General features: G+C 32.9%; 11 protein-coding genes, 1 long non-coding RNA gene and 7 other non-coding genes across 29 annotated transcripts in view; 7 read left to right on the forward strand and 12 right to left on the reverse strand.

The window, feature by feature from the left end:
- Window positions 1-1,751, forward strand: part of LOC130799127 (pentatricopeptide repeat-containing protein At3g47530) — a 2,499-nt gene extending 748 nt beyond the window's left edge. Inside the window, exon 1 of the mRNA XM_057662200.1 lies at window positions 1-1,751. This exon is cut by the window's left edge and continues 748 nt beyond it. Within this exon, the coding sequence (XP_057518183.1) occupies window positions 1-1,233 (1,233 nt within the window). The 3' untranslated portion in view covers window positions 1,234-1,751.
- Window positions 1,752-1,938: 187 nt separating this feature from the next.
- On the reverse strand, window positions 1,939-4,056 carry LOC130799129 (malate dehydrogenase, chloroplastic-like). 2 transcript variants are annotated; one of them, XM_057662203.1, is made up of 3 exons: window positions 3,898-4,042; window positions 3,588-3,644; window positions 1,939-3,484 (listed from the first exon to the last, which is right to left on the reverse strand). In XM_057662203.1, exon 3 carries the CDS (start codon window positions 3,474-3,476, stop codon window positions 2,241-2,243), a length of 1,236 nt encoding a protein of 411 aa, XP_057518186.1. In that variant the 5' UTR covers window positions 3,477-3,484; window positions 3,588-3,644; window positions 3,898-4,042; the 3' UTR covers window positions 1,939-2,240. The 2 variants fall into 2 exon arrangements, with proteins under 2 accessions (XP_057518186.1, XP_057518185.1); XM_057662202.1 differs by lacking the exon at window positions 3,588-3,644 and having other exon boundaries at window positions 3,898-4,056.
- Window positions 4,057-5,164: 1,108 nt separating this feature from the next.
- On the reverse strand, window positions 5,165-8,981 carry LOC130799128 (geranylgeranyl diphosphate reductase, chloroplastic). Its single transcript, XM_057662201.1, has 3 exons — window positions 8,562-8,981; window positions 6,907-7,458; window positions 5,165-6,066 (listed from the first exon to the last, which is right to left on the reverse strand). The coding sequence occupies exons 1-3, from the start codon at window positions 8,706-8,708 to the stop codon at window positions 5,365-5,367; spliced, it is 1,401 nt and encodes a 466-aa protein (XP_057518184.1). The 5' UTR covers window positions 8,709-8,981; the 3' UTR covers window positions 5,165-5,364.
- A 2,766-nt stretch (window positions 8,982-11,747) lies between these two features.
- Window positions 11,748-11,820, reverse strand: TRNAF-GAA (transfer RNA phenylalanine (anticodon GAA)). The gene has a single exon. It is a non-coding gene; the product is annotated as a tRNA-Phe (tRNA).
- A 6,225-nt stretch (window positions 11,821-18,045) lies between these two features.
- Window positions 18,046-22,445, forward strand: LOC130799193 (putative F-box/kelch-repeat protein At4g22430). The gene is made up of 2 exons (XM_057662301.1): window positions 18,046-19,174; window positions 22,094-22,445. Exons 1-2 carry the CDS (start codon window positions 18,046-18,048, stop codon window positions 22,345-22,347), a joined length of 1,383 nt encoding a protein of 460 aa, XP_057518284.1. The 3' UTR covers window positions 22,348-22,445.
- A 14,243-nt stretch (window positions 22,446-36,688) lies between these two features.
- LOC130799878 (cyclic dof factor 3-like) lies at window positions 36,689-40,249 on the forward strand. The gene is made up of 2 exons (XM_057663154.1): window positions 36,689-37,052; window positions 38,635-40,249. Exons 1-2 carry the CDS (start codon window positions 36,903-36,905, stop codon window positions 39,850-39,852), a joined length of 1,368 nt encoding a protein of 455 aa, XP_057519137.1. The 5' UTR covers window positions 36,689-36,902; the 3' UTR covers window positions 39,853-40,249.
- Window positions 40,250-49,969: 9,720 nt separating this feature from the next.
- Window positions 49,970-58,383, forward strand: LOC130799843 (plant cysteine oxidase 3). The gene is made up of 5 exons (XM_057663096.1): window positions 49,970-50,308; window positions 55,010-55,161; window positions 56,139-56,301; window positions 57,695-57,895; window positions 57,977-58,383. Exons 1-5 carry the CDS (start codon window positions 50,191-50,193, stop codon window positions 58,093-58,095), a joined length of 753 nt encoding a protein of 250 aa, XP_057519079.1. The 5' UTR covers window positions 49,970-50,190; the 3' UTR covers window positions 58,096-58,383.
- Window positions 58,384-59,801: 1,418 nt separating this feature from the next.
- LOC130799844 (protein NUCLEAR FUSION DEFECTIVE 2) lies at window positions 59,802-62,724 on the reverse strand. 3 transcript variants are annotated; one of them, XM_057663098.1, is made up of 4 exons: window positions 62,514-62,724; window positions 62,174-62,244; window positions 62,014-62,099; window positions 59,802-60,408 (listed from the first exon to the last, which is right to left on the reverse strand). In XM_057663098.1, the coding sequence occupies exons 2-4, from the start codon at window positions 62,240-62,242 to the stop codon at window positions 60,006-60,008; spliced, it is 558 nt and encodes a 185-aa protein (XP_057519081.1). In that variant the 5' UTR covers window positions 62,243-62,244; window positions 62,514-62,724; the 3' UTR covers window positions 59,802-60,005. The 3 variants fall into 3 exon arrangements, with proteins under 3 accessions (XP_057519081.1, XP_057519080.1, XP_057519082.1); XM_057663097.1 differs by having other exon boundaries at window positions 62,174-62,298; window positions 62,514-62,723; XM_057663099.1 differs by having other exon boundaries at window positions 62,174-62,317; window positions 62,514-62,723.
- Window positions 62,725-64,024: 1,300 nt separating this feature from the next.
- Window positions 64,025-67,464, reverse strand: LOC130799841 (protein NRT1/ PTR FAMILY 2.8). The gene is made up of 2 exons (XM_057663095.1): window positions 67,121-67,464; window positions 64,025-66,126 (listed from the first exon to the last, which is right to left on the reverse strand). The coding sequence occupies exons 1-2, from the start codon at window positions 67,307-67,309 to the stop codon at window positions 64,645-64,647; spliced, it is 1,671 nt and encodes a 556-aa protein (XP_057519078.1). The 5' UTR covers window positions 67,310-67,464; the 3' UTR covers window positions 64,025-64,644.
- Window positions 67,465-76,022: 8,558 nt separating this feature from the next.
- LOC130799845 (agamous-like MADS-box protein AGL65) lies at window positions 76,023-89,631 on the forward strand. Of its 8 annotated transcripts, none has more exons than XM_057663108.1 (12): window positions 76,023-76,227; window positions 78,322-78,620; window positions 79,609-79,668; window positions 80,015-80,033; window positions 80,135-80,199; window positions 80,283-80,298; window positions 80,414-80,478; window positions 81,328-81,424; window positions 85,233-85,280; window positions 85,373-85,527; window positions 86,394-86,760; window positions 89,219-89,631. In XM_057663108.1, the coding sequence occupies exons 2-12, from the start codon at window positions 78,436-78,438 to the stop codon at window positions 89,243-89,245; spliced, it is 1,104 nt and encodes a 367-aa protein (XP_057519091.1). In that variant the 5' UTR covers window positions 76,023-76,227; window positions 78,322-78,435; the 3' UTR covers window positions 89,246-89,631. The 8 variants fall into 8 exon arrangements, with proteins under 8 accessions (XP_057519091.1, XP_057519087.1, XP_057519084.1 ...); XM_057663104.1 differs by lacking the exon at window positions 89,219-89,631 and adding an exon at window positions 87,882-88,273 and having other exon boundaries at window positions 78,426-78,620; XM_057663101.1 differs by lacking the exon at window positions 89,219-89,631 and adding an exon at window positions 87,882-88,272.
- An 819-nt stretch (window positions 89,632-90,450) lies between these two features.
- LOC130799846 (uncharacterized) lies at window positions 90,451-96,413 on the reverse strand. Its single transcript, XR_009039346.1, has 3 exons — window positions 96,074-96,413; window positions 92,264-92,413; window positions 90,451-91,654 (listed from the first exon to the last, which is right to left on the reverse strand). It is a non-coding gene; the product is annotated as an uncharacterized LOC130799846 (long non-coding RNA).
- Window positions 96,414-98,530: 2,117 nt separating this feature from the next.
- Window positions 98,531-98,609, reverse strand: LOC130800583 (small nucleolar RNA snoR122). Its single transcript, XR_009039459.1, has one exon. It is a non-coding gene; the product is annotated as a small nucleolar RNA snoR122 (small nucleolar RNA).
- Window positions 98,610-98,712: 103 nt separating this feature from the next.
- LOC130800573 (small nucleolar RNA R44/J54/Z268 family) lies at window positions 98,713-98,805 on the reverse strand. Its single transcript, XR_009039450.1, has one exon. It is a non-coding gene; the product is annotated as a small nucleolar RNA R44/J54/Z268 family (small nucleolar RNA).
- A 78-nt stretch (window positions 98,806-98,883) lies between these two features.
- On the reverse strand, window positions 98,884-98,958 carry LOC130800571 (small nucleolar RNA Z267). Its single transcript, XR_009039448.1, has one exon. It is a non-coding gene; the product is annotated as a small nucleolar RNA Z267 (small nucleolar RNA).
- A 51-nt stretch (window positions 98,959-99,009) lies between these two features.
- LOC130800560 (small nucleolar RNA SNORD96 family) lies at window positions 99,010-99,101 on the reverse strand. The gene has a single exon (XR_009039439.1). It is a non-coding gene; the product is annotated as a small nucleolar RNA SNORD96 family (small nucleolar RNA).
- Window positions 99,102-99,420: 319 nt separating this feature from the next.
- LOC130800579 (small nucleolar RNA snoR31) lies at window positions 99,421-99,508 on the reverse strand. Its single transcript, XR_009039455.1, has one exon. It is a non-coding gene; the product is annotated as a small nucleolar RNA snoR31 (small nucleolar RNA).
- An 89-nt stretch (window positions 99,509-99,597) lies between these two features.
- Window positions 99,598-99,707, reverse strand: LOC130800577 (small nucleolar RNA Z107/R87). Its single transcript, XR_009039453.1, has one exon. It is a non-coding gene; the product is annotated as a small nucleolar RNA Z107/R87 (small nucleolar RNA).
- A 6,172-nt stretch (window positions 99,708-105,879) lies between these two features.
- Window positions 105,880-112,594, forward strand: LOC130799675 (UDP-glycosyltransferase 86A1-like). The gene is made up of 2 exons (XM_057662856.1): window positions 105,880-106,545; window positions 111,544-112,594. Exons 1-2 carry the CDS (start codon window positions 105,996-105,998, stop codon window positions 112,437-112,439), a joined length of 1,446 nt encoding a protein of 481 aa, XP_057518839.1. The 5' UTR covers window positions 105,880-105,995; the 3' UTR covers window positions 112,440-112,594.
- A 23,552-nt stretch (window positions 112,595-136,146) lies between these two features.
- On the forward strand, window positions 136,147-139,178 carry LOC130800080 (NAC domain-containing protein 100-like). Its single transcript, XM_057663432.1, has 3 exons — window positions 136,147-136,765; window positions 137,141-137,418; window positions 138,254-139,178. Exons 1-3 carry the CDS (start codon window positions 136,579-136,581, stop codon window positions 138,863-138,865), a joined length of 1,077 nt encoding a protein of 358 aa, XP_057519415.1. The 5' UTR covers window positions 136,147-136,578; the 3' UTR covers window positions 138,866-139,178.
- The last annotated feature ends 5,001 nt before the right edge of the window (window positions 139,179-144,179 follow it).

Here is a 144,179-nt window from a genome sequence, read left to right on the forward strand (position 1 = left end):
TGTGCTTCTTATAATGCTTTGATTTCTTGCTTTCTAAATAATAAGCGGACTAGAGATACGTTATCTGTGTTTGAATCCATGAAGAATCTTGGAAGAGATTGTAGGCCCAATGATGTTACATGCTTGTTGTTGCTTCAGGCTTGTGGTAATTTAGGGGCTCTAGAGTTTGGTCGGAGTGTAGGAATTTACATTCAGAAACATGGGTATGGTGAATTAAAGAAGTTGAACAATGCTCTTATTACTATGTATTCGAAATGTGGGAGTGTTGATGAAGCGTATGGAATTTTTGAGAGAATGCCTGTGAAAGACTTGGTGTCTTGGAGTTCCATGATATCCGGTCTTGGGATGAATGGTTATGGGAGATATGCTTTTGAAATGTTCTGGGAGATGCAAAGGATGGGCATTTCGCCTGATGAGAAGGTTATTACCGCGGTTTTGTATGCCTGCAGTTATAATGGGTTGCTTCATGAGGGTTTGCTGTTATTCGAGAAGATGACTCTCGAGTTTGGTATACTTCCGAATATCCATCATTATGGGTGTGTAGTTGATATATTGGGCCGTCTTGGGTCACTTGATCAAGCATATGATTTGATGAATTCCATGGAATCTAAGCCAGATGTAAAAATTTGGAGGACTTTGCTCATGGCTTGCAGAGTACATAAGAATTTTAGTCTTGCAGAGCAGGTTATTGAGCATATAGTGGAACATAAGGGCAAAGAGACAGAGGATTATGTTCTGTTGTTGAATACGTATTCTTCATATGGCCAATGGAATAAAGTGCGAGAACTTAAGGAATACATGAACGAAAAAGGAATTCACATACCATGTGGTTGTAGTACAATCGAACTGAAAGGAACGGTGCATGAATTTGTCGTTAATGATGTCTCGCATACACGCAAGGATGAGATATATGAAATGCTTAGTGAAATATTGCAACAACTGAAGATTGCTGGCTACATACCAGAAGCACCATCTGAATTACACTATTTGAATGTGATCGAAAAAGAATCTTGGGTTTCAAATCACAGTGAGAAACTTGCCATTGCGTTTGGGTTCCTCTGCACTCCGCCTGGCACAACCGTTAGAGTAGCCAGTAATGTTCCTATTTGTAGTGATTGCCATAACTTTTGTAAGCTTCTTTCTGCTGTTTATAATCGGAAAGTGATAATTCGTGATGGAAGTAGAATCCATGTTTTTAGAGAAGGGAAATGCTCCTGTGATGATTGCTGGTAGTTGTTTGGAGGATAGTTTTCTACCATATGGGGCAAATTGAGTAGAACAAAGGAATATACTTCTAATTCAAGAGTTTTGTGTAGTCTCATCATCATCAACAACCCATTATCCCGCTCGAAAACAGTGGCTGGGTGAGGGAAGGTGACGGACAATCCATACCCGTACTCCCTTATGAGGGAGTGCCAGAGGAAAGCGGCCAATCACAAATGGATCATTCGGATTGGTTTTGGGTTAGGCCAACTTTTGATGGGGTGATTTTCAGGAGATAAGTCATTTGATTGGTTCTAGGTTGGCTAATGCCATGCCATTTTGGGCTATTTTCAACGAGCTTATATGATACATCAGTAGTTCTCCGTCACATTCACTTTTCGACCAGGTCTGGTCGGATCAATTTTGATCAGGTTCTATCAGTTCTACCAGGTTTTGATGCTAGCTGTACATTAATGAATAGACTATAGAATAACTTTGTGATTTACATCGAGAATCATTACAGCCTAGACGATGTTTGGAACACACAACATGACTACTTTTGTGCCATTTTTTGAGCTGAGTGTATAAAGTTGAGAAGCATAAATCGCATAAGAGAATCTATAAAAGCTGCAGCTGTTTGTGCAGCAAGCGTTTCGACTTACATCTATACCTTTTATAGCAATGTGCAGTTTATGTTTGTGTGATCTAGTGTGCTGAGCTCAGAAACATGACTAGTTTTTCCACCGAAAATGCTTTCATACTTTCAGTTTCTACTTCTATATATCAGTGACATACTGGCCAGTGAACTTCCCTACGAGAAGTTCATTGTAACTTCCTCCAAAACCTGAACGCCAAGTAAATCGATGTTTGCTGAACAGAAACTTTTGACGAGCAAAGCCTCATAAAATTATTAGCGTTCGAGAAGCATAGAATGCAACATGTGTTATTTACTAAAAATAACTCATGAAGACCTGTTAGGACTTCAGACTGCATGAAATAGACTCTTAAAAGAATGCAACATGTTTTATTTACTATGATTATGCAGGTACAGGTTGCGTATGGGCATAAGCCACCCCCTTATCAATGCTCGCCCTGAGTTCAGTCTTCAGAGCCTCCAGCGCCTTGGCTTCATACTCCGACAATCGCTGCAAATCCGAGGAAATAAAAGCCTCAACACCATTCTTCCCAAGCTTTACTCGAGAGGCAAAGAAAGGAAGCTCGGTCAAAGTTGATTCCACATAAGCACATTCATAAACATCAGCGTCTCCATCCAAAGCCCTAAGGGACGACTCCACAAATCTCGCAGCAGCATATGCCATTGACAATGTAGCGGAACCTTCCCCAGCCTTCGCCAACACCACTTCTGTCCCTGCGTTTTGGATTTTCAGAGTTAGTTCTTCGACTTCCTCATCAGTGAAGCTCACTGACGGCCTTGTTTTTGACAACAGGGGCAAAATGGTAATCCCAGCATGTCCGCCTACAACCGGGACATCCACAGCAATCAGTTTCAACTTTTTTTTCTGAGCAACAAATGTGTTTGCTCTTACAACATCCAATGTTGTAACTCCGAAGAGCTTCTTCGCATTATAAACGCCTTTCTGCTTTAACACCTCCGCTGCAATGGGTACCATGGAATTCACCGGGTTAGTTATGATATGGATAAACGCTTGCGGGCAATTATCAGCAACAGCTTCAATCAAACTCTTGACGATGCTGGCATTTGTGCTAAATAGGTCATCCCTAGTCATACCCGGCTTTCGTGGAACTCCTGCTGGGATGACGACAACATCGACACCCTTCAAAGCATCGGGCAGCTCAGACGTTCCTGAAAAACCCAAAACTCGAGCTGGTGTGTTGCAGTGACTGAGATCTGCAGTAATTCCTTTTATGTTGGCTATATCATAAAGATGTATATCGGACACTAATGGAGACATTTTGATCAGAAGTGATAGAGGCTGTCCGATTCCCCCTGCAGCACCTAAGATTGCCACTTTGTAAGACGATGCTTGGGGGTTCAAGCAATATCGAGAAGTCTGACAGTATTTGTGCATTCTTCTAGAAAATGTTCGTGCTAGAGCTGCGTTACTTTCTCTTCCAAAAAGCGACATTTCTGACTCACAAGCTATATCAGCAGCAGCCTTGAGGCCACTGAAACCTCTAAATGTGTATTGGGAATTTAGAGTTAAAGTTGTCGGCTTCATCTGACGAGCAAGGTTGAGTTTGGGGCTTAGATACGATCCAATCGAATAAGTCGCTGATGTTCTTGCCTCCATTCTGAGTCCTACATGACGAAATCACAGAAACCGTGTTGACTGTCAACTACAGTATGTCCAAATGCATCTAATGAGGTAAAATCAACAGCTTTACAATCGTTTTACGAATACCTTTCGATGTGGAAATGATTAATCACAAGATTGTTGAAATTGCAGCTCTTTAAGACACTGATAAAATGAAAACTTAAATGCCATTTTGTGTAAATTTACAGCAAGTGACAGTAAAAAAATCTATAAATCCTCAATATTTATATACATATATGACCATTTTATCATCATTATCCTTAATCTCTTCATTATCCTTATAAATTATGGAATTGAAGCAAGAATCACATCATGTAATCAACTAATAAAAATGACCAAGATGATAGAAAGGGAAAGAATACAGACTGATAATTAGTTGCCGGAAAGATTACATTACCTGTTGGCCGTTGGCTGTTGGTTATTAGCTGTTAGCAACTAGTTTTAGGTTGTGTCTTGTTATCTCTGGTGGTGGGAAATAGACACACCTCTGCGTTATCCTTTGGGGCTCTAGTCTGCTCTACCATTGCTAATTGCATATCTCTTTATTATTCTTTTTATTATTCTTTTTATTATTATTATTACAATTATTGTTATTATTTTGTTTTTTTAGTTTGGTGAAATAATTCTGTCCGTTGATTTTCATTGTCACGGATTGCATGCTAGTTCATAACCATATCATATCTTTTTTAACTTCATATACTTTCAATAACTATCCTCACCCAAACCAAACAAAACGCTTATATAACCAGCTCCAAATGGGGCCAACATATGTATTTTATAGAAAAAATTCTCATAATACTCCATTAGGGGAACTGTATATGACAAATCTCCAACATTTTTATTTTCTCTTTGGATTATTCTATGAACCGGAAATTTTTTTTTTATGGAACATTGATTTTTTTTGTTTTCAATTGATCAAAAACTGTCGGCTTTGATATGATGATAAATTTGGGTTTGTATACAAGACTTGCATAAGAGGAGAATTAGTCGCATATAAATTTATTTAGATTTCATTCTAAAACCAATTAGTATTAAGAGGAGTGTCCATCAAGTATATATTAGTCAATATCTCTCTAATTCTTCAATGAGAGATCACTTGTAGGTTAGTTATCTCTATACATAGGTATTGACGGGAAAATTGTACGAAGTTTGCTTTAAGATTTGGGGTAAAATTGTGTTAATTACCAAGTTTATTACTTCTATAAGTTAATTCTAGAGCAATTTTTTAGAACCACGACGATAAAGCATTAATTCTAAAGTTGTTTAAAACTTTCTCGACAATTCGGTATTTACCTGACTTTATAATTGAACTTCACTTTGACCCAACTTTAAAATGAATTTATAATTATGTAAAAAAATCAATATGTACACAATACTTGATTTTAAGTCAATCCGAAACACATAATATGAAACAACTTAATGACTTGAATGAACACCTCTAATTTAATCCTAATAATATGAGAATGGCCAAGTGAATCTTTATTCCCTAGAGCCTAAAGCAACCGAGAAAATCCTATAAGTTTTAATCAATGGCATATAGTATTACATCATTGAATTTGCAACGTTTGCTATAAAAGCTACTATATAGTCACGTATGCCACGTTAATTGGCATTTACGAGTTTCTAACAGCAACAAGTACGCTAAATAGTTGGCATTCTTCATCTTCCTGATAAATTTTCAGCTATGTAAAGCAATTTGGAGAGTTTCATAACACACGATATACATATTCATAACATTTTAGTCCATCCTACTAAATCGAATTTCTCTACTTATACTATTACATACTTTGGAATCACCCCTCAATAAATTAGCAGGAGCGAAATTGACATCAAAAGATATCATCTAACAAACCATGGCATTCTCTTAAGCATCAATCTTTTCCATTTCTCTCCTCAATCCATATGCTCGCACCAAACTTCCGACTGTCCTAACCGCAAGCTTCAAATCGTCCAATGGGTTACCAGGCACGACCGTCTTATACAAATAACTGTCAAAAGTCATCTTCTGCACATACTCGTCAGCACACATCTCGACAAATGCTTCCCTTGCTGGATTCGATCTGTAAAACACCTTTTGCAGCACATCCAACACTTTGTAAGTAGGCCAGTACTTCTTGTCCCACTTCTCTAAGTACTTCCTCAAGTCCGCTTCGTTCACCAATCTTTTTCCGTTCTCTGAACCCTCGACAATTGCCTCTGCGCACATCCTCCCACTCTTGGCTGCAAAATAGATACCTTCGCCAGAGCATTTCGTCACATATCCAGCCGCATCCCCAACCAAGGCTACCCTGTCAAGAACTCTTCTTGGCCGTGGGTGCTCAGGGATGGGATGGGCTTCCACTCGGATGATTTTCCCTCCCTCAATCTTGTCCATGGCTCGCACTCGGGTTGCTAATTGAAACTTCTTGATGTCTGACTTGTGGGTTACAGTCCCAGTGCCGACTGCTACATGGTCACATTTGGGGAACACCCAACCATAGAAATCGGGTGAGACATCATCTCCTACATACATTTCTGCAAGGTTCTCGTAATAGACCATCTTTGAGTCGGGTATCCGGATCCTTTCCTGGAATTTATGAAAGAGTATATAAGTCAAATTTGGCCCAATTAGAACCAGATATGAAATTCAACAACCCAAACCCAACACAATTTGTTGTATGAGACGGTCTCACTGAGACACATCATATACTAGGGTTAAATAGCCCATTTAATATATATATGTATGTATATATATATATATATATAATGTGAATATGGGCTTCTTGTTTGAGATTGGCTCATCGACTAACGGTTTCTCAGAAGAGTAGCTCAACCCAAAATAGTGGAATAAAATTGATCTACATTCCCTGATAAACTAATCAACAAACTAGGCCACAACCATCTATATGACACCTCTAAGTCTAACCTAAGCTACGGATTTCTTTCAACATTTGTCAAAAACAAAGAAAACAACCTCTTTGTTTTCTCAAAGACACAATGTGTATATCCGACCCTCTCAAATCTGACCCACGTCAAAGACATTCAATGACATTGGGATAATTAGATGCAATGTAGTTTATGCTATAACTTCACAATTACTTGACAAAAATCTTATTCAGTTAATCCCTTCAACATGCAAGACGGTATCCCAATCAAATCTCATAATATCCGAGGGTGAGGTTGAACAAAATCCAACCCTTAGATCGCACCTTTTGTCCATTCTCGATAATGAACTATATTTAAATGACTTGTTACATTTAATGCATATTCTATCAAATTAGCATTTTAGCATATTATGTTTGCTGTAATGGTCAATTGGAAATAACGTATTTGTTGTCAAATTATAAGATTGCGTCCATTCAACCCCAAATTCCATCTAGGTCAGATCCACTGATAACAAAACTTTTAGCTTGAAATACAGACAAACCTGAAAAGCAATAGCATACTCATAATCCCCAGCAGAAATGGATTTAGCAACCCTAGAATTAGCCCCATCAGCACCAATCACAGCATCCACCTCCAACACTTGCTTCTCACCCGCCCCACCCGTTTTACCATCATATGCCGTATAATACAACTTATACGGCTCATCACTCGACTTGGGCAGCTCCATCTTCAAAAACAACCCATTAATCACGGATGCACCAGACTCAGACGCCCTATCACGCAAGTATGCATCCAAAACTTCTCGCCTCACCATACCAATATACTCATGTGGTTTCAAAGTCTGCCCAATATCAACAGCAACATTTGATGGAGAAATCATCTTCATTTTGGTTACTCGGCGATCAATGATGTCTAATGGTAAATCGAATTCTCCAACCATACAAAGAGGGATTGCTCCACCACATGGCTTGCAGTTATCAAGCTTTCTTTCGATCAAAAACGTCTCAATTCCACCCTTTGCTAGTGTTTCGGCTGCAGCCCCTCCTGCAGGTCCACCTCCGATTACAGCAACCCGGAGATTTCTTCCTGTCAACTGTTGAAAACCCAGAAATCAATTGAAAGTGTACATACATTGTAATTCAGTTAACAGCCCATTATTGTTTCAAATAGATGTAATAATTTGTAAACGAAATGAAAAATGTTAGTCGATTTCTGGCTTTCTGCTTGTCAGTTGTCTAGAAAAATGGAGTCGACTACTTGAACCAAATGATCAAAATAATGGGGCGTTCCATAAATTGAACTTGAGACCTATCACATTTAAACTGAATCATAGCACTAAAACATTTTAAGTGATAAGGTGTATGCAGTATGCATTATATTTTAGCCAAGACATTACTAGTTCAAATAGATGTTGTTTGGCAAACAACTGATAATTGGCAGCTGTTAGATAGTTGATAGTTAATTACATTGGCCGATTTACCCAGATTGGTTTGACCAATTATGAACATGTTGTAGCTTGTTATAAAAAACAGCTTATTGGTAACAATAAGCAATAAACTGTTTCAACCAACTAATTTGAATGGCTTGACCATCCAACTTCTATTTGTATCAAAGTAATCTAAAATTGACTCATAAGTTATTTGCCAAACACCGGTGATAATTGTGTTAACATGAAAATGTAAATGGGTCTATCTTGTCAGCTGTTAAGTAACCCATAAATTAATTCATGAACAACACCAAAACATGGTCAAAGAATTGACAAATCAAAATAATAGGTCATTCTACGAATCGAACTCAAGACCTCTCAGCAAACAAGGCAAGAATCACACCCTTAGACCAAATGAATTGATAAAGTGCATGCACATTCAATTAACACATTACTGATTCATAAAAATTTACTAATTTGTCAACAACATGTAAAATGTTAAAGGGTTTCTCCCAGACAGCTGTAAAAAACCCAGAAATCAATTTATACATGAACCAACAGATCAAAATAATAGGGCATTCAACGAATCGAACTCCATACCTCTTGCACCTAAAGTAAGAATCATACCACTACACCAAACTAATTGATAAAGTGCATGCATTACTAGTTCAATTAGGTGTAATAATTAGTTAATAAAATGAAAAAATATTAGTGGGTTTAACAAAAGATGAAATCTTTGCTATTAATTCATAAAAGAAAGTAGAAATAACCTTGGGACTAGTAAGACCAGCTTTGATTTTTGGGGAGATTCTGAGAGAAGTGTTAGTGGGTTTGATGAAAATGGAAGTTTCAAGACACGTGGAAGGAGATGATTGGCGAAGACCAGTGAAGGATTTGAACGCCATTGAAGAAGCCATGGAAGTTGATGGTGGAGAAGGAAGAGTGAGAGTGTGGAAGTTGGAATAAAAGTTGCAATTTTTATTTTATTTTATTTGGGGTTTTTGGTTATGGACTTATGGTTAAGGATATGGTAGGGATATGAGTGGAGTTGAGAGCCATAGGATGGTGGGAATTGAAGCGTGAGGATTGAATTGAGAGATTTTGGTGATGGGTTGAAGAAAGTAGTAAGAGATTTTCTTAGTTTGGGGATGGCTCACATTCACCCACGTTACTAGAGGTCTTGTTTGAGACTACAAATAAACCTCATCTTGTTTTTTCTTTTGACAAATTTTTTATTAAAACCGTCTTATTGTGAGACGGTTTAATATGGGCTGGTTTAATTGTTAATTTCTTAAAATCTAGTGAAAAAAATTATTTTTATTTAGTTAGCTGCTATGTAAGTTTAACTTTAGGCTACTTGTATGGGCTCATCTCACGATAAAACAGTCTCATATAAGACTTGTTTTTCTTTTCATGTATTTTGGAGTTCAATGGATTTATTTTGCTACAATCACGAAATAATTTGTAGTAAGATGGTGTTATTGTCTATATAATATCTATATTTGAAAGAGATTTAATAAATAGGATATATATATATATATATATATATATATATATATATATATATATATATATATATAACTAAATAAAGTTTTTAGATGAATATATGAAAAAAATTAGAGGATTAATGCTATAAATAAAAACATAGCAAAATTTAAAAAATTAATTTAAAATAAAAAAAATATAGCAAATTAAGGGATCAACAAATATTCGAAAATAGTCTTTTCTTCCTTCTCCCTAGTTCTCCCATGAGAGTGAAGCTCTGCGAAGATTGTAAGTCAGCAAAATCTTACTTTTTAAACTTTTATTCACTATTCAATTATTTGTCATTTACCTATATATATATTTTTTTTCTTATTTAGCTCCGTAACGATAATTGTTAAAAGTTCTAGATCTATTTTTTACTCATTTCTCTTTAATCCTTGCGAACTTATCAACATGTTTTCTCTTTCTTTATTGAAGTACATTAATCATTATCATCTCTAATTTTGATCCGAAAAGGATTTTTAGTGGTATGTTCAGGGTCCAAAACCAGATAGACAGATATCCTTATAAGTTTGCGCACCTCGAGTTTTCATTAAGTGTTTTTAAGTCGATGAAGTCTTAGTAAATAACGATAATTTGTAAAGTTCACAATCTTTATGTGGTAAGATTTAATAAGATGAGAATTTTGTAATTTTAATTTACTTTTTATGGTTTTATTTATTTTATTATTGTTATTTTTGTCTTTTTGTGATGATTTATACATTACGATTATTGATTATGGATTATTGTTTTAAGTCGGACACTGATGTTGCTTGGCTACATAGTACTTTGACAAATTGGCATTGCTATATCAACCACTAAAACAAACACGTCCTCCAAGATACCTAAAACCTTCAGAAATGAGGCAATCATATATGATATCATCAGACTAAGAGATCTTTTTCTCAAGTTTCTTAAACTATAGCCATTTACAATTTCAGAATATTATATCAGATTTAAAAAATATATATGCATCTTGACTAGAAGGTGTACACTTTTTTTTTTAATTTTAAAGGTAGACTAGAGAATCTCTATAGAAAAGGTGGAAGATGAAACTGGTTTATCTTTTAGATGTTGAAAATCAAATTCTTATTATAAGAGCGAAAGGAAAATTTTCCAACCACTATATAAACTTATGATTCTTTTGGGTGTCTAATCCTTAACACTAAGAGAATTTGGTAAATTTCCTAAAAACATTACCTTAAATGTGTCCACATGAATGAACAATAGAGTCACAATGTCATGGACACTCTAGTGAAAGGAAGTACAAGCCTCTTAAACAAATACAATGGTATGTTACGTTTTAGGCAGAAAAACAAATTTTGCATTTAATGCTCTATTTCACCTCCAACAGAAGAAGGAAATCACTGTAAAAGGGCTGAACAATAGAGTCACAATAAACTTCGTACATAGCCTTACATTTTTCGAAATTACCCACATTTAATCAGCCGACCATCGACTCAAAACATATACAACAAACAAGAATAATAACATCTATTCTCTAACCCTGCTAAGAATTTTATCGCAAAGAGGATTCGAAATATAATACATAAGTAATACTCCATGAAGAATCTTATCTATTAGTCATTACTGATGGGATGTGAATATCTTTACTGATAAATAGGATCAATTATATTGAATTAGAAGAACAAAATAAAAGGACAAAACTGAAGAATACCTGATTCCATGGCGCAAGAGATGATCTTGAAAACAGAAGTGATTAGATTATATATAAATATTTATAATGACATATAAATATTTACATATAACCCCAACGTTGGACTTTGGTCCAACAATTACATTATATATAGGAAACAAAAAGATGCAAATTAAAGATCAAGATGCTAGCTCTTTGTCTTTGGTCTAATATGGCCGTTTATCAACAATTGGAAAATGGCCTATCCCCGGGGCTTTAAATTTTTTTAGATTTGAAAATTTATTTTTCATCTAAAATGTTGATATTAATTTGAGTTAAAGTTAATTATAATTTATATTAAGTAAAATGAGTTATTAGCGTTTTTCTATAAAATAGTTTAAATATTAACAATAAAATAAAAAAATAAGTATTATATTATTTATTGCGTCTTTAATTTTTTAGCGTATTATAATCTATTGCCATGAGGCCAAAAATAAAAAGGACAACCCGATGAATATTCAACTCTAACAATCAAGACACCCTACAACCAGGGTTGCCTTTTAGCTCAATATTACCCATCTTCGATTCCATCAATTTTCTTTAGTTGTACGTCCTTCTTCTACACCATTTTTATTACTACTTTAAATATCATATGAATCACAAATATATTTTTGAACCAATTTTATTATTGTTATTAAATAATATGAATGTTAATCAAGATTTTCCCAAGTTCCTAAGAGTTTACAAGTATATAAGCTAAGATACGTATGCAGGGTTTGTCAAAATGACAAAAATATGCGGTGAGCGTGGATCGAACACGCGACCTTCAGATCTTCAGTCTGACGCTCTCCCAACTGAGCTATCCCCGCAAGTTATAATGTTTGTTCTAAATTAAATATATTATTAGACAAAACATTTATTTTTTTCCTTTTCGATAGGGTATACCCTGTTTTCAGCGACCTATTTGATTTGGAGTCGTATATTTGGTGGTGATAAGGTAGAGATGGAGCGGGTATAATCCTATAACTTGCTTGATTTTAGTGATCAAACTTAGAAAGATAAATCTAATTAAACATAATAAATAATGTTAAATAAATTAACTTGCTTGATTTTAGTGATTTCCTAAGTAATGAGGACTTTTTCAAAAAAAAAAAAAGTAATAAGGACTTTTTGGTCAATTTGTTAGTTGACTTTTGATTTTTAACTTATTGATTCGTAATATAGTTGAATAATTGACTTCTAATTAGAAGATTGAGAAATGCTATTGGTTTTTTTTTCGTTTTATTTTAATTTGTCTGTGCACTTATTTCTTTAACAATCAATAAAAAATGGATCACTAATTTTAATTTCGTCAAATATCTCAATCCACAATTGAATTATATAACCAAACTAGCTAGATTAACAAATAACAATCAATAAAAATAGCCAATGCTATCACCTCCAACTAGTCAAACAAGTTAATTGTGTTGTCCAACAACAAATTTGGTTAGGATAGGCTGAAGCAGGAGATGAGTAAGTGAAAATTAAATCCATAAGATAGTACTTGTTTTTTAATTGAAATAAAATCTGAGTAAAAACAGTGATATCATATTTATAATAACAACAATTCTTACTTGAGACCGTCTTTTTTAAAGACGGTTCTCAAAAGCCCAGCCCATTATGTTAATTTAAAAAAAAAACTGACGCGCGCGTGTAAGTGTAATGTGAAAAGTCACATAATATATTTGGGGTTATAATAACATTTATTTGGGATTATAACATAATATATTTGATGTTATACCAACATATATCTAAGGTTTATAACATAATTTATTTTAGATTATAATATAATATATTTGAAGCTATAACAAAATATATATATATATATATATATATATATATATATATATATATATATATATATATATATATATATATATATTTGAGGTTATAATATATTATATATGGGGTTATAACAACATATATTTGTGGTTATAACATAATATATTTAGGGTTATAACATAATATATTTAGAGTTGTAACAATGTATATTTGAAGTAATAATATAATATATATATGGAGTTATAACAGCATACATTTGGGGTTATAACATAATATATTTGGTGTTATACAAATACTATACCCTCTAACACAGACCATTATATACCGAACTATATATTATGATATAACCCCAAATATAATATGTTATAACCACAAATATATGTTGTTATAACCTCATATATATTATGTTATAACCTCAAATATATATATTGTTATAACTTCACATATATTATATTATAATCCAAAATAAATTATGTTATAAACCTCAAATATATGTTGGTATAACACCAAATATATTATGTTATAACCCAAATAAATGTTGTTATAACTCCAAATATATTATGTAACTTTTCACATTATATTTACAAACGCGCGTCAGTTTTTTTTTTAATTAACATAATGGGTTGGGCTTTTGAGAAACATCTTTAGAAAAGACGGTCTCTCAAGAGAGAGGACGTTGTAATAAACTCTAAATTATCTTGAAGTGATTTAAAATGGATCCTTCTAACGAATTGTATGGAACTTGGAAGTATATATATATATATATATATGGAAGTATTTTGGTTGTTGGGATACACGAAGGAGCCTTTGATGATAAAATTTTAATTTTTGTACAAAACAGATTGCAAATGTAGAATTAATTGTTTCAAGCATGTAGATATATATTTGTATGATGAAAGGTCGAAAAACAGCATCCCATGCACATCAGAAGATCCGCTCGATCGGATCAGAGAGCTCGCTCGGTCGAGCGAGTATCAGCTGCATTCTGTCTGACCGCTCGACCTACCAATATGGCTCGCTCGGTCGAGCAGCCTGGTCGAGCGGCACTTCAGAGAGCTTCTAACATAGTTGCTCGACTTTACATTTTAGAGCATCTTGAATCAATCTTTCCACTTCTTCATTAAGTCCCATAAATCTCACACTTCATTACCTTATTAATCCATACTTAATCACCATCATAAATCATCAAAAATAAAATAAAATTAAAATTAGTGAAAATAAAAGCAACTGACTTCTATTTAATTGATGAACAAAAATGTCTACAAGAGTTCAAGGAATCAAAGGGAAAACTAGGAAAACTGGAAAAAAAAAAAAAAACCTTGTAAAAATATACAAAATATATCTTTTTTTCAGCCGATAATAGTAATTGGTTTTTCAGCAAATAATTTTTACCAAATATCTTCATAATAGCTGATTTTTCAACCCATAATACGAACTGATTAAGATAGCCAGCAACCTATCAAACATATCCAATGTGAAAGGCCAAAAAAGGTAACTCTTCAAAGGTGAATATTATTGACTGGTGACGTTCAACGCTTATATCTTTAACCCATCATTTCCATGTCAAGTACAAACATTCTCTTACTCTAATAATCTTTTTACAAACTCTATTGAGTCTATTCTCCTCATGTAAACCGTAGAAATTAACGCTATGTGTACAGAAATCTACAGCTTGATTAAAATTCCCTTTTGCGTAACATTCATTTTCATATTAAAACATGGATTTAGCATCTGCATAGAGAGGAAAGGGTTTACTATTATAATTGCAATTAGTTTTACCATAAAAGTTGGCTTCCACATGGGCATTAAAATGGAGATAATTGTAGAAATAAATATTTTATACATATTTTCTGTATATTCTCTAGTATATTAGATGATTTTATTCTCTTTAATTATGTATAATATCATAGGGATATTCTTCTTTCCTTTCTTAGTTCCCTAGGTTTGATGTATAAATTGGAGGATTATTTTACTCATGAATTAAGACAGAATTAAACCCTAATTTCCGCTTGTCATACTTTCAATAATTACCATAGTGAGGCCTTGCAAACAAATGTTGATACCAAGATTCCTCATGTGGAATTCAAGTATTTACGGTTGGATCAAGAAATTAAATCTTATCTATTTAGAACCCTTCAAAACAACGGTACGAGCTCAAGTAATAGAATAAATGAATTCATATTACGAGCTATGAATTCAAATTCTCACATAACGGTTCAAGAAGATAACAACGCCTTGCAGAATTGTCACATGGCTTCTCAACAAGATTACAACGCAACGAATTTTCAAATGCACATTTGAAAAGATAACCTCTAGCTTGATGATCCTTATTTATGTTATTATGAGTCTGATCTCGAGGCCATAAAGCAGTAGCCGTCTTCAATCCAACATCAGTATGCTAATACTACTAACAATCCAACACCATGGAGATAATTTCCATGATTATCAAATGATGCAGACACATTATTGCTAAAAAAGTCGACATTCATTGCGTAGTCATCGAATGGCAACGAGGATTGGATTGTAATATAAAACTTCCGTTGGATTGAAGTGAGTTGTTGCTTCATGGCCTTGGGATCGGGCTCATGATAACATAAGTAAGAATCATCAAGTGAGATGTTATCTTTTTGAACGAGCATTTGAAAATTCATTGCATTGTAATCTTGTAGAGAAGCCATGTTATAATTATGCATAGCGTTGTTATCTTTTTGAACGGCCATGTGAGAATTCGAATTTATAGGTCGTAATATGAACTCATTTATTTTATTACTTGAGCGCGTACCGTTGTTTTGAAGGATTCTAAATTGATAAGATTTGATTTCTTGATTGGACCGTAGATATCTGAATTCTACACGAGTAATCTTGGTATCAGCATTTGTTTGTAAGGCCTCAATATGGAAATTATCTCCATTTTAATGCCGACATGGAAGCCAACTTTTATGGTAAACCTCATCAATCACCTAATATTTCAATAGACACTTTTAATTATTGCCTCTTAAACTTAATTCTATAGATCACGTATTATTGGACTTCCTCCCTACTCTAATCTATGTACCCAAGTTATTTTCAACAATAGCAACCTAAGTTAGATTATCACTATTCTCAGCCCATCTTATTGTTGAATAGTGACAAAAGTATTTTAAACATTCAACTAAAATGATTTCTTTATATTCGTCAAAGAAACCTAAATTCAATTCTCACTACCAACTCTACAGCAAATAATTAAAGACAGAATTTAATTACACAAACTAAAAGATTTGAAAAAAGGTTCACTTACAGACATTTGGATCAAACGAAATGATAGGCCAACTCGAGAGCAAAATCGGAATCCAAGACTTGGTAACAGAAAAAGGAAGCATATCACTATTCTCCAGATTTCCAGATGATATATCCAGAGATGCAATACAATTTCGGAAATTAAAAAAGACGACATCTGCATTAAAAGGATAGATAAAAAAGGGTGTTGGTATTATTGAATCCCTCCGACAATCAATACCCGGAAAATTCAACTTACGCACTAAAAACCATTTTCCATATTCATAATTCAACCTCGACAAACTTTCTCACCATAATTTCTCTTAGGAAGCTCCAAATATTGAATATACCCACCACCACAGCGAGGGGTGATAGGAGTAGAAATTTACCACCATTGATTGTAAATTTTTGATTAATTTATGCATTGATAAAAGAAAAGTGGTTAGTGACTTTGTTTAACACTTGGAAGTATAATTGGGATATTGGGGTTAGAGATCGTTCGACGATGAACCATGATGGGGTTGGATTGCGGGAAATGTAGGATTTCTTGAAATATGGAGATGAGATGATTAAATTCCAGGTTCTTGATAAGGTTTTGAAACGGAAGATAGTTCTTGCGGGTAAATGGATAAGGATTTCTTGTACCATTTTATCGGGTAAACGGGTTCGGTAATGACATGAGATTGATTCTGTAACTTGATCTGACATTTTTGAATATTTACAGGGAAATACAAGATGCTTTTGATGAGATGAAGCTCGAAGAAGAATACAGAAAGAATTCTATCAATCGAAAAATCAATGAATTAATGAACTAATTAAAGAATTATATGTTATGTTGCAGAGCTCAGTTACGTATTCGCATATTTGAGAAGAGCAGAAGAAGAGAGATTGAGAAACTGACGGATGAATGTTTTAGGGTTGGGGATGAGTATTTTACTTTGGGCTGGGATAGAGCTTAGTTTCAGGGTTTTTATCTGGCTGGGCTAAAATTTTACGCATGTCTTACCATTTCGATTTTAATAATTTTTGTATGAAACATTCTCCCTGTAAAACGTATCCTATACTTAGGTTAAATAGCTTAATAATAGAAAATGTTAGCATAATGAATCTTTTGTATAGACTCATTCATGGTGAAATGATATCATATAAGAGGGGTTCTTCGGTTTTTCAAATTTTCAGTTTTGTTGGACCATAGACCGAGTCCAACTCAATCACCGAATTATAATTAAAATATAGTCCAAACCAAACTAAATTAAAATTACAAACATATATACAATGGTTGCATGGGTGCAAGTGCAACCACTCATAAATGAGCCAATTAGTTCATGGCCTAATTTTTTTACTACTTCTTTTTACCAAATTTAAGATTTAATTGATAAATTTCAAGACTTAAATAGCCAAATCTAGGATTTAAAAAGATCAATTCCAAAAATTAAGTCGATTTGGTTTTAATTCTTAAATTTGGTATTAAAATTTATTTTAAAAAAATTCTACTTTGAGAATTAAAAAACCTAATTCAAGGCTTAAAGACCAATTTCAATGTTATCTAAAAAGTATATAAATAAAAGAAAATTCTTGTTTGAGAAGGTCTCACTAAGAGACACGTCTTATATATGAGTTAAATAGTCTATCTAATACATACTATGAGAATGTAAGCATTATAGGCTCCTTAATTGAAGTATTCTTGCCGAGAGACGGGTCTCACAAGAATAGATCAAAAAAAAATTATTTGGGACTTTGTTGAGGTTAATGCTTAGAATTGACAATTTAAGTATTGAAATCGACAATTATATAAGAAGTAGTTTACCTCAATAAAGAATTGCCACTACTGTTCATTATATAATATATTAGTTTGTAAATTGTAAAATAACTGATTTAATTCTTCCCCTTCCTTAAATCATCCTTTCTCTCTCTATGATAAAACTTCCATGGCTTCCTTTGAATTTAAAGAACCAAAAACGCCAGCCGAAATTGCAGAATCAATCTCAGAACCTTCACAAACCCGTTTACCCAACAAAATGGTACGTGAAATCTTAATCCGTTTACCGGCAAAATCAATATTCCGTTTCAAAACCATCTCAAAAAACTGGAAATCGATCACCTCAATGACATCTTTCATTCATGACTACATTACTCTCAATCCAATCTCCTCATGGTTTATTGCGGAACGAACTGTACCCATAAAACTAATCCCGGCCGATTCATTACCATTTTCAACCGAATTAAACTTCCAAGAACCCCCAGATTTAAGTACCTTTTTGATTCATCAACGGCCTGATGGTGCTACCTATAGCCGTTACCCAAAACTGATAGCCTCTAGTAACGGCTTATTACTCGTTACCGGCATGCACAAACCATTAAAACTCAATTATTTGTTTGTAATTAATGCTATAACAGATGAGTTTCTCCGATTTCCAAAATCTCCCGATACTTTTATTGGTGGAATGGGTGTTGGATTTATTACCCAGATCAACGAAACTAATTTCGTTACAGAAAGGTTTGTGGTTGCTGAATATGACCCAAGACCCGGATCAGAATTCGCTTCTTTAACGTATTTTTCGTCGGAAAACGCAAAATGGGAGGTGAAATCTGTGCATTGTAGTCAGAAAATCATGTTAGTTGGAGATGGATTATACAGAGGAGCATTTGAATTTAAAGGGAATCTAATTTGGCATGATATAATTTCTGGGTTGATAATTTGGGATAATCCTTTTAGTAAAGAAGAGATTGCTAATTGCCGGTTTATAGGGTTTCCATTGCTGAATTTTGTGGAAGGTGAGCGGATGCTCGACTGTAATGGTTCTTGTATTCAGTATTTGGAGGTTTTGAAGAAAGAAACTAATGAATTGTGTTTATGGCATTTGCTTGATGAAGTGAATGGACAATGGATTATAATATGCCACACACAAATTTTTATGGATTTTTGGCCATCACCTATTTTTATCCACCCTTTTAAGGCTAATGTTTTGTTCTTCAACAATGAAGGCCGTATTTTTTGTATGGATGTATTCCTTACTGATGAAACGGTACATACTAGTTCTAATACGGTATCCGATGTTATGGGAGAGTATTCCATTTCTGTTGAGAGACCGTCTTTTATTCCGGTTAAGCTCTCCACTTGGCCTACCGTGTTTCCTCCGTACATGCGTAAGTCGATACTTTTTTCTGTTGGATTTTTTACATGTGTCAATGCACGGTTTGATTTCAATCTTTAAAAATTATCTTAAAACTATATAATTGATCTTTTATATTGTAAATATTGATTTTTTTTAAGATTCTAAGTGATTTCATTAAGGTTAAATAATATTTTAGAATTATAGATATTGATTATTTCAAAATTGTAAATGATCACTTTAAGGTAATACAGTAAATTTACATTCGATCAACCTAATAGAAATGATCGCACTATTAGTTCGTCTCATTTGAGAATTTGAGTAAAAATTATGAAATGTGATATTGATGATAAAAGTTTAATTTAGATTAATTATACAAAATCCACCTAATTATGTTTTAACCATTAAATTAAAAGCCTATTTCACAGCGAAGCCGTCTCATATAAGAATTTGTATAAAATTTTGGCAAATGATTATCAATTACTAGCATAAAACCCGTGTAATGCACGAATTTTTTAGGGTAAAAATCTATAAAAAAATTAGATTTTTTAAAATAATGGGGAAAGTATATATTAACCTCATAAGTTTCATTTTTTAATTTAGGAAAATTTACCCAGAATAATCCAACCTATTCACGATTTTCCTACAATAATCCCAACTATCGATTAACCATGAATAATCCCAACTATTGACTCACTTAACCTGTGCTGTTGTTGCTCTTGTTTTTACCGGTGCAACAAGTAATTTTCTGGCATTTAGTCAATAGTTGGGATTATTGTAGGAAAATCGTAAATAGGTTGGATTATTCTAGGTAAATTTTCCATTTTTTAAAATATTTATCTTTTTTTTATATTCAAAATGACTTGCTACAATAGGTAGCAGGTCACCCGGGTGTACCCAAGGCAAAGACCCTCCTAAGCTCGGATTATTCATGGTTAATCGATAGTTGTGATTATTGTAGGGAAATCGTAAATAGGTTGGATTATTCTGGGCAAATTTTCCTTTAATTTATAGTGTAATATATATATATATATATATATATATATATATATATATATATATATATATATATGTATATATATATATGTATGTATATATATATATATATGTATATATACATATATATACATTTATATACATATATACATATATATATATATATATATATATATATATATATATATATATATATATATAATTGATTGAATCCAAACCCAAGTACATCCCTTCCTCTTCAGAAAAAAGTGATAATATATGTTCATTGACATCATCAATAATCTCGTTTGTTGGTGTTAGTTTTGTCCTCTCTTTAATATATGAACTATCCTTTTTATTTCTTTTGCTATTAAAATAGAATCAATAAAGGTACGATGAACTTTGTATTACTCATACAAAAAATTATTTTGTTTAACATAATTACAATTGAAATGTATAGAAACAGTGTTGAAATTAATTTAAAGGATTCTATGCAAATAATATTGTGATTTATTTTATTTAGTATAATATATATAAAATTGTGATTTTCTTTAGTGATTTGTTTCATCTAGATAAATACAAATTTTATTTAAATGTAATTTTGTCTTGGCCAATAAATAATTGTTACCAAGTAAATATAAATTTCTCAAATTCAAGATTATTTAGTATATAAATTAGAAAAACAATCTTTGTAAATTTGTCTCGGTTAATAAACAACTCTTATCCAATAAATGCAATTTTGCTTCGGCCTTATTTAGGAAGAACAAATATTGCAACTATCTATTAAAACTGAAAATTAATTATACTACAAAATTAAAATTTTGTTTAAGATAATCAAAGCTTTTGTGTTTTGAATAGTACAAAATTAAAGCCTTCATGCAAATTATATTGTGGTTTATTTTATTTATAATTATTTTGAAGATTGCATGCAAATTATTTTGTGATTTGTTATGTTATTTAGTATATTATAAAATGATTTTTATTAGTGCAAGTGTTTATCAATTATCAATTAATTTATGCATATTTGTCTCATCTAGTAAATATCAATCAACAAAACAATCTAGACCAATTTGTCTCAATTAGTAAAAAAAAGAAAAATACAAATGGCAATAAAACTTTGAAAGTGTAAGTTTTTTTATTGCAAAAATCATAGTCAAACATCCTTCAATCAGTGTGAAATTATATTAGACAATAAATTACAAACAATGCAAAATCTTTACTAATAAACATTCAGCCAATAAAAAAGTTATACATGACAACATTATGTTAAACTGTCATTTGTTAATTTACATCAAAATTATTAGTTCGTATGATTGGGCATGGACCTTTTTGGTGGGCTTATTTTACATGTTAAAAATATTGACATTTTTAGTTGGCTTAATTAACTTAGAATACTATGTACCATGCTTTTTTTTTTTTGGCTTTTTGACTACCAATACTAAACCAAACTACCAAACATCATTGTAACTTAAGATTAATTGATGAATAATGTCGAATTAAAAATGATAACTTAACACTAAAATAAAGGGAATATTAATTCAGCTATTCTTGTGAGGGGCCGTCTATCAAAGAGACGACTTCAAAATAAGAAGTCTACATTCTTATTTTCTCTTTAGTTTGTATTAAATGGGCTATTTAGCCCATTTCTCTATTGCACCCTAACAAGTAACAACCAGATTGGTTGTTTGTTACCGAATAGTGATAATGAGAATATTTTATTATGTAAATTTTCATGAGTTTGAACAATTTTATTCCTATGTTGTTGAAACATTGATCATAAAAAGTTCATTTGTTCACAATTTCCTATATTATACCTAATACAATATTTTTCTATATAAACACGTCTATTAAACATGTCAAGAAATTATAATAACTTTTTTATTCTTATTCACATCATTTAATACAGGCTACAATGAAGTGTAACGACATTTATTGTTGATCATATAGAAGTAATAATTAATTAATCCTCTTTATGCAGGTGCTACTTTTCTGAAGAGATATGGTTATGAAGCTGTGTTGGAACGTAAATTTGAAAAAGCTAAAGAATACTTTACGCATTGCCTTGATAAGATGTCAGCATATCTCAGTCCCCAGCAAATATTTGAAGTATATCACGGCCGAGCAGTTGCAAGAAAAGGCCTTGATGATCTTGCAGGTTTTCTTGAAGATGCAGAAGAAGCTTTGAAATTAAATCCAGATTATTACGAAATGGTTTTAAAAGATAATTTGTAGTATTTTGGGAGGATAAGAAATGCCAATTACACTCTTCAAAAATGTCACCAAATTTGCTGTTATCCCCTAGTATGATTATTTTTGTTTTAGAAATAGGTCAGGATCTTTTTTTTTTTAATAAAATGAAAAAAAATCAAATTTAAATTCATTAATACTTGTGAAAGACGGTCTTTTTGAGAGACCATCTCTAATTGAATTGATCCATTTTATATATTTTAAAATATTATAAGTAGACATTAAGAATGATATAAAAGCATTAAAAATAATATAAATAGGCATTAAAAATACGATAAGTACATATTCATCTTTAATAGACTGGACTTGAAATAAGTCTTCTAAATAGACAATCTGTTAAGAAACTAGCTGATTTAATTTTTACTACTAGTTATAATGATGGATATACGTTGAGAACGCTTTAAGTAGTTTTAACAAGGAACTCCGCTGTCTATTGTACACTTCTAGGGTTTAAGAAATTTTTGTAAGATCTCTTTAGGTAAGTGCGTGGGACTGGGGATAGGCATCAAATTGATTTCATCGGGTAAAAATAAAACTATCCCAAGGACTAATAGAAAAATTAATCAATAAACTACTTTTATAAGAGATTATTTCTTAAAAAGACGAATTTAAAATACAAAGTACGTATTTTTATTTTCTCTTTAATTTATATTAGTTGAATTATTTAGCCTATATATTTAATGCGTCTCTTGGAGAGACTATCTCTTACAATAATTTGTGAAAATTAATTGATCAAATAAGTTTTATTTATTTCTAATAATTATAATGTCTCATACTCATCCATTGGCGAATGGGAAAAATACCCGAAAAATACCCAACTCTACTTTAGTATTTTTGTACTTCCTTGAGCCAGGGGACTTCTTTGGCCGCGCTCTCTTTTATGGGTATAAGTTGTTGTCGTCTTTCCCTCCCTAGACCCTAGCCTTAGTTTTTATTAAGAGCGGGATATACTGGATAGGATAATAATAACGATGATGATTCAATTCATATGCATGTATAATTTGTAAATAATACTTCCTTCAGATTTTAGTAGTTGTTACAATTTCTATAGTAATTATTGTTCAACAACTGATCTTATATATCAGTCTTCCATTAGAATACGAAACTTTAAAAATTATCAAGTCACAAATTTTGAAACATTTGAAAAATTTTTAAATTTAAAACAAGAGAATTTAAAAAAAAAAATATATCAGAATGGGACCCATTTTGGATTTAAAATATCATCAAATGTAAAATATTTACATATGATAAAATAATTTTTTCCTCTTTACTGTTCAAGAATTTTTTCACAAATACTGTAAATAGGCATTAAAAATGAGATAAGTAAACAATTAAGATATTGAGAGTAGACATTAAAGATACGATAAGTAAGCATTAAAAATAAGGATAATTTTTCGTTTATAATACAACCTATTTGTAATTGTAATCCGCTGAAAATAAATCCACCTATGATTTATTTTTGAATAAACCCATATAAGGGGGTTTCTTACTGAGAATAATACAACCTATTTGCAATCAACTAAGAATGAACCCTTAATTACATGTTTGGTTACTTATTAAACATTAGGTGAGTTTAATTTAATGAGTTGGACTTAATACTGATTTTTTTATGTAGTCTTCCCTCTCTTTTCTCTTTTCTCTTTTCTTTTATTTTGTCACAAAATCCTTCTTTTGGTTCTTTGTTCATTAGACAATTAGAAGCAGGCAACCACATCCTTTTCTTTTTTCAAGTTCGAACAAAAACAAGACTTCAAGAAAATCATCTTCCTCCTCTCGCCACTATTCTCTGAAAACGGCCATTTGTACTGAAATTCTTCAACATATAAGCACTTTTCTTCCTCCCTCTGTTCTGATTTTTCGTGCACCCGAAGGCCACCAACTGTTCTCGATAATTACTCCTCAAAATCAGCCGGCATCCTTACAAAAATTTGCCACGTAAAATAATCAAATTGTTTAATTATCATATTTAATAAACCAAATATCATACAATTAACTAAATATTATATTCATCCTAACAAAGATTTGAAAATAATTAAGTAGTATTAGGTGCCATTTCTAGAGTGGTTAGTAGGTGAAGTTTATTTTCATCCTAAAAAGATGATTGTCCTTTATTAGTATGTATATATAATTAACAGTAAAGATTCTTTAATTGGTAGTCTCTTTGGTTAACTCTTAGATATTAAATGGTTTATTTAGTTAGGAGCTATAAAAAAATACTCCCTCCGTTCTTTTTTAATCTTCCACATTACTATAACGAATAGTTTTAAAAGTTCTTCCATTTTAGAATACTTTTTATTTTTAGAATGTTTTTATCCCACTTTTACCCCTTAAAAACCTCCATTTTCTTTTAATGTACCCCTTTTCTTTTATTTATAATTATTTTCTCTCTGATACTTTCAATACAATCATTACTTCACACTACTATTTAATTAAAATAATACCCACTACAAAGTCATACTTCCAATACAATCATTAATTCACACTACTATTTAATTAAAATAATACCCACTACAAAGTCATACTTCTAATACAATCATTACTTCACACTACTATTTAATTAAAATAATATCCACTAAACCCCAAATATTCTATTTTTCTTAATATGTGTGAAAAATTCAAAATGAAAAATCAAAAAATAACGGAGGGAGTAATAAAAAGCCATGGACTTGTTGATTTAGAAATCCAACATGCTAACTTTTCTTGAGCTGAACTAAGCAAGGGTTTTAAAACATCAAAATTTAAAATTCGATTTGAACCTTAGTGAATAATAAAAATCTCATATTTATTTAATATTACCTTTATATTATTTATACACTAATATTTTAATTTATTTTTACTTAAAATTATAAGGATTTATAAAATAAATTTAACACAGGTTTATAAATTTACGAGACAGTCATGTAGATGTAGTCATACATTATTAATAGCTTAACAAAGTGCAAGAGTAAATTATTGGTTATGAAATACTTGGCTCACGTTGTTTCAAGATTAAAACAAACACTGTTCATAAGATTTTGATCTAATAATACCAATTTACATGTCAAGATCAACTTTTGCTTTTACACACCAATAACTAAACAAGCTTCTACGGGAGGCCATTTAATACACGCGGCCATCTCTTATCGATTATCATCAATTATTATCACGGAACTTAAATTAATTTAATATTTTGATTATGCTTTTATTTTTGCACTAATAATAATCAACTTACTTGCTCAAATCGTTCAATGGTAGTATTAGTCATGACTAGAGGTGATCAATGGATTAATTAAGGATCGGATCAGACTTAAGTACGTAAATATGAAAAAGATGGAATAAGAGCCCTTTAAATTTCTATAGGTTATAAATGGGCTGGGCTTTGCAAGCTCACCAAAAATTATTTTAATCTCCATTTATTAATTTATAACAATTAAATTATCATTTATAATTGAAAAAATATTAATAATTTATATGGATATTATCATTTATAATATTTAAATTATCCATTAATTATACTATCTACAAAGATCTGTTTTCGACCTTTATAAAGTCCAATAAGAAGTTCTTGGGTCTTACTCCTACTCCTTTTCTCTTGTTTGAATAATACATGATTTATTAAAAAAGAGTCATACGACATCTACATCGGAATTAAAAATTAGCAAGTATATAACAATTTTAACCAAATATAATTCAAAATTAACAAAACCACGATCATTGTATATGATATCTGACAATTCAGAATTTTCTTTTTCACATTGCTGTTTGATACAGTCTTCCACTAGGGGGTCTTTTGATCTGTTATAATCTTGAGATAGAATTGAATTTGATGTAGTTGATGGTAATTGTAATTTAGGTTTCTATTGCATTATCGTATTAATCTTTATCAATAAATCAACTAGAGACCAAAATTCGCAATCCCAAATTCTCACGAGAAGAGAGATCAAAACCCAATATTTGGGTAGAATAAACGCAATAAATAAGTAGGACAACTTTTTTATAGAGAGAGGACAAATATTTATTCTGAACATATTTTAAAAGCTTAAAGCGGAAAAATTAGAAGCTTATCATCAATTACAAAATTGATAACGACCCTAAACCAATTATCAGGGTTTCTTTGGGGAGAAAAGAAAAAAAAGAGGGATGCTCTTACTCCTAATTCCTAAATCATAAAAGATTAAAAGTATCTTTTAATTTCCCTGAAAAAAATATCTTTTAATTAAGTGCTCCTGTGTACATCACTTTTGAAATTTGGAGTTTCTACTCCATTAAATTAAAATAAAATAATATACATTGACAGTCCTTCATTAGCAAGCTAATGACATTAACTTAACTTTTTTTAATCTCATAATTCAGCCACGTCACGTACCCTTTTAATACCGAAAGAGAAAAGATTAAGGTGACTTTTTGTCAGCATTAAGGATTTATCAATTATCAGTACTCTCTTAAAAATCTTATTTTTCCTTTTGATATATTTATATGAAATATTTTCTTTTCCCAATTGTTTATGTCTTTATCAGATTCAACTACTATATTATTATCATTAAATTTTCAATTATCTATTTCCTTTTCCAAAGTGGTCTCTTTCCTATTTTTCTTAAAACAAATAGGATATTGGAATATATATATATATATATATATATAAATATATATATATATATATATATATATATATATATATATATATTAAATTTATTGGGGAAAGTTATAGATATAGAATATCACAAATTTTTGTATGAGACGGCGTTACTGTGATATATGTCTTATACTTAGATTAAATAACGGTGACAGTCTCATACTAAATGGGTTTATGAGCTTATTTTTCAAATGTATAATTACTCTCTTCATTTACATTTGTTCTTTTTGTTCACTTCTTGTGTAGATTTCAATGCAAATTAAACTTAAAAGTCAATTAATTATTTTAATTGTGAGTTTTTAATAATTTAAAAAAAATTATATTTAGAAAATATATATTGAGACGAATCTATAAAACTTTCACATTAATATACTTTTTTTATATGTATCGCTAAAAAATTATAGTCAAAATTTATACTAAAATTTGTAAATTTGTAAATTTTATTTTAGATGGACATAAATACAGAGAGGGCATTGGAGAAACACGTGTCCCAATGGAGTGTCACTTTTGGCACTAACTTATTGCTTGGTCTTGATTTAGAGCACTTGGCTTTGTTTGGACACGTGTTCATTGATAAACGAATACATCCAAGAAGTTTGGATCTCTATGGTTGTTTTTTCTCCTTTTTAAAAATATATAAATACAAGCATAATAATTAATTTTTTTATAAGAAAATTAAAAGACAGAAAAATAAGAAAAAGGAAAGAAAAAGTTAGGAGCCTTTTTACTGTTGGACACAGAATTAGGTTGGCAGCTTAGGTGGCAAAATTATTTCTTTATTAATAAAGGTTATTACTTGATTTTCCTTAAAAGTCAAATAGTGGAAGCAAAAGGCTATACGTAGTTTAAGATATGTATTACTATTCCACAAATTCTTCTGTGAAATGCTCATTATATTTGGACTAAACAATCTATATAATATAATTATTAGCATATAAATTTCTTGTTTTGAAGTCGTCTTATCGGGAAACGATCTCTCACAAAAATATCTCTTACTATTCACTTCTAAAAAAATAATTTTAATAAAATTTGTTAATGTATAAAGTAAATAATTTATACTCTATAATGTAGAAAATTTCTAAGATTAATTTAATATAGTATTATAATATGCTATATTAATTCAATAACATTGTTTGATAAATGATTATTTGATCAATTTGTTGGTTTATTTTCAACGTTTAGCTTGTTAGCTAGTTAAAAGGTAACAAACACATATAATGTCAGTGCATAATCAGTAAAATACAAGGTGGATACAACTTATAAGCCAATGAGATACCATATTGTACCAATACCATATGACATTGATCAGATGAAAGTCTCCAATATTTTTTAAAGTGTGTACATTATCTTTAATTCATCAATGTGGAAAATTATATCCTAATACCACCCCTTACAGGCGAATCGTCACATTGATGTTAGATATAATAATAATTGTTAATTAGCTTTTCTTTTATCCTAGTATATATACTCTTCCCCCTTTCCCTTTATCATGTAATTTTTGTATTTTTTCTGAATATAATTCAAAATAAGGTTTCTGTTTCTCCTTCTTCCTCTTCTTCTTGCTTCCATCTCTGATATTTCTGATTCTTCTTCAAATCAAAATCAACATGGTATCAGAGCACTAGATCCGTTCTCTCAGACCTGATTCTCATACATGCATCATCCCTAATCTTTCTTCTGTTTCTTCTTTTGTTTCGATCTGATTTTGTTTTCACAATGATGAATCAAGATTCTCCCTCTCAAGTTTCTGGTTCGAGTACTCTTGATCATTCAGATCATCTATTCCTTCATCCTGCAGATCATCCTGGATTATTGTTAGTTTCAAAACCTTTTGATGGTTCGAATTTCGGTTCCTGGAAGAAATCAATGTCCATTGCATTGTCGGCAAAGAACAAACTGATTTTCATCAATTCGAATACTCAGCCTAATATAACTGATTTCAAATATGGTCAATGGAAAAGGTGCAATGATATGGTTACATCATGGATTTTGAATGTCTTATCTCAAGAAATAGCTGAAAGCGTTCTTTACTCAGATTCGGCCTACGATATCTGGAAAGAACTTGAAGATCGATATGGTCAAGCAAATGGTGCCAAACTCTTTCAATTGGAAAAGGAAATTAGATTATCAGGCCAAGGTACGAATGATATTGCTGGTTATTTTACAAAAATGAAGAAAAATTGGGATGAATTGAATGTCTTGTCTTCTTTGCCTATTTGTTCTTGCGGTTCTGCACAAGCCATACAAAAGTTCAACGAAGATCAACGCCTTATCCAATTTCTTATGGGACTCAATAGTGATTACAATCACATTAGGGGCAATATTCTAATGATGAAACCTTTGCCCTCTGTAAGTCAGGCGTATGCCCTATTGTCTCAAGAAGAAAAACAAAGGGAAGTTCAAGCAGCATCAGAATTTATTAATGAATCAGCCTCAATGTATGCATCGAATCACAATCAAAATCAACAGCAAAGAATTCAATATGACCAAAATTACAGACAGAAGTTAGATGGCAAAAGAATTATATGTAACCATTGCAAGAAACCAGGGCACATTGCAAGCAAATGCTATAGACTTGTGGGTTTTCCAAAAGATTTTAAGTTCACCAAAAATAAAAGATTTGCTGGAAATGCTATAAGCAATCAAGATAATGATCCCTCTCAAACTGGAGAACATTACAATAACCAAGACCAGAATTCTTGTAAACCTAAAAATCAAAATGATTTTCAAACTCGAAACTATGATAATAATCATCAGAACATATCTCAAGCTCAATTCAATCAACTCATGGCCATGATGAATAACCTACAAACTAGCAATAAGCTCACTGACCATTCTGAAGGATCCTCTTGTCAAGCTTTTACAGCTTCCAATTGTTCAGGTATAAAGGCTTGTTTTCCTCATGTTTCTTCTGGTAATTGTGCTGGTTGTAGTTGTTGGTCAGCTGCTGATTGTACTTGGATTATTGATACTGGTGCAAGTGATCATATGTGTCATAATGAAAAACTTTTTATCCAAACACAAATTCTTCCTAAAGCACATCATGTTACTTTGCCAAATGGTCATGTTGTTAATGTGCATAAGGTTGGTTCTGTAAACATTCATCCCAACATCACCTTGCATAATGTGCTTTATATCCCTCAATTTAAATATAATCTGCTTTCAATAGGCAAACTTTGCAAAGAACCCTCTTCTTACGCTTTCTTCACTAATTCTAAATGTTATTTTCAGGGCCCTTCAATGAAGAGGCCTCTGCATCTTGGTGATATTCATTCAGGGCTATATTTGCTCCAACATTCTCCTGCCTCTCAAGCTCAAACACATCATGAATCTCCTACATCTGACGCAAATATTTGCCACAAAGATCATGCTCAGCCGAATAAAGCTTGTAATCCTGTAGATTTTTTTCATACAAATAAATGTACTCCTAGCATTTCTCAATTGCCTAATGTACATAAATCTGTTGATAATATCATTTTTTCTTCTTTTATTCATGAAATCCAGTGCAACTCTGTCAGAAATAATGAAAATGGTCATATTTGGCACCAAAGATTGGGTCATTTGCCCTTGTATAAACTCAAAAATTTTTCTTTCTTCCCTGATAATTCTATTGATATAATTAGCAATTGTGATATTTGTCCTAAAGCTAGACAACACAGGCTTCCCTTCCCTCTCAGTCAAACTCAATCTTCTAATCTATTTGATCTTATTCATGTTGATATCTGGGGACCTTATCACACCCCCACTCATGAAGGATATCATTACTTTCTTACCATAGTTGAGGATTTTAGCAGAGCCACTTGGACTCACCTTCTTAAAACTAAAAGCAATGCTTTCCCTCTCCTTCAAACGTTCACTGAAATGATATTCACACAGTTCAACATCAAAATTAAAGCCTTCAGGACTGATAATGCCCTTGAACTAGGATCCAGTAGAGAAGCCATATCCTTTTTTCAGTCCAAAGGCATCCTTCATCAAACCAGTGTCAGAGACACTCCTCAACAAAATGGAGTAGTTGAGAGAAAGCATCGCCATCTCCTGGAAACAGCTAGAGCCCTCTATATTCAATCCAAGCTACCCATCATTTTTTGGGGGGATTGCATCCTTACAGCTACATACCTCATCAATAGGATTCCTATGAAAATTCTTCATGGCAAGTCACCTTTTGAAATCCTATTTGGTCATCCCCCATCTTATTCACACCTCAGATCTTTTGGTTGCCTATGTTATGCTTCCACTCTAAAACAGGGACGTGATAAATTTCAACCAAGAGCTTCACCTTGTATTTTCTTAGGATATCCTCTAGGAAAAAAGGCTTACAAACTTTACAATCTTGATAATCACAAAATTCAAATATCTAGAGATGTTATGTTTCAAGAAACTTTATTTCCCTCACTAAAACACACAGGTTCTTTTCTTCCTTTCTTTACACAAATACCATTTGATTTTAATTACTCTTCATCAAGTCAGTCCATTCCTCCTATTCCTCCCACCAATCACTCTTCACCTTCTGCTCACAATCCACAATCTTCTTCACCACCTCTAAATCATTCTCCCATTCCCACTATCAGAAGGTCTATCAGAACCACACAACAACCTGCATACTTGAATGATTATGTTTGCAATCACGTTGTCCTAAGTTCATCTCCTTCTGACATTGCTTATATTCATGATTGTCCCCACACATTAACCTCATTATTCAATGTTCCAAATCATATATGTTGTGTCACTACTGCATCTCCCGTTCATCAGCTTCTTGATCCTACTGATAATATAAAAGAACCAACAAGTTATGAAGAGGCTTCCACTGTTCCTGTTTGGCAAGAAGCTATGCAACAAGAATTATCTGCACTGGAAGCAAACCACACATGGGAAGAAGTTATATTACCAAAGGGCAAAAGGCCAATTTCCAGCAAATGGGTTTATAAGATCAAAAGACAGGCAAATGGAAATGTGGAAAGATTCAAAGGTAGATTGGTTATCAAAGGTTGCACTCAAAAGCCTGGAATTGACTATAATGAAACATTCTCTCCAGTAGTAAAGATGACAACCATAAGGAGTCTCATTGCCACAGCAGTTAAAATGCATTGGCCTATGCATCAACTAGACGTCAATAATGCCTTTTTACATGGGGATTTGAATGAAGACATATATATGTGGCCTCCTCCTGGTTTAGTTCTTTCTGATCCAACTAAAGTGCTGAAATTAAAGAAATCCCTATATGGGCTTAAACAAGCATCCAGACAATGGCATGCTAAACTATCTACAGCTCTAAAATCAAGGGGTTATATCCAATCCAAGAATGATTATTCCCTCTTCTACAAAACCATGGGTAAAAGCACTATATTTGTAGCAGTTTATGTAGATGACATTTTACTTACTGGAAATCATTTAGAGGAGATAGATGCTTTAAAGACATTTCTGCATTCAGAATTCAAGATCAAAGACCTAGGTTCTTTACATTTCTTTCTTGGTATAGAATTTTTACAAGAACCTCATGGTATAATCATGACACAAAGAAAATTTGCAGAAGAGTTATTGAAAGAATTTAATCAACAGAATGTTACTCCTGCACATTGTCCTCTGGAAAGTAATTTGAAGCTAAGGCCTGACTCTGGCACTCCTATTTCAAATCCCAGTCTTTATAGGAAATTGGTTGGTAAATTGAACTATCTAACAAACACAAGACCTGATCTCTCTTATGCAGTACAATACTTAAGTCAATTCATGCAAGATCCAAGAGAACCTCACTGGCAAGCAGCACTTCATACTCTGAGATATCTGAGCAAAGACCACACTAAAGGTATTCACCTTAATGCTTCCACAGATTTAACCCTTGAAGCCTATTGTGACTCGGATTGGGCTTCCTGTCCCAACACTAGGAAATCAGTCAGTGGTTACTTCATCCTTCTAGGTGGTAGTCCCATTTCATGGAAAAGTAAAAAGCAAGCCACGATTTCTTTAAGTTCAGCAGAAGCAGAGTATCGATCTATGCGTAGAGTTACAGCAGAACTTGCTTGGCTTACCAGGTTATTGCATGAATTCACTCTTCCTACTATTGTTCCTGTTCCTCTCAAATGTGATAGCCAAGCTGCTATCTATATTGCCAAGAATCCCGTCTATCATGAGCGCACAAAGCACATTGATATTGATTGTCACTTTGTTAGAGAGAAGCTGCAAGATGGATTAATTAGTCTACAATATGTGCCCACTCAACACCAATTAGCTGATGTCTTCACCAAGAGCCTCTCAGGGCCTGTTCATCAACATTTGGCTTCCAAGTTGGGGATGTCAACACCCTCCAACTTGCGGGGGGGTGTTAGATATAATAATAATTGTTAATTAGCTTTTCTTTTATCCTAGTATATATACTCTTCCCCCTTTCCCTTTATCATGTAATTTTTGTATTTTTTCTGAATATAATTCAAAATAAGGTTTCTGTTTCTCCTTCTTCCTCTTCTTCTTGCTTCCATCTCTGATATTTCTGATTCTTCTTCAAATCAAAATCAACAATTGAAGATATTGGGGCACTAAAGTATTTTTTGGGTATGTAAATTGCTCGAAACCTAAAAGGCATTTTGATATGTTATTCATTGTTGGATTTGGTGATCTTTGTTCAAAACTATTCTTTTTTTCTGAAGAGACTCAAATAGATCATCAATTTTCATAATTTACTAGTTCAGATTTACTTTCTATAATGTCGAAATTCTATTTTAACTTATTATATGTAAAATTTTAATCTTCATACAATCAATGTAAGGCAAATTTCATTCAGAGGCAGAAAATATATGAAGAAATATCCGGCAATTAGAGACAAAGAGACAAAGAAAAAGTAAGTAGTACATAGTATTTAATATTACCAAATTCAGGGTTATCTTGTGTCATGTGCTATGTTATACCACATATTCATGATATATAAATAATACTTCCTTCAATTCAGCACTAATGTTCCATTTATTTTTTGAACACTATTTATTTCTTACTCTTAATTTGTATTTTATTATTTATGTACAAATTAAAACATAGTCATGTGGGATCTTGTTTGATTCGTCTTAATATAAGGATTATTTATATCAACTTTCCATAATTTTTAATAAAGCACAATTAGAAATATTAAGGATTGAATAAGTGCATTGAATAAAGTGTATAAAGTAAATAAGACGTTAGTGCTGAATTGGAGGGAATACATATTACATGCTCCATATGTTTATGTTTTAATATTTCATGTAAATTAGCTTAACTCATGACTACGTACCATGTTAAGCATTCCTTACTTCACATATAAGATTGACCTTCCAACCAATCCAAAAAGCACATTCAAGAAATTTTTAGAAAAAACACATCAAATTTTCATTTCATTATATAATATCTCAATAAATTATTAAATAAACTAATAAAGAAAAAAGAATAAAAATAAAAGGTCAACTTCAGGGCCAATTAGCCGGTGCCACATTACCATAGAGGCCAAACGAAATTAAAGCTACAACAAGAGATTTTTTTAAGAGAAAAATACAGTATTTTATTCCCAATCCTCAGTAAATGTACAAAATTTTCTTTTAAAAGACGATAAATGTCCAATTTATTGTATGCACAATCTAATGCATAACTTGATACTTAATAAATTTAGGTATATATATTTTAAAACTATAAAAAAATTAATTAATAACATTTATAATGAAAGAAAACAAATAAGATTTTATTTCACTATCTTTTAACATATAGATTGTGAATAAAAAATAAAAAATAATTAAGGCTAATGTGCAAATAGTGACAAAATATCAAATATTATATACATACTTCTATAAAGAAATAGGGAGTATTTGATTGTAAAACTACCTCTATTAGGTGTTTGAAAATTGATTAATAGGTATTGTTTACTTGTTTGTACAATATAGAATGTACTTTTTAATCGTTATGATAATGTTTAATAAAGATTTAATAAGGGTGATATCCTTATTAAAAGAGATAAATGGAGATTGCAGCCAGTCGAGGCGTTACAAAAATGTTTGTTAAAAACTAATTGTTGTAAGTCGCCTATAATTAGAATTAAAATAGACTAAAAAGGCAAAAATCAACAAAAAAAAAAATTATTTCAAGTATCTTTTAAATTTTGTCTTAAAAGCCAATATTAGAGTTGTAAACCAACTTGTAAGTTGACTTAAAAGCCATATTCAAACGGATTTTTAATTGGTCGACTAATGAACAATTTAAAAGGGAAAAGTGAACCTAAATTTCGATTAAAAATTATTAACCAAACACATTATACTTCGTTGTTTTTGTAATAATGAAATGTCCCTCGGGCACTATTATTCATCAATCACTTTGTTGAGAATGGGCTATTGCAATGGTGAAGAAACAATAACAAAACAAATGCAAAGAGCAACCATAAAAACAAAGCACAACAATGGAAGAAGCAAAACACAAGAAATATGAGGAATTTATGGATACCGCCCTCAAAACAAGTATCTTATCATTAATATAGTCAACAATATATTAATGACTCACATTTTCAAGCTTTAAAAACAACCTCTCAAAGCAAAGATTGAACCTTTAACTCATTCTCACACAAACATGCATAAATAAGGATGAAGAATTCTTATGGTGTGAACCCTAACTTTCATTCTTGTATATGCCTCTCTCAATACCTTAATGATGTTCGAAGACTCCTTATATATCCCTAAACCATATTAGAATAACCTAGGACAAAAGGGCTTAAAGCCCAAAACTTTCCCGCATAAAAGAGAAACTGACGTTGAATAGGTTCTTGTCTTCACTCGACCGAGCAGTCCTTGCTCGACCAGGCGAGCGGGCTCTCTGATGCTACTGGAATGTTACTGCTTTGTGGCTCGACTGAGCCATTGTGCTTGACTAGTCGAGCCAGCTCCTTTTAGCACTCCCTTGCTAACATCAAGCCACACCAAGTCTTCCACCTTGATCACTTCATCAAGTAATCTAAATCTCAATCATTTATAGCCCATGACACTCACATCTTCACTCTCAAAAGTGCAAGATAGAGCATGGGCAACCAAGTGATTAAACTCATCACCAAAGTTATAGAAATTGACTCTTAATTTAACACACTTTAATTCACTTAATATAAAATCTTGATATGCCTCTATTTTTTTATCATTGGTATTTGGTGACTACTTAAAACTATTTATAAATTTCATTTACTAATTTTTAAATATTCACCAATAACTTTGATCTCAATTAATCCAAAAACCTACCTATTTGAAATTATGTTTGATGGGTCTGAATATATATTTTTATAAATAAAATAATATAATAACAAATGTGCAAAACTAATGAGACAATTGATTAGAATAGGAGAAGATATACAACCCCTCCTATTCATTGATAATGGGACATTATTTTTTTTTACGTTATACAATCCGTTTATTAATTGCTTAATATCCCTTTCATACATAACAAATTATTTTAAAAAGTAGATATTAATAATCTTTATATTGAGATAAATTAAACAAAATCTCACTATAATTTATAAATTAAAAATAAAATACAAATTAAAAATAATAAATAAATAGTGTTAAAAAGTTGTCATATTGACAAAGTATTTGAGTATAAATGTATAATTTATAAATTTATAAATAATTAATGTTGGAAAAAGAAAGCCAAGACAATATGTGGCTCAGAAATATTAGAAAAGCTGACATGGCATCCAATTTGATTTTAAACAGATCAAAACCCAAACTCTGAGAATGCCAAGTTGCATACCTTTCTTCCTTCTTCCTTTTTCTTCTCTTTCTCTCTCTAAATCCTCTCTTTAAACGACATTAAATTACTCACTAAACGACTCTTCATCTCCTTTTCTCTCTCTCTATAATCTTCTTCTTTCTCTGTAAACCCTTTATTTTCTCTGAAGCGCCAATTTAGGCGAGAAAATAAGGCCTTGTTTGTTATTAAAAAAATGATGGATCCAGCATTTAAACTGTTTGGGAAAACTATACCAGTTTGTGGTGAAAATGATAGAGATGGTGATGAATCTCAAGGGTGTGATTCTAATGAAAGTTCTAATTCTGATCACCATGATGTTGATGTTGATTTTCATGATGACAAGGTATGAATTTTTTTGGGGATTTTTTGAATGAATCTCAGAAATTTTTACTACCTATGTTTTGGATTTTGAATTTGATTTGTGGGTTCATCTTAATTTGTTGATTAATTATGTTTTTTCTGCTTAAGAAATGATATTGATAGATTATTTGAACTTATTTTTGGTTTAATTTTGGATGCTTCAGGGTTTTTGGATTATTTGAGAAATTATTATTACCCATGATTTGGAATTTGGGTTTGATTAGTGGGTTGATCTTAAGAAATGATTTTCGATTAGTTTTTTGAACTTAAAATACCATTCCACTTGTTTCCCACTATTGTTTTACAGGAAAAAAAAAAGTTATTTTAAAAAAAATGGATGCTTCAGTTTATTGGAATAATTGAGAAACTTTTATGACCCATGTTTTGGAATTTGGATTTGATTAGTGGGTGGATCTTAATTTCTTGATTAATTAGCTTTTTGTGCTAAAAATTGGTTTTAATTATTTTTTTGAATTTATAATACTATTTCACTTGTTCCCCACTACTGTTGTACAAAAAGTTATTTAATTTGGGTTCTTTAGTTTAATTTAATTATTGGGTTATTTCAGAAAAATTTGTATTTTAGAGGGTAATTAGATTTTTAATATATACTCCATAAATAAACATAACAGTATAATATTGATTATTTTTAAAAAAAAAATATATTTTAGGCTTGTGGCTCGAATTTATTCCCTTTTTTCTCCACTGATATTGAGTTTGAATGTCAATTATTGTAGGAGTGTTATAAAATAGAAATATTTTAGAACTTTTTAACAATTTTTAAGTATTTTTCTCCTACTTTTTCCTTGAAAAATGGAGAAATATATATTATTTGTATATAACACATGAGATTAAATTTATTAATTTCTTACTATTAGTAAAAAAATTTAATTATTTCGAGGAAACTGTTACTTTCAAGCTTGTTTAATTTTTTAAAAGTTATTTTTGGTTACTTGAAGAATCTTTACTCTGAATAAAAGATGGAATTTATGCTTGAATTCTAGTGTTTTTTTTTTATTTTTTTTTGTGTTTAAAGCATAATTACTTGTATAATAAATTAATAATCATCTTTAAGTCCACTTCTTATTATTGATTAGTTGAAACTTGAATCTTTTGACATTTTTAATATGTCCTTATTCCTTAATTTTTACTTTTCTAAAGAACATATCCTTCCACCTACCTATTATTATTTTACTAATTATTAAATTTATAAAACTCATATTAAATTATACTATAATAATAATTAGCTTTATTTAACAGCTTACCTCAATAATGTTATAAATAGAAAATTATTTGTAAAACTAGTGCTAGAGTGGACTAAAAACCGACAAATAATTTAATTACTCCGTGTGCTTTTCATATTTAAGACCTCTCATTGTTTTGAACTAAAATCTCCTACCAGCTGTCCTTAATATTCTCGAGCATATTTTATATATCATTAAATTAAATATACTGAGACTTTTTATTTTCTGAAATCTGTACGGTTGGACATGTTATACGTACCCGAAAATAGTTGGTTTTATACAGTATTAGTTGGAATTCTGTGCTAAAATAAGGATTTTCAGGAAGAAGAACATCCTGATTTTCAAGAATCAGCTGAAGGAACAGTGGAAATTGATCAATCTGATGATCCTGCACCACAATCTGATGAAGACTCTACAAATCTACCCACAATGTCAGAAAATACTGCCAACAAAAGGGCATCTGATTCTGATGAGAAGGAATCAAATGATCCTAAAAATTTACAGCAAAAACCATTAAAGAAACCAGACAAGATACTCCCATGTCCGAGGTGCAATAGTATGGACACGAAATTCTGCTATTACAACAACTACAACGTCAATCAACCGCGGCATTTCTGTAAGAGCTGCCAGAGGTATTGGACTGCAGGTGGCACAATGAGGAATGTTCCGGTAGGTGCAGGAAGGCGAAAGAACAAGAACTCTGCTTCCCGATACTGTCATATTACTGTGTCCGAGGCTCTGCAAGCTGCTCGTCTTGATGTTTCGAATGGTGTTCATCACCCGGGTTTGAAAAGTAATGGCACGGTTCTGACTTTTGGACCTGATAACTCACTTTGTGAATCGATTTCCCCTGTTTTGAAAATTGGTGATAAGGCCAATACTCGGAATGGGTTCCATAATATTGATCAGGTCGTTTGTGTGAGTAGAGAAAATGGGGATGATGGATCGAGTGGATCGACTGTCACAACGAGTTCAATCGAGGAGAAGGCTAAGGCCGGACTACAAGGGCAAATTAAGCATAATGTGAATGGTTTTAGCAATCAAATGCCTTGTTTTCAATGGCCTTATGTGTGGAATCCTGCTGTTCCTCTACAACCATTTTGCCCTTCAGCATTCCCTGCTATGCCATTTTACCCGCCTCCTTATTGGAATGGCGCGATTCCTTGGAACTTTCCTTGGGTGCCTCCAGTCTCTTCAAGCCAAAAAACACAAGGATCAAACCCGAACTCCCCAACTCTAGGGAAGCATACGAGGGACGGAGAAACGCTTAACCGAAGCAAGAATGAAAGGAGTCCAAAAAACCCTACTGTTTTAGTACCAAAGACATTGAGAATCGATGACCCAGATGAGGCGGCCAAGAGTTCTATATGGACGACACTTGGGATTAAGAAGGGTGATTCTCTTAGTAAAGGAGGTTTCTTTAATAGCTTACCGTCCAAAAAGGGTGACGAAAAAGTTCACCAAATGGATGGTCCGCCTTCATTGAAGGCAAACCCTGCGGCTCTATGCAGGTCGATGAACTTCCAAGAGCGTGCCTAAAAGGTGTATATTGAAAATCAAGTTCGGGTTTTTGTAGATTACACCTCTATGTATGGTGGCTCGAAATTTTCGTTTACGAGCCACAAGTAGATAAATTAGAAAACAATAACTAGGTAAGCAGAAGCAGGAAGATACCTTCCGATAAGGGTAGGATGAAAGGAGCAGAACAACACCAACCAGATGGATGTGATCATCTTGTAGATTTATGAAGAGTGTTTTCTTCTTTTTTTTAATCTATTTTTGTCTAAGATTTCCTTGTTGTTGATCTTGTACATAACCTCTTTTTGGAATTGTTTTGAGCTATAAATAGAATGGAGTGGCACATATATTAGATATACTTGGGCCTCTTCTTGTTGTAATATATTCAATCCAATAATGAAAATTGCCTTCTGTTTCACTCTTCCCTTTTCAGGTGTTCTGAATTACATACTTTGCTGTTTTTTCACCTTAATTATGTCAAAATTGACACTTTTAAGGAACAGAAAATGATTTTTAGAGACCCATGATGTCAGTACTCAGTCACAAGTATGTGGTGCTAAGAAGAGTTGGGATCTAACAAGTGGAGTAGTTATAGCATCCTTTTCACCCAAATTATCTGTGAATTTGTCTCGAACTGAAGTATTTTTTGGCTGCACTTTCCTTTATAGGTATGAATTGTCGTCTTCCTTTCCTTCCCAGACTCTGATCATAGTTCCAATGAGCGGGATACGTAAGATGATGATGGTAAATTAAACCGGTTCAGTGATTATTTTTCGATATTATATGCAATATGATTCAATATTAATAGGGTTTGTGATCAACTCTAAATAGAATCGACTCGTAATTCTCCTTGACCATAAGTTGGTTTTTATTGTTGATAGAGATCTTTAAGGGTGTATTTATTTTAGTTACTTAAGTTAGTGATCCAAAGAAGATAATATTTGCCCGAAAAAAATGTATACTTTCTATTTATATGTTTTATTGACTTTGCCATATTTTTATTTTAATTTGTCTCTTTTATTTTGCTATATTATAAAATATTTTACTATTTTTTTATCCATATATTTAAACTGTTTTAATATTCTCTATATAATTTAAATAATTTTATAATTTTTTAATTTTTTAATTTTTATGTAAAATTTATTTATCCAATCTAAAAGGTACTATTATGAAGTAGTGAAAATCTAAAGAGATTGAAGCAACCAATAAGAGTTAGGAGGAGGGAGGCTGATAGTGTCTGTGAATGACAGTTGTGGGAAAAGAGGTTGAACAGTCTGGATTGTTGCCAACTCAAATATGGATGTTAACTGCTAAGACCTTTTTGCAGGTTATTGATGCCTAAATGACAAACTCATGGTACCAAACAATTTCCTCTATTTTTTTTTTATTTTAGATTAATTTTAAAATAATGCTTAAAACCATGATTATTTCACTAAAACTTAAAGCTCTCATCAACAATGCTTAAATTAAAAACCCTCAATTTTTTTATTTAATAAAATCTAATCAATCTGCGTGATTTGTAAATAACAAAAAAAAACTAAAATAAATAAAACCAAAATAGACAAAGAAATTTACAAAACTCTCACCCTATCAAATCCTACAACATAAGGGTGATTTTCTAAGATTTAGAAAACTTCACAAATCACCGTTATTTTCTAAGATTTTATCTTTTTTTATTTGAGTCTTATTTTACTTAAAGAATAAGTATTACTCCCCCTATTCACCCAGTGTGTCCCATTTGACTTTTCACCATTTTTTAGGTGGTCAAATGGGACCACATGTAAAAGAAAAAAGTGTAGTATTTTTAAATTTTAATAGGGGTAAAATGGGGTTAATAGGTGTGAAAAAGTTAAGTTTAGTAAGAATAAATTGATAAAGTTAGCATACCCAAAATAGAAAGGAGACATTTAATATGACTTGACAAAATAAGAAAATAAGACACTTAAGATGAATAAAATAAATTATTATTTTTCAAAAATAATCCTAAATTTGATTAGCGGTTAATCCTTTTTCTTCCCAATGTCTTTCCTTAATCACAAAAACAACACCAATCATATTATGAACTTGAACCTTTTTCAATATATAGTAATAATATTAATTGTAGTTAAATAATAAGACAAGTGAATGGAATAAATGAGAGAGCGAGATAAACAACGAAAATAAAAATTGTGAATGAGATTCATTAAAAAAAAGATGTGGATCTATTATCCCTATAGGGTATCTCAACATATAAGAAAAGAAGTGGGTCTATGAATATAAAGCGCTTGTTTAGTAAATATTTTTTTATAGATTTTTTAGTTTGATTTTTGGTTTTTTTAGTAGTCTTATGGTATATTCAAATTGTTTATTAAATAACTTTTTTGGTTTTTGATTTTTTTTTCACTTTTTCTCTATTAAATAACTAACACTATAAATTTGACTTTAGTATCTTAATTAATTGTTGCTTTTCATTTTATTTTTTTATTCAAGATTAAATGAAAAGTTTGATTCTTAGACATCCTTTATGTCTTCATCAAATATATAATCTAAAAATAAAAACATAAATTTGAGATTAATATTGAGCCGAGAGATTGATGAATATTCCAAACAAAGACAAGAAAAAATTGTGAGGCAAAAACATGATATGCTTGAATGAAATGATAGTGGATGACTGTGTCAACCCAACTACAAAACATAGATATTTTGATTTTTGAGTAGCAGTAAACAAATACAGGCCACAATTCGGGTTTCAAGTGGGTCCCACTTACATAACTTATTCATAGAGTAAATGCTTTGCCTTTTCTTTTCCTTTTCTCCTTTTTCTCTTTCCTTTTTCCTCACCTTTTTATTTAACAAATGTGCCTTTCACTATCATGGATAATATATCAAATATCCACTTACTTTTTTTTTTCCTATTAATTATATGTGGGATTTTTTCATTTTCTGTGTACATTTTTTTTTCTTGACTTTTTCTTCATTTGTGATTTTTGGTTGGATGTATATCCAAATTGCATTTATGATTGTGGTCTTGTGGAAGAAAGTTCAAGAAACTTTTTCATGAAAATATCTCTTTTACCAAAACAATTTTTTATTCTTTTATTTAAAAAGAAGTTCATCATGCAATACTTTATAGTACAATTTTATTGATTTTTTAACAACATGAGTAATGTAATTATACAATTCGTTTTGTATGAGATCATCTCATCATGATTAGAGCCATATAATTAACCTATTTTCGTAATTGATCACTTTTAAATTGTAGATGATCACTTTAAAACAATAATTGTATATGGGCCGACCTAATAAAGATGATCTAACAATGAAATCGTCTCATTTAAGAATTTGTGTTATTTTTATACTTTCTTATGTTTAATTCATTGGGGTTTTTTTTTATGATTAATTTATAGAATTAAGTGTATAAATGGTAAACTAATCCATTTAACAACACGTTAAAATATCATGAGCCTTTTTAGGTTGGTTCTGCAAGGCAAGGCATCCGACAGTGTTTTGGGTTGGCCTAGATGCAACACCATCGTATTTGAGCGACCAAACTCAAGGAAATATAAGAAATATTTTTATGAAATATTGAGAGAAATATATAAATAAAAAATATGAATCAAATCAAAAAATTTAAAATAAAATAAACTAAAATAAAAAATAAAACCATTAATAATGTTGACCACCTCAAAATTTGCAAATTGCTATACACCAAAAAGCAAAAACAGCATTGATCATTTAGATCAATTTACTTTGAAACAAGACATGTCCTCTTTTTCCTCACAAGGGAATAGAAATAAAAACAATACGAAACGATGTCGTGTAATGACTCGAAAAGGTCAGAAACATGAGGCTAAGAAGTGGTGAAATTGACAAAACTCCAGAAAGATCTGCAAGAAATGATAGCATTACCACCAGATCTCCATTCTATTTTCTTCATTTCATTATACTTACAATTAATACATGATATTTTTCAATACAATATGTCAAAATTATTTATATTTTACAACATAATATATCACAATTAAATATAAGTATTTTTAAATGTAAAATATAGAAATGGAAAATTTTTTTTTTTGAAATTAAACAAAAAACAAGATAAAGCGGCTTCAATCTTTGGCTAGTGTATAGTATTTTATGTTTAATGAATACGTGCTGTTGGAATGGTTTATCCCACATCTGTGCACATTATATAAGTTATTGGGGTCCTTCTTTCCATTGTCATTTGATTTTGGGTTGATATATACTGGGGCGAATTTAAGGGGCTCCTACATCCGCACGTGAGGGCACCAAATTTTGAAAAAAATGATGATATATACTGGGGCGAATTTAAGGGGCTCCTACGTGCACACGTGAGGGCACCAAATTTTGAAAAAAAATTGTATTTAACAAGGATTGAATATGAGACCTGTAGATTGGATATGTCAAGCAACCAACTAAACTACCTCAATACTTTAGTTTATATTTGTACGTGCTAATATTAATACCATAAATAAATGCTTGATATATTGAAGATTGTAAATGGTATTCTTTCTTTGTTCTTTCTTCAACTTCCTGGAAATGAAAATCATCATACCCATGGTAAATCACTGTTACTAATTTGTTGTTGACAAGTTTTGTTATTTTATTACTATCTCCGTTTTGAAATGTTCTTCCCATTTACTTTTTGCATAATTTTTAAAGTAAATTTTAAGCCTTAATATCTCTAAATACGCATCATAAAAAATTATAAAAACTAAATAATAAAAAAGTATGCATTAAGATGAATCTAACGAGATCTCACTTGGATATATTTTATCATTTATATATGTCTTAAAAATTTTAATCAAATTTCTCTCTCCAAAATAAAATATTCTAAACGGGAAGAGCATTAGAAAACGGAGAGAGTATTTAAATAGATTTCGTTGTTGGCAATAGAGATTTATTAGTACTATATTTTTTCTTTTTTAATCTCATAATTGAATTCCACATATATTCTTATTAATTATTATAATTAAACTCATAATTCATTGGTTAAATTACTTCATTATTATTCTATGAATGAAATTTTCTTCTTTTAATAGAGATGGGAAAAATACAAATTAATTAAATAACCCATTTTTAAGTTTTTGAGTTGTTTTGTTTGCCGGGAAATAATTCATTATTATCATCATAACCAATATATTTCGTCCGTAAAGATTATGATTAGTGTCCGAGAATATTAATGGATTAATTCTTTTCGAGAAATAAAGCCTTGTTTGTTTGTTTAATTTGTATCTTATTAATTACTATGCAGTTCAAGATGCGAAAACTCGTTAATAATAAATATTATAGAAAATATCATTTTCTAGAGTTCGATGAAAAATGTTATAAATATTTTTTAATTTATATATCAAAATGAATTTCCTTTGATAATTGTTATTGGATAATTTGTGTATCAATTGAGTTCTGAATCTGCAACTGATTCACAATATGTCCTATTCAATTAACACGTGGGCCAATAACTCAAGCAAATACATGGTGTAATCCACTATAGGAAAAATTTTAAAATAAAAGGTTCCCTTATGAAATTTGAGTTGACATTAGCATTATTTTGAGCGTAGGTTTAAATTTGTTTTTAAAGTTCACATTTACGAACCAATTTGAGAAAATGAAACTTTGAGAATGCTTGTCATGTGGGTGTAACACCCCTAAATTTCAGATCTCTTATAGGAAACCAAAATAATAAAGGACGAAAAGAAATTCGAGTGTTACATTAAAATAAAATAAATAAAATAATAATAAACTTTTAAAATGTCAGTGGAAATTTCGGCAACATCTACCTTAAAACTGTGCGCTTTTGTAGAAAAACAAAAGTTATTTAGAACCTAATAAAGTAAAGACATCCACGACCTATCAAAATTATATCACGGCGAAATGATTCATCGCCAGCTTCTCATGTCAAGCATGGATCGTGGTTCCAATGTAAACGCTTGAGTTTCAAATGACAAAAATTTTAAACTAAAACAAACAAACCAGAAACTTATGCAGCGGAAATAAACTTATACAAATGGAGGTCACATGCCTCTCAAAACATATACAACCCAGCAAAACATAAAACTTTGGGGTTAAAACCCATGAAAACATTATTATAAACATAAGTTGCGTGCTCGATCCCCCATATGCAATGCACGAGACTCCGTAACCTGTTTAAGTCTATCTATGATCTCCCTGCTACTCAACGTATGACGGAAATATCAAACGTGTCATCATAGGGCCATCATAGAAAGAGCCATTTCAAACAAATCAAACATGTACACGTCAGAAACTAACATCATATTATAGTAAGGCATAATTAGTATTAATAGAGTGTGTCATAATATGAGGGTGATTTCACAACACTCCAACTGCTAATCGTAACCACTAAACATCAATTCCTACTTCTCGTTGTTATTTCCATCTTCTTCACTTCTTTTCGACTTCATAACTTCTCGGTATCACTTGAATCAAGAGCTTAACCACTTTCAAATATCTATCTATATATGTGATTAGAGGCCACCATATTGGGGTTTGCGAGACCCACATGGCAACACCTCAACCAAGGGCGGTGACGGACCATACCGGCGCCCATTGGAAAAGTATGATCATACCCCATACAGCGACCATATACAGATGGTCCTACCTCCGGAAACTAAACCCACTGGGGTACCAAACCAGTGGAGCCACAATACCTAAACGTATGTGACTAGAGGCCACCATATTGGGGTTTGCAAGACCCACATGGCAACACCTCAACAAAGGGCGGTGACGGGCCATACCGGCGCCCAATGGTAAAGCATGATCACACCCCCGTACAGTCACCATATACAAATGGTCTTACCTCCGAGAACTAAACCCAATAGGGTACCTTATCCAGTGAAGTCACAATAACCAAACAAGTCTGATATGAATCTTATCAATAAGAGACTCATTCCCATTACAACCAACAACTTTCTTGCTCCATCACTAAGAGACTCATTCCCGTTCAAACTAACATAAATCAAACTCATCAATAAGGGAGTCATTCCCATTCAAACTAGCAATAATCAATCTCATCAATAAGGAAACCATTCACTATTCAAACTAACGATAATCAATATCATTAATAAAGGACTCGCTCCCTTTCAAACAAATAACTACCAATCTCAAAAATAAGAGAATATTTCTCATTCTAAATCATTATCAGCATTTGGCATACTAGTACCATTCTCTATCAGTAAACTTGAAAATCATATAATCAATAACTTCGATATTTCATTCGACGATAATTCATAGAAAGTGTACAACATATGTTTTAAAAGAATTCAATATTGATAAATATACAATGCAAGATGCATGTAAGGGTTAATTACTGCGTGTACGTCCCTGTAAGCGTCACTGCACGATAAAAAAGTCACAAAAATCACCCAACTAAGGTTCTACTTTCCTTTTATGAACTGGAAACCTATACATGTTTGAAGTAGAACTAATAAGCCTACTTTTCTCCATTTAAGAGAGACCAAAGGCTAAAACAAACTATCATTAACCTATTCAAATTAACTTTCAATTATTCTAATACGCACTTAATTAATTTACGTTACTCAATCTATACTTGCTTACAAGTTATGACATTTACTCAACAATTAAATAAGCCTTCACATTCACTAGACCAACAATCGAATAAGCTTTCACAACAAAGTGTACGTTATAGCCATTTCTCTAAACCAACGAGACTCAAGTTATAAAACCACATCACCATGTAATGCCATAAACTACTAACACTTGCTCGTGTCACGAACATTAATAGTAACTTATAATTTGGCTACAATTATACCGTTTACAAAAACTGATGAATCAACCATGTCAAGCATCCCTAACATGCCAACAATCACTCTAATAATTACGATTATAACACAATTAACTAGCAATAATACTCAATAATATAAACAATATCCACCCTCATCTTTATAAAAAACAAGTGACAATTCACAACCACTTTTAATGACTAATAATCTTAACTATTTATAAATACTATTATCACTCTTCGCAATATAATTACATATTCAAAGCTTATACAATTCTATTTAATTTACTAAACATTTTCAACCCAAAAGTAGTACCATCATTATCTTTTTCATTCATACTTCCAACCCTAATTAATAACTATACTCAAATCATCAATCAAAATCTTACCCATAATAAGATTTAATGAAAATAACACCAAATCAACATTAAACTCATAAACTTAATAAAATTTCAATTAGAAACTAAAAAAAAAGATTAATTAGAGAAAAGAAAGATGGCTCACAATGGAGGAACTAGAAAAGGGTAAGATTGTAGGTGGTTGTTATGGTGGTGAAGGACCAAGGTGGGGAGTTGGCGGCACTAGGGGTAGTCGACTGCTGTGAGAGCAACACGCAGCCCTGTGTTGGGATGAGTTATCCCACATCGATAAATTGAAAATGGTGTGCACGCTTTATAAGCTATTAGAGACATTCTTCCCATTGCCATATGGTTTTGGAATGGTATATATCTCCTTGGCTTATGAAGTGTGTGCACTTGTGTCCCCCGTTAATATGCTGGCATTCACAATAAGTCCAACCTAATTTAACATGGTATTAGAGTCGATGGTTCGATCAACAATTTAAAAATGGTAGGTTCGAAAAGAATGGCGTTCCTACCCTAATTGATTACTCCCACATGCGAACTTGACGGGGATTCGCATGTGAGAGGGGGGTGTTGGGATGAGTTATCCCACATCGATAAATTGAAAATGGTGTGCACGCTTTATAAGCTATTAGAGACCTTCTTCCCATTGCCATATGGTTTTGGGATGATATATATCTCCTTGGCTTATGAAGTGTGTGCACTTGCGTCCCCCCGTTAATATGCTGGCATTCACAATAAGTCCAGCCTAATTTAACACCCTGCTCGCTGCTGGGAACAGGCCACACAGCCCACTGCTGCTTGTGATGTTTGTGGGGAGGAAAGGGGGCTGCCTTGCTGTGGTGGCTGCTCACGGTGGAGGGAAAAAGGCAGGCGGCCTAGTGGTGGTGAACCGAGGCTGATCATGGTGGTTGAAGGGTCCAAAGGTAGCCTAGTTGCTGTACACTGGCTGCACAATGCAGCCTAGCTGCTGGTAGGGGGAAACGGTGCTGCTGGAGGCGACTGCGGCCTGCTGCTGCGTGGCTGGGTTGCCGCTGATGTTGTTGGTCTTCGTAGTCCGCCGTGAGTGAGGGAGAAAGGAGAAAAGAAGAGAAGGAAGGTGAATGACGGCTCATAAGGGTTTGGTCTCATTTAAAAATAAAACCCTAACTCATTAATTATTTTATTTTATTTATTTTCTAGTTTAATTTTCTCACAAGGCTCGACTAAGAAAAACTTACATTCGTTTTGTTCATACATTTTAATAAAATAAAAATTTTAATTTGAACCTCTTTGGTTTAGAAATCGTAATTGTATTTTTAATATAAATATATGTTAATATTTAAATTCGTATATTAAAGGAATTTATTAAAACTACTTCTAAATTAATTTAAATAATTATAAAAATTCCATAAATTATTAAAATATTAATTAATGACATCAGAAAATCTCAAAGTGTTACGGTGAGACTTCAAATGTGAGAATGACACTTTAAAATTGGGATTAAAAAATCTTCTATTTATTTAGAGGGAATAAGGTGATTTTAGGGAGGTTGGAGATTGGAGAATGAGAATTAGGAGGCTAAAGTCTATAAACAATGTTTTGGTAAAGGTGATATTTGAATTGAGATTTGAGAGTTATTCAAAATGATAATAGGAGTATTTGCATTTTGCCATCAATGAAAACATAAGAGAAAGGAATGACCAACGTTGAACTTACATTTTTGTATTCTTATTCAACCAATAATAAAACTTATATTAGAAGATTGTTTCAATATAACCTTATTATACTATACTTTCTCATGTTCCCCATAAGTATTTCATTTTACTTTTTATTATTTTTCAGGTAGTTAAATAGAATTATATGTGAAAAAAAAATGTAGTGAAAAGATTTTAAGAGGTAAAGTGAAAATCAGTAAGTATAAAGGTGTAAAAAAGTTAAATTTAATAGGAATAAATTGATAAAGTTAATCAAGATAAAAAAAAGAGTGGATATTTTTTTAATAAATTAAGAACATAATAACCATTAATATTGACCATAAGGAGGAAAAGCCGAAACAGGATCCACCGTCCACAGATTACTGTCCTGGAAATGGAAGCGGTTTGAGAGTCGCGCAATTCAACCCCAACAAAGAAAATTACTTGTACTTGTAATTAGAAATGAAAATCGGAAACACATAACAAAATTTGTGAACATTCAATCAACTTATACTAAATCCCCAACTGGGGGATCCTACACCAACCACCATTGAAGAGTTTAGAAATGGCGAACAAGACCTCAACTATCCAAACCATTTACGATTTGTGCAGGAGGTCCTTTTCCCCCACATCTACACTTCCTCCACCTTCTCAAATCGTTCAGACCCTTTATTCTCTTTTGGGTAAATTTTCTTATTTTTTTCCTTTCAATTTTATTGTGATTTTCCTGTTTCTTAGTTCCTCATCCTTATGTTTTACTTTTCACTTTATTTTTCATCTTTATGCTGTGGGTATTAAACTATTAATCAATTAGTGTCAATTTAAGTATTGGGTTCATGAATTTTGGTGTAACATGCTGAAATAGTGAATTATGTTCGCTTTTCTCAGTATTGGATCATGTAGGTTTGTACTTTTTTATGAGTGATGTAATATAGTCCTTAATGAATCATTATTTGAGCTCTTCATGTGGGTTGATAATGGATATGTGTAATTATGTGGGAAGAAGCAAGCTTACTCTAGAAGCATCAGTGAATGCTGAAGTTTGATGTAATGTTTGGTATCGATGTTTGGAATTTTAAATTGTATGCAGCAATAGTTTACTCTAGGTGGATTTTGTTTCTTGGGGTTGCAGATAGGCCGAGGAAAGGAGAGGGGCTGGCGAGTATCTAACTTAGGGTTTTCACGAGGAAAGTGGACTGACATAAGACCTGATTCTTCTCTAAGAGGATTAGTTTTCAGCAAGTTTGTATTAGTATATTTTGGAAAGAAATGGGTTTTTCTTAGCTTGTAACCTTGTGTTTGTAATATAGTGATATTGATTTACTAAGGATTTACTAAGGGAAAGGTAAGATAGATTTGATTATTTGAATGTTTAAAAGCAAAGACTTCATTTTGGTTTAGTTTTGTTCATTTTTGTGAAGATGTTACACAATAGGTAATCATCTGTTGTGGACTTCTATTTCACTTAATTTTGCCCAAATTTGAAGTCGAAAGAAGGGGGCCTTTAGATGGAATGGAGTAGAAATTAACTCCTTCGGTATGACGACTTGTTTGGTACCGATTATAGATTTCCTTAGTAGGATTGTTTTATATATAGAGAGTACCATTTCATTCCTATGGTTACGGAACTCTCTAATGGACTAGAAATAAGCCTCTTTAGTCTTGGTACTATATTAGCGTGTTTGACACTCGATTATAGATTGTGTTAGAATGATTTTAGTGTAATTTCATAAATAGGACCTAGTAATTCCTTTGGTATTGATACTATCCTCAAACATGTGTCTTTCCTTGGAAATTTCCATTACCACTCAATATAACTTTTCCAAGTTTAAGAAATTTAATCACCAAAAAGAGATGTTTGATCTATGACGAATCAATTAATTTATGGTAGAAACGGATGGCACCACTTAGCACCCAAGGCAAAGTTCAATGCTTAATAAAAGCGTACCTAGAAAGCCAAAAATTCTTAGCGACCTTGGTATGGCATCTTGAGCAAAGATATACTAGAAAATCATTACTATCTAATTTTGGGTATCAAACAAGCCATGTGTCTTTTGTTGGTCATGTGAATTTGGCGTGTGTATTAACTTCGTTAAAGTGATGTCATTACCTACTTTGAGGACTAAATCATTGTCCCTTTTGTAAATTTATGCACTTTATGGATAATGGATGGTTAATCAATCACCTAAAGGATAGCTTGGACACTTCTATGAAAATAATATTGGAGCAGAGTTCTATTTGTTTTACCCTCAATCTTCCTTCCTTTATAAAATATTTAGGGCATTTGGATAGCAATCATCTAGCCCTTTGATTTTTTTTTTTAATCTATGATAGTACTCTACATTCACAATGGCACTAGTATTCCTAGTCTCAATGAAATTTATTAGCATCCATTGCTAATGAATGGATCTAATGAAATAAATTCAAGCAATATGATATCATTGAGCTAAGTCATCACTCTTTGTTGATGAGTACATTTAGCGCTGCATTAGGTTTAGGACTCCATCACGTGTAAATCTTTATTGCAAGAACAAATTTTTTCTCGGGATTTTATTGCAAATAGTGACGCTTAGTAATTGAATTTCATCATAAGGCTTTTTAAGAGGCAATACACAATTTTGAAAAGAAAACAATAGATAATTTAAAAATTATTTCAACTATGCATTTTTGGTTTTCTTGTTCGTTTCCTTGACCTTAAGTCCAATGTAGTGGTCATTATATGATCAAGTGATTCCAACCAAGGTGGTGGAAATGGTCAATGTACACATTTAATAAGCAGAATTGAACATATAAAAAGAGGCGCAATCGCAAATGTGTAGTTGAACTTGGAAGTACATTGTTCATTTGGAGTATTTGAGGCTCAGGAGTAGCCTTTGAGCGTAAAATTTCCCTCTCTTTGTAGACAACTATTATAGATTGGAAATTTTATTGCAGTAGGGATCCCCATACATATGAGTTGGGGGATCTTGAAGACTAGATCCTTGATTTTATATCGCTTTGTTAGATTCCCTATGTAGTAAGAGTGTGGTTGGCTTAATCTTTAGGGTTTTCCTATTGTTGCTTTTGCAATCACCTTTTAACAATACCAATTATCAATCTTGTTTTCTTTTTATCTTCATCTGGAAATATAAGGTTTTGGATTACTTGTTTGATGAACTGAATAGTTGTTAATATCATTGACTTGGAGACCATTCACAATACAAATCTAGTTCTATTCAAATACACATTTTTCTTGCTAGCAAGGAGATAGGGAATATTTAGTTCGTTGCATATAGTGGTTTTAATGGCAGAGTTTATTTGTTGGTTTGGATTAGTTGGATTGAACCTTTAATTTCTATGGGTGACAAATTCATTGAGTTTGGTATAAGAGAGGGTTTCAAAGTTTTGTGCCTGGATGATCGTCATTTGTACACATTGCTTGAGACATGATTGAGCTTGGAAAAGACTTGCTTGAGCTTTTTTTGGAAATCAATCAGTATCCTCTAGTTTTAGTTTCGATATGAAAGTGCAATTACTAAAGTAAAGTTGATGTAATATCCAGGAAATGAACCATCAAACTTGTGAAACTTTTAGTACGGTGATGCTCAAGACAACAACTATTGTCCTTCATTAAATGACTACTAATAGGTGTAAGGTGTTTCATCTATGTTGATGGTGATTGAGGTCAATAAAAAAGAAGAGGAAAATGCATAAAAACTGGATGAAATCTCAAGTATGTTTTGTGGGGGGAGGTTTTAGCTACGTTTCCTTTAAAGGGTAATGTAAAGGTCATTTGTGGACTGCTCAAATTGGGATGTATCAAGTTCATTTGTTGCCAGAGTATCTAAGATGAAGTTTGTAATATTTTTGCTGAAAGCAAAGTGATGCAATTTAAGGACCTGCTAATATGCCAAAATCCAGATGAGAAACGCCTTTTTATTTTCTTTAAAATTAAGTAAAGATTTGTTCTAGTGCTATGAATACTTGATTTTTGGTAGTCTAGAGCTATACCAGAGTTCATTCTTTTTCGTATTTGGTATAAATCTTCCTTTTGGCATTTCTCGACACTTTCTAGTTCCAGCACAATCAACTGCTTAGTTGTCTGATGTGTTGAATCAGGTGATATTTTTATTCATATAAATGTTGGAATTTCATGTTATGGGCCAAATATCAGATATTGGTACGTGTCTAGATCTGAACACATGTTAGCTTGCATGAGGATTGAGGACCCCCTTGTTTCTTTTCTCTTGACATCAATGGATTAAGGACGTGTCTGGTGCAAGAAGGAAGAATATGCTTTCTTCTTGTCACTCTGCAATAAGAAGCCACTTTATGCAAGGACTAGTTTCTCCACTCCTATTTATTATTATGAACTGATGGAGGTGTGACCATAAATGGTTGAGAACCTGAAAAGCCAAATTGTTTTCTGAATAGATAAACATTTGCTTGTTTATTGCCATTTTGAGTCTTTTCTATCTTCTGCTAAAGGTATATGGCTTGTTCTGTTTTTTTCTCCATTTTGAACCCTTCTATTAGCTAATTACTTCAAATTAGTTGACAATTACGAAAACCGAAGTGTTGCACTCTCCAGTGTTCTGTTCTGATATCAGCTGATGGCTCCTGGTAATAGTGGCTTTCAAATCCCCACAGCTTTACTAAAAAATTAAATAGCTTTATTCTTAATATATTTATTTGATAGTTTGCTTCTGATGTTTCAATTTTAAGAGTGCTAAGAGTGTGGTTTTCTCTTGTGAGGTGAATTGGCTCACTGCAATATCAGTAATAGAAAGGGATGACTCGGCGTAAATATTAGTATTAAATGGATGTATTTGAGTATGACCAGTGTCACATTATTTGCTAATCTACTCTCAAATCACGAATCTAAAAAAGAGAATTATAGTCGATTTTGGGCTAATTTTTGGGCTATTCGAGCGAAGTACAAATTCGAAAAGCAAATTAGTTGGTAAATTACACTGTGAGTTTCTATAGTAATATGAATTTCACTTGCAATAGTCTTTTTTGGAACCTGTTGAATATTCAGGATGAATTGGTTAATCTTTTTAGAGAAGGCAATACGCCAGAAGCTAATTAATAAGTATTTTTTTTTATACATAATGTCTCGTACCCATTCGTCCCCAAGTCAATCTAGGTTGCGTTCCTTGTTTCCGTTCCATTCCACCTCCAAACCGAATGTCTTTCTAGGTAACAATGCGTGCAAATGATAATGTTTACAGGGCTTCTTTCACCTTCTTGTCTTTTAACTTGAGAAGGGACAGACTATCAAAGTGCTCATACTACACATTGTGTGCTATTTAGAAATCAGGATTATATTCGCAACATGTGGACAGTATGCTCTTACAAGCTATCTGTTATTGTGATCTGTGTAATAATCTTCTTCTTTGCAGACACTGTGACTCCTGCTGATGTTGGTCTCGAAGAAGAAAATGTGGATGATGACCGAGGATATGGGGTTTCTATGTTGAATCCATTCAACCGAGCCCCTAGATGGGCTCAACCAATAACATATATGGATATCCACGGCGGTGACAGTTTTACAGTAATGCCTTCTGACAAATTATCTATAAGTCTATGTTCTATTTACATTCTCATGCACTTTTGAGTGAGAAAATTATTTAGAAATTCATGGTGGTCACAACTGACTGTTCTCTGCATCATGTTTTACTTTTCTGCCGAATCTTACCATTTTTCATCTGGTTGAGTCCCATATGTATTTGTACTCATCTGGATGACCATGCTTCACTACGATTAATATTGAACTATTTACCTACACAATGTGAAAAATGATGTACACAATATCAATTGAGGTAAAGGTTATATTGTAGCCAATTTGCTGGTCATATAAGAAACTGTGAAAGTATTAAGAGTTCGCTATCTGAAATCTATTTTAAAGGCTTTGCAAAGAGACATTTTGTTGAGTTTGCACTATAATCACTGTTCAGAAGAATAATTATCTGTTAGCTTTAAGAGTACAGAACGGGGGTTAAGACTTGTGTCTATTAATAATCAAATGGAAAGTTGAAGATGAAATGAAATGGTTTTATACGAAGGGCCTTTGGATATATCAAAGAGTTCGAGAGTTGAGAAGTAGGTTGCTTTTTGGCCTAGAAAGATGAATTTTACATTCCATCACACTAACGCCTTAGAGTGGCTAGGTAAGTGGCTCCGACCTAGGCTCGCATTTAGGTGGGGTTTTGGAGATTGATTTCTTGTAAAAACAAAGGGTATTTTCGATTGTCTCCTTGCATATATGACCTAGGATTTTGTTTCAGAGTACTGAACTAGTTGGAGGATCTGTTTGAAGACATTTAGTTTCTCTAGTCCATAAACTGATGAAGTAACATCTAACATGCAATGTTGAAGAGGTTCGTTTTTTTAAAGTGCAACGTTATGTGATTGTGTTGTGTCTATATTTTAGCACTTTAACTTGTCTAAGCAGGATTCATTTGCATTTTCTCTCCATTCAAATTTGTATTTTCATGCGATTTTCATGTAAGCAGTGAAATGATTGTGCAGATGTGCATATTCTGCTTTCCGACATCTGCAGTCATTCCTTTGCATGACCATCCTGGAATGACTGTCTTTAGCAAACTTCTGTATGGATCCTTGCATGTGAAGGCCTATGATTGGGTTGAGCCTCCACAATTTGTGAAGAGCAATGAATCTGAGTACTCCCAAGGTATAGTCCTAATCTAGTTCAATGAGTGCACTTATTGGAGGATATCTTGATTTAAAGATTAGCTAATGTGAACATTGCCTGCAACTATTAATTCCCAAGTTTCTCGATGTGTATTCTTATAGAAAATTAGTTTAATGAGGCATGTATATCCATCAATTGAAGAATGACATTCATATAGCTATATATCCTTTGGGACAAACCGAGATGGAAATTCAAAGAAGTCCGATAGTGTAAGCCAAAATGTTGGTGCTGTGTTTTTTTTTTTCAGGGCGCTCTTGTGTTGATTGAGCTTATCAATTGTATGCAATCTGTTTGGATGACTTTGAACTGTACTCTACTGTACCCAAATGTTTCTCCGGTTTGGAGTTGTATAATTAGTGTATGCAAGAGTTTTTACTTTGAACCCAAGTTTTTGGAATACTAAATTAGTGAATAAACCAAATCTTAATCTTATTAGTATCATAGTTAACCAAATCAGGATTCAAGCTCGTACCATCAAGCATGAGTTTATCTTTAGTGACAATTGCACGAGAAGACACCTAAGCGAGATTCGTCTATTATTTGCTTCAATCAACTTTACATAGTTACTAGTCGAAAATAAAAAAAACTTGCATACTTTGATTTCTGTGATGAGGAATTATATAGCATATATAAAGCCACTATGAATTCTTTGTAGCTGAGTTGATTTTGCGTTTTGAAAGATCATCGAAAAGATATGTGAGAGCCTTTTTTGAAAGGAAGTGTTTGAATGATTTAGTGATGGCTGGTGATGGAATTAACGGCCCGTTTGGTTGGTATTAAATGGTTATAATGAGATGATTTGTAGTGTGAATTTTCTTGAATTGTAACACATCATTCTCATCTTAATGGAACTTAGATCAAAAAATGTTTTTTTTTTTCACAATTTTCATTAGCACCTAATACCGCATTTCGAAATGGTAATGTGCTGGAGTGAATTTTTTGATGAAAATGAGACGATAGAAATAGTACAAGTATGACTATTAAACTTATCAAGAGGTTTTCCTACTAAAATTACACTAAATTTTCATTACCATTCATACCATTTAATACTGTCTACCAAAAACAGGCCTAAATGATAGATTTTGATGATTGAATGCCGTTTTTGGTTGCCCTACAAAAGGAAAGGAGTTAGTATTTGGATTTGTTTTCTTTTCCTTTCTTTTTCTAGGAGGAGGGCGGGGCTAGAAGCAGTACTGGTTTTCACGGGAACCCTTGATAACGAAAGTTGAAATTTAGCTTTTTGGTGTCGAACTTTTAGTATACTCGAGGATGAAGGTTATAAAATTTCTGTTTCTGTTTCTTAGTTTACATTACTTCTCAAGTGCATAATACTCTCAAGATCTCTAAAACACTATGATTTTTGTTTTTTCAGTGAGGTTGGCAAAGTTGGTGACTGACGGAGTTCTAACAGCGCCTTGTCCGACCAGAATTTTATACCCAAACAGTGGGGGAAATATACATTGCTTCACGGCAGTGACTCCTTGTGCTATACTCGATATTCTGACACCGCCTTATCTAGAGGATGCAGGCAGGAAATGTACATATTATCATGATTATCCATATTCAAGCTTTTGTAAGTGAATTAGTTACATCATCATCATATTCTTTGTATTTGTTTTGGCAAGTTGAAAAACTCTTCGACCTCTGTTTGCAGCTAAAGACGAAGCGATAAATGACGGAAAAGAAGAGAACTATGCGTGGCTTGCCGAGATAGAAGCACCAAACGTGTATATGCGTCCTGGAAACTATTCTGGTCCTTCTCCTCTAGGGTAACAATGAGCTAATCATCTTTTACTTGGTAATGTAGAATCTAGTCTTGAAGTTGCATTGTTGTTTGTGGAATGATCTTTGCGGGGTGTGGGAGTGTTCAGTCATTTTCATGTTTGAACTCTTCCGCTTGTAGCATCGTGATCACAATGTCGGGTTTGGGAAATTTTTTCGTGTACAATTCGTACATTTTAAGATGTTTATACAAGTTAGGTTGTGGTCGTTGTATAGGATTAACAATTTAAAAGGTTTTGAGCGTTGTCGATTTGCCAATTTGTTTTGGTTTTGTTGAAACCGCATTATTTGGTAAAAAGGACTAGCATTATGTTTGGAGTGAGGGATTGAAGGGAAAGGAAAGGGAAGGATTTAGAGGTATAATTAGGTGGTTGTTATGATGATAAGAACGGAGAAGAGCATAGTGAAAGTATGTTGTGCGCGTATCATTTGCATAAACGATCTAGCTAAACAAAGGAAGGAAAGGATCTACGGTAAATCTTTCGTTTACACATTTTTTGGATTGGAGGAATTGGAGAGAATCGAAGTGAAAAGAAAGAGAGGGATATGACGAGGGAACTGAAGGGTAAGGAATCTAAATAATTTTTCTTCTCTAATATTATGTTTGGATAACATTTTTAGAATCAAATGAAGAAAAATAAAGGAGGGAGGGAAATAGAAAATAGCATATTTTCTTATGTAAAAAGATTTTAGCTTCTATCTTTTTGTTCTTTTTAAGAGTGAAGTTAGATAATATTGGAGTGAAATGAGTTTTTCTTTTGAATCTTTCATATAATCATATTAAAAGGTTTAGTTTTTTTATAAAGAAAACTTTATCTCCTGATTAAATTTGAAACTACTTGAATGTTTGTTTTAGTTCATAGAAAGATTAAGTGAAAAGGTGGAAGTAAAAGTTTTAGACTATTAATTGAACTTTTTTTTTTTTCAAATATTATGATCTTACACGATAGTTTTAGATACACCTCATATATTCACTATTTTAATGATTTATTCTATGATTTAACTAAAACCCATTAACTAATTTTGATTGGCAAAAAGAGAGTTTTTTAGGATATAAAAGCAAAGACTTGATTAGCATGAGGTTCTTAACATTAATCAAATAACAATCAAAAAATATTGTTTTGAAGTATTGGAAAAATAAATTATAAAAAGTCAGTTGAACACTAAGGTCCTATTTAGTTTCCCTTAAAATAAATTAGTAAAAACAAATTTAACTTGGTAAAAATCAGTTATAAAGTAAAAATCAGTTTTAGTTAGTATTATTCAATTATAATTAATAATTAAAAATTAGTTTCAATCAATTGTACTGAATAAATAAAAATCAATTTTAATTAACAAAAATAAGACTTAATTAATAATAGTCAGTTCAATTAGTAAAAAATAGTTGAATTAGTAAAAACCGATGTAAATTTGTAAAAATTAGTTAAATTAAACAAGGCCTAAGGCAGAAAAAGGCAAATCTTTTTTAATCACTTGGTAAGCCAAGGAAAGATGAAAGATGAAAACTAGGTGAGAATTAAACTCAAAACCTACTTAGGAAAGTAATATTTAATCTTTAACCGAGACAAGACTCAACCCTCGAACTGCACTATCAAGGTTGAATGACTTATATCCTTGGCTGATCACCAATTTGGAAATAAGCTGAGATAAACCCGCCATATTTCAACCCACAATTTGACAACAAAGGACATGCCAGATGATCATACTACATTTCTTTCAAAGATCTCATTGAGGACATGCATTACATTCCAACAAACTACGATAGAGAAGCACTTTCGGATACACATGAACAATCATACTTCGAATAAGAAACATATATGAAATCTATTACTCATCACAGTTCATACGAGTGATACAAACACATAAAGATAGGATGTCGTGAATCTAGTTCGGACACTTGCCTAAAGTGCAGCTATTTGAATAGTGCGCGTATGCAAGTTCCAAAACACATTTCCAGCATCATCAGACCTTCCCGAGTCAAGAGCGATTGCACCAAACATGGCACGAAAAGCACCACAGACTATAGCAGGAGCAGTTGAGTTAGTTTTGTGGGAGACTCTAATTATTTTGTGCAATGCCAAGCGCATGCCATCCACAGCACATGAGGACTCCACACTAGATACCTCTGCTATCTTGCTGTTCAGAATTTTTGAAGAAATATCAATGTCGTCTAGAAGATACCGAGAGGACACAGATGTTTCTATAATGCTTGTGCCTAGAATGCTTAATGCTCGATTGTTCTCTTCAGAAAATGATGCATGGGTTACTGCACGTCGTAGGAGATCGATGCTATGGAAAGTATAACTGAAATATGCAAGTATCTAATCAGCCTTATGATTCCACATGCTAATTTTGGAATTAATAACAGAGGAGTGAACATTACTCAAACAGCTGCAAGAGGCACAACCTCAAAAACTAGCATTCTGTTAAACAAAACACGAGGGAAGAGCTCACCAAAAACAATAGAAACATTACACAAGCTCTAGATGCCCACAAGTAAAGAGTGCCAAAAGTTGAATGACCAGTGATTCATACACCCATATTTCATCATATTTTTCTGAAAATGGAGCCCAATTCCGTCGTTAACTTTTACAAGAGCATGAACATTGTTGAGCTTTAATCTAAAACAAAGATTTCAAAACAACAACAATAATGCAAAAGCCATAATCTAAGAAAAACAATCGGCTACATGAAAGCATAATACAGTCCCACATAAACTATCCATCTTTATTCATTTTTATCTCTAGTTACAAAGATATCTAGGCCAAAATTCTCATATCCTTACCTAGTCCTATCGTCCAAGTCATATTTAGCCTTCCTCTATCCCTATAGAAATCTTAAACCTTACTTTTTTTTGTGTGTTTACAACCATTGTCGCACGTATCCAAACCAACAAAGACAATCTTTCTTTATCCTATATTTAATGTTTGCAACTAGGGATGATCATGGGTCGGGTTTGAGCAGGGTCCAACCTAACCCATACGCATTTATTCTATTTAGGCCAAAATCCTTAAGGGTTTGGGGAATTCAGACAATCTCATGTGTCTAGGCCCTTGGGTCTTAAACGAATCTTAATCGAATTGTTTTTATTCCACCATTATTAGATTTTAAACTCTAATTACATTTAAAATGAATCTATATGTCAAGTCTAGGTCTAAATTGAGTCCAAATGAATTATAAATAGGTCTAATAGGTCCAGTTATGATCAAATCTAATTCAGGTAGGTAAAGTTCTTTGGTAACCTTGGACTGAGACTAAGATCCAACAAGTCTTAAAAATTCGACCCAAATTCTACATGTAAGAAGGATTTTGGACCCATAAATAGCCTTATGAAATGCGACTATCAAAGATTTCCTTATCTCCACATTCCTAATTTAATCTTCGAATACGTCTCAATTACTCATATCTTCTTACTTAGATCCTCTTTGAAGTCCAATATTATGACTCAAATGATTACACCAGCCTGATGACAATGTGGTGAAAATTTTCTTTTAACCTTGGAGGAAGTGAAAAACCCCTTGATCACATAAACTCATGTGCACATTTACGCTTGATCAACCAGACTGAATCTTATGCATCATATATTGGTTAATATCCCAAAAATGCTTCAAACATTCACTCCATTGTAAATCCTTATCTCCAATCAAACATTCACTCAATATGAGATTTGGCTATTTGGACTGAATTTTGACTAATCATATAATGATATAAAGAATGATGCCTTGGTAATAACTTAAAGCAATTGATGAAAATAGGGGTGGAGCAAAAATTGACCAAACTTTTGAAGACCCTATGCTTTTCATATTTTTCCAACAACTTTGTATTTTTAAACAAACATAGAGTTAAGCACAGGAAGGGATATGAAAAGACAAACATAGAATCACTTAAGTTAGAGAAGAGGAAGAGTACTTAATCTGCTTTTGTAGGGTTTGAAGTGCAGTAGAGAAGGGGGAAATTGTGCTTTTATGATTCCCGATCTGATAACCAGGGTGAATCTGTAATAACATTTAAACAAGGGTTTTAATTGCTTGTAAAATGTAAAGAAAATATGTTGAAATAAGAATGTTACCTGGAAAGCAGATGAAGAAGTAAGTGTAACCATCATCAAAACGAAAATAACAGCATGACGACGATCCATTTCTGATAATTCAAATTCAGAGCGTATTACTTGACCAATTAGAAGTATCGATGACTCTGTTTTTGCATCCAAAACCTAATTAGTAATCAGTAACCATCCTACAGCATCCTTTCGCAGTAAATCCAAAAAAAGTACTGATATCGACCAATTACGAAACATACCTAACCTAACTACAAATTTAATCAAACAATTTACAATTTTAAAATAATGGAAAAAAAAAAGAAAGAAAAGAAATAGAGATTAAATAATTATAAAAAATTCAACAAAATACCTTAAACAAACAAAGAATGACGGCAGGGGAAGTGGCGGATTGGCGGTGGATGCGGAGGAGACTGCCGGAATTATCGTCTGCCGGTTGCCGACTGGGTTTGACGTTTGTAGTGTGTAGTTAGTAGATAATAGGAAGTCGGGGAATTCTTCGAAAGTAAATTATACCCTAAATTCGCCCGTGATTACTTTCTAATAGGAATAGGAATAGGAATAGGATTACTTTCTCTTTTAATTTATTAAGATTTTTGATACCTTTATATAAAAAAACAAATTCTTAGACTTTTGGCAAAATTATAAGAAACTACATAATCTATATCCATTTTTTAAAAACTACATTATGTATATTGTTTGGCAAAAAAACTACTTAATATAATACAAATATTTGCAAATGACTACTTGTTAACGATTATCGTTTATTAACTGTTAGTTTTAGCCGTTGACCATCACGTGACTTAATGAATCTCTCCTTCTCCCTAATAGAGCTTTGAAATTTCAGAAATTTTGTTTCAAACAGGCAAAATTAAAGACCAACCTCTACTTTCGCTCCCATCCTCCTCTTTTCTTCCTACCTTCGGCATCCTAAAAGTCAAAACCAAGCAACATTGCCTACTACATTTACAAGACTACAACATTTAGCGGGATTCTCCTTCTACAGTTTGCATTAAGGCAAGACAAAAGTTGATACAACTATTAAAGCACAAAACGGGAAATTGATATTATCCAACAAAGAAAAAGACCTTCAACTATTACACATTTCAATTTGATACATTTGAAAACAATCAGAACCGCATACCATAACGATTGAAAATTATACAATGGTTTGAAGACTTTAGTCCGCCAATTGCGTCAGGCCTACGTCGTCTTCTCGGTTATGTCGCAAATATTTTTTGTATGCTTGCACTCAAACGAGAAGGTAATGTGAAAATATGAATGGAGTTGTGAGCATCTAAAATGGCTAAGAAACGAATACTCAACTCTAAAATGATAGAGTATTTGAAAGTCTTCAAGAAAGTGAGAAATGGTAGAGTATCATCACCATCACCATCACCATCACCATATGTGTAGTAGGCAATGTTGCTTGGTGATTGTTGGAAATCAAGGAGAAAGGGGAATAAGGGGAGATTTGCGTGTGATGGATGAATATTTGTTTGAAACAAAGCTTCTGAAATTTCAAAGCTCAGTTAAGAAGAAGGAGAGATTTATTAAGTCACGTGACACTCACGTGATGGTTAACGGGTAAAACTAACAGTCAACAAATGATAATCGTTAACAAGTAGTTATTTGCAAACATTTATATTATATTGCGTAGTTTTTTGCAAAACGATTTACATAAGGTAGTTTTTAAAAATGGGGTATAAATTATTTAGTTTCTTATAATTTTGCCTAAATTTTTTAATTTTTTAATTTTTTTCTCAATCAAGCAATCTCAGCCTTAGTTTATGTGACGGACCATTTATTATTTTCTTATTTTAATAATATTAAAGATATGTAGTAAAATCAAGATGTGGAATACTAACATTGATCACAGACAACAAAAAATTATTAATAAATATATATGTAATAAAACACTTTCCTTGGTATTTAGTTCCTTAATTTTGAAGATTTGTATAAGGTCTTTAATTTTTTTCAAGTATATTTTTGTTTAGGTTCAACATTTTACAAATCTGTATATAAATTTGTAAATGTAGCAAATTCATCCAAAATGAGTAGTTTTCTAATTCCTTTTGCCATGAATAGAGACCATAAAACTACTCGACGCTTATGAATAATCCAATCCATTTCTATTGCATATTACAAGTCAATATCATAACCTATGTTACTCGGACTCTTCATTTTGCTTACGTACTCGTGTTCGATCCTTAATCCCCTAGACATTGGTATAGCGCTTAGACATTTCATTCTAGACGTAAAATTGAATATTTAGGCGTATCCGACACTTAAACACGTACCAGTTTCCAACGTCAGTACTCGAGTCCAAGTAACATAGATCATAACTAACAATGTGATCAAACAATTTAAACATCAGCTGAAAAACAGAGAATAATGAAATTGGATGATAAATTTGAAAATTTTCATTAGGAATCATCAAAAAGTAGGATTACAAAACTAAGACTAAAAGAACAACATGTATATTACTCCATCCTTGTATGTGTGTCTAAACTCGAACTTGGTTCGAACGTTTCGGTTCGAATGATCTTGTTTTTGTTATTAACAAAGATGAATTTACTTGCAAAGAAACTAAAATAAAAGAAGTTAAATATTCCAATGAAACCAATAATAGCATAGAAATAATCAAGCCTATTATGGTTAAGGTCGCGACCTCCTAACCATGCCTTGCCATCGCTCCTACGAGTGACTTGATAAATGATGTTTACAATAGCCGTAGCCAAGTAATTTGCCATCGATAAACTAATGAAGAAGATGGAGCCAGCGACCGATCTCATGTACTCGGGCATTTGAGTAGTGAAAAACTCCATTATAGTAACCGCTGCAAAAGCTTCAGTTAAGCCCGAAAGGATTAGTTGAGGCACCAAATAACCTACATAAAGAGGAGACACAAATGAGCCTTTTCTTAAGGCCTCATTTCTCCTCTTGGACTCTACAAATGCGGCAATACCCATACATAGAATTGACATAACAATTCCGATTTTGATCCTTGCACTAACCGATAATCTCACATTACTATTCTCCGTCTTCATTAGTTTCCTCGCTAATGGGAGAATAAGGCGTTCATATGACAAAATCCAAACCGAGAGTGCAACCATAGATACAAATCCCGTCCATGCTGGTGGGATCAAAAACCTCGATCCCACCTTTCTGTTCATTTGAATTGATTGTAGAATACCAAACGTATTTTGTTGATCCATCGATACAAAACATAGAATCCCCGCCACCCAAACGGGTAATATCCCAATCAAGCTCTTCAATTGTTCTACTTGTTGAACACTACATAGTCTCCAATTATCTATCACCTTCCCTTCATCATCCAATTCATTCCGCTCATTGATCAAAGCCGCCTTATCTAAGAACTTCAATCGGTTCGATCTACTTAACTTACATATCATATGATCCATTTGCTCATCAATTTGAATGGGTGGATCATAAAACATTGGGTTATGACCCTCATGTTTATCATCCAAAATCAAGTTCCTTTTCCTATAAGATGCTACAATCACCTTAACTATGTCAAAGAATATCATGCTTCCTTTAGGTTTCATGCATATGTAATATGGGTGTCCAACCAAGAATATTATGATTGAGCAACCAAAACAAGCAGTCGGGATCGCGAACCCGATTGTCCAACTGATATTGGTTTGGATGTACACTATTACTGTCAGTGCTACTAATAGGGATATTGTGAAGGAGAAGTACCACCAGTTGTAGAAACGGGATAGCTGAGACCGCCCTCGTTCTGTTGTTGTGTCAAATTGATCAGCACCGAAGGCAATGTTACACGGTCGTAAGCAGCCTGAGCCAAAGGCTAGGACTATAAGAGCTGTGATCAGAACTGAAAGTTGCAATATTGTGGGTGGTGTGCAGTAATCAGCTTCTGGGTCACAATTTGGTGGCCTTAGTTTTGGTACTCCTGCGCCCAAGGTCATTATTCCCATTCCCTGTATTTTTTGTTTTGTTAGACTTTATTTAGTATGAATGAATCGGCTACTTTTACGGCTTATTTGGTAATCGGTACTAAATGGTGAGATTGGTAATGAAAAATTAGTGTAGTTTTAGTAAGAATATCTTACTAGTTTAATGGTCATGCTTATTTTCTCTTAATAATCTCCTTTTTTCACAAAATTTATTCCAATGCATTACCAATTGAAGATATGGTATTAAGTGGTAAGGAAAATTGTGAACGAAAAACTTTTTACCATGAGAATATTTACCATGAGAATAATACGATACATATCATAAAAATTTATATTATAAATCATTCTTATTCCCAGCATATAGCACCAATTATCAAAGGGACCTTAGTGAAATAGTGATGTTTGAAATGGAGAAATGATTTTGATTGAAAATGTTTTCAATTGATGAAATTTTCATAATTAGCTCATCATTTTAAATTCTTGTCAAATCAAACAATGTATATCCTAAAATTCAATAATTCAAAAAAAAAAGCATTTTCTCCACAAATTAAACACCCAGAGTTTTTTAGAATCAGATTTTATCTTAATTAAAGTAAGTATTACTTTCCATCAGTAAGATCTTACGTTTAATTCTCACTGGCCTTCCTTCCCTTAGGCCATACCCCACTTTGTAAATAAGAAAAACTACTTGCTTTAAATAGAATTGTTTTCTTGTGCTAACTAAACAAATTTACATATTATGAGCATTAATTTATAGCTAAAAATAGTTATTTCAAAAATTAATCAAGAAAAAATATAATATGATTAAAAATTAATTATCATAATAATTTAATTATATTATGTTCACTCATAGATTAGGTAAAAGCACACTATTCTTTCAAAAAAGGTAAAAGTACACTATAAGTGGATCAAGTGTTGAAAAATTCAAATAAAAAAATATATTTATTTGTTGTATTATAAATGTGGTTAAAAAAAATATATATGGAGAAATTAAAGAGGCCTAGCAGAGCTAGCTTACCAGCATAGAAATAATGGAACCAATAAGTAAAGTCCAGAACCTACCCAGATAGGCATCTGATAGTAAAGCACCTCCTAATGTTAAAAAATTGGAACTTCCTGACCAAATATTCACTACATTCACCAATAATAATCCATTCATGTTGTATTTTGTTCGCAAATACACTGTTATATTTGCTATCAAACTCATTGATGCCAGCTTCTCAAATGTCTCATTTGCTGTCAATATATTAATATTAATTCAATTAATTATAAATAATATTATTGTCGATAGCAAATTTATGACGACATAGCTAGACACATTTTACACCACAAAGAGGAATCGTATGAGGATATATCCTATTCCTTTCGTTGTTTTTACGACTTTGATCGGTGTTACATAATTTGTTGTCTAGTTTGCTTTTCAGATTAAATTCGCGATTCACTTAAATGAATGAAAAAATACCCTAAAATCGGCCATAATTCCCTTTCTCCGATTTGCAATTTGCGGGAAAATTAGCGAATTACGTGACACTGAATTAGACCATACTCTTATCCAAGAAGATAAGAAGGTTGCGGTTGCAGAGATTCTTGATTTCAGAAACAAAAAAGACAAGTAGGGAGTATGATGAAAAATTAATATAAAACTGTTTTAACGTACATAGGACGACATAGTGAACATTTTGTCGCCAACTTGGCGACAAACTTTATTTTTGCGACAAAGTGGGTGGTAATAAAGGGTTTTGTCGCTAAATATTGTTGGTGACAAAAATGACGACTGAAAATTTTCATCGCCATTTCCTTTTAATTTTGTAGTGAAAAATATAGAAGATTATTGCTAAGTAGTAAGATTATTAAAAAAAATACATAAAAAATTTAACTATAAAAATTATATAAATCTCATTCGATTAGATATTAACATTTTGATTGAATAAAATTTAAATCAAAGATGATGCATGATGAACAAAAACCAGATGAAACACATATAAAGACAGGTAGTATATAACATAAAAAGTAAAAAATAGTTTACCTAAAATATATTTTACAGCCATCCACCCTCCTTTTTTCTTCATAATTTGATTGATGGGAGAAATTTTATCAACATTCTCTTGATCTATATCTTCAATCCTCATTTTAATGGAGATTTCAAGTTGAAATTGAGGTTAAAGGAAGGGAAAAAAGGGTTTGATTAATTTTTTTTTATTGTAATTGTTATAAGCAATATAAACAATTATTTACATCTTAAATATTATCAAATGAAGGTTTATGGGATCCGAGAAATATGCAATAAATATTAGGAAAACAAAATTGCAGACACCTACATATTTAAGAAAAATTACATTAATACACCACTTTGAAAAATAAATATGTTAGCTAATTCAAAATAAATAAACTAATATAGGAATATTTTTTGGTACATTTAGCTAAAAAATGCCACCTTTGACTGAAAAACGCACGTGAAACAAACTGATAGAGTGGCTACGACTCGGGACATCAGGGGCGATAAATTATCGCTTTTGTTCTGCCTGAGAGATATGACTTCAGTAGGTTGGCGATGAGTCGTGACAAATAGGGACGACTCGTCATGGCATCCTGGGGACGACTCATCGCTTTTGTTTTGGACTCCAAATGCTCTGCTATGGGTCGTGGCTTTTTGACACAGCTTAGCTACGACTCGTTTCTTTCCCTTGGAGCTTGTTTTGCTTGATCTCTTTACTTTTTTAGGGGTCATAGGCCATTTCTCCAAGCCTTCAACACTTCACCCTCTTATCACATTCAGAACCTAATAAAACTCCAATTTTCACCTCAAAATAACATGAAATTCAACATTAAACATATGAGGCAAAAATATAAATACTACTATTAAACCTATCTAAAAATCCACTAGATCATCACAAAAGGAGTACAAAAATGACATGAATAAGTGCAAATAATTGCACCTATCAAATAAATATGACCTACTACAATAGGTTTCTCACTTAAAAAGATTTTAAAAACGTAAAAATATAAATAAAAGGAAAATTAGTTCTAAAAAATGAAAATCACGTACGTCAACTTCCCCTTCTCACTCACTCATGTCATGGCCGGTACTCGCCTAGGGTATCAAATAATAAGGGGTCTCAAATATTAAATAGAGTAATTTAAATCCGATTCTAAGTAATATTTTTTAAGTGATTTATTTATGAACTTTTTTTTAATGTGTATGAAGTAATTTTAAAATATAATAGTATAATATATTTTGTCTTGAATTATTTATCTTGAAGTGGAAAAATTTTATCTCTTCATATAAATTATAATGAAAGCCTCCATTTAAAAATATATTATAAAAATAAATAGAGCTTCCAAAATCTTTGTTGTGCCCCTAAATTTCACTCTACCATTAATGAAGGTTTCATAACTAGGGAAATATGAACATGGAGGAAAAATGAAAATGGTGGAGACATGATGGAGGTGAGATATGGTGGTATTGGTACAAGAGATGGTAGCATTGGGCATGCGAAATGAGATGGTGTTTGTAATAGTTTTCTTTTATTTATTTAATTTTTTGGGAAATTTACTTAAAAAAATCCACCTATAGGTGGTTTCCTTAAAACAATTCAATCTTTTGATTTTTTTTTTTTTTTAATTCCACATTTGCACTAAACTTTCTTTTAAATAACTTTTATGTTTTTGTTACCTAAGATAGTCGATTTTTTTCTTTTTTTTAAAAAAAATACATGTCACATTCTGATTTATTGATCTATTTAAAATAAAAAACTAAGGAGACACTACTATCCACCCCTCCCTCCTCCAAGATCGACCTCCACCTTTCCGGCAACACCTCCTGCAATAAACCACTAGCGGCTAGCCTATCCACACCCATTCAAAAATCGACCAGAAATTCTTAGAAATTGTACATAAGAGAGTAACTTTTATGGGAAATTTCAATTGGAAAATTTTCATTTTCATCAAATTTGGTAAAATTTCAAGAGTAAATTTTGTCCCCAATTCAGGCGAAGTGGGCTGCAGTTTGCAGGTAAGAGGTTTGAAAGGAGAGGCTGATGGGGAAGGTTGGCCTATGGGGAGGGCTTGTTCGTGACTAAAAGATGAGGGACTGTATTTTTTTATTTTTTTATTTTTTTTTTGCTTTTTAAATTTAAAAATAAACTAAAGACCTATCCAAATATGACATGTCTTATATAATTTTTTTTTGTTTTATTGTTAAAGGTTAACCCGTTGAATCGATTAAAGTTCATTTAGCCCTTTAAAAGAAAATATGGTGCAAAGGTTAAAGTTTTAAAAAATAATCAAAAGATAAGATATTTTTAAAAAAAAAAAAAATCACCTAGATGTGGTATTTTCAAAAATAATTTTTTTAGTTTAAATTTTTTTAATATGAAAACAAAAAACTCTAAACAAGTTTGTAAGTCGAAATCCTTATTTTAAACAAGTTATGTTCAAGTTAAAGAGTTTTCAATTCATTTATATATATACTTTCTTCATTCCACTATATTTGTTAAATTTGAATTTATATGTAATTTTATGTGTTATTTTGATTACTGATAAATTGAACTATGTATATCTAAAAATTATAAAAAAGTTAATATCGGAAAAATATACAATTAGACGATTCAAACAAGATTCCACTTGACAATATTTTTTGAAACATGGGGTGCTTGGACCCCAACAATGACAAAAGTAAAAATGTAAAAGTTGATGAAAAACTCTCAAGCCAACGAGCCATACATCTCACAATACTAATACATAGAAGAACACTCTCAAGTCTCTACAATGTAGTAAGCCTCTCACAATATGTTTATATGTGTTGTGGACTTGTGGTGATTTGATTCTAAGAATGATGTACCTTTATATAGGTGCTCATACATCATTCTAGAATCCTCATTTAACTCGCCATCAATAGCACATTAAAACCCAACATTTAACATAGTAATAAATTCTAATGATGCATGACAATTATAAGACTATATTAAAGCTCACCATTGTTCCTAGTTTAATTGCCCCTTCAACACACCATTAAGTGTCTTTTATCACACCCTTAATGTTGCTCTCAACATGATGTGTCTTCGAGTTATTGAGTCACTACCATCACACATAGATAATTTGGCACTTGCACTAACAATCTCCCCCTCAAGACCAAAATTACTTCTATCACCAAAAGTCACCCTTTTGGGTGTCCCAATCAAAACATTAACATAGGATTTAAGTCTTGGCTCCCCTTCAAGACTAAATCCATCAATAACTCTCTTTGTACCTCACCCATTATGGTAGTCACCATCCACAAATGTCACTTTCTTTTGTGACTTGAGTCTTGCACCACTCTCAACATGATTCAAGTCTCCACTCCTTAGCAACACATGATCATTGTTGCCCATAACTCCTTTTAAATGCACTAAGCTTCCTTTTGTCACTTTTGAAACCCCATCACTTTGAATTTTCATGGTATACCCAATCTTGTCTAATCTCCTCCTTGAAATTAGATTCCTCATCATCTTAGGAATATATCTCACACCCCTAAGCCTCCTCAATAAGTCATGTTGCATTCTCAAATGCATCTCTCTAATGATTTCTTTCACAATTTTCTCACCACTAGGCAAAGTCACCCATTCATGTTCACAAGCCATCACCCTTGTAAACAACCTTTTGTCTCTACAAATATGATATGAGTGTGTAAAATTAAACACCCAATCACCATTATCACATTTGGCCAATAGCACATAACCATCATCAACATCACAATTAGCTTCATCGCAAGGCCCTTATCACAAATGTTTGGGAACACATCATCCTTCTCAAAAGGAATTTATCTCTTCTTTCCTTTGAGTTCATCATCATCACCAACCTCTATCGTTGGCTTCTTCATCTCTTTCAAAAGCTTCAAGTTTTGAAGGTCTCTCTTCAACTTATTACAATTATATTGAATATGGTCTCTCTTGTGGCAATGGTAGCACACTTTATCCCCATACCCAATTCTTGCCCTCTTGATTCCGGTTTTCTTTCTATTATCCCTCTTTCATGGATTTTCCTCAATGATTTTACCATCTCCATAGTTGGACTCTCATCAACAATCATATCAAACCCATGGTTAATACTTCCTCACCATTTGTACTACCCTTAGTAGCACCCTCAAGTTTTTCAATTCTCAATTACAAAGACTCTATTACTAGTCTCTGCTCTACAACCATTGTTAATAAGTTCTCCTTCTCTCTTGGGAACTATATTAACAAACTCCTCATCTCTTGCACACTTAGTGTTTTTCTCTCCTCAAAGGTTTCAACAAACCATCCAAACACATTTTACCTTTTACTATCTTTCTTCTACCTTTCTCCAAGCTTTTCCTCACTCCATAACCGTAGGAAACACGCCAAGCTCTGATACCAATTTAAAGAGGGGGTGTTTGGATCCCAACAATGGCAAAAGAAAAAAATGTAAGGTTGGTGAAAAACATAATGTAATGTGTACGAAAAAAAATTTAAATATTGACATTATTCTTTGTTCAAGCTTATTTTATATATTGCTGTTAATGTGTAAGAAAAAAAAATTTAAATGATCTAATAACATATTTTCATAATATTAACATTTTATAATTTTAGATATGCATAGTTTAATATATAAATAGTTAAAATTACATATTAAATGTAAAAGTTAAATATAGCAAGTGAAATTTTTTTTTTTGGAAGAAGAAAAAATTTTTCATTGATCAATCATAAAACATTTACAGGATAGAAGTCCAGGCTGCCATCACTGGCTTCAAGTTGCATCAGATTGCCAGAGAGGCACACCTTCTAGGAAGGGTTTCCAATCTGCACTCTTCATGTGCAAAAAGACAGGGGATGGTCTCAAAAATCAAAATAGAGCAAAAGTAGACACTCAAAAATCAAAGCTATACATGATTGATGGTCCTATACATCTAAATAGCATCTCTATCAACTTCTTTAGCACAGATAAAGGAGGATCGTGTCTTTACTTCTAACTTGATGTTTTTTAGCATGGTCTCAATGGATTTAACTTTAGCTAGCCATATGGCTTCATTGCGGCATTGCCATATATTGTATACTAGGCAGCTTAGTGCAATGCATATTATTTTCCTTCTTGCCACTAGGACTCTCCATTTTTTTGAGGCTAGATTGCTAAGAGAAGAAATGTTGACATTTGAGCCAAGCCATGCCATTGTGGCATCTAGACATTTTTTACTGAATCTGCAGGCAAAAAAGAGATGATTGATTGATTCACTATTTTCACCACAAAGGGGACACAGGTCATCGGGGGTTACACTTATCTTAAGGAGCCGATCTTTGGTCTTTAGCTTGTCGAGGAAAACGAGCCAAAGGATGAATCTTGTTTTTGGGAGTGCAGTTCTAGACCACACCAGCTTTGCCCATGTCACCTTTTCTTGCGAGTTGTGCAGATTTTGATATACCTCATTTATGGCATAATTTCTGTGTTCCATCCAAGCCCATAGCTTTTCTTTCACATGACATATTTTCTTGAAAGTCCAACTTGAGGTTATAGATGGGTTGAAAACTTTCCATTGTCCCCCTTTCATGTAGACCTCATGAATCTACTTTACCACAACGAGTCATGCTTCATGCTAACATGCCAAGAGATTTTCCCTATCACGACTAGGTTCCAACTTTCAAGATTCCTTACGCCAAGGCCATCAGATTTTTTTGGGGAGCAGATTTTGGCCTAGCTAAATCCCAGGGGTGGTGGTGCTAGCATCTTCCCTTTAGAATTTCTTGAGGAGGATGAACATCTGGCACCAATAACTAGATATGCTCATGAGAATTGCATTTACCAGGTGCAGTCTTGTTGCGTATGTTAGATATTTAGCATGCCAGATTCTATTTTTTCCAGTCATCCTATCTACAAGAATGTCACAGTCTGCAGCTGACAGGTGTTTGGAGGACAAGGGGACACCAAGATATTTCATTGGCAGGTTTCCAAGGGGGAACTGAAACTGAGCAGACAACTCCTATTTCTGGGTGATGCATATACTTGCTAGGAACATGGCAGATTTGTCAAAGCTGGTTGTGAGACCGGAAGCCTTAGAGAAGGAATCGATGCTCTCCACCAGAATCTGGATGGACACAGAGTCCTCTTTTTGCACATCACATCAGGTCATCTACAAAGATGAGGTGATTTAGACCCAATTTTTTGCATCTAGCGTGATATTTGAACCTGCTCGATCTACTAGAGGCTTTCAGAGTTCTAGAAAGGTACTCCATCCCTATGACAAAGAGAAGGGGAGAGATTGGGTCCCCTTGTCGGATATCTCTTCTTGACTGAAACAACTGAGAAGGTTGGTCATTTAGCATAATAGCAAATTGAGCGGTCGATATGCAGGTGTAGACTATGCTGACTAATTTTTCAGGAAATTTCAGGGCTATCATCATGTCTTTATTAAAATACCAATCCATCATGTCATATGCTTTACGGAGATCCACTTTTAAAAGGCAGCTAGCTAGATTATACTTCCATTCATAGTGCTTGACAATATCTTGGCAGAGGAGGATATTGTGAAGGATGCCGCTAGGGATGGTCATGGGTCCAGGACCCTGTTGGACCCGCCCCTTTTTAAGGGTCTGGGTCTTATTTTTCGAGACCTATCGGATCCGGGTCGAATTTGGATCCGGAAAATATTTGACGGGTCCGAGTCCGGGTCTCAAGGTGCAGACCCGGACCCGGACCTGACCTCGAGACCCAGACCCTAGAACCGCCCCTCAGACCTGGACTCGGACCCTATACAATTAAATATTTTTTTTACTTTTTAGTAATTATTTTGTATTTGAATTTCATGGACTCGAACAAGTGTTTGTAATACAATAATAAATTGCTTACAAAAATAAAAAATCTCGAAAAAGGTTTAATTTTGACAATCAAAGAGACTTTGTTTAAGACCCATTAAGGACCCATCAAGGACCCTAGACCCGTCAAATCCGTCGGGTCTGGGTCTGGGTCTGGGTCTAAAAATTTTAGACCCTTAGAGTCCGGATCCAGGTCTGGATCTATAAAATATAAAAGGGTCCGGGTCCGAGTCTGGCTAGAACCGCTCTAGACCCGCCCCATGACCATCCCTAGATGCTACGTCCTGCAACAACGGCTCCCAGCGAACTAGAAATGATATGATTCAAAACTAGTTTCAGCCTATTGCATAAGAGTTTAGAGATACATTTGTAAATAACATGACAACATGAGATCAGTCTGAAATCACCAGGATCATTTGGGCGAGCAGTTTTTGGAATCAGGGTGATTGTAGTCACGTTCCAGGCTTTAAGGAGTACTCTTATGTCAAAAAATTGTTGAATAGCCTCCACAATATTATTTCCAACAATCTCCTAAGCCGCTTTATAAAAACCATTATTGTATCCATCGAGGCCTGAAGCTTTTTTTTCAGGAATACTCCACAGAACATTCTTGATCTCATCATGGGTGAAATGGAGGTTGAGGAGTTGGGTATGGTGAGCATTCAGAGAAGGTCCTTCATTTATGATGTCCATATTGATCCTCTGCCGATTGACAAGTTTGTCACCCAGGATGCCTTTGAAGTACTGAATGAACGCGTGTTGAATGTTGCATTGATCATTAGTTTTGTTGCCGTCTATATGGAGAGTTTGGATGTTGTTTGCATTTCTATTTTGTTTGATGCTATTGTGGAACAGAAGTGAGATCTTGTTTAAATAATCACATATTTTCATAATATTAACATTTTATAATTTTAGATATGCATAGTTTAATACAAAATGATTAAAATTAAATATAATAAGTGGAATCTTATTTGAATAATCTAATAGGAATTATGTGAAATGTTACTTGTCCTAATAGAATATATTTGAAATGTTACTTGTCCCCGAGTTTCTACCCACATTAATCTCATCAGTCACTAATATTAAATTATTACCACCGGATAAGGAGTTGAACAGATCCGAGTCCCTAATATTGTGCGCGCCCGGTAAATACAGCTCAACCTATTATATATTCCTCCTAATCCTTCTCTATTTTCCCCTAATACTTATTTTCTAATTCATCGCTTTTATATTTAAACAAACCTAATTTTGGATTTCTAATTTTTTATTCTTCCCTTTTTTCTGGGTTTTCCCTTTTTGGCTCTTCTTCCCTTCATATTCTAGTGTAAGTCCTTACTTTTTTTCTCTTTTTCCTTTTTTTTTCTTTAAATATTGTTATTTTCCTTTTGGGTTTTCTCTCTATTATTTGATCGCATATGGGTGTTGATGTTTTTTTTAATGTTCTTATCATTTTTGCAATATTAATTAGATAATTTTTTATATTAGCTTTGCAATTATAATTTGTATTTACTTTAAGTACTGAATAAAGTTCCTTGCCTTTTGTTATCTCTTTAGAAAGAAATATATTTTCGAGTATAATGCTTCAATTCTCTGTAATGATATCTCTTTTCCCCTTCTTGTTTCCAAAGTTTTAGAGAAATAATTATCAATGTATGTTTAATGTTTATTTAGTGCTCTATATATTCTAATTATTATTAGAATTGTAGATGTGTAATTAGTGATGTTTATTACCGGGTACCCGGCATTTTGGATGGGTACTTATTTTAACGGCCCGTGTTATGGCCCGATTTATCCCGATACCCGAATAAATCGGGTCGGGACACGGGATACCCCATTATGTTTTGTGGTATTTTTTGGTAGAATTTATACAAAAAATTATAGTTAAATTTTTGGTCATCGATCGCTTTATAAATCGGATCAAGTGGTCAAATAAACTGACCAAAAATTCAATACAAACAACATTCATTGCAAAGTGCAAATATATATCACACAAATACTATTTAGTATGACATTTAAGTATTTTTGATGAATTTCGCTACAACATACTTGAACTCAAAATAACTAATTATAAATTATGAATTTTAAACTTTGTATTGCATTATAATAAACTAATAATTTTGATGTAAATTAACAAATGCCACTTTAACAGATTTTATATGTTTAATTTTTTTATTGACTAAATGTTTATTGTTAAAAGATTTTACATTGTTTGTAATTTATTGCTTGATATAATTTCGCATAGATTAAAGGATGATTGACTATGATTTTTGCAATAAAATCAATTTGCACTTCTAAAATACTATTGCCATTTGTATTTCCTTTTTTACTAGTTGAGAAAAATTTGCCCTGATTGTTTTGTTGATTGATATTTATTGGCTGAGACGAATTTGCACAAATTGATTGATAATTGATAAGCACTTACATTAATTAAAATCATACAATCTAATAAAAAGATTGAAAAATTACACATGCCATTTTTATAAAAGCTCTGCTAAATGGAAAAATCTTATTGGTTGATGTTGAATTAATTTTGCTTATATTGAGCTATAAAAAATAAATTATTGATTAAATTTTATCGGATACCGTAAATTTACCATTTTAAAAAATAAATAATTTAAATATTTTTATGAAACTAATCAGCTAAAAATTTTGTTGCATCAAATGATATAAGTAATGTCATATATATATTTTTAGCAATTATTATTTCATATTTAATATATAATGTGTTTATTATTACGTATCTTTAAAAATTATATTTATATATATCTTCATACTAAGAATTTGTTGCATTGCACGAGATCTTATACTAGTTGACTATAATTTTCAGATATTAGGGTCCTTTTGCCTATCGAGACAAATGCGTACTTTGCCTATCAAGAGTGATGTAAAACCTAAATTGTTCGATTAGATTGGACTTATTGTGAATGCCAACTTATTATCGAGAAACACTAGGTGAATACTACCATCTCAAAACCATATGACAATGAAATTATAGGAGAAAGGGGCTTCAATGACTTATAAAATGTGCATATGATCATTAATTCATCGATGTGGATAAAACACTCGAACACCCCTTCAAATGTGACTCATCGTCAAGTTTACATAGTTTGCATGTGGGAGTAATCAATTAGGATGACAACGGCTTTTTCAGACCTATTATTTTAACTTCTAATCGAACTATCGACTCGAATACCTTGTTAGATTACGAAGGGCTTGAATGACATCAATGTGGGACAAACCATCCTAACAGAAACTATAAGATATCCGTTGATATAGCCTAATACGCGATTTTGTACACAATATCGGTTTGTTTAAGTTGAAAACCTTTACAATATAGATCAAGAGTTAACTTGTGATACTATTGTTGTTTATATACTAGTTTATATAATAACATAAGATTTTATATTTTTTGTGGCAGCTATACTTATTTTGAAAAGAAATGCTATTTTTGCAAGGTTTTTGTCTTGTGAAGAATTCCTAAGAAAATTGAAGTCTTAATTTTCAGCAACAATCTTATGGTAGGGTGTAAAGGATGGGAAGAGTCAAACTAAAAATTATGAGATTGGAGAGTAGTAGCAATCGTCAAGTTACATATTCTAAAAGGCGTACTGGAATCATAAAGAAAGCTAAGGAATTAGCTATTTTATGTGACATTGATATTGTCCTACTCATGTTCTCTACTACCGGGAAGCCAACTTTATTTCTTGGAGAGCGTAGGTACATTTTATTGCTTATATTTTGATAATGGTTGTTTATTACTACTTGCTATGCTTGTTTTTTCACGTGATTCAATTTACTGATTCAATTATTAATATGTCTAATTATGAATAATAAAAATTTATAAAAATTTGATATTTATAATCTTTGTATCAAGACGAATTAAACAAGATTCCACTTAACTTGTTTTAACTTATAGATTAAAAATTAATCTCAAAGTAAGGAAGGTAAGTGAATAATGTAAGTTTTTCCAATGTTACAAGTAAATTGAAATGGAGGAAGTACTTCTTCTGTTGATTTGAATTTACTATATTACAACAATGTTGAGGATGATGATGATCAATATGCGTAATATAGCAAGTTTGCTATAAGAATATGTTGTGATTGAAACATATTACATAGGTGATGCGAAGTGTGTGTTGGAAATACTTCCCATGTGAACAAGATTTCACATTGACAAATAGTGGTATTAGACTTGCATATATTGGTTGATGGGTAAATCGTCTAAAACTATATGGTTTTGGAAAATAGTGAACCTCATTAACACTATGTTTGGATAACAAATTAATCGTGAATAAAAGGAAGAGGAAGGGAAGGTAAAGAAGGGATAGGAAGAGGAGGGGAAGAGAGGGAAAAGGCTCCCTTATTTGTTTAAGAAGGAAGAAGAGGGAAAAGAAAGGAAATTTCATTTATCCAAATAAATTCCTTTAAATATTTTCCCTTCTTTTCCCTCCATTTTGTTCCATCCAAACAAACCCTAAGTATATATGCAATGCAACACTCATTACCCGTGTGTTTGTGGGCCCAAGCTCACAGGTATTTCATAGGTGTGTCCACACGAATTGACCCATGGAGTGATTGTGACGAATTGTTACATCCAAACAGTATGTAGATTGACAAGCACTTAGCTCATCCTATTAAAGTATATGATATATTGTTAAAGCATGCATTCTATGGTGTACTTCTGGTAGCCTAACGTAGTTTACAGCAACCTTGAACAGATTATCACAAAGTATGCTCAACTCACCCCCCAAGACAGGATAAAAAGGTGTGAACTTATCTTATGTCACTATGGGGTGTTTGGCAAACGACTGATAACTGATTATAGTACCTGATTTGACTAACTAATTTTACTATCTGGTTTGACCAACTGATTTTAAACTCGCTCCTATGAGCAGCTTGTTCAAAAATTGCTTATTTATAATAATAAGCTATTTCAACCAGCTAATTTACCAAATATTAGTGTTGGATGATTTGACCACCCAACCCTCTATTTATATAAAAAAAAAATTGCTCAATAAATTATTTTGCCAAACACCCCTTATGATATTAACACCATTTTTTAGGTTTTGTTCTGAAAATTGTTTTTGAATGCTGGATTTCATCTGTAACAGGAAATTGGAGAGTCTTGAAGTAAGAACACCATCATCAACTCGTAATGTCTAAAGTTTGGTTATCAAAAATTGAACTTCATAAGACCTTTTTTCTTTTGTTTTACACTCTTTTATACATAGGCCCTTAAGAAAACTTTCAAGAAGTGTGATCATGATGTGAATATAGAAGACTTTGTAGCTTCAAGGTATGCATTTTTTTTCAATAATGAATCTTCATTTAAGCACAAATTTTGGAAGGATGCTGATAATTTTTTCTTTTCCCTTACAGTAGTCAAATGGCTGAGGTAGGATTGGTTGCTGATTTGCTTGGTGAATGATTTATGTAGGAGAAAAGTTATTTTGTTGTGTTTAATCTCTTGGAATTAAGACTCATACGTTGTTGGTGCTGTTATATTTCAGCAGGAACTAGCTAACCAAGTGGGGATGTTTCAAGCCCAAGTCACACGAGCAGAGCAGGAATTGAGGTACAATTCTAGCATTTAACTATTAAAAGTACTATTTATTTGGAAATTTGTACAACATTCTCATACTCATGTTGTATGTGTTCTCGTAATGTACTATTTGTTTCTATGTTACTTAGACTCTTTATTTTACTTTACGTATCCGTGTTCGATCCTTGATGCTCTGCATTGATAGACACTTAGACACTTCATTTTAGGTGTAAAATTGAGTATTTAGACGTATTTGACCCTTGGACACGTATCAGTATCCGACACCCGAGTCCAATTGACATAAATTTGTTTATTTTGTGCTTATTCTTTTCACATGAATGGAGGAAGTGAAAGAAATACAAAATTCTAGCTCAACATTGAAATTGTTTCAAGACTACATGAAAATCTTGTATATTTTATTTCAATACGATTTGGTCGTTGGTTGTTGGCTGGTTCAATTGGCTTGTTTGACCGCCATAAAGTATTAGCTTTTTCATTAGCTGTTAAGTTATAAGCTAGCTATTAAGAAATTCTTCGCTACAAATTAATTGTTGTTTGTCTACGAAAAAGTCATTCTAAAGCACAAAACTCAATGAAAAAGTTATTTATAGTAGTTTTTTGGTTTAGGCTCAAAATCTAGTTTTTAGCTGGTTTAAAAACCATTTATCGGATATATTTTTTGACTGTTTGACCAATTAGCATCTAACCAAAAAGTCATTTGCAAAACACACCAATATCATGAAGAATGTTGTAGAGTGGAAGGTGCATAATGCATTTTTAGATCTTGTGTCGTTGGCATAATTCGTATTTCAATGATTGTACCATACTACCATTTTGTTCAGTTTCAATGCTAATTTCCTTTGTGGTACTTAAAATTGTCAGTTGCTGGACTAACCCTGATACGATCAACAATGTTGAGCAATTGCAATTGATGGAAAATTCCTTGCATGAATCAGTTAACCAAATTCGTTTACACAAGGTATGAATTAATTCATCCATTGTTCTTTATGTACCTTTTCCCTCGGCAGTCCTAATGATACCGTTAAACAAAGTCACCAACCACTTTTCTTTTATCAATGCATAAATTAGTCAAATATTTACAACCATGGATGGTAAAATTCTACTCCTATCACCTCTCCCTATTAAGCTAAGTGTAAAAGATTTAATAACTTGCCAACCTTTGTTGAATTTTAGAGCATTTCTAGTAGTATAAATAGGGTGTTCATCACTTACATTTTCATCATCTCACCACAACATCCTTGACTAGTAAAACAAAAGTGATAGCAATATTTAGAGTGAGTTATTGTAAGAATAAAAATGAGCTACTACAATATAGTAGTAGTATATATATTGTAATCTTATATGTTTCTAGTGCTATTATTATTACTTTGAGCATTAGTTGTTCAATATCTCTCTAAATTTTGTTCAATACCACATAAATATATCTCGGAATTCTTTACAATTGGTATCAGAGCCAAACGGTCTATTACGAGACTCACTTTGGTAAATTGTCAGTTAAGGACTGGTAAAAATTAGTCAAAATAATTTTGGCTACCCGAGTGATCAAGTGATCACATTAAAATTCCATCTGTGTGCAATATGAGATTGTGAAGTTTTTGGTGAGAGACCAAGCTTACTTATTACGTGAGAGGCATAACTAATTTGGCAGATATTGCGAGTACATTTGGTAATATTGAGAAACTCAGCAATAATAATTACACTACGTGGAGCATACGTATGCAATTTTATTTTTTGGGTCAAGACCTTTGGGGTATTTTATTTTTTGGGTCAAGACCTTTGGGGTATCAACAAAGTAGCAACCGATGTAGAAGAGTCAAAGAAGTGGAAGATTAAAGCCGGAAAGGCGATGTGTGTGTTGGCAGCAACCAACAACTGTTGATGACGAGTTGTTGCACCGCATCAAGGATGCGAAGACGCCCAAGGAGGCATGAGACATATTGTCAGGGTTGTTCTCCAAGAAGAACGATGCTCAACTCCAGATGCTAAAGGAACAAGCTAATGTCGATCCAACAAAATAAATTGACGGTGAACCAATATTTCACTAAAGTCAAGACTTTGTGTGAGCAAATCACAAAGTTGGACCAGAGAATCCGATCACGGAGACTAGGATGCGAAGGATCATTGTGCGCGGCTTGAAGCCAAGTCTTAATAATCTTGTCACGTCCATCCGAGGTTGGGCTACACAACCAACTCTAATCGGGTTTGAAAATGTGTTAGCTAATTAGGAAGCTCTAGATAATCAAATGTCCGGAGCTTCTGTCAAAGATGAAGAGACTGCTCTATTTGGAAATAAAAATCCAAATAAGAGTGGTGAGAAGATTGGTTAGTCGAGTAATCCATTACCTGGCAAGTCAAATCAAAAGTCAGGAGGATTTCGGAAAGGACGAGGAAAATGAGGCTTCCATTAAGGGAAACTCGAGATCGACAAGAAAATCAGAATAAAGATAAGACCCGGACACGACGAGAGGTTGTGTGCTACAAGTGTAGTAAAAGGGGACATTATGCTCGAGAATGCTGGTCTAAGTCAGTAGAAGGGAATGTTGCAACTTCGGTAGAGCTAGAAAGCCGAAGCGAAAAAGAATGGGATTTTAAAGCTTCCTATGCCGTTGAAGAGTCTAGCTCAAAATGTGAACTAGATGTAGAAGAACAGTCTTTCGACATGATGGTTGTGTCAACCTGCAACACCGAGCCAAAGGAAATTGCATTTGCCACAACAAATGATAAGATGATCAATTACAAGGATGATTAGATCATCGACTGTGGTTGTTCGAATCACATGACTGGAGATAAAGAAAAGTTTGTGAGCATGTCCGAGTATAAGCGTGGTTGAGTTGTTATCACAACAAACAACTCAGAATTGCCAATTACTCATATTGGACAAAGCGGTTGTAACTCCGTGATTTAGCAACAAGCAAGTTCAGCTGGATAATATCTACCATGTTCCAGGTATGACAAAGAATTTATTGTCAATATCACAACTGACTGCCACCAGGAAACTATGAGCTCTTTGGACCTCTAGATGTAAAGGTGTACCACAATTTGAAGGATAATTCAACACCGATATTAGAGGGACAACGTTTGGAATCTATCTATGTAATGTCTGCTCAAACAACATATGTAGACAAGACAAGGAAGAATGAGACAGCTGACTTGTGGCATGCACGCTTGGGTCACGTGAGCTATACCAAGCTAAAAGTGATGATGAAGAAATCGATGCTCAAGGGTCTTCTTGAATTGGATGTCAAGGAAGATATAATTTGTGTCGGATGTCAATTCAGTAAAGCACACTAACTGTCATATGAAGACTCAAAGTTTAAGTCTCAGGCACCTTTAGAACTTATTCACTCATACGTATTTGGGCCGGTCAAGCAACATTCAGTAAGTGGCCTACGATATATGATCACCTTTATAGATGATTATTCTAGATATGTCTGGGTAGACTTTATGAAGGAGAAATATGAAGCATTCAATAAGTTCCAGCAGTTCAAGGAAGCAGTGGAAAAAGAAGTTGGTAGAAAAGTTCAATGTCTAAGAACAGACAATGGGGGACAATATACATCGACACCAGCTCTTTGTTGTAAGAATAAGAGTGAGCTACTACAATATAGTAGTAGTTTATATATTGTAATCTTATATGTTTCTAGTGCTATTATTATTACTTTAAGTATTAGTTGTTCAATACCACTCTAAATTTTATTATCCACATTATTATTTTGCTATTCGTTCCACATAAATATACCTTGGAATTTTCTACAGATACTATGTTTTATATTAGGTGTTTTCATTGTTCTTTGAGGGTGCCCGGTCGGGGTGCATTTTGATTGATGAAGGATTCTGATATTGTGCAGGGCCGTTTCTGAGAGTAGTTTTAAGGTGCAACCACCTAGAGCCCACCTTATAAAGGTGCTCAAATTGAGTTAATCTTTATTATTAAAAATTAGTTTGTGTATAAGTACTTTATCATTATATGATCTTAAATTTGTACATTTATTTGACATTAATGTGATGGAAAGAAAGAGAAACTATATGCTGCATAGATGGAGAAAAAAAGAACCGAAACTTGAAACATGTGTCATACTGTCATTAAAATCTTTTTCGCTTTTTTTCTATTATTGAAAGGGAAACTTTTGAATTTTGATATTTGGCTTCATATTTAAGAAATAATTAACTCATCAAAACATGTAATATTTGTTTATTCACTATAACTATATGTGATGATCTATTGGAATTCTATGTTTTCTTATATAAACAGAAAAATAATATACATGTAAATCTTTATTTTAACTTAGATAATAAATCATCATCATATAATGAATAAGCTAACTAATTTGGCTATTTTTTCAACTAAATCATCCCTCCTATCTATCATAGTTGAAGACTTTTTAAAATTTATTTGTCTCGATTATCAATAATTACTATGAGTATATGTTTTAATATTATTGTATATAAATTATTTTTTCACTTTGATGATGATAATATTATAACAAATATAAAGATTTAATAATTAAGTTATGTTGTAAATGAATTAATTTATAAATAATATTATTGTTCATATCAGTAAATATTTATAGAATTTGTATTTTACACGGGAATCTATCTAGTGTCCGAATATCACAGATCTGACACGGGTACGTAAAGTAAAATAAAGAGTCCAATTAACATAGCCCATAAAGATTTGGTCAATGACAAGATCAAGGAAATTATGGCCTTATGTGTACCAGTTGCCAATTTTTGTTAATACTTCCACCTTCCAATTATTGTATCAGGAAAACATTAACAAACAGAAGATTGAGCCTCTAGAATGCAATAACCAGGTAAGATTTCCTTTATTCATCCATATCAATTCTGTTCTGTATGGATTACGTCTTTGAAGATGAAACATTTACAATCCGTGTTTGTTATTCAGTTCCAGAACGGAATGCATATGCCTTTGATGATGAGTAGTTTGCAAGATTTTCAGCCACAATCTTGGTTTCCAACTACTGAAAATCATCAAAATCAGCAAAATCAGCAAAATCAGCAAATGATGCTACTTGATGAGTCTAACATTTTGCCTCACAGGTGAGAGCACCTGACCCATTTTGTAGGTGGAAATATATGGAATTGTTGTTATTGATTTTACATGTTACTTCACATGATAATTCCCACACCAATGTCCTTATATGTGTTTTCCTCTTATATTTTCATAGTCATAGTCATCAGCCCTGGATCCTGCACAAAGACATGGTCTGGGGGAAGAGGTAGCGGACATACCATACGCGTGCCCTTCGAGGGAGATGTTAGTCAAGGAACCAACTCAACCAAAAGCTTAAGCTGATAGTTAAGGCTCTATGATATGTTACATATACTCTAACACGCCCCCTCACACGAGAGCCCTTTGGACTAGAAATGTAGATGTAGCATAGGCCTTCTTCATACCTGGCGCTAAATATTCCACTTCAAATGAAGGGTGGTTGTGATTCGAACCTGTGACCTTTTATCACGCTAACTTCTGATACCAAGTCAAGGAACCAACTCAACCAAAAGCTTAAGCTAATATTTGAGGCCCCAGAATATATTATATACTCAACATGAGAGGATAGGAGGAAATCGCACAAATAATTGAACCCCTAAGAAAAGAGTGCGAAATAAGAGATGAGTAACACTAAAATAACATGAGACAGTTTCTGCAAGACACAAAACAAGCTGACAGGTTCTGATAGGGGATAGCCCATAAATAGCTTGAAAACTAGATCACGCCCAACGAACTAACCTATGTGGTACCTCATTTCCTACCCAAAAGTTAACTCGTACGATTACTTGCAATTAGTACTGTTTAAGTTCAACGAAATAGCCCATCGTGCAATGTTAATGGCATTTATTCTTTGATGTGTCTTAACATCAGTAACAAGTTTACTTCTTTCTAATCCTTTGTGATTGACTTTAAGAGATATGAAGTCCACATTCGATGCTTCCCTTCCCGGTTGTTCAAGCTACTTTGGGGATACTAAAGTAGAGCTGGGTAATGCCAGCCAATATGATCAAGCAAGACCAGAGTGTAATGGCTTGAATCAGCTGACTGCAGATGCATGTATGGGGGTTCAAATTGATGAGCCATATTCATTTTCATTGTATGGAGATATAAATCTTCCTGAGCCAAAGGCGATGCAAGATTGCGCGGTTAAGTTTCAAGGGAATCCGATGAATTACCGAATTGCTGGTCCTCAGGATTTGCCCATGTCTATGTTTGATACAAAGTCCCAACCATGGGTTCCTTCTGAGTTGCCAAAGTTTAATGAAAACTTATATCCACAGGTTAGTTTTCATTAAGTTTTTTAATGGTGTTTGGTAATGTGGAGTTGAGAGTTTTCTTGGAGTTCTAATGCTGTCATATGTAAGTGATAGAGGTGCTTAATGGGTCGGGGACTGGCTAAAAGCCCGTGACCCGGCCAATCTTAAAAGGGTCAAGCCCATTAATTATTTTGAAGGGACGGGCTTTAGCTGAGTCGGGTCGATTTTAGATATTAGCAGATCGGAGCGGGCTTTTAACGGTCTCCTGGACCTAAACAAGTATAGCTACAGTGCATGCCGACAAAGATCAATAACATACCTGGACCTAAGTTTGGAGTAATTTTAGCTATTTTATCTGTCCAAAAACATTACTTTGGATTTTTTTTGTAGAGCAGCAATATTGGAAGTTTAATTTTAGGGAAATTATCAATAGTATTCCTAAGTTTTGGCACTTTATCAACGGTACCTTTTAAGTTTTTTTATTATTAATGGTACCCTTGTGTTGTTGAGCATCTTACAACAGTAACTTTTTGAACTTTTTCCGTTCAAAATCGTTAAATTTTTTCTTTTTCTTTTATTTTTCAATTTAAAAAATAAAAGAAAAAGAAAAAAGTTAACGATTTTGGACGAAAAAAAGTTTTAAAAAATTACGATTGTAAGACGCTTAATAATACAAGAATACAATTAATAATAAATTAACTTAGGAATATCATTGATAAAGTGTCAAAACTCAGAAATACCATTAATAATTTCCCTTAATTTTATAGATTTTATGGAGCAGTAATTATAGCTATTTTAACCGTCCAGAAATATCACTTACTAACTATGTAACTCTGATCTGTCTTCACAAAACTCTCATTCTTCAATAAAAACCACACCTAACGGCTAACATCCTATAATGTCGCAAACCATTGATAGTTATCCGACAATAATACCTATGTTTTAATTCTAAAAGATCGTTGTTGGCTACATAAACCAATAAAATCAATCTTAGATGCTGTTGAAATTGAAGCGCTAAACGCAAAATTATGTCCTTTATTGTGTTTCGAACCTCTCAAGTCAAGGACTCTTTAGCCACATTATTCTTTATGGATATGAGTTGCCGTTTTTTTTTTCTTAGACTTTGATATTAGTTTCTATTAAAGGTGTTCGTTCGGGTGATCGGGTCGATTTCGGAGGAGTGTCATTTGGTTCAGTTGTATTTCGGATCAGTTATTTTTCGGATGCGTGTTACGGCGGGTCACACTCGGGTCAGGTCAGTTAGTCACGGTTCGGTTGAAGATCAGTTATTTGAGTTATCGGGTTACCATCGGTTCGGTGTCGGTTGAAGTTCGTGTCAAGTAGTCAATCGATCTCGAACTGTCATTAGTTAATAATTAGTTTGGTTTTACCGGGTACAGATCGAGTTCGGGTATTATTTTCCAGTAGAATTCGGCTACGAATTACTAATTACTATAGATCGAGTCAATATCAGATTAAGTTGTTAGACATTTTTTTAATTGATGATAAGATTCCCCTTAGTTAAAATGCAAATCAGTTTGTGATTATTACTTTGTTACTTTTACTTGTTTGACTGTAAAATTAAAGTTTTATCATTTTTCATCTAATTTGATTAAAAATAGTTAAATAGACATTGACTATTGATTATTAACTCTAAATATATGAAACTATGTATGTATAAAATTTAATTTATTAAAATTTCTATTATTTTATTAGATTAACTAATAAGATGATTGAGTATGAGTCGATCAAACCTTTATGTTAAAATTTGGTTCAGGTTTACAGCATTTCTATTAAAAATTTCGTTCTGGTTAAGTCGGACCAGATCAAGTTTGGTTTTGAGCATGATTCGGGTCGGGTATGACTCGTGTCGGTCACTATTAGGTTTCTCGGTTAACGGTTATATGTCGGTTATAAAAATCGGTCGCAGTTCGGGTTCGATTTTACGATTTTCGGTTGTAAATCGGTTCAGGCGCAACTGCGGTTCGGATACTGTCGCTTCGATAAACCTAAAAAAGAAATATATTTTCGGGTCGGTCAACTTTGGGTTTCGATTCGGATTTTCGAGTGGGGTCACATTTGAACAGCTCTAGTTTCTATAAGCGGGCTACACTAGATAAGATGAGAATGATGATGATCAGGTTTCAAACCATTTGTACCAAAGTTGTAAAGTTATCGTTCTTTGTTTGCACCAAGATGGAAAAATCTCTCCCTTTTTTGTTTGTAATCTTTCAATTCTTGGTTTATACATTGTGATCTACTTTTGGGATTCAGGACTTATGATTTGTGATGAGTGTTAATGTTGTATTTCTTATTAATGATCACTGTGTTTAATGAATCAAATTTCATTTCTTAAGTTTCAAATGCTAACGATAGCAACACGTTTTGAGGGGAAATGTCACAATGTCGCTATGAGTAGCATTTAGTGAGTATTCAATTCAATACCCTAACATTTATGAAATATTCAACGTTATTTATGCAGGATACGGACTGCCACACTGGTTTATAAGAGCTCCATTGATCAATGTTACTTCTTCCGTCATATTAAATTTGAATCATTTTCCATTTTGATCCGTCTCATTTATTTTGTATCAATTTTATTTTTGGATAATGGTTCACCACTTTCTTTTAATCTCACCAAGATTATACCGCTCCATTTGTCCGTGTTTGCCCCATTTTTATTTTCGTTAAATCGGGCAAAATCGTTGAACGAATGGTGTATATGAAAATGTTGATATTGCGTGTCATCTTACTAAAATAGCATTCGGTGTATATAATTTCATATGTAGGAAATTTTGGTGATGTATGTAGAATATTTTAGAAGATTTGGTAAATTAGTTTATTGAGCAATTTTAGCTTATTTTGATATTAATAGAGGATTGTGTAGTCAAATCGGTAAACGTTAGTGTTTGAAGAAATAGCTGTTGAAATAGCTTATTGATACGATTAAGCTATTTTTGAATAAGCTGCTTATAGTGTATATTTGGTTTATATAATATATATTTGAATAATGTTAATGCAGCCAACTAATTATAATTTATTATATTTAGTGTTTATAAGTGCAAAATATTTGTATAAATACATATATTAATTTGAGGAAAATATAAAAATAAAAAACCGTAAACCAAACCAGACCAGACTGTTGTAGAACGGTTTGGTCCGGTCCGATCTAAAAAATTTCCATAATGGAATTTTTAGTGTGGTGTGATTTTAGCGTTAGACCAGATCAAACCAGACTGTGTGCATCCTTACCATTTGTTATATTCACTAAATATATAAGTTTGACAGACTAGTACTTACATAAGGAATCATGATAATGAATTATAAGCTAAATATTATTTTGAAAACATAGTTGCAAATTACATATATTTATTGCAAAAGAAATCATAATTGTCACAAGACTTTGATTTTTCTCGTACAACTCAACCCAGCAGATTAACAATTACTTATATCTTAAATTTAAACCTTAATTTTCCCTAAAGATATATAGGAAAAAAAGACCTCAAAATTTCTGAATTTTGTAATTATATGGCGGGTGGTAAAATACCCACCCTTGCCTAATTTTTGTCTCAAATTAATATCAAAGACAGAAATCAACTATAATTCCTTTTTAATTCAGGATTGATATATGATAAGGACTACACTAAAATTAGCCCTTACCATTGGACTCCATTTTATAAAAATAATAGGAGCAGAAAATTACCCCTAATTTATAGGAAAATTTCCATGCAATAACGTGACGTTTCCAACTTTTTACATGGATAGTAAATATTATTGAACATCCATACTGACTTATAACTTTCAGCTTTTTCATGTAGTTGACAAAAAGTTTATTTCATCATTAAATTAAGTATTCATTTTTAACACATTTTTGAAAATGTGCCTCTTAAGGGAGACCGAAATATTTATTTTTATGCAAAAAAGTTATTATAATGGTTTAATGACGTAAATTTCACGAATATCCTAATGTTTTGTCTACCAAGTTGAAAACTTAGAAGTTAGGGTCACCATATGAATAAATAGACGTTTATCTACCACACATAAAAGCCAAAAACTCAGAATCACCACTTAGAATTTCCAAATATGTACGTAATAAAAAAAAGAAAAAATTATCTAGAATAATCCAATCTATTTATGATTTTCCTACAATAATCTCACCTATTGATTAACCATGAATAATCCCAACTTTGAACGGTATAATACTGGAGTAAACCCGGTGACTGGATGACTTGCGATAGTAAGCTTTATTTCTTTTAAAAAAAAGATAAATTAAACTAAAATGTCGAAAAAAAAATTTAAAATGTTCTGAAAAGTTTATGATTTTTTTATCATCTAGAATTTTTATTGTAAATTTTCAAAAATTTTCTGTAATTTTAAATTAATTTTCAATTTAGTTTTTTAGTGAATTACCTACTATAGCAGGTCGGGATACCCAAGTTAACTCTAGGCAAATACCCCTAAAGTTAGAATTATTTATGGTTAATCAATAAATAAGATTACTGTAGAAAAATCATAAAAAGTTTGAATTATTTTAGGTAATATTTCCATAAAAAAAATAACTTATTATTACTAAAATTTAGGTGACATTCATATTTCCTTAAAATTGGCCACTTGTGTAAGTCTGTTCATAAAACCAATTAGGAGAAGCCACGTTAAGAGCAGTGGCGGTGCAGCCGTCATTGGTCGCACCGTCACTGGCAGTGACTTTAAAGGAGAGGCTCTGTGAACTCTGTCCATTGAGGTTGGAATTGCTTTGCCAATTTTGACCCCAGTTTCTAGACAATTGTTGCCAATAAGTTTTAGAGCCTTTGATTCCAGCTGCATGAACATCACCTGGAGCTGCAACGTTGATGATTAATATCAGGTTGAAGTAAGGATGACCGTTTATTGTGAATCTGATTCCGCCTTTTACGGTACCCTGCAAATCGTGTTCAGAAGATTAAGTAGTTAAGATCTTTCAGCCAAATTTCATGCGCAGTAACGTACGAGTTACTTCCGCATAATTTTTTATGCAATTTAATGTGGTTTATTTGTATTTAAACTTAATATATATTGCAAGACAAATAAAATGATATCTCATATAATTATGTATTTTTTTGTATACTAACCGTAATATGTAGAGTATAGTAGAAAATGAGTAGTGGAAAATTTGGTTTTTGAGTAACTACAAAAAGAAATATGTAGTTACTAATTCATAAGCAGAAAGATATTATTTTTAGTTGCTTGTAGATAAATTTTTATGCAATTTAATATATTTATTTTTATTTGAAGCTAAAATATGATGTCGAACAAATAAAATAATATCTCATGTAATTTTTTCCCTATATACTAACCGTAATATGTATAATATAATATAATGATTAATTAATAGTTTAAAATTGGTTTTGGGTAACTAAAAAAGTGCTCTATAAGTTTGAAATTCAAGTATATATAATATATTTTAGAATCTTAAAATTTTGAATTGAGTTTCTTAACATAGTATTAGAAGTCAACATGATAAAAAGTCATGAGTTTGAAATTTACTCACTTCTCTTTTTTAGGCCAAAAGATTTTGATATGAAGAGGTGAGTTCTTTCCTCCCTCCTCTCTTCTGCCTTATTCTTTTTGGCCGACAGCCACCCTCACGGTTGTGCAGCCTTGTCTCCCTCCTCTTCTTGTCTTTCTTTCCTCATGGCTTCTACAAAAATCCACCCTGCTACTTTAGTCACTAACATCAAAATGTGTGTGCCCATTTAACTTGATGAAGAAGGAACGAATTTCAATACTTGTGGATACTCATATTCTTCCCGATGACTCTACTAAAGCATCGGTTTCTAAAGACTCCGAATGGCAACGTTTTGATGATATTGTCTACACGTGGATTTATGGTACTATTAATCCTTCTCTTCTTAAATTGATTGTCCGTCCCCATGATAGTGCTTTTAATACTTGGACTCGCATTGAAAACAATTTTCAAAACAACAAAACTTCTCGTATTCTTCACCTTGAGTCTCAATTCAATGATATTTCCCTTGCTAATTTCCCGAATGTGAAGGCTTATTGTAACGAACTTGAGAATATTGCTACTTCTCTTAAAAATCTTGGCACTTCTATTTCCAACAATCGGTTGGCTCTTCAAGCTCTCCATGGTTTGACTACCGACTACCGTGCTTTTCAATCCTTGGTTCAACACACGTTTCTCGTTCCTTCCTTTGATACCCTTCGATCCATGATAGAATTGGAAGAGCATTCTCATATCAAAGATAATTCTTCATCTCATGATTCGGCTCTCATTACTACTCCCAAACCTTCCTCAATTGAAAATTCTATAAATTTTGAACCCCGAGATATCCCCAACCATCGTGGTGGCCACCGCAACCACCGCCGTGGTGGCCGGTCAAGCCGCGGCAACCCCCACAACACAAATCACTATTATGGGCAGCAGTATCGCCACTCCAGACCACACTAGTCCAGTCGGCCCAATAAGTCAAGCCTATCATCTTTCACCCACTGGAATCAAGCTCCCTTGCAATATTGGGCTTCTCCCTTTTGGGCGCAGCCTCCATGCCCATTCCCTCCTCAAAATTGGGCACCTCAAAAAATGAACACTCCTTCTCACAGTGGGCTTCCATCTGCTGGGCTTCTTGGACAAGGCATGCTCAAAGCTTTCATACTAGTACTCACTCTTCTTCGGGCTATTTTCTTACGGACATCGATCAAGCCATGCATACTTTATCTTTATCCTTTTAAGATGAGCAATTTTACATGGACACCGGTGCCACTTCACATATGACTCGATTAGGTAATTTACTTAATTATTCTTCTTTCAAGCATTTTTTTAAATAATGCTATTATTGTTGGTAATGGTCATATGATTTTGGTTCAAGGTCACGGACACACTTTCCTTCCCTCCTCCCTTAACACTCTTACTCTTAAAAATGTCTTACATGCCCCTCAACTTATTAAAAATCTCATCTCCGTTCGAATATTTACTCGTGATAATATTGTAACACCCCTAAATTTCCGACCCCTTGTACAAAACCAAAACTGTAAAGGGCGAGAGGAAATTTGGGTGTTACATTGAAATAAAATAAATAAAATAATAGTAAACATTAAAATATCAGTGGAAATTTCGGCAGCATATGCCCTAAAACTGTGCGTCTTTGTAGGAAATAAAAACAAAAGCTATTAGAATCTAATAAAGTAAAGGCATCAACGGCCTATCAAAACTATATCACGGCGGAATAATTCATCGCCAGCTTCTCATGTCAAGCATGGATCGTGGTTTCAATGCAAACGCTTGAGTTTCAAATGACAAAACTTTTAAACTAAAACATACAAACCAGAAAATTATGCAACGAAAATAAACTCATGAAAACATTATTATAAACATAAGTTGCGCTCTCGATCCCCTATACGCAATGCACAAGAGACTCCATAACCTGTTTAAGTCTATATATGATCTCCCTACTGCTTAACGTAAGACGGAAATATCAAACGTGTCATCACAGGGTTATCATAGAAAGAGCCATTTCAAACAAATCAAACATGTACACGTCAGAAAATAACATCATATCATAGTAAGGCATAATTAGTATCAATAGAGTGTGTCATAATATGAGGGTGATTCCACAACACTCCAGGTGCTAATCATAGCCACTAAACATTAATTCCTACTTCTCACTGTCATTTCCATCTTCTTCACTTCTTTTCGACTTCATAACTTCTCGGTATCACTTGAACCAAGAGCTTAACCACTTTCAAATATCTATCTATATATGTGACTAGAGGCCACCATATTGGGGTTTGTAAGACCCAAATGGCAACACCTAAACCAAGGGCGGTGACAGGCCATACCGGCGCCAAATAGTAAAGCATGATCACACCCTCGTACATCGACCATATACATATGGTCCTACCTCCGGGAACTAAACCCAATAGGGTACCCTATCCAGTGGAGTCACAATAACCAAACAAGTCTGATATAAATCTCATCAATAAGAGACTCTTTCCCATTACAACCAACAACTTTCTTGCTCCATCACTAAGGGACTCATTCCCGTTCAAACTAACGTAAGTCAAACTCATCAATAAGGGAGTCATTCCCATTCAAACTAGCAATAATCAATCTCATCAATAAGGAAATCATCCACTATTCAAACTAACGATAATCAATATCATTAATAAAGGATTCGCTCCCTTTCAAACAAATAACAACCAACCTCAATAACAAGAGAATTGTTCTCATTCTAAATCATTATCAGCATTGGGCATACTAGTACCATATTCTATCAGTAAACTTGAAAATCATATAATCAAGAACTTCGATATTTCATTCGATGATAATGCATAGATAGTGTACAACATATGTTTTAAACAATTCAATATCGATAAATACACAACGCAAGATGCATGTAAGGGTTAATTACTGCGTGTACGTACTTGTAAGCGTCACTGCACGATCAAAAAGTCACAAAAATCACCCAACTAAGGTTCTACTTTCCTTTTATGAACTGGAAACCTATACATGTTTGAAGTAGAACTAATAAGCCTGCTTTTCCCCATTTAAGAGAGACCAAAGGCTAAAACAAACTATCATTCACCTATTCAAATTAACTTTCAATTATTCTAATACGCACTTAATCAATTCACGTTACTCAATCTATACTTGCTCACAAGTTATGACATTAACTCAACAATTAAATAAGCCTTCACATTCACTAGACCAACAATCGAATAAGCTTTCACAAAAAAGTGTACGTTATAGCCATTTCTCTAAACCAACGAGACTCAAGTTATAAAACCACATCACCATGTAATGCATAAACTACTAACACTTACTCGTGTCATGAACATTAATAGTAACTTATAATTTCGCTACAATTATACCGTTTACAACAACGGACGAATCAAACATGTCAAGCATCCCTAACATGCCAACAATCACTCTAATAATTACGATTATACCACAATTAACTAGCAATAATACTCAATAATATAAACAATATCCATCCTCATATTTATAAAGCAAGTGACAATTCACAACCACTTTTAGTGACTAAGAATCTTAACCATTTATAAATACTATTATCACCATTCACAACATAATTACATATTCAAAGCTTATACAATTCTATTTAATTTACTAAACATTTTCAACCCAAAAGTAGTATCATCATTATTTTTTTCATTCATAATTTCAACCCTAATTAATAATTATACTCAAATGATCTATCAAAATCTTACCCATAATAAAGTTTTAATGAAAATAACACCAAATCAACATCACACACATAAACTTCATAAAACTTTAAATTGAAAACAAGAAGAATCAAATGAAGAAGAAGAGATGGCTTACAAAGTTAAAACTAGCAAAAATGGTGAAGAGGGTAAGTGAAGTTTGTGGTGGTGGTGAACCGAGGTTGTCGTGGTGGTTGAAAGGCCCAACGCAGCAACTTGCTACTGCCTACTGGTTGCACAACGCAGCCTGGCTGCTGGGGTTCATGTGCACCAGACGGCAGCTGGTGGGGAGGGAAGGAACGCAATTGGTTGCTACTGCTAGGCCGCCTGCTACGGGTGGTTCTCGTGGCTGCAGATGAACCGTGAGAAAGAGGGCAGTGAAAGAAAGAGAGAAGAGAAGAGAGAGAGAGAGTGGCGGCCGGTAGGGAAGTATGGGTTTCAAGCCCTTTTATCATTATTATTATTATTATTATTTTTATTATTATTGTTATTCCCCTTTGTTTATTTATTTATTTTCTAAATTCACTTTCTTTGAAATGCCCAACTAAAAAGGCTCACTTATGTGTGCTCATAAGTTCTAATAAATAGAATAGTTTCGATTCGAACCTCTTTATTTTTAGTAATCATAATTGTACTTTAATATAAATATATGTTAATATTTAAATTCTGATATGAAAGGAATTTATTAAAACTACTTCAAATTAATTTAATAAAATTATGAAATCACCAAAAGTTATTAGAATATTAATTAATGACGTCAGAAAATCCCGGAATGTTATAAATATGTTTTCTGTTGAATTTGATCATTTTGGTTTTTCTATGAAGGACTTGGCCACGGGGAAAATCGTTCTGAGATCTAATTGCACTGGTGACCTCTATTCTTTCCAATCAACACATGGAGTTTCCATCCCGACTTCTACATCTTTAGCTTTTTTGTTTTCTAGTATTTGGCATCCTCGCTGAGGTCATCCGAAAATGCAATTTTGAATGCCTTGTATTCATCAAATTCTATTAAATATAATAAAAATCCCTCTTTTGTGTGTCATTTTTGTCCTTTGTGAAAACATGTTAAATTACCGTTTGTTAGTTCTCAATTTATTAGTAATCGTCCATTTGGTATTATTCATAGTGATGTATGGACTTCTCCCGTTTCAAGTCCATCGGGCTACAAATATTATGTTCTTTTTCTTGATCATTACACTAATTTTTTGTGGACTTTTCTTTTATTTGGCAAATCTCAAGTGTATGATATGTTTGTAAATTTCTATACTTTTGTTCATATCCAATTTGAACTCAAAATCAAATCTTTTCATTTTCCTTCCTATACACTACCCCCCATCCCCATCCACATATTCTAGGCCCGGCCTAATTCCCTCCCCTTCAACCCAACTAACCAAACTCCCTCTCAACATGATATCACAACAAAAAGTAACAATTGAAATTTTAAACTCGATCCCAAATACATTTTTCATACCCTTTATGTCTCTTTTTCTCCTATTCTCAAAAATCCTATCCATATTCTTTCTTATTTCGTTTATTCTTTTTGAAATTGGTTGAGTAAACGCATATGCTGTGGTTGTATCAATTAAAAAATTGAAAAATCTTTCTTTCTTTTCTGAACTAATTTGTTCTTGTTCGAAAAATAACAAATTTTTGTTTTGATTGTGACCTGAATTGGAAGCAAGCTATGTAAAAGGAATTTAATGCTTTGATTGAGAATAATACTTGAGAACTTGTTCCTCGGCCCCCTAATGCTAATGAAAATCATTCTTCATGGATATTTCGAGTCTAAACTAAGTCCGATGGTTCTTTTGAACGAGGCGCGTCTTGTTGGTAATGGTAAGTTTTAAAGGGAAGGCATTAACTGTAACGAGACTTTTAGCCCAATCGCCAAAACTGCCACCATTCGCATTGTGTTGAGTCTTACTTTGACTAAGTCATAATCTATCCATTAATTGGATATGAAAAATGCTTGTTGTTCATGTTAACTTGGCAGAGTCAAAGCTTTAGTTGTTTAAATCTAGTCTTCATTTTCAAAGTCTCACAGCTATCAACTTCACAAATAGTCCTTGTAAATCGTGTTTGTCTCATCTTCATGTTAATGAGTAATTTTTTCTTGCATTTATCCCCGTTGATGTATACTATGCTTTTTTCAATTTCAAATTAGATAGATTCTTTGTTGGCTCTTCTATCATTCTTCAAAACGCATGCCACAATCAGGAAGGGAAAAATGCCCAATAAGGTCATGCTGCCCAGCTCGCACGAGCGTTAAACCAAACCTCCAGGGCAGCTCACTTCCAGCAAAACAAGACGAGACAGCACGGTTAGGCTCAAACGTCGCAACCAATCAGATCTTAAATTAATTTCCTCTTTGCTTTATGCTAATTTACGGCTTTTCGGCTCTGTACAGCAGGTATTTTGATCTTATCCACATTTTCCTTTCAAACCCTTATAAGAAATATAGTGATAATTTATAAAACTCTTTATTTTCCTCGTTAGTAAAGTAAAACAATTCATCAAAATCAATAATCGAGGCTTAACACTGACAAATAGATGAACATCAAACAAAATATAATGCCTCAGAGGTAGTGACAATTGAGATATCATCAGCTTATAATTCTGATAATACGTGCATTTAAAAAGCATCATTGGCATTTGGCAAACTACAATTAACAATCCAAGTATCTAACCATCAACAAATAACAAAAACATTCTAACAAATATATTTGTAAACCAAAAATTGATAAAAAAATGATGAGTGCATCAAAGAGATTCCCATTTTAGACTATTCATCATACATACTCCTTGGAGTTTCTGATGTCCCTGTCTAATTTTATTATCATATGCAAAAAGTAAAACTTCAATTAAGAAATCCCAACAAAAATATCTTAAAAATTGCAATAGACCTGAAAAATTTTGAAAAACACCCAAAAGCCTCAGAGGAAAGTTCTTTTCTTGGTATTTTACTACTCAAAGTATATTTATAACCATCATAGGCAAAAAGGGTGTTCATAATCATTCAAAAACTAAAACATGGATTTAGATCAGATTTAAAAGCCTCAGAATTGCAGAATAATGTCAGCAAGGTCTAAAGACCATTCAGTCCCGAAAGATGGTGTTTTTTTGACTGATTTCATCATTGGCTAAATTAATTAAAATCAAGATTTAAAATAAATTGAAAACAATAAATAAAATGTATGCCTCATGGCCTGTCCAAAGAGATAAAGGCAGCAACGCCGCTACTCAAGGCAATGGAATATGAGACCGTCTAATCAAAGGAGAATCCAATTAAGGACTCTACAACATCTTTCGACTTAATTTGCGACGTTTTTACTCATTGGGATATACAAATATCGGAATATAATTTGCCCCAATTTAGGTTTTTGTAAATGAGATTATCGGATTAATCCCCGTCGCACTGATTTTTCGAAAATTTTAATTTGAGAAGGAATTAATTGGTTGAAAGTAGATTCAGGGGTAATGAAAATAGAACATCACTTAATGTCAGATCAAGTGTTGGATTATATGTATTTCATTGGCTCATCCTCATCAATTTTCATCGATTGGAAATCGACAGAAAATGTATTTTTTTACGAAAATAATTGCCAAAAATTTGAATTAAAGAACAACTGAAGGAAAGAGAATTACTCAGTTCAGCGGGATAATCGACATGCAAAAACATTTCTCAATTTGAGAAGAGTTCCTACAATCCGGTCTGTTGAGCTTGAATTTTGTGAGTCGTCACTGTAATTCTCCATCCGAATTTAAGACGTAGTATAAGAAATTAAATAACAAAAATTGAAAAACAGAAATAAAAGACCTGAAATTAAAAATGGAATAACAGCGGCGGGCATCGACGAAATGAATGTGAGATTGGAAATTGATTTATAGGAGAGAATGGATTTAGGGTTTCTCTAGGGTTTTCGATTAGGTTAACCTATTCAGCGAAACCACGGCAAGAATGCTCTAGAACTTGGATTTGGGGCTTTTTAAACAGCCAAGTTTGAGAGGCCCGACCCGGAGTGATTCAAAACCAGACTAAAATGAGCTGGCCCAAAATTCTAACACCAATATCTTTGCGGTAATTCTTTATTGAAATCGTCTCACTATGAGACAATCTTAATTGGGTCAGCCTAAACTCTTAAAAGAATATTGCTGCCTTCTACAATTCTAATTTCATTATTTTTTTATGTATATATAATATTAATGGGTTGCTCGTATGGGTTCGTCCTATGGTGAGGCGGTCTCATACAAGACTTGCTGATATCTTTGAACTGTTGTTGTCTTGTTGATAGACATGTCAAAATAGTTGATTGGGCGGGTTTCAAATTTTTTTTTTTGTTTAGTTAATTAAGGTTCGGTGGTGAGTTTCAAATTCTTTTCGAGTTAGGTCATTTTAGGGTTAGATTAATTTTTGATCAACTAGTGTCCAATTGGGGTCAACCCACCAGATCAAGGACTTGAAATATTTTTTCCTTTTTCAATAATGTTTTTCCAAACAAATAATCTTCTTTTTCATAGAATATGGAGTATTTTCTTATTAAAAAGACCAATATACCGAACAACAAAAAGATATTTATTTAATAATCAAATATAATTTAAGTAAAGTGGTTACTCATTAAAAATGATGATTTGAATCTGAAAATAAGTCAAAATTGTTATGACCCACTAAAATATAGTCAAATTTGACCAACTTTTTTTCAATTTTTTTGATTGGATCATTTTCCGACTATAAGTCACACTAATTTCAGTCAGATTGCAAGCCAACTTTAGAGTTGGGTTGAAGTTTGACAAGTCTACTTATTGAGAAATGATTTTTTAAACTCAATGACATGTCTATATAGAGGGCCCAATTATTTAAAAATTAATGTTTCAATATTTAAAGTGTCAATTCTAACTTTTAAAATGACTTGTTAAATATTAAAGGATTGAAATTGAATGTTTAAGTTAAAAAACAAATGTTTTATCTAATGTAGTTTGGCCCAAACCAAATAATGAGACCTTTAAAGTGAGAATTCAACGAACTTATTTTGTTTGATTAAAGGACTTAAAAGAAAATGAAAGAGAGAGATTTAGATACATATAATTTTTTTGTTGAAACAATAAAATTATGGGGAAATAATTTGAAAGGAAAGAAACTAGTTTCTTTAATTTTATGAATCATTAAATCATCTCTATAAAATTTTTCCTTTTTTCCTTCTTTTCCTTTAAACAAACTTGGAAAACTTTTTTAAATCTTCTTTTTTCTTTATTTCCTTTCCTCTTTTTCCTTTTTCATCTAAAATTCGTGTTCAAATAGTAGTAGTATGTAGAAAACACACATACAATGATCATTGTAGAACCCTAGACAAAAGTAAGTAGGTCAAGTACACAAACATATGGACAAATTAAGCCAACGTTCAAAGAAATTAATAACTAATCAAAAGGCCAAATATTACAAAACTAGTCAAAAAAACAAAATTATTTTTTGTTTTTTTTTTGTTCATCGAATTTTGAATTCATGGATGTCCCATGACTTTAGGCTCCCACAAATGCCAAAAAAAAATAAAAAATTTAAATGTTATGTCTAGGCATGGCCACGGTCCGGGTTGGTCCGGTTCCGTTCCGGTTCCATCCGGTTCCGGTTCCACCCGGTTCCGGTTCCATTTGAAACCTGTCGCGAACGGTTCCGGTTCCGGTTCCGGTTCCGGGCGGTTCCAAACGGTTCCTTAGCGGTTCATGAGGCGGTTCCGGCGGTTCCAACTCACGGGACGGGCGGGTCAGACCATCGGTTCCATTTTAATTTTTTCTTTAAATTTTTGTATAATAAAAAAATACTATAATATCGCGGACGTACCTTTGATGATTACTTGATTATTAGCGAAATTCATTGCATGTCAAGTTGTCATCGTTATTGAAATATTTACTAAAATGAATGGAAAAAAATTAATTAATAAGAAACGAATCAATGATAATGTCGATAAAGATGATTAATAAAAAAAGAGGGAGAAAATGGACTTGAACCTAGTACCCAAATGAATACTAAGCTGCCTACGTATCCCGAAGGAATCAAAGCCCACGTAGTTCTTTGTCATACCTTTTATTTATAGTTGTTGAGTGTTGATTCATCGTTGTCGCTTGTCGGATTGATCCTATTCGTCTTCGTCATCATCATGTGGTTGATATTGATTAGATGCTTCCGCTGACTCTCCTCCTGACGATGATGAAGTTGTATCCATCATCATCCATGGATCATCATCGTCGTCTTGATCATCATCGTTCCTTAGTCCTTGTGTTCGAATCTCAGCTTGATCCCAATCTTTCTTGCAAACACATATTTGAATACTATGTGGAGCAAGACGAGATCGCTTTTCATCCAAAACTCTTCTACCTGCACTAAAAGCAGACTCCGACGCAATAGTTGACGCGGGAATTGCAAGGACATCCTTTGCAATTCTCGATAAAATGGGAAATTTAACAGATTTTTCTTTCCACCACTCCAAAATAATATAGACACTTGGGTCTATTTCAAAGTGGTGTTTTAGATAACTATCTAGTTCTAAAAATGTGGTCGAGGAAGAAGAAGATCCTACAAAACTATCATCTTGCGTCATTATGTTAGCAATTACTGAATTATAGAAAGAGGGACGAGCCGAAACGCTAGCACGCCTAGACATATCGCGTTTCGGGTTATATACACTAGCGTAAAATTCATACAGTTCAGCTAAATATTTTTTACATGTTCCGACATAATAAGCTACATCGGAAGACGGGCGATCTAACGCTTGATAATAAAATCCTATTACTTTGGTTAGGACCTCGGTTTTAAAACGTGGGTCCAAAATGGTTGCGATTCCATAAATGTAAGGAAAATCGGTAAAATATGATTTCCATTTTTCCATCATTTCAGCAAGAATCGGCCTTAATTGTGGGTTAGTATCTTCTTGTGTATGTTTAAGCAGGTGATAAAAAATAGTAATACATTCACTTATTACTAAGTGAACGTTCGGTTCATAAACATAAGAAAAAATCTTAGTCGCGTGGTCATACGCTTCTAATATGTTATGTACACCTATTGCTAATTCCCAAGTTTCATCAGCTATGAAACTATCTGTACACTCACTATATAGTTGTGTTATTACTGGGCGATAAGCAATCGCCTTTCTTAATAAATCGTTCGTTGACCCCCAACGTGTAGGAGTATCTAATGACCAATACACTTTTTTAAGTTGGTATTGGTCACATAATTGTTTATATCTTCTTTTAATCTTTCCGATCCTAAGCCATTTTACTATATCCCTAATTGGTTCTAATAATTCACTTAATTGTTTTATACCTACTTGACAAGATAAGTTAACTATGTGCGCACAACAACGTATGTGTAATAAGCTACCCCCAAGGATTAAACTAAAGGCGGGTTCGTTAAATAAAAGTTCTATACATTTTATGTTTGCGGTTGCATTATCTGTTGAACAACAAAATATTTTATCTAATAAGTTCCATTCCCTACATATCTCTATTAATCTATATTTTATGTTTTCGCCGGTGTGTCTTTCTGGCATAGTCTCAAAAGCAATTATTCTTTTTTGAATAATCCAATTTCGATCTATCCAGTGTGCTGTTACACACATATAAGATTCTAAATGTGGGGGAGCAGACCATATGTCAGTTGTTATGCTAACCCTACCATTAAACGATTTAAACATTTCAACTAGGTCATAGCGCATTGATTCGTATAATTTAATTGTTCGTCTTTTAAGAGTGTTCCTAGAGATTGCTCTAAATTGTGGTTGCAATTGTTGTCTAGTGAGACGCTCATATGCCCTACTTTCACCGTGGTTAAAAGGCAATTCATCGCAAATTACATACCTAGAAAATTCATCAATCATGTCATTACGATTATATCTAAAAGGCATACCTGTGTTGGGAATGTCCCATTGTGTCTGTCGGCTTCCACTTGTGGTCCCGCTGCCGCTTGATGCATGAGTTTCTTTTGTGATTCCATGCTTCTTTGCCAAATGTTTGTTAAAAGATCCCGTTCCACCACCTAACACGTATTCACAAAACACAATAAATAAATGTTTATAAAATATGAATATATAATGTATGAATGTATTATGTATGTATAAAAAACTTAAAAAGTATTTACCTCTGGCGAAATTGTATGAAACTAAGGGCTTTACTCCTTGACTTTCACAAATTTGACAAGTGCATAGGAACATATCTGGATTCTCGGTTGGTTCTTTTGTGAAATACGACCACACATGTGAAACAGCTCTACCACTAGAAGGTGGCATTGCCGGAAAAGGTTGTCTTACTGGTTCATCTTCATCTAAATAAATAATTTAAAATTATAAAACTATAATTAAATAAATAAATAATTTAAAGTTTAATTAATTTGAAGAATAAAATTATAAAACTAACCGATAGTTTGGAAATTGACTCGTTTACCACGAGCTTGTCTTTGTTGTTGTTGTTCTCCTTGTTCTTCATCTGATCTTGTTGATGACTGTCGAGATATATGTACCCCAATTGGGGTCGTTGGTTCTTCTTCTTGTTCTTCTTCTTCTTCAATTTGTATATCTTTTTCCACTTCTTCTGCATATTGATGTAACTCCGGGTCGTACCCTTCCGGATAATTAGGTTCATAATTATAATTACTAATGGAGGGTGTTGTTGATACCGACGGAGTAGAAGTGGCCTTTCTTTTGGAGGAACTGGAACCTCCTAATGATTTTGCCACTTTAGTAACTTTTTTTGTGGCTTTTTTCAAAAATGAAGACATGATTGATAGTATAGAAGTAAAAATAGAAATATAGAATTAAGAAATAAATAAATGATTAATTATGTAACTAACTAAATTAAGAAATAATTAGAAGACTAATTATGTAATTAAGAGAATAATTGCGTAATTAAAGAATTAAGTAGAGAGAGTAGGAGAAGAGATGAGTTGTGAATGAAAATGATTGAAAGTGATGAGTATTTATAGGATGGATTCCAACGGCTCTCTAACGGCTAGTTTGGCTCAACGGTTCCATGGAACCGGTGGGCCGGTTCAACCGGACCGGTCCCGGTTCCGGTTCCGGTTCCGGTTCCATGGAACCGTTGAGCCGGTTCAACCGGACCGGTCCCGGTTCCGGTTCCAGAACCGGTTCCATGGAACCGTTGGACCGGTTCTCCCGGACCGGTTCCGGTTCCAACCCGCGGGTTTTTTGGCCCGGTTCACGACGGTTTTTTCCGGCGGTTTCACGGTTCCGGCGACTTTTTCCGGCGGTTTCACGGTTTCGCGGTTCGGGGCGGTTCGGAACCTGTCGCAAACGGTTCCGGTTCCGGTTCCGGTTCCAAGCGGTTCGGCACCGGTTCGGTTCCGGGTAACCCGCCCCGTGGCCATGCCTAGTTATGTCTCACTACCTTTTATTCGACTCAATTGTTCAATTTTTTTTTACACTTTTCGATATAATATTTTCTTTTACTATGTTTAATTATTTTATAATTAAAAATTATAAAAAGTTGATATTAATAATTCTCGCACTGTGACTTATCAAACAAAATCATATTTAACTGTATTAATTTTAAAATTCAATTATAAAATAATGAGTGAATAGTGACAAAAAAACAAATAAAACAATTAAGCTTGAGTGAATTTTTATTAGTACTCTCTTTATCTTGCTTTTTCTACACTTCTTTCATCGGATCATTTTGATTTTGCTATATCTTTGTTTTTGATAGTTTTTCTATATCTCTTTCTTCCAATATATTGAACATCTCATTTAATTTCATTTCATTCCTATATCTTTCCTATGTTTATACTTTTCATATTTACATGAAACCATCTCATCGTGAGATAAATCCATATAAAAAGTCTATTTTATATAAAAATTTGTATTATTATGCTATTTAACTAAAATATAGGCCACAATTGAAAATAAAACCATCAGATATAAAAATTTATAAATATTAAAAGGACAATCATGTGGCTTTAACTTTTAACATTACCCACCATTTCTTTCCTTCACCATTGAAACATCAACAATCACAAACAACAAAAAACTCAAAAAATCATGGAAGCAAAAAAATCAAACTACAACCAAAATCATCATGCAATATTTCTACCTTTACCACTTCAAGGTCACATAAACCCATCAATAAACTTATCTCTAAAACTTGCTTCTTCAAAAAACTTCACCGTAACATTCCTAACTTATGATTACCTCCACCACCAAATCACCCAAGCTCAGCCCCTCAAGGACTCCGATGACATATTTTCGAGAGTTCGCGAGGGGCCAAACAGGCTTGACATCCGATATCGGTCGATATCGGATGGCTTGCCCTTGGATTTTGATAGAAATGGTACAAAATTAGAGGAGGCTTTAGGATGGTATGTGGATGGGAAATTGATTGACTTTGTAATGAAGGGAGTAGAGGAGATTATATTGAATTCAAATCCAAAAGTTGATGTTTTGATTATTGATTCTTTTTATCCTTGGGGATCTAAGATTGCCACAAAGTTTGGATTACGATTTGTGTCGTTTTGGACTGAGCCTGCTTTGGTTTTCAATCTTTATTATCATATCAATCTTCTTAAGGAGCATGGACACTTTGATTGCCCCGGTAATTATTTTCTTTTATCTTCAAATTTAATGTTATTTTGTCCTTTGAATTTTTACTTTTGACAACTCTTTTTTTTATTGATTTTTGTAATTTTTATTTGGGTTAAAATGCACAAATTTAATAGTTTTTATAAGCAAAATACACTGAATATAATGATAATAGATACTTATCAATATAAAAAGAAATATAATTACAAATTTTAGTGCATATTCAGCATAATAACTTAAATATCTATTAGTGGTTTATGTAATGTTTAATAGTTAAGGTAACTATTTTCAGAAGATTACAACTAAAACTAACTCAAATAAAATGTAGCATTTTAAAGTTTATTTAGTTTTTCTCTAAATTTTATCCACTAAAACATTTTACAAATAATTTGACAATTTATCACATATATAATTTTATGACTACACTACAAATAGCCAACACGTATTTAGACAGACCTACCCTTATCAACTACTACCTTATGCCAATTAAACCCTATATCTAAGTAATGAAAAAATTTTCTTTAATGAAATTATTTTATCATTTATAGGATAAATTACATAATTAACAATGTAGTTAATGTTTATTATTGACTAAATATTTTCTATTTAGTTTCTTATTTACAAACCTATGATTTGTAGTATCTTTCCCTAAAACTGTACATAGTAAAAACTATATGAAATTTATGTCATATGTGTCCTTAAAAGATAAAATTTTTCTTTGGACAAGTATATGATCTTAGATGTCCATTTATGCCATTTGTTTGTAACATATACTTATATATGACTCAAATTGTAATTAATAAATATGTTCTCACATTTAAGGAATTTTAATACTAAAAAAATAAAAATTAATTAGTCTATTGGCATAATTAAAGACTAAGTCAAGATTGAATATTTGAATTATTGATAAAGATTTTTTAATAAGGAAACAAATGAAATTGAATGGATGAAAGTGTGAATTTTCTAGTGAGATATCTCAACAATACATCACGTACTTTTTCTATTGGTTGAGACTTGAGACGTTGAGTCATGTGCGGCATTGGTTATGGGTTTGCTGCTTATAGCAATCATCCTAAGCGACAAGAAACAAAATTAAGATACCCTTCGCAAAAATCAAGTCCCCATCAGCACAGATTTTTAGACGGTAATCCGAGATTTATCGGACTTTGTATTTTAATTGGACTCGATTTGACTTCAAAATATATTTAAAATTATGTAGAAATTAATCTGGACACTAGATCCGATTTTGAATCAATTCAAAACATATAACTTAAAATCGACCCGATGACCCGAATAAACTCCTTTACTGTCACCTAAGGATAGTCGTGGGTCAAGTTTGGGTGAGTCCAACTGGATCATTCAAGTTGATTCATTTTTGGTGGAACCATATTCGGATTCGAACCCTTAGGGTTTAGAAATTTTGAACCCAAATTCAAACCCACTGAGTCTTATGGGTCTACGGTCTTAAATGGATCTAAATTATTCATACTTGATTTTTTTTACATTTTGAAGGCTTTGTTAGTATTAAATAGATTTATAGGTTCTATATAAATTTAACTTGAGTTCAAATAAATATAAAAATATGTTTAGAGCAAAATCAAAAATAATTTTGGGTTACCAGTAGCCGGTAGGAACGTATTGTAGGAAAAAATATACTATATTTTTAATAGTAAATTTAAAGTAATCATTTATCGTATTATGTACTAACCATTGACTTCACCCACGAGGCTACCAATAATTGTAAGTTTTAATGTCCTATGTATCGTCTTCATCCACCAATATATCAATCAAACCCATCTCATCGATAATTTAGATAACAAAAATTGTTGACTTTAGCTAACTTACTTTGACTAAATACTTTTTCCGTTGCATAATATCCGCTATATTTTTTATTTTTGGCAATTTTATATTATTTGCTACATTTCTATTTTTTAGAATAAAACAATCATTTAAAGTTTTACCTACCCTATTTTTATCCTACTTTATACTCTATGCACTATAATAAAATACTATACTATACTCTATAAAGTAACCTAACAATCTATTTTTTCTTTTTCTTTTTCAATTAACAATAATAAAATACTATACTTTATAAAGTAAACAATCAGCTACAGTGTAGGTCAATCACTTTTCTTAAATCCTGTGCCCATGCAAATATAGCGACTAAAACGGAACGAGGAAGTATAAATTATAAAAATATAAATTTTTTATTTTGTGGTTGACTCTGAAACCAAATCTCTCACAAAAAGTAATTCTTTGAATAATGTATGTTTTGGAGTCAATGCTGATGGGTTTGAGTCGCTTGACATCTGGTATTGGGCGATAAGCCCATAACTAATGCCAGATGGAGTACGCAGTTGAATATTGTCTTGAATCATATAATGATTAACCTAACTAATTTAGTTATTTTTTCAACTAAATCATCTATCTTATAATATAATTTAATAAAAACACTAAAAAATTTTACATGACATTCTGATATTAATTTTCCATATGGAATAATTCTTACCAAAATTATCATTAATTTATTTCTTAATATATGAATAGTATATCACAATTGTATATATTCTTTTAAATTTTTTTTGGAATATTATATTTTGAATTTAAAAGCTATATAAGATTTTCAATCAAAGTTTCTTAGAATATATATTTGCTTTTTTATGATGCAATATTTACTAATTAATAAAGTTTTTTCAATAAAATTTTAATTTCTAAAATATATAATAAAAAAAAATACTATATGATAATCAAAAATTATTTTGAGAATGACAAAAAATCATTATGATAACATTATTGGAAGGTTACCCAATTTACCTTAAAAAGTATAAGAACTTTAATTAATACTTATATTACTACTGGATTTTTTCATTTTATATTATAAAATTCTCTAACTATTTTATAAAATATATTATAATTTTATGCTAAAAACATGTAATTGCATGTCTATTTAAATTTATATTTGCATATTATTTTATATTAACAACTTCGTGCATTGCACGAGTTTCTATACTAATTTAAAGCCTAGAGGAGAGGTTTTACACAACACCAATTCTTAAATGAGACGGTCTTATGGTGAGACCATCTCTGTTGGGCTGGCTTAATGTATACTTTCTGTCTTAAAGTGATCACAATGTTAAAGTGATCACTTATAATTTTTAAATTATCATTTTTTATAGTTTTAAAGTGATTACTTATAATCTAAAAACGATCACTTACGATCTTAAAGTAATCATATCAATTAGAGATATTGGCTATTATATGGACCCGTCTCATGGTGAGACGGTCTCATACAAAACGAGTAGTTTACACAGCTTTTAAAAGAGACGGTCTCATATTGAGACTATTTCTATTCGACAAGCCAATATACATTTATTGTATTAAAGTGATTATTACAATTTAAAAGTAATCAAATTAAAGAAATGTGCTAATTATATAGGCTCATCTAATAATATGACGATCTCATACAAGACAAGCTCGATCTTTAAACTTTGATATATTTAACATTACTGATTTATGATTTTTTTCTTCCCAAATGAAGTATGGGAAGGAACCAAAGAGATTACTTATAAAGAATAAAATTCTATTAATTCATTATTAATTGGAGTAAAATGAAGGATAAGATTTTATTAAAAGCAATTAGTATTACTTGAAATCATAAAAAAGTAAATATTTAGTAAATAGAGTAATAAGTTATAATGGAGTATAGTACCATCACGAAAGAATCAAGTAATTTTAATTTAGGGTTAAATATATAATTATATGATGGTTTTTTAGTTAAAGGTGTTAAACAATTGAGATTTTATTTGCCCATAAAGATATCCTCAAAATGGGAAAAATCATAACAGAAAAAACTCAATAAAATTTCATTTTGGAAATACCCAGAATTAAAGAAACAAATCTCTCCTCCAAAATAACACAAATCACCAGAAGAAGTTAAATTAGTATCATGAAAAGCATGTCGCCCAAGAACCCAAACCAATTTTTGAAACGATTCAAAATCAAGAAATACTCCATGAACTCCATTAATTGAGTCATCAATTTCAATCTTATTCTCATATGGTTTTGTAAATTTTGATGAAAAAAAGTACAAAGAAATTAAAATTGGAAGAGACTGAAAATAGGAGAGAAATTAAAACCAATTTTTGAGTGTTTTTTTTAATTTTTTTTGATCTGAGTTCTAAGAGTTGTGGGTCTTTTAAGGTTAAGTTTTTTAGATGAAATTATTTGCTCAAATTCTCTTGAATTGAGTGAATGATTTGATTGGAATTTTCTTTTAATTTTGTATCAAAAATTGTCAAAAACAATGAGCTTATTTGGGCTTCATTTGGTCTGAATTTGGATATGAGATTATGAGAAATCGATGGGGATTTGTTAAGCATTTCTCACAGATTAGCAGTCAAACTGTTTCAGGTTATTGATTTCATCTTTGTGTTTGATCAAACACCCATTTTATAAATATCTCAAATTTAATTTTAAAGCAAGTTAATTTATTTACATTTGGGTGTATAATAAAATTAAATTGGGAATACTCCATCAACTCCATTAATGGAGTTACCAAAGCCACCCAGACAAAGATATTACCTTATGCAACAATGGAGGATTTGGAGATTGAGACAAAGAGACATTTGGGGGTTGAAGGGTTTTAAGAGCATCTGAGATGGGTTAATGTAGTTGGAATGAGTTAAATGTTTACCTAACCCTCTCAAGTCAAGGGGAAGAAATACAGTCAAACGTAAAAAGAAAGGTGAGCCGGTCAAATTGTACAGAACTGGTCACTTGGCTTGAAAGCTGATCAAAAAGTTACTTTAGAGGCTGTAATTCGCAAAAAAAAAAAAAAAAAATCATCAAGGTTGTAATCGCAATTAATTCTTTTTTTAATAAATTAAACTTAAACGTTAAGGTTGTAATTCGCAAAAATTCTACACTTTACGGCTGTAATATGCAAATTATGTTCAAATATATAATTAACTATATTGTGATGTGATTTCTTTGTTACCAATTATGTAACTAGATACCCGGAAGGATCCAATTGATTACATACCAGGAGTAAAATCTCTTGATCCAAGGGACTTGACGTCATATCTACAAGAAACAAACACCTCAACCAACATTCACAAGATACTTTCTCAAGCATTTCAAGATGTTAAATCAGCAGAATTTGTGCTTTGTAACACTATTCAAGAGCTTGAATTAGACACCATCTTAGCCTTACAAGCTCTCATTCCTTTCTATGCAATCGGGCCTACATTTCGTGTTTGCTCACCCAAAAATGATATATCGACTAATCTTTTGGCTGAATCTGATTGCTCGGAATGGCTCAATGCCAAGCCTAATGCCTCAGTTTTGTATGTTTCATTTGGTAGTCTTGCTAAACTTTCTAAAGATGATGTTATGGAGATTGCTTATGGGCTTATGGAGAGTAACATTTATTTTATTTGGGTGCTTCGGCCCAATATTGTGCTTAATGATGATGGGGTATTGTTGCCCGATGGATTTAAGGAAGGCATTAGCGATCGTGGGATTGTTGTTCCTTGGACTAATCAGAATGCGGTTTTATCTCATCCCGCTATCGGAGGATTTTTAACGCACTGTGGGTGGAACTCGATATTAGAAAGTATTTGGTATGGAATTCCGATGTTGTGTTTTCCTGTATTTACTGATCAGTTTACTAATCGGAAACTAGTTGTTGATAATTGGAAGGTGGGAACTAATTTATGCGAGGAAAAACAGTTAAGAAGAAAGGATATCGATATACAAATTAAGAGTTTTATGAACCAAGAAAACGTGGATGAAATGAAAAAAAATATTAAGGTTGTAAGGTATTTATTAGAGACTGCATTAGAAGATGATGGATCTTCAACAAAAAATTTGGATATATTTGTTGAACAACTTAATATTCATCCATGAAAATTAATAATATTAATCTGGTCTATCTGATCGTAAATGTAATTTAGCTAAAAATAATCTTCTCCTTATAAATTTGTTCACTTGTTAAAATGCCTTTTAAGATGTACTCTTAATAAATTGAATATATTGCAAGGTGTTATTTTGGAGTTGGAGTTGGAGTAGGATCTTCCCAATTAGATTTCTCAACACAATCCCATTTTCATTTAGCTTGGGACTTTGATATTATATGTATTTACTATTGTTTTTTAGTAATTTCACATTCAGTTTTCACACTATTCAACATATTATTTCAACATTTAATATTTTTAAATATGCATAATAAAAACTAATAAATATTCCTGTGTATATTATTATGTAGTAGAATAATATTATTATCATGTAGAATAATAGATTATTGTGTAAAAACTATGCAATATCTTATGTACTTATATATACGCATTTCATGAATGAGAAAGCTAACCAAAAATATTCTATCAATTCTATTATGGCATCAAAGAGCTTAGACCTTTCTCCTCTATAAACCCTAGTTTTTCTCCTTCTCTTTTACTTGGCCGCCGGTTCAATCGTTCTTCCATAGCATCTCCAAAACTTCATCCCGCTATTTTAATAACCAACATATAAAATTGTGTACCCATACAACTCGATGAAAAAGGGACTCATTTTAATATTTGGTGCACTCTTTTCAAACTTCATTGCAGTGCCCATCTTGTTGAAGAGCATATTATTCCCACTGATAACTCAAAAGTGTCTCCCTCGATTAATCCCGAATGGCAACGTCTTGGTGACATTGTTCGGACGTGGATATATGGCACTATCAGTATTGATCTTCTAAAAAATATTGTGCATCCCGATGATCATGCTATGGATGCATGGAATCGCCTCATGAATAATTTCAAAACATTAAACCACCCTAATTTTCCATCTTAAACCCCAACTCAATGACATCAAACTTTCTTGTTTTCCCGATGTCAAAACATATAGCACCGAAATCAAAACTATTGCCATTACTCTCACCAATCTTAGCACCACTATCTCCGATAATAAATTGGCTCTACAACTTCTTTGAGATTGATCTTCGGATTATGGTTCTTTTTGATCCTTAATTCAACATATGAATCCACTTGCCTCCTTTGGTTCTCTACATTCAATGTTAGAATTGGAGGAACACACTTAACAACAAAAAACCCACTTTATCCCAAGACACAGATCTTGTCACCGATCAACGGGTTAGTTTTAAAACCTCTCGGGAAATTTTGCCGCCCCCAACCACCATGATGGCTGCAGCAACAACCGTCGTGGTGGACAACCAAGCCGCAGCAGCCACCAGGCTTCTTCTGCCAATTCAGCCTTTGCCGCTGGATTAAGGAACTAGCCCACTACATCTGGCCCAGCTTCTTATTCCAATTCATGGCCATATCCATATCCTCCTTGGGCCTATTGGACTCCTTTCCAATGGGCTGTTGCTCCATACCTTTTCTTACTCAAAATTAGCACCCCAAAGGTAACCACAATCAGCCCGCCTCCAGCTCCTCATCGGGTATTATTGGACCATGCCCGGCCCATAGCTACTTCACTGGGTCATCTTTTTGTTCTGAGGTCGTCTCACCATGAGACGGTCTCATATGAGACTAATGAGTTTGCTATAATTATATTTGTATTAGGATATTCTCTATTACTTTTTTCTCCATTATACATGTTAAGGTCTTGAGTGACGTACACCTATTTTAGAATGAAAAAAAAATCTCAAAATCCCTCCTATTTTATCTATCAAGTCATGCCACGTAGCTGTCCCCATCAAGATTTCATGCCTCTGCTGATGAAACATGTCCCATAGCGAACCCAACTCAACTAAAATGCACTATTATGTCAAATATTTAAGCTAAAAAGTATGATTAGGCTAAACATAATCTCATAAACCATATTTAATGTCAAATAAAATGAGGGCACGTGTACTTGTAAATGATTTATGATTGGGTAAAATGGTATTATCTCATTCCCTAATTAGGTTGGTCTAGGTGACAAAATATGAATTATTGACTAATTCAATTTAATTACATCTTTTTAATCATATATGATGGTGTTTATTTGAAGAAAATTAATTATAATGTAGTTGGAGTTTCCTAGACGATTTAAATACCTATAAAGAATTTAGCCAACTTAGGATGGACAAAGGTTTGGTAAATTTTGTTTTCATTTCCTAAAAATGGTAACAAAAATTAAATTATATGTGATTACAATTTGTATTTTGTAAGAAGTAAAAGAGGATAATATGCAATTAGATCTTTTCATATTTATTTTTATGGTAAAAACAATAATTACAAGAGTCTAAAATATATATACATCAATAACTATCTATTTTTAATTAGAAGTTTAATAATCACATTCATTTGAATCAAAGTGATGTAAGTTTTCGATAATTTTCTCTGTTAGTACGTATGTTATTCTTGAAAAATATTATGCGCAGTTAAAAGATAAAATGTCACATTGTTCAGGTTTTATATTCACATTATATATTCTATAATCAATCTGGAGAAATCTGATCGATATTTGATCATACGCTAGGATTATTGTATCTAAATGTCAAGTGTGAGCTCATATCTTGATTCTTGACCCATCGTAAAAGGAAGACTTATATCGCAAATGAGTATTCACGTCGAAAACCCATGCCAACGATCTTATATTATATTATTGTGGCCCTTTTGGTAGCAGAGCCGTCTTGAAAATTATGGGGGTCATATATAAAATTTTTATTTTACGTCTTATTGATAGTAAATATATTTATTTAATTAATAAATTTATTATATATTTTTTTTTGATTAAGTTTTTCATATCGGGAGAAAAGGGAGTCATGTGCAGTCGATCATCTCGCACACCCTCAAAGACCCCTCTATTTGGTAGTCTATATTAAAGGGTAGAAATTGTAATAAAAATTTAATGTATTTTAAATAAGAAAACCTTTGACAAATTATATGTTTATACATCTTGTTCTCTTTTAATTATTTCTTTTTCTTCACAAAATTCATTCAAATGCATTACATTAAAATATAGGTATTAGGTGGTAATAAAAAAATATGAAATAAAAAGTTTTTTGTAATCAACATTTTATTACGATAGAAATTAATGACATGATACATTTCGTAAAAATTTACATTACAAGTCATTTCCATTACAACCTATTGATACTAACAACCAAACGAGTCGTTTTTGCCAAACTTTTCATTATTGAGTAAGCACCTCATCGAAAACATTAACACTATCATGGTGTTTGGCCTAAAAGCCTATATTCTCGTAATGATATATAAGAACAAATACAAACAAGGATTTCTCATGATTATAAAGACAATATTGGATGTTAATATCCACACAATATATTCCACATAGAAGTATTATACAAGTGTGTTCCCACTTCTTTTTCTTGGTTGAAGTTTGAATGACCTAAGACCCATAATGCAAACTAAATCTTCAACCCAAGCTTATCCAAAGATTTTGATAGAAAAGCTATAGTCATTCCATAAGATGGGCAATATTATGTTGCTTTCTAAGAGATGCCTTCCCCCCTCCCTTTCTCCTCTAATAATACAATAACTTTATATATCAATATTAGGTTCCTTATTAAAAATATATGTACTCCAGTGTCAAAAAGAAGCACCTTTCCGATGCTTAAAACTATACTTTTTATGTCATTCAAATTTATCACACTTTTCATTTTAATATATTCTTTTATTTTTGTATTAACTTTCCTTGTTGCAATTTTAAATGGATACCTAGAGTGATATATATCCTAAAATCAGTGTTGTTTATGATATTTTATTGGCCTTAAACAAACTAAAAGAAATAGATCCTCTCTACGAAGAGTTGATTCTGAATTTTAACGAGTGTTAAAAAAAAACAGAGACGGATCCTATGTATTATAATTATCAATATAAAAATGTAGACGTGTTATAAGCTTCTTAATTGATAAAAAAACTAATCATAAATTACAAATGTTTAAATGTCTACTTTATTAACTAGAATTTTCAGATATTAGAACTCCTTTTAACTCTAGCCCTAGACAAATGTCTAGCTTGCCTATGGTCAGGAACGACCGTGCCTAAAACTAAGAAATTTGGTTACATTCCTATTAATTGGAGTGTTTGGCAAAATAACTTGTTGGAAAATTAGTTTTTTTGAAACAACTTGTTGTTATGAATCATCAACTAGATCTCACCATCGTGTTCAAAATCAATTCGTCAAATACTTAAATTAATTATTACAATCAATTATCAGTCGTTTGTCAAACACTTCAATATAAAAGTATCTTATATTAAATTACTTATATCATCATTCAATCAATCATTCATGCATGTTTTATGGAACCATTCTAAGAATAATATGACTAATTCTTAACAGTTTGCAACTACTAGAAAACAGTGATGAGACAAAATCAAAAATGAATGGAGCATGTATCTTGTTGCTAGCTAGCTATGTATAGTTGTTATTTAGACGGCTTTCCTTTTTTAGTTATGTTTTTGTTATCTTGCGAAATCATTTTTCTTTAGTCCTTTTAATTGGGTTGAAGTTAGGGAGGATGCATAAAGCTTTTCTTAATAGACCCGATAATTCGATATTATTATCCGACTTTGTAATCGAATTTGACTTTAATTAGATTTCAAAACTAAATTTACAATTATGTAAAAATTAATATACGTCGACGCATAACTCGATTATAAACTGACCCAATGTACCTAATCCAAAATCAATCCAATACCCTACATTAACGCCTATTATCAAAACTAAAAATATTTATGTCCAGCCTTGGCTTTTATCCAGTTGAATTGGATTACTACCAATGAAAGCTGTTTATTGTTGAGATCATTATAAAATAATGATCTAGGTTGGTAGTGTTTATGGTCTACTTTTAAAGGAAGGACATCAAGTTTTTATTTGATTTTTTTGTATTATTCATCAATTAATTTTCATCTATAATTTATTTTTAATTATAATTTAAAATTTTTTTTTAATAATAAGTTTTTTTAATTTTTCATAATGTAAAATTGTATTGATTTTCATTTTAAATTTTTTTCAATTACAAGTTCTAATTTTTAATAATGCATAATTAAAGGTATTAAGAGTTAATTTAGTACATTGATGGAGTGCAAATTAGTCCTTTCTTAGACTAAATTGTTTTTATTGATTAACGAAGGAGTTTTACGAACTCAAAATGAGAATTAAAATTGAGAATTCACAATAGAGAAATATTATCTAAGGTTTGTGTTTAGGCAAGAGAGTTTTGAGATCATAGATTGCGAGTTTGTGACTATGATAATAAGTAGGACATCTCAAAAACAAGTATAATAATGATTTTCAAGGACAGTAATATTAAGGTTAAATTTTAAGCCACAAAATATTAATGAGCCTTGTACTTTCTTTTTGATTTCGGAATAAACAAAACTCTCTATAAGCATAAGTAGAATTGGAATTGATCATAATTTTAAAAAAAAAAAAAAAAAAAAAAAAAAAAAAAAAAAAACTTTAAATACTTGTGACTTTCGTAACAAATTGTTGTGAGAAATCGTCTTTTAAAAAGACGGTATTAATTGGGTCAGTCTATTAGATTTTTTAAAATACATTCCATGAAAATGTAGTGTAACTACACACTTACGCAGTAGGATTTTAGGATTCCTTAAATAAACATTTTGAATACGTCAAGTAAGAGTTAACAGTATGTCAAGTAGGCGTTTTAAACATTCTGAAGTTGTCAAGTGTGTGTTATATGCTGTATGTGTTTAGATTATTTGCTATAAGGGTTTAGGTTATGTATTGTAGGTGTTTTAGATTATTTGTTGTAGATTTTTTTGTTATGTGTTGTAGGTATTTTTGTTGTGTTATAGGCGTTTTGATTATTTGTTGTATGTATTTATGTTATGTGCTATAGAAGTTTATGTTACGTGCTGTAGCTGTTTAGGTTATTTGGTGTAGGAGTTTATATTATCTGTTATAGATGTTTATACGTCTATTTCAGCATACAAAATACCCACTAAAAATCATAGTGGGTGTTTTGTGAAATGTGTACACGTAATAGGTATTTTAATGAATTAAGCTGGATTTTGGGAGCTTGTCTCTCAAGAGACTTACTATTATTTCATGACATGCTATCTGTCTAGTATATAAATTTATATAATATTGATATTTTTTTTCAATGTTGTTGAATGTTGATGACAATTACATTACCCACACGGGTGCACTCCTCAAAAGTACACAAATTTAGGTACTTGTTGTGTTGACTTCTATAATTGATGTATGCATGAATATATCCCATTGTTTGGCTATGGTAGAATCCAGTAGTTATCAGGTGACTTATTTTCCATTTTGTCTTATGATTCTACTTAATTAGGCTAGTTTTACTGTGATTAGTCACTAAGTACCTCACTCTAAGCCCTACAAAAACTGTACTTTTAGTCCCTAATGTACATCGACAACTATACCTTGCATAAAATGAGTCAAATAGTACTGCTTGAAAGTGTCTCATTATGAAAGTAGGACAAAGAGTCAAGGAACTGGTTGATAGCCGTTTAGATTAGAAATACGGATATAATATATGTCTTCGTTATACATTGTCTCAAGTATTTTGAAATGAAGGGTGGATTTTATTTATTTATTTTTAATTTTATGATTAAGGGTCAAATTTACGTGGTAAGATACACACTTGAGGATTCACTTTCACTTAGTCCTTTTCGTTGTAAGAACATCTCTTTCTGAGAATTTTTCTCGAGTTGAGGATTTTGTGGCCGCTTCCTCCTTTATGGATATAGATTGTTGTTTTCTTTTTCTCCATAAACCCTAATCATAGTTTCTTATAGGCGGGATACACTAAGTCTTTTTATCACGTTAATTCTTATATTATGTCAAAAAATCAATTCAATCAAAAATTTAAACTGATGATTAAATGAAGCCTCATCATGGAAAGACTTATAAAAGTTGGATTAAGTATCACTTGTAGTATATGACAAAAATCATAAAAACCCAATTTAGTACTTCGTAACAAAACAATATCTTAAACAAAGAACTAGCAAGCAAAGGAAAGATGTGAAAAGTTACGTGGTTTAATTGTTAGACCGCATAGTATGTATTACAACTAGTAGCAGTGTAAAATCAATAAAAGTACACTCCGATCTCCCTCAGGTTTTTTATTTCTTCACTTCTCGTTTATTTTTTTGCAGAGTTTTTAAAATAAATTTTAAGTTTTAATATTTTTATATATACCTAATAAAAAATTTTAAAAAAATACATAACAAAAAACTATACATTAAAATTAATATAATAAGGTCTCACATGGATATATTTTATATTCTAAATATGTCTCAAAAATCATAATCAAATTTCTCTCTCCTTAAAGTGGAATATTCTAAAACGGAAAAAATATCAGAGAACGGAGGAAATACCTAAAAATTACACATGTAAGGCACATGGTATATCAAACTTTTTATTTTGTTTGATTTGCAAATATATGCAAATAATCAAAAATACATTTGAATTGTTTGGTAAATGGTTTTTAGATTCTTTTTTGCTTTCATTTTGTAATTAGTCAAAAAGCCAAAAAATATTTGGTAAAAAACTTTAAGCCAACTAAACACCTGTTTTTTTAAGCTAAAATGAAAAGGCTAATAAAAGTTGGTATTTTTCTATGGTTTTTCTCTTATCAATCCACATTTCCTTAAATAAACAGTCAACGATCAATATCTAATTTTATCAAATATCTTCTTAAATAACTGGCATATTTCAGCTAGTTGAAAAACAATTTCACCTGAACAAGATGTCAGCTAAAATATTTAACGACCACGATTATTTACCAAACAATATTATAAATTTTGCTTAAAGTAAAATGATATAAAAACACTAGGATGTACCTAAAAATAAGGATGAAAAATGGAAGATAAGGCGTGAATATAACCCCAAAAAATGTGTACATGTTTGGTGCGAGTAATTTGGGGAGTGATTTAAGATTTGTACCATTTGTATAACAGTTAGCTGCTGAATCACGTTAATAAATTGCAAAAAATGAGACTTTAATGGTAATAAGAGATGATTTATGTTTAGAAAGCATTACGATTACATATCTATCAATGGAAAACCTAATATTATTTGTTAACAACTTTAAGGTGGAATAATTAACAGTTTGCGACAATTATGACTAATTAATCAACCTCCATGATCAGTCTTTGATCACAAGAAGCTTTGCTTCACTGTTAGAGCGATAAACATGTTCATTTAGGAGAGGAGATGTTTGACAAATAATTTATAGCTGACAGATAATAATTGACATATGATTGGGGTTGGTGATGTGACCAATTGATCACCTTATTTTGAACATCTTGGTCTGAACAATTTGTTCATTTAGGAAAATATAAAGTAAGTTTATCGACATGCATTAAGAATATTGTAAGTAGGCATTTAAAATATTACAAGTACTGAATTACTTAATCGGTGGGCATTAGCCATTAAGTATATTGTAAAGGCATTAAGGATATGGTAAGTAGGCTAGTAGATTAAGTTTCTTGGTAAGTATTAAGAATATTATAAGTAGGTAGTTAAGTACTGTTTCGGTAGGTATTAAGTATATTGTAAGTAGGTATTAAGGATAATATAAGTAAGCATTACGGATACAATAAGTGAAAATTAAAGTTTAATGGGTTGGGCCTGAAAGACGTCTCTCAAAGAAACGGTCTCTTAAGAGACGGAGTGATTGATTAATAGGGTTTTCAGGAATGGTTATAAAGCTCACTTCAAAGGGCCAAACTATTAGAAAGCCCATCAATAACCATTCCTAAAAATCCAATGAAAACCTTTATAAATAGCTATTGAATTGGCTAAACTAAAGCAACTTGTCATTATTACATCAATCACGTTTCTGTCACTGTCATACATACTTACCGAATAAGTCAAAATCTTATAACCTTCCAGTTTTTTCTTCTACTTCCTCCGTAACTAAATTGCTACGCAATAAAATAAATTGTTTTAAAGATCAAGGAAAAATGAGTTATTTTTGAGAACTTTAGAAAAATTTATCCATAACATAAAAATAAAACCTGAATAATTTAGATGAGAACTTAAAAAAAAAAGGCTAGGTCATTAAAAACATATGAACTCAAAAGAACAAATTAATCCATCTAATTATACCGGCCTATTTTCCTTTTTTGTTTGTTCCATTAAATTTATTTTATTATTATTTTTAGCTATAAATTATAATTTTTCTTTAATTTTCATTTAGACATTTAACTTATACATTCATCTCATCTATACATTTCACCCACTTCTTATACAATATACATTTTTGCCACTTCATTTGATCACTTGCTTTGGTTTAATTTGATCGGTAAATATACTTGAAGCAAACTTAGTGGGACAAAGATGATGTACTTTTTTTGGATTAAAACTGTGACATTCTTATTATTGTTATAAACGGGTAAAACTTTTCTCCATTTCATAGTCTGTCACATTTTAATCATATAATCGTCTCCGACTGATTTAGTTCAAAGAAGTATTTCGTAACATCGATATCATTTTCATCCATACCGTTCCTTATTCATACTTTATAATATCAACTAAGTTTCTACTGAAACAAGCCGATATATAGTAGATTAGGAATATATGGATTATTCTATAATTTTTATTTATATCTTTTCTGATTTTCTGATTATGTTTGAATGCTTCAAATAAACAGATTCTGAAATTGACTATATGCGCCATTTTATTTTATCAAGAGGATTCAAGACTGACTTTTCAACCAAAATACAAATTAAACAAGCAAATTAAAAAGCTACAGTATCATATAAGCTGCTCCTGGGTGCATATAGCAAGTAACACCTTCATGTAAATTATATACTATGACTAATAGTCAATCAAATCACTCTTCAAATCCATTTATTTATTAAATTATATCACTTTTGATTTTTGTTTTCTTTAATGAATTGTTGAATACTTTCTTTGTTTTAAAATACGTGCACCAAATACATTTTAGTGCAATCCAACGTTATTGTCGGACCGTATCTTGAGTTTTACGTAACTAAAAATTATAAGAGTTTGATATTATGAAAATATGCGACGAGACTAATCAAAAAAATCCCACATTACTATGATTTTCCTTGTATAATAGCCAAAATATATAAATTACTATAATATGATGATTACTGTAAAATTTGATTTGATGTAAGTAATATAAAACGAAGGAAGTATTAAAAGAATAAATCAGCAAATTTTGACCAGATATGAGTTTAATTCTCATTAATTCCATCGGATACCATCTATGATAAAATAAATGATCTTAAACATGAATACTTATCTAGATAAATTTCCATCACACAAAATAAAAGTTGTCATGGTAATATTTATTCTTTTATTAATTCATTTAATAATTAACGTTATATTACTTAAATACCCCTTGACCTTTCGGGTTGACTTTGACCTTCGGTCAACGGGCCTTCTTCTGGGTTTTCCATCTCCCTTGAATGGCCCATGAATTAGTAACCTCTCAATGCCTTAAACTACCTTCCCGTAAAGCAACTTCCCATTCTTCCACAATGCATGGATCTCCTTACTTCAAGATTGATAACTGCCCACTACTCCCATGTTAGTCCACTTCTCCTCAAAGATAACTTCCCCTTGATTGAATGGTAATCCTTCCTCCATGAGAATTGACTGCCCATGTCTTCCACGATCTTCAACTCCCACTCTCTGATGTAACTTCCCTTCCTCACCATTATATATAGGGGCTACCATCAAGAGGGGGAGGGGCATCTGAAAATAATTCTCTTAAGTATCCTTGCTCCTACTCCCCTTCATTAGCCTACCAAAATTCCAATAGCATCACACACTGCATCTTTTTGTATTCATTCTGTAATCCCTAACTCCATATTCTCATATCCACGTTCTAGCTTGAGCGTCGGAGGGGTTTTCCGGGAGATCACCCCCGGACAAGGCTAACGTGTTGTTTTGCAGGAAATCAAGTCACTTCCTCCCACGAGTTGCCCCTCTTGATTACACTTCTACCTATCTCCAGGTATTTTAAGTGTCTTTTACACTCCCTCGTTTCTTTACCGAAACAGTTTGGCGCCGTCTGTGGGGTGTGTTACAAAAAGTCATGGCTCCCAAAAGAAATCCAACACAAACCGCAACCGTGCATAGCACAGATACAGACACTTCTGCAGGTCAGGCCAACAATCAGGCCGTGACCCGCCGTGATCTGGACATGCTAGCACGAAACCTCACTGCTGCGTTTTCCGAACAGCTCCGCGCCGTCATGAATAACAATAATCCTGCTCCACAACAAGTATTGGATGATATGGCAGATCAAATAAAAAATCTGCGGGAACGGATCGAGCCCCCTAACGAGACACCCAAATCCCACGAATCTCAGGATGGGAACTCGGAGATGTCACGTTCCAGCAAGAGAAACAAGAGGCGACGGGAGAGACCAAGGACTCATGCAAGCCTCGGCAGAAGTGATCCTAGAGACAGAGAGTCTAAAACCGCCTCTCAAGATGCCCGTACTTATTTAGAAAGCAAAAAGCATAAGGCATCCGAAAGTATCCAGTCGCTGGTGGATCGACGGAGGGAAGAGAGGAAGAGGGCGCAGCTGGTAGGATCTAGCCATCCAGCGAGTCCTGTAACCATGCCGCGGAACGAAGTTGAGGTCAATATCCTCCCTGGAGATCCTACGCCGATAATCTCTCCAATGGCTCCTGAAATACTAAAAATTCCCAACCCGGGGAAAATAAAAATCCCAAATATGGCAGGATTTGACGGAACGTCATGCCCCGAAGAACACTTGATGGCGTACAAGAACTTGATGGTGCTGCACACTACCAATCCTTCCTTGTGGTGTAAATTCTTCCCAACTACTCTTACAGGAGCAGCCTTGACGTGGTACACCTCCCTTCCACAAGGAAGTATCCACAATTTTGCCCAACTAGAAGGCAAATTTATGGGCCACTTTATAGCCTCAAGAAGGCAGGAGAAATCAAACTTCCACCTACTTAGTATCACTCAATTGGAAGGAGAATCCATATCCTCCTATCTGAAGAAATTTCATGAGGCGGTGCTAGAGGTGACGGATTTAGAGGAATCAGTCGCCTTAAACGCCCTTATCAATGGAATGAAGGCTCAAAGGCTCAAGTTCCAGTTGGTGGAAAGCCAGGTCAAGACATATGCAGAGGCCATGAAGCAATGTCAAAGTTATGTCACGGCCTCCGAGGTATGTCAGGCACATGACCCCAAGAGGCGGAAGTCTGACAAGAAAGACGTCGCAACTCCCCACCAATCCTCGAGGAACAGAGAAGAGCACCAGCCGAGGAGGGAAAGAAATCACACGCCGCGTCGTCCCGCGCCCTCTTCAAATATGGGACCCCCGCGTTCCCATCACATTTATACCGCGGCAGGGGAATCCAGAACACGCAATTTGTTAGACGGAGGAAACGACCCGATGTTTAATCGAAACAGAAGGGATATTTTCTTTGCCGTTCGCGACAAGTTGCCAACTCCACCTCCCACTACCACTCCTTCCAACAGGCGCAATTACAATTTGTGGTGTGACTACCACAAAGAGCACGGCCATACCCTCGCCCAATGTCGCGAACTCAAGCGTATCTTGTATCAGCTGGCCGATGAAGGAAAGCTTTCCAGGTTCCTCAACAAGAGGGACTATGACACGGGAGGAGGAGCAAACAGAAGGCAGTGGAATCAAAGACGCGGATCCCCCAAGAGGGAAGAGGCAAGGCGCGAAGGTTCCCATACACAAGGGACCATCAACATGATTTTTGGAGGATATACCGAGGAATATCCTACCGTCCGCGCCGCGAAAGACAGTGTCCATACTCTGCTGAAAAGACCGACAACGAACGTAACCAGTGGGCCGGTCATGAAATTTGATGCCACGACCTCGCAAACGCTGCAACAGCCCCATACTGACCCTCTGGTGGTCACCCTCAAAATCGGACAGATGAAAGTCAAAAGGGTACTCGTGGATACCGGAAGCACGGCTGATCTCATTACAATGGAGTGCTTGAGAAAAATGAAGTTTGAGGAAAAGCACTTGCAGCCCCTCGATAAGCCGCTGATCGGGTTTGGGGGAAGTCAGGTCATTCCGCTAGGAACGATCATTCTCCCCGTGCGCGTGGGAGAAAGAAGTGAAAGCAGGTCCCTGCCCATACGTTTCACGGTAGTGGATCTCACTTTCCCTTACAACGCCATCATGGGACTTCCCCTCATTAACAAGATCAAAGCTGCAATCTTCCCTCATCAACTCTTGTTGCAATTCGAACAGGACGATGGGAAAGTTGGCATCCTCAAGGGAGATCAGATAACGGCACGCCAATGCCTTATAAACACTCTGAAGCGCGGACATTCCGCGACACCCGCCAAAAGGGAAAGGGAAGATCAAGACGCTCCCGCTGTCATGAGCGTATATATGGAAAACCCTAGCACACACGAAAGGCCTCGTCCCATAGAAAGATACGAGGAAGTAGACATGTTCGAGGGAAAGCAACTAAAGATAGGGAAAGATCTTCCTGGTACGATTAAACAAGAAATCGTGGCCACCATTGCTAAGTTCCGTGACGTCTTCGCCTTCAGCACGGAAGAAATGCCTGTCATAAACTTGACATAAGACCAGGCCACAAACCAGTAAAGCAGAAGTTGCGGCATCAAGGAAAAGAGCGGACCGAGGCCGCCAAAGAGGAAGTTGAAAAATTATTGAGAGCCGGATTTATTAGAGAATGCAAATACTCCGATTGGCTATCCAATGTCGTCCTCGTGAAGAAACCAAATGGCAAATGGAGGATGTGTGTCGATTTCACGGATTTGAATAGAGCCTGCCCCAAGGACGACTATCCACTTCCCAAAATAGATCGCCTGGTGGACTCCACAGCAGGCCATGCGCTACTAAGTTTCATGGATGCCAATGCCGGATATCACCAGATTCAATTGGCGCCGGAGGACCAAACACACACGGCCTTCATTACTAGCATGGGTGTCTACTGCTACAAAGTCATGTCCTTCGGGTTAAAAAATGCTGGAGCCACCTATCAAAGGATAGTAAACAAGGTTTTCCAATCTCAGATTGGACGGAATTTAGAGGTATACGTGGATGACATGATAACAAAAAGCAAGCACGCAACTCAGCACGCTGCGGATTTGCGTGAAACGTTCAATACCCTCCGTAAACACCAGATGAAGCTCAATCCGGACAAGTGCGTGTTCGGGGTCACCGGAGGAAAATGTCTCGGCTTCTTGGTAGACGAACGGGGCATCGAGGCAAATCCAGATAAGATTCAGGCCCTTCAAAACATGAGATCCCCCACCTCCGTAAAATAAGTGCAAAAGCTTACGGGGTGTATAGCCGCACTAGGAAGATTCTTTTCAAAGTCAGCAGACAAATGCTTGCCTTTCTTCAAAACGATAAAGCAACAGAAATTCGAATGGACCGCGGAAGCAGAAGAATCTTTCCGTCAGCTTAAGAAGCACTTATCGGCCTTGCCAAAACTAGTTTCGCCCATCAACGGGGAAAAGCTAGTCTTATATGTCTCTGTCTCCGAATACTCGTTATCCGGAGTGCTTGTGGCGGAAAGGGAAAAGAAGTAGCTCCCAATATACTATGTGAGTCATGCATTCCGCGGCTCAGAAGGGAACTATTGTGAAGTGGAAAAGGTCATATTCGCGATAGTGATGGCCAGCAGGAAATTGAAGCCATACTTTCAGTCCAACCCGATCATTGTCCGGACTGATCAACCTTTAAAAAAGATCCTTGAGGGGAAAAACAAGTCGAGCCGTGTCACAGATTGGGCAAACCAGCTAGCAGATTTCGGCATCGAGTACGAGCCTCGAACGGCAATTAAAGCACAAGCCTTGGCTGACTTTATTGCTGAAAGCACTCCCCCCCTCCTGCTGAACTTAATCGAGAATGGAAATTGTATGTAGACGGGTCTTCAACACAATCGGCGAGTGGGGCCGGGCTCCTCATTGTGTCTTCCGCCGGGGTCTGCATGGAAAGGGCGGTCAGATTTGAGTTCGCGGCCTCCAACAATGAGGCCGAGTATGAAGCATTACTGATGGGGCTAAAAATCTGCTATGAGGCAGGGGCTAAAGAATTGGCTGCATTCTCGGACTCCCAATTAATAGTGGGGCAAGTAAACGGGGAATTCGAGGCTAAAGATGATAGCATGAAAATGTATCTGCAACAAGTGAAGGACTTTGTTCCCAAGTTTGATAAGTTCACGTTGGAGCACATTCCACGATCCCAAAATGCCCAAGCCGATTCCCTAGCAAAACTCGCCAGCTCCGCAGATACTTCCGCGGCTCGTGATATAATTTGGGAAGTGCTCCCTAACCCCAGCATCAACTTCATGATCAATACCATCGACAGATCTGAAACATGGATGGAGCCATACGTTAAATACTTGCAAAATCAAACGCTCCCCCAGGACGAGAATCAGGCCAAAATGCTCCAGAAGAAGGCCAAATGGTTCGAACTTCACGAAGGAACGCTTTATAAAAAGTCATACACACATCCCCTTCTGAAATGTGTTGCTCCTGAAGAAGGAAATTATATCCTACGCGAAATACACAAAGGTGGATGCGGAATACACCAGGGAGTGCGAACAGTCATTAGCAAAGTCCTTAGAAGTGGTTATTATTGGCCGTCACTCCGAAAAGACGCGGAAGAGTTGATCCTACGGTGTCCTCAATGTCAGTATCACTCAAAGATAGGGAGGAAACCCTCTAATTACTTGACCGTCTTGCAAGCCGTCCTGCCATTCGACAAGTGGGGTATGGATCTCCTTGGCCCTTTTCCACCAGCAAAGGGGCAGCGCAAGTTCATCATTGTGGCTATTGATTACTTCACCAAGTACGTAGAAGCAGAGGCTCTTAGTTCGATCACAGACAAGCAAGTCTGTCAGTTTTTATGGCGGAACATCATCACAAGATACGGCATCCCGCGGGTGATCATTACGGATAATGGAAGGCAATTTGTCAGCAAGAACACCATCGAGTATTGCGACAAATTTCACATCCAAATCAGATTTAGTTCTGTGTCCAGACCGCAAACTAACGGTCAAGTCGAATCCGCCAACAAGGAGATACTAAATGGTATCAAAAAGAAGATAGAAGGGGTCAAGGGTAATTGGGATGAAGAACTACCCGGAATCTTATGGGCCAGTCGAACCACCATAAAAGAGGCCACGGGGCACACACCGTTCTCTTTAGTGTACGGGTCTGAAGCCGTACTTCCAGTGGAAATAGGAGTACCCTCCACAAGGGTCACCTACTACTCATACGACGAGAACGAAAAAGGAAAAAGAGCTAACTTAGACCTACTTCCAGAGACCAGAGGAAATGCACTACTGAGATCGATGGCCCAAAAGCAGAAGATGATTCGTAGCTTCAACCGCCATGTGAAAACAAGACGTATCCAAGTCAATGATCTCGTCCTCCGAAAAGTCGAAGCTACTGGAAAGATTGTTGAAAAAGGAAAGTTAGGGGCCAACTGGGACGGACCTTTCAAAGTCACCCGCATCATCAAACCAGGAACGTTCGAACTAGAAGACATGAAAGGGAGAAAACTACCCCGTCCATGGAATGGAGACCACTTAAAGAAATTCTTCATTTAATAAAATTTGCAAGGGGCAATCAGTTACTAGTATCAGTGTAAGCAGCTTCATCAGTGACAAACTTATCAGCATCAATCCGCGACTACCTTCATCCCGCAACATAGTTGCGTTGTCATTCGAAATTACTTCTCTCATCATCACTTGTATTCTTATCAGTCATTTATAAACAGAAGTTTCATTTTCATTTTCAGATTATCCGGCTCTTATGTTCGCAAATATTTGGTAAAATTCTTTTGCAAATCTTATTAAATCAGTAATATTCATAAGACGGACACCTTGAGAGGGGTCCCATTATCAAGTTATTCTAAATCACTAACGAACTTGTGATGTCGACAAATCGGACCCTTAGAATAGGGTTCCAAGACCGAAAATCATTTGAAATATATATTCACCGTCTGTTCGGGACATCGATAAGTCGGACCCCCAGTTTGGGGTCCCAGTTCAAAAATATTATAAGTTTTTCACAAAGATGTTTCCTAACCGGGACATCGATAAGTCGGACCCCCAGTTTGGGGTTCCAGTTCAAGAATATTCTAAGATGTTTCCTAACCAGGACATCGATAAGTCGGACCCCCAGTTTGGGGTCCCATAGTTCAAAAATATTCCAAGTTTTTCACAAAGATGTTTCCTAACCGGGACATCGATAAGTCGGACCCCCAGTTTGGGGTCCCATAGTTCAAAAATATTCTAAGTTTTCACAAAGATGTTTCCCAACCGGGACATCGATAAGTCGGACCCCCAGTTTGGGATCCCAGAGTTCCAAAATATTCTAAGTTTTCCACTAAGATGTCCCCCAACCGGGACATCGACAAGTCGGACCCCCAGAAGGGGGTCTAAGGACTGAAAATATTCCAAGTATAAATCTCCTTGATGTCGCCCGCACGTGACATCGGCAAATCGTGCCCTCTGCTAAAACGATTTAGCAAATATTCCGAGGGCTCAGACGATAGAAGCCACGGCTTAACAAACAAGCATGGATACTATGAATAAACTTTCCATGATTCAAAAATATATACATCAGAATATTCAAAATATAGAGTTGAATGTTTGCAAAAATCAAATTACAAAATTACAAGACTAGACATTATCCAAAAAGGCGTCGACGTCCCCCTCTGCGTCCTGGGCCGGCAACGGAGGAGATTCGGCCGCCCCCTCTTCAAGACTGGGAGTGAAGCTCACAAAATCTTCAACATTGAACGGCTCCACTTCAATCCCGGATAGCTCCTTGGACAAACCCTGGAGGTTTCTTCCTTCATCAATAAGAAGATTCGACAAGTCTAAGCTGCACCTCCAAGAATGAATTATTAAGTATGAAAAGTTACATGTTCAGCTGTCCGACTTATGGATACGGCGAACGCCATGTCGCATTACTTTTGCTCTAAACCGTCGTATGTATGAGGTGAAATATTTCAGAGTCCGTATGATTGATAAGTCGGACTCCTTGGAACACTGTCATGTTGTAAAAACTAAGTATGGTATAAATTTGCCTTTATCCGTATGATCGAAGACGCGGACCTAAATGCCCCGCGTCGTAGGGAAGTTGTGGATATGTTTTGTGGTCTTGTATTGATAATATTCCGAAAGGTCGATGAGTCGGACCCTGAGTTACACTCCAGAACGAATGCGAATTATTCCGTGTTAGGGTGTCCGCATGGTCGACAAGTCGGACCCCCAAATGGTCCCAGTTAAGGTAAAAATTCTAAGTATAGGAGAAATGCTTCCGTACCTTTAGTGTCATCTGTGACATGGAATTACGGAATCTTTCCACGTCTTTTGAGATAGAAGGGGGGCATGTTAGAACGTGGAAATTCAAAACGACAAGTTTTAAAAATTCCCCGCCTCATCGATAAGTCGGACCCCCCTGAGTACCTCAGTAGAGAATAAAAATCAGAGTATATGTTCAAGCCGTGTCATGTGGCTCATTTAGCTAGGGGGTCAGTTCAACTATGCCGCGGTATCATGTTTCCTTCTTACTCTCCGGCTCGAAGCCCTGATAAAAAGAAGACACCCAGGTTCTTGGAGATCCGTGGGGTCGATAAGTCGGACCCCCCCCTTGGGGGCTGCCTTACTCAAAAATATTCTAAGTATTGAGACTTCCGCGACATCCGTGGGGCACATATCGGGGTCCGACTCCCACATCTATTCTTCCGAGGATAAATAAAAAGGATAGCCAAAGATATTCCGCGGCATGCTGGAAGCCGCGGCTTTGATGGTGTTAATCATTTTTTCTTTACTTTGAAGTATCTCTTGCGGTTATTTTGAAAAGCCGATAACTTCTCCATTATAACTCAGAATTTGACATGTGAACTGTCGATTCGAAGCTTACAAGCCAAATTTTTCTGATCCGTCTGAAGATCTGCCAGATTGTGGCCGTATTACTCCTTATGAGCTTTTGAGTATTCTCTACGATCATGTTTCTTCATTAAGCCAAGTCCGACGGACGCGTATTTTTCCGCATAAAGGAAGATGTTTCTGATCGCTGGGGCTATTCCTCACATCCTCCTTCATGCGTGGGGCTAAATGTCATGGTAATATTTATTCTTTTATTAATTCATTTAATAATTAACGTTATATTACTTAAATACCCCTTGACCTTTCGGGTTGACTTTGACCTTCGGTCAACGGGCCTTCTTCTGGGTTTTCCATCTCCCTTGAATGGCCCATGAATTAGTAACCTCTCAATGCCTTAAACTACCTTCCCGTAAAGCAACTTCCCATTCTTCCACAATGCATGGATCTCCTTACTTCAAGATTGATAACTGCCCACTACTCCCATGTTAGTCCACTTCTCCTCAAAGATAACTTCCCCTTGATTGAATGGTAATCCTTCCTCCATGAGAATTGACTGCCCATGTCTTCCACGATCTTCAACTCCCACTCTCTGATGTAACTTCCCTTCCTCACCATTATATATAGGGGCTACCATCAAGAGGGGGAGGGGCATCTGAAAATAATTCTCTTAAGTATCCTTGCTCCTACTCCCCTTCATTAGCCTACCAAAATTCCAATAGCATCACACACTGCATCTTTTTGTATTCATTCTGTAATCCCTAACTCCATATTCTCATATCCACGTTCTAGCTTGAGCGTCGGAGGGGTTTTCCGGGAGATCACCCCCGGACAAGGCTAACGTGTTGTTTTGCAGGAAATCAAGTCACTTCCTCCCACGAGTTGCCCCTCTTGATTACACTTCTACCTATCTCCAGGTATTTTAAGTGTCTTTTACACTCCCTCGTTTCTTTACCGAAACAATAGTAAATAATGTACATTGTATTAAAATAATCATGTTAGCAAGGTCATGAAAATGTACAAATATTAAAGATGATGACAATGCAATTTCATTCCTATTTTTCCAAATAATTAAATTTTAATAACCAATTTGTAAGCTTGAATAGTCCTACTCCTAATTTTAATTATTTTGACCTGTTCATGCACTATCCTGCTTTATTTTTCAAATACTAAATTAAATAAAAAAATTCAAGCTATCACCCCTTAGTTAGATTAAGCATGGGCAGCTCAATTAATAAGGAGAAAAAAGTAATCTGCTAACAAGTCCTAAGAAAATCTGGTACTAAAACCCGTAACACAAGGGTATATACTGGCCCCACATACTAACATAAATCTTTATAGCGCATTTTGGCCTTACTCGTGTGCACGTAGGAAAACTTTCCAAAAGGTCACCCATCCTAAGATTACCCCTACCAAGCACGCTTAACTGTGGAGTTCTTAGCAAATGAGCTCTCATGAAAAGAAGATGCACCTTGTTATTTTATTATTAGTAGTCTATCAATCTCTTTTTTTTAAAGCTAAATCTTAGGTATCACAAACCAATCGGTACTTGTATTACAGGAGTTGATACTGCTCAAGTTTTTAATAAAATTCTCTTATACTGTGTTTGGATAGAGAAAAATAGAGAACAAAGAAGGGGAGAAATTTGAAAGGATAGAGAGTCCCTTGTTTGAATAACAAAACGTGAAGGGAGTGGAGAGGAATTTTGAGAGAAAATATTGACAAATTTGGTTAAGAATACAATATTTTCTAGAGTGGAAAGATCTGAAAGTAGAACTCTTATCTTTCTTTATTATCTTTCTCTTTTCTTCTAAACAAACAAGAAGTGCTCTCCCTCCTTACCCCTCACCTATCTTTTTTTTTTCGATTAATTTACTATCCAAATATAATATTACTCAGACGTAGAACTCATGAACGAGCTACCATTAGGTACCTTTTAATTAATAAATATTTAATAATTTCAATATTAAAAAGCAATTAAGAAAATAAATGGAATCAGAGGACTTGGTCCCAATCTCAGCTAGTTGATAAAGAGTCGGTTATCAAAATTAACAGATTGAAAGCACAGTACGATGCAAGATATTTGAGGTACTTCGGCATGAAGACACATGGAGGGTCATATTAGTCAATTAACCTTTCAACAAACCTACTTTTAATTAAAGTATTCTAATATATGTAAATTAAGAATTGATATCTTAAAATGATCATTTATATTGGTAAACTTATTTTCAATCGGGTTATTTTTTAGTCGCGTTATTAATTAATGTCATTTTTCTAGCACTCTTTTTGAGAGGTTACGAGTATGGATAGTATGCCATTTTTTCTTACTCAAATTTTGTCTCCGAGCGGGATATAATTAAATTGATAATGATAATGATGATTTTTTTTTTTTATCTAGTTTAGGTCAATCCAATGGATCAATAGTTTCAAAGATATTTATAAAGTCTTTTATAAAGCATTAAAATTTTATAAAAAAAACATAATTTTTCTCTATATTTCTATTTTTTCTTATAATTTATGGACCATTATAAATTTTATGGATTTCGACAAAGAATATTAATTTAATATTGAAAAATGATTGAAATATGGTGAATCTCAACTTAAAAATTTTGATTATTTGAGAGAAATATCAAAGTAATTGGATTTGATCCATTTTTTATGTTTTTGAATCCCGTCATTTTTGAAATATACGTCAAAAATTTTTATAAATACCAAGTATGTTATTTAAAACATTATTAATTTACAATTTTTTTATCAAATTATGCGTTAACTTATGTATCAATATATTACCTTTTTAAATATTTAAATTCTCTTACACATCATTAAGGAATGTAAATATTATTTTTCATAAATAAAATAAGAATATTATTGAGGTATATATGTGGCAAACTACTTAAATTTGATAGGTGGTTGCTATTTGAAATAACTAATTTGACCAGCTGATTTTATCAACCAGTTTGACCACTGATTTTGAATAATTCGCTGTTAGCTTGGAGCAATTTTTTCAAAAATAACTTATTCATGACAATAAATTATTTTAACTGGCTAATTAATAAATATTATTAAATGATTTGATGACGTAATTATCTATTAAAATAAAAAAAAAATTAAAATTATCTTTCTACGCATAGAGTGTGAAGGCTTGCTTGGAATTAACCAATTTTGATGGGCAGAATTTTTGGATGATTCTGGCTATTTACTCAGATTAATAACCAATAAAAGTGCTTGAAAAGCCTCCTGCCTTTTGTTTGGTTCGTTCATGCTGATGTTACACTTAATATTTTACTCCTAAATACTATTACTCCTTTTTTTTTTTCAAGTTGAATGATAGTTCATCAAGTTGTAACATTGATAACACTATTTATTCATCACTCTTAATTTGTAATTAGTTTTTAATCTATAGATTAAAATATAGTCAAGTAAGATTTTGTTTAATTCGTCTCATTGCAAAGATTATTAATATTAAATTTTTATAATTTTTTATTATTTATAATTAAAAATATTAAATATTAAATTAGAGCATTGAACTGCATAAAAAAACAAATATTGCAAGTAACTGAGGAAAATACATCAAAAAGTCAAATTTTTGGAAATTATTAAATTATACATCTGGGAATTTCTTTAGAGATTAGTTGGCTCTGGTCACTGTCAGATTTTACAGAAGGCTGGATTTATAATAAAATTTCTTTTAAAAATATTAATCAATAAATATATGTATTTTAATTTGATAATAAATGAAATTAAGGTGATATCATAGTTGGTACTTGATCAATCCTCAAAAGACTTTCTATTCTATTCTTATATCATAAATTTGATTTTTACGGCGGAAAAAAATTATTACTTCTTCTTCCCTTGTTTTAGATAGAGGTGTTTATTTTGGTTGATTTCGGATTAGATTTTCGACTCGATTCAAAATGTAATTCAAATTTAATATCGCGTAAATCTCGGATCATCTAATCATTGTTGAACACCTATAGATGATCAAAGTTATCCAAAATCGACCATATATTAAGTATGACTCAACTCAACCCAAAATATTAACAATCAAATCAAATTATCACAATATTAACATACATACAAAAGCCAAAATTAACTCCATAATACCCCTCTATTTGTAGGGCATTCTTCAGTACCCATATTGTAGATCGTCTCACGGTGAGACAAATTCAAAACAAGAAGGTCATAAGCTAAAGATTTTTATTATTAGATTATTTAACCTAAGCATGAGGCATGTCTCACGATATAATCGTCTCATATAAGAAGTTGTGATAAATAAAAAGGAAAAATTACCTAGAATAATCCAATCTTTTCATGATGTTCCTATAATAATCTCGACTATTGATTAACCATAAATAATTTCAACTTTATAGAGTATTTTCCTAGAGCAAACTCGAGCAACCGAATGACTTGCTATAGGAAGTTTTCTTTTTAAAAAAAAAGATAAATTGAAATAAATGTTGAAATAAATGTTTAAAAAATGTTATAAATTTGTTTTTTGAATTTTTTATGTGATTTTTCAAAATTTTTCTCTAACTTTATATTAATTTTCAATTTACTTTTTTGGTAAATTACCTACTTTAGCAGGTCATCCATTCATGGTTAATCAATAATTGAGATTATTGTAATAAAATCATGAAAAGATTAAATTATTCTGGCTAATTTTAAAAAAAAAAAAAGAAATGGGTTAAATTAGTAATCTCAAAGGAGAGTTTCCTTGCAACCTACGTCTCTTACAGCCAGTATTTAGGGGCATATGTTGCCCATTCATACAAATTTTCATAACACTCTTTTCATTTCTCAAGTCCAAAAAAAATTTCCCACCTTTGTTTTACTTCTTCATTTTTTCTGCTTACCAATACCAATCTTCTTCAAAATTCTTAAATTAGTACAATAAATTTCCATCCTTTCTTCATTTGATACCAAATTAAATTACTAAATATCATCTAAAGTCTAAACTTTAGTGTATATAAACATACAATTAATTTTTGTTTTTCTAAATTAATTTCTCTTTAATTACTCATCAATTGGAAGAAGTTAGAATTCCAAGATACCCTTTTCAATTTGGCATTGAAATCTTTTGTCAAAAGGCTAGCTGTGTATTGGAATTTGTAGGAATTGTTTGTTGATCAAATACCCAATTGTAGAAAAAGAAAAAATCCCTAAAATATAAGGGGGGGAAAAAATTAAAGTGTGAAAATTTATAAATAAAAATGGAAAATATGGTTGTTCTTGATGGTGAGCAAGAATCAATGGATTTACCACCTGGGTTCAGATTTCACCCTACTGATGAAGAGTTGATCACTCACTATCTTTCATTCAAGGTTGTTGATACTAATTTTTGTGCTAGAGCAATTGGAGAAGTTGATTTGAATAAGTGTGAACCTTGGGATTTACCAAGTATGTTCCTAATCAAACCTTTGAATTTCATCCTTTTTTAATTCGTAGTAGTAGGCTAGAGAATCTCTATACACGTAAAGGCCCCGACCACCAGACTAGAGTCTAGAGGTGTTCATTCAAGTCATCGGGTTGGTTTCGGAATAGGTGTTTCGGGTCAGTTTGAAATCAAGTTGTATTCATATTGTTTTTTATATGATTGTAAATAATTTTTGAAGTAGGGTCAAATTGAATTCGGTTATAAAAGTCGAGTAAATTTCAGATCATGATTCTCGTAATCCGGTGATTTTTAATAAAAATATTCTCATTTTTTAAATTTCTTTTTGGGATTTGGGTATGTTTTGCTAATGTTAATTTGGTTGATTTGATTTATTATAGAGAGAGCAAAAATGGGAGAAAAAGAATGGTACTTTTTCTGTTTAAGAGACAGGAAATACCCAACTGGATTAAGAACAAACAGAGCAACTGAAGCAGGATATTGGAAAGCTACTGGGAAAGATAAAGAAATTTATAGAGGAAAATCACTTGTGGGTATGAAGAAAACCTTGGTTTTTTACAAAGGAAGAGCTCCAAAAGGGGTGAAATCTAATTGGGTTATGCATGAATATAGACTTGAAGGCAAATCCTCCCTTCAAAACCTCCCTTCCAATGCCAAAGTAAGAACTAAATCTCTAGTTTTTTTATTAATTTTTCCTTATTTTTCTTCATTATTCTTTTAAGAATTTAAGCTCAAAACTGTTTAAATAATAATTCACATTATTCAATTAGAAATCATACTATTAAATTGTCTAACTTGTACCATAGAAAAGTAAAATTAAGTTGCTTTTATACACTTGCAAAAATCACTCAATATAATTCATCAGCTAATTCGTTTATTCAATTTTGCAATTTGCTCAAACACCGACATTAGAAACCATCATGAATTGTCTTACTTGTAACAAAAAAAAAAGTTGCTTAAATACATAAGCAAAGATCATCATAATATAAATCATCAACTAATTCCTTTATTCAATTTACAATTTACTCAAAATTAAAAGAAAAATCGTAAATACAAGTAAAATGATAAATTTATTCTTCTACACAACACCTATACAATAGGAAAGTTAATTGCACACAAACCCGATAAAGGTTTGTCTTAAAATCAATTGGTATTAGGATGAGTAGTTGATCAAATACATATATTACTCAACCTCTCTCTGTTTCGTCGACGTGTAATTACATGTAGGTTATTTCCCAACACAAATCATGTGACATCAACAAAGATGAATGTACAACTCACTTTATATTAGTATTTCGAATTCGCCCCGTGAAATCCTCTCGTTCAAAATCAATACTAAGATGTTGGGATGGTTTATTTCAAAATATGTGCACATTTTATAAGTTATTAGATAGTTTTGAGATGGTATATATATCCTTAGCTTATGAAGTGTTTTCACCTCGTATTTTCCCGATAATTACTGACATTCACGGGATGATGTTATTTTCTTGCAGAATGAATGGGTGATATGCAGGGTATTCCAAAAAAGTGCATCAGGAAAGAAAATCCCATTCTCAACCCTAATTCAATCAAATTCATCAGGAATTGAATTCAACCCATCAACAAACCTCCCACCATTAATGGAATCCTCACCTTACAACACAAATTACAATACCCATCACGTGTCCTGCTTCTCCAACTCCATGGAAACTGCTCAAACAAGTCATTACCAACCCATTGATCAACCCTCTTTTAATGGGTTAAACAACCATCCTTACACTTCAATTCCCATAAATCCTGGTGATAATTCATATTACACTAGACTTGGGGGTGTAAATCCCTATTTTTCTCCCCAAATAGGCCCTAATTCTGGGAATTATTCGGATCAAAGGATTCTCCAAGCAATTATTGAGAATAATGGGGGAGAATTAAAACAGAGTATGAAAACAGAGGTGTTTAATTACAGTGCATCACAAGATACTTGTTTAAGTAGTGATTTAAATAATGCTGAAATCTCGTCCGTTGTTTCTAATCATGATATCAGTCGGAGGCCGTTCGATGATCTTGATGGACCGTCGACTTCTGTTGGGCCGTTAGATATGGATTCTATATGGAATAATTATTGAAAAAAATTACTGCAGAGGAGATTATAAAAAAAAATTAGGAGAAAAAAAGATTATAGAAATTATATATATTTATTACACGTTGATTCATTGAAGGTTTGTATTAGTTTGGTGTATAGAATTTACTGAATCCAATTAGGGATACAGATGAAATACAGTATTTTATGTATTTTAGTATGATATATAATATATTAGTAGAGAATACATTATAGCAACTGTCTAGTCTTACATGTATTTTATAACTTGTGATTTGGTTGTTAGAGTTTTGAATGAAATTGTTCTAAGAATTAATGTATTAAAGATTATTGGTAAACAACAACTTAGTGAAGTGTGACCATTGGTTTAAGGTTTTTTTTTGAGTATATCTTGTATTTAAAAGTGAATTAAATGACAAATTATGTTATATTATCTGGCTCAAAACAAATTTTAAAGTCATTCTTTGAAACAATGACTTCACTCAAAGGTAAACTCGTTCAAATATTTTGCTTAGGCCTTTGAGACTTTTTCTTTAATAAGTTTAAAAAGATTAAAAGCTTATTTTTTAAAAAGTACATATTTTCTTATTAAAAAAATCTTAATTAATAACAGTTATTTGTAAATAATCACAAAATGACAAAATACATAATATTAAAATAAATAAAATAAGAAAAAGATAAAATAAAAATCTCAATAGCCCTCCTATAAAATAGGAGTTTGTCACATAAGGGTAATTTACTACTATTTTAAATAACCGTTGTTTACCTATACTAATATAGCAACTATTTAGTCTTGTATTGAGATTATAATAACTTGATTAATTTGGATGTTAGGGTATTGGGAAGAAGACTTATAATTGATAATTGGTAGCTGGCTTTATCAATTGATATGATTAATTTTGTTTTGAACTAAACCACTATTATAAGCTAATTAAATCAGTTAATTAAATAAATTGGTCAAATAAATTACACTAATGACCTATAAATTAACTAACTGAGGTTTGCAGAATACTTATTGAATGTATTAAAGTTTAGTGGTATAGTGATGTAAATTAGTGCGCTTGAAGTAGTTCATTACAATATATTTTCTCTTTTTTTGGGGTGGTTGTTAAGACTTAAAAGACTTTTCATCAGTCTCTAAAACATCCATATCACTATACGTTACTCTCACAAAGTAGTTTTAACACTCGTATTGTTAGCAATAAATTAAAATTTCTTTCAACACCACATGCTTCAGTACTTGCGTAGGTCTTAGGGTCAATTCCTTTGAGTTCCAAAGACTCCGAGTCACTAGCAGCAAGGAAGTCTAGAACCAAATCATTAATTAAAAAATTTATAAATAAATATTAAATTGTGTAACATATAAAATAAAATAATGATAAGCCCAATTAATTCACCAAACACAACACACATATATATATATATATATATATATATATATATATATATATATATATATAAAGGTGAATGGCAGCCACCCTATACAAGTTATTAAGAAACCAATACAATTAAAAACTTAAATTGATGGTTGAGACGATTTTGAACATGTTCAATATGTTGGAAATACTTCGCATGGGAGACAAGATCTCATATAAATAAAATAGTGGGTTGTTGACTTGTATATATATTAGGTGAGCTAATCTTCCTATTATTATATGGTTTTGGGAAACAATGAATTGAACCTCACTAAGTGTATGTGCGAGTGTCCACACAAGTGGGTCATGGTGAGATTATGTGATGAATTGTCAAGGCCTAATATGTTCGACTACTTAGGGCCCAAAAAATTAGAGGCCTTAATATTAAATTATGCAGTATAGGTTAAGTGCTTAAAGATACAATGATATCAGAAAATATTATAATTTTTTCAATTGCACGGGACATTCAAAAATTTTATCAATTTTTGTTCCGCCTGTGCCGATGATATATTATATACTCTAACAATCCCTCTTACGAGAGCTCTTTGGCTAGGAATTGTGGATGTAGTTAGGCCCTTTATTTTCATACATGGCGCTGAATATTCTACTTTTAATGTGAGGTTGTTGAGATTGGAACACATGAGTTCTAGTCATATCATCCTGCACCTCAACCATTAACTTAGACCTTTGGTTAAGATTCTTCCTTGACATGGTTTCAAAAGCCAACGTGACAAAAAGATCATAGGCTCGAATCTCAACTACCACTCAAATTGTAGTAAAATATTTCGCGGAAGATATGAGGGGGTTTGTTTGATTATATAACATATAATCTCAAAGGCTCTAAGTAAAATATAAATTATAGGCCTGTAAAAACTAAAATTATGTTCTATTATATTTTGGTATTTGTAAATTTGTTTCTTAATATATTAAAATATTATCAAATTTTATAATTACATAGAACCAATATCTCTTTCTCATATCCGTTGCTTCATTTTTAACATGTCCATCATTAATGAGAAAAAATAATCATCATCATCCCCTTAAATCAATTGTAATTGTTAGCTTTTTTATTATCAGTCTTCTTGAATACTTGGCATTCCTCTAATTAATATTTTCAGGTTAAAAAATATAAGGCCCCCTCAGTGGCTCATGGAGCTTAACGTATATAGCCGGCTTTGACTATCAACTTAAGCTTTTGGTTAATTTGATTCTTTGATACAAATAACTTATATTCGCCCCGGTGACTAGCATGCAGTCTTGTTAGTCGAGACTCGATCGAGTGATCTCGAGCGGGTCAAGTGCTCACAAGTTAGCTCGGCTAAGAACATTTTTATGAATGTTGATTCTAACGGAAAAGTATTGATTCAGATGGACTAAAAAACAAAGAAATGCCAACTAAAATAAGTTATTATTGTAAGTTAGTATGAAAAGAAGTAGTTGGAGAAGTGTATGTTTTAGGGTATATAATGATATGAAAATGAGGTTCCTATCAGATACTTTACATTTATTGCAGGTTTTTGGGGGCAAAAAAATGAAAATGCTGTTACAATCATCCCAATCTCTTTCTTCCCACATTAGAATGCATGAATAATATGCACCTATCAATGGATAAAGTTTGGTTTAAGGACCACTTCCATCACCTCACTCATCCCTTTTCTTTACCCTCCTTAATTTAGTGACAAACATTATAAAAATATTATGAAGGTTTGGCAAACAATTAATAGCTGGTAACTGATTATAATAGCTGATTTGATCAGCTGATCTTATTAACTGGTTTGATCAGCTATTTTTGAACCCGCTCCTATGAGCAGTTGGTTCAAAAACAGCTTATTATTAACAATAAGTTGTTTCAACAAACTAATTTACCAAACATTAACATTAGCTGGTTTGACTATTCAACCCTCTAATTATATCAGAACAATCTAAAATTGCCTAATAAATATTTTACCAAACACCCTCTATAATTAATATTTTAATATAAGTTGTGCGTTTGCACGAGAGTCAAGCTAGTTTTCTCGTATTTTGGTTTAAAGCGATTGTTAAACTTCATAAAAGGGATGCGTATGTTACTTTTTGAGAAATTTATTTCGTTTTACTCATCAATTAACAAATTTATAAGATCTTTTAATGTGAGATGCATTGTATAAAATCTTAAAATTTTCCTCACTTGAAGATTAAATTTGGAATTTAATATAGATTAGAATTTTATTAAGTGCATGCTAATAAATTTAGAATATTGATTCTTTGAATATAGAGTTCATTCATAAACTTAAACTACGATAATATTAATTTCATAATGGAATTGGGGATATGTTTTGATGCCATATTAAGATATTCTCAATAATTGAAGCTAAAAACTCCTCCATTAATATTTCTTTGAACTTGCTATTCAAAGTGATATTTCTTTTTGATAGAGTATATTATACTCCCTATGTTTTCTTATGTTCTTTCCATTTACTTTTTATATTATTTTCAATGCAAATTTCAAATCTCAACATCTTTAAATACACATAATAAAAAAATTTTAAAAAATACATAATAAAAGAATATACATTAAGACAAATCTAATGAGATCTTACATGAATATATTTTATTTTTTAAATATATGTCAAAAACATTAATTAAATTTATCTCTCCCTAAGTTGAAATATTTCAAATAGGAAGAACATTAGAGAACGGAGGGAGTATATAATATATCATGGAGGTTCAATTATCAGCCTAAACTTTTTATTGAATTGGTTTCTTAACATGATATCGAAATCAAACATGATGAGAAATCAAACATGATGAGATGTCAAATAACTAATTAAACCAAAAACTTAAATTGATAATTGAAGCCTTAAAATATATTATATACATAAGCGATAAATAAATTAAATAAGTGGATGATATAAGGAAAAATTTTAGCTTATAAATAAATGTAGTACTCAATTGTTCCCATGAATTCTCATAAACACATTTTACTTTTTCCAATTCTTTCCATCAACACAATTTGTTTAATTTTATTAAAAATATTTGATAAAATAATATATTGGACAATTTACGCAAAAATATATGCCCACCAAATAATAGTGTTTGTTCAAATTAAATGACAAATTAATTAGATGAATCAGTCACTTAATTTAATAATTAACTATTAAATTATTTGTCAAACACCTGATTATTCCAACCATCACACCACAAATTATATTTATGAGCAAATCCCAAACATGTTAGAGAATAGATACTTAGAGGTTAGGGGAATGATAAAAAAGTAGAAAAGGTCATTGCTAATAGGATTTGGATATGATTAACAGTATTTAATAAAAACAAAAAAGCTGCCGACTCATACGCTGACAAAATCAAATAATTGGTGAGATTATTATTTTTAAGAACCAAGAAAAAAAATTATTTTAAAAAATTACAAGTTATATATTAAACAAAGATTAAGAACTAATAGAGTCATTTAAAATGTGAGGACGAAATTAAAGAAAAATTAAAATCTATTGATAAGAATAAAAGAAAATAGTGTAAATATTATCATAAAAAAAAAATTATATTAAAATAAAAAAAATTAAAAAAGAAAATTTGACAATCTCTTAATGACAGAAGAAATATTATTAATAACTCGATTTTTGGATAATCATAATTTATGCTCTTTGTGGCAACATTACACCACCTCCCCTTCCTCGAGGGAAGAAAATAATTAAACAATTAAACCTCAAAATAACACTTAAGAGTAGGTTGGGTATTTTTCACTTTACTCTATCACAACCTGTGTTTATATAATTACAATGTTTTCTCTTGCACGTCAATTAGATTCTTTCTTTTAATGTTTTTACATGTTTTTAGTCTTATAGTAGTTGAAAAAAAAGTATGTATCATGTAATATATGCTGTAGTTTTTAATTAAATCACAGTAGTAAAAAAGTGACAAAAAAAATTAGGC

This window comes from Amaranthus tricolor, chromosome 14, assembly GCF_026212465.1.
Source record: "Amaranthus tricolor cultivar Red isolate AtriRed21 chromosome 14, ASM2621246v1, whole genome shotgun sequence".
Taxonomy (NCBI): Eukaryota; Viridiplantae; Streptophyta; class Magnoliopsida; order Caryophyllales; family Amaranthaceae; genus Amaranthus; species Amaranthus tricolor.

Excerpts from the sequence above, each read along its gene's own strand:
- LOC130799129 (XM_057662202.1), bottom strand. The coding sequence starts at position 3,476 with ATGGAGGCAAGAACATCAGCGACTTATTCGATTGGATCGTATCTAAGC.
- LOC130799128 (XM_057662201.1), bottom strand. The coding sequence starts at position 8,708 with ATGGCTTCTTCAATGGCGTTCAAATCCTTCACTGGTCTTCGCCAATCA. Across the intron at positions 7,459-8,561 it reads CTGGTCTTACTAGTCCCAAG|TTGACAGGAAGAAATCTCCG; the intron begins GTTATTTCTACT and ends GGTTTTCAACAG. Across the intron at positions 6,067-6,906 it reads AGTATGCTATTGCTTTTCAG|GAAAGGATCCGGATACCCGA; the intron begins GTTTGTCTGTAT and ends CATAAATTCCAG.
- LOC130799193 (XM_057662301.1), top strand. The coding sequence starts at position 18,046 with ATGGTACGTGAAATCTTAATCCGTTTACCGGCAAAATCAATATTCCGT. Across the intron at positions 19,175-22,093 it reads CGTGTTTCCTCCGTACATGC|GTGCTACTTTTCTGAAGAGA; the intron begins GTAAGTCGATAC and ends CTCTTTATGCAG.
- LOC130799878 (XM_057663154.1), top strand. The coding sequence starts at position 36,903 with ATGATGGATCCAGCATTTAAACTGTTTGGGAAAACTATACCAGTTTGT. Across the intron at positions 37,053-38,634 it reads TTGATTTTCATGATGACAAG|GAAGAAGAACATCCTGATTT; the intron begins GTATGAATTTTT and ends AAGGATTTTCAG.
- LOC130799843 (XM_057663096.1), top strand. The coding sequence starts at position 50,191 with ATGGCGAACAAGACCTCAACTATCCAAACCATTTACGATTTGTGCAGG. Across the intron at positions 50,309-55,009 it reads GACCCTTTATTCTCTTTTGG|ACACTGTGACTCCTGCTGAT; the intron begins GTAAATTTTCTT and ends TCTTCTTTGCAG. Across the intron at positions 56,302-57,694 it reads TGAATCTGAGTACTCCCAAG|TGAGGTTGGCAAAGTTGGTG; the intron begins GTATAGTCCTAA and ends TTGTTTTTTCAG.
- LOC130799844 (XM_057663098.1), bottom strand. The coding sequence starts at position 62,242 with ATGGATCGTCGTCATGCTGTTATTTTCGTTTTGATGATGGTTACACTT. Across the intron at positions 62,100-62,173 it reads CTTCTTCATCTGCTTTCCAG|ATTCACCCTGGTTATCAGAT; the intron begins GTAACATTCTTA and ends ATGTTATTACAG. Across the intron at positions 60,409-62,013 it reads ACCCTACAAAAGCAGATTAA|TTATACTTTCCATAGCATCG; the intron begins GTACTCTTCCTC and ends TGCATATTTCAG.
- LOC130799841 (XM_057663095.1), bottom strand. The coding sequence starts at position 67,309 with ATGAGTTTGATAGCAAATATAACAGTGTATTTGCGAACAAAATACAAC. Across the intron at positions 66,127-67,120 it reads GTTCCATTATTTCTATGCTG|GGAATGGGAATAATGACCTT; the intron begins GTAAGCTAGCTC and ends CAAAAAATACAG.
- LOC130799845 (XM_057663104.1), top strand. The coding sequence starts at position 78,436 with ATGGGAAGAGTCAAACTAAAAATTATGAGATTGGAGAGTAGTAGCAAT. Across the intron at positions 78,621-79,608 it reads TTATTTCTTGGAGAGCGTAG|CAACCTTGAACAGATTATCA; the intron begins GTACATTTTATT and ends CGTAGTTTACAG. Across the intron at positions 85,281-85,372 it reads CTCTAGAATGCAATAACCAG|TTCCAGAACGGAATGCATAT; the intron begins GTAAGATTTCCT and ends TTTGTTATTCAG.
- LOC130799675 (XM_057662856.1), top strand. The coding sequence starts at position 105,996 with ATGGAAGCAAAAAAATCAAACTACAACCAAAATCATCATGCAATATTT. Across the intron at positions 106,546-111,543 it reads TGGACACTTTGATTGCCCCG|ATACCCGGAAGGATCCAATT; the intron begins GTAATTATTTTC and ends TTATGTAACTAG.
- LOC130800080 (XM_057663432.1), top strand. The coding sequence starts at position 136,579 with ATGGAAAATATGGTTGTTCTTGATGGTGAGCAAGAATCAATGGATTTA. Across the intron at positions 136,766-137,140 it reads TGAACCTTGGGATTTACCAA|AGAGAGCAAAAATGGGAGAA; the intron begins GTATGTTCCTAA and ends GATTTATTATAG. Across the intron at positions 137,419-138,253 it reads ACCTCCCTTCCAATGCCAAA|AATGAATGGGTGATATGCAG; the intron begins GTAAGAACTAAA and ends ATTTTCTTGCAG.